The sequence below is a fragment of the Pimephales promelas genome, chromosome 21, assembly GCF_988280905.1.
Source record: "Pimephales promelas chromosome 21, fPimPro1.hap1.1, whole genome shotgun sequence".
In the NCBI taxonomy this organism is placed as follows: Eukaryota; Metazoa; Chordata; class Actinopteri; order Cypriniformes; family Leuciscidae; genus Pimephales; species Pimephales promelas.
This window is the reverse complement of record NC_142789.1, coordinates 16194443-16338621: the sequence shown is the minus strand read 5'-3', so window position 1 is coordinate 16338621 and position 144179 is coordinate 16194443. Positions and strand designations below refer to the sequence as shown.

General features: G+C 37.3%; 3 protein-coding genes across 16 annotated transcripts; all 3 read left to right on the top strand.

Moving 5' to 3' along the window:
• The first annotated feature begins 958 nt into the window (after window positions 1-958).
• Window positions 959-26930, top strand: zmynd8 (zinc finger, MYND-type containing 8). Of its 5 annotated transcripts, none has more exons than XM_039673625.2 (21): window positions 992-1092; window positions 1166-1240; window positions 5777-5844; window positions 6015-6166; window positions 8315-8458; window positions 10007-10120; window positions 11934-12026; window positions 12136-12223; window positions 12312-12367; window positions 12448-12525; window positions 12620-12735; window positions 13231-13727; window positions 13942-14070; window positions 15547-15708; window positions 16162-16728; window positions 20371-20874; window positions 21939-22138; window positions 22222-22302; window positions 22400-22478; window positions 24715-24954; window positions 25234-26930. In XM_039673625.2, exons 1-21 carry the CDS (start codon window positions 1079-1081, stop codon window positions 25407-25409), a joined length of 3633 nt encoding a protein of 1210 aa, XP_039529559.1. In that variant the 5' UTR covers window positions 992-1078; the 3' UTR covers window positions 25410-26930. The 5 variants fall into 5 exon arrangements, with proteins under 5 accessions (XP_039529558.1, XP_039529559.1, XP_039529556.1 ...); XM_039673622.2 differs by having other exon boundaries at window positions 8237-8458; XM_039673624.2 differs by lacking the exon at window positions 1166-1240 and having other exon boundaries at window positions 959-1092; window positions 8237-8458.
• A 4096-nt stretch (window positions 26931-31026) lies between these two features.
• On the top strand, window positions 31027-55860 carry dido1 (death inducer-obliterator 1). Of its 9 annotated transcripts, none has more exons than XM_039674134.2 (17): window positions 31027-31185; window positions 33274-33317; window positions 35962-36075; window positions 36399-37308; window positions 41039-41384; window positions 42902-43117; window positions 43538-43751; window positions 46307-46880; window positions 47343-47502; window positions 47625-47741; window positions 47818-47967; window positions 48197-48353; window positions 49060-49546; window positions 49642-49789; window positions 49881-49970; window positions 50109-50304; window positions 51396-55860. In XM_039674134.2, the coding sequence occupies exons 3-17, from the start codon at window positions 35994-35996 to the stop codon at window positions 55337-55339; spliced, it is 7791 nt and encodes a 2596-aa protein (XP_039530068.2). In that variant the 5' UTR covers window positions 31027-31185; window positions 33274-33317; window positions 35962-35993; the 3' UTR covers window positions 55340-55860. The 9 variants fall into 9 exon arrangements, with proteins under 9 accessions (XP_039530068.2, XP_039530067.2, XP_039530070.2 ...); XM_039674133.2 differs by having other exon boundaries at window positions 42899-43117; window positions 46310-46880; XM_039674136.2 differs by having other exon boundaries at window positions 42899-43117; window positions 47818-47919.
• A 42243-nt stretch (window positions 55861-98103) lies between these two features.
• On the top strand, window positions 98104-141949 carry fgd5a (FYVE, RhoGEF and PH domain containing 5a). 2 transcript variants are annotated; one of them, XM_039673620.2, is made up of 21 exons: window positions 98104-98923; window positions 100314-102997; window positions 110229-110346; window positions 112205-112263; window positions 112721-112751; window positions 118125-118276; window positions 118883-119039; window positions 126396-126486; window positions 128012-128062; window positions 128163-128221; window positions 128507-128578; window positions 128750-128818; window positions 134464-134547; window positions 134668-134747; window positions 134840-134933; window positions 135891-136028; window positions 136923-137025; window positions 138693-138829; window positions 138968-139069; window positions 140671-140825; window positions 140937-141949. In XM_039673620.2, exons 2-21 carry the CDS (start codon window positions 100386-100388, stop codon window positions 140971-140973), a joined length of 4401 nt encoding a protein of 1466 aa, XP_039529554.2. In that variant the 5' UTR covers window positions 98104-98923; window positions 100314-100385; the 3' UTR covers window positions 140974-141949. The 2 variants fall into 2 exon arrangements, with proteins under 2 accessions (XP_039529554.2, XP_039529553.2); XM_039673619.2 differs by having other exon boundaries at window positions 138968-139096.
• The last annotated feature ends 2230 nt before the right edge of the window (window positions 141950-144179 follow it).

The window sequence follows — 144179 nt, the reverse complement described above, 5'->3', positions numbered from 1 at the left end:
AACTAGCATCAACTTTTCCAGACTGTAAAACATGTGTGGTGTATTCCAGCCTTAAAGTCACCGTGAAATCAAAACCTACCTATTTTTCTTATGGAATATACCTATTTTTTAAATATTTTTTTCCTATGTTTTTGGCGCGAGGGCGGAACAACCTGTCACTCACATGACATCACAGCTATAGCAAACTACAACCATCCATATTAATCAATATTCAATGGAGAAAAATCAAATCCCTCCCTACTTTTTGTCTTGTTCAAGAAGCTGTTTTACTCAGTTATGCATCACAATAGAGAGAAAAAAAGAATATAGCAACTTCCATTTCATGCTTACTTTAAATCTCTCTCACAATAGTTTGATTAACGATCACAACTCTCCTCAAAATTGAGCCCAGAATAATAATTTGTACCGCTAGATTATTGTAAGACATAAAAAATTACTTGTGTTAGAGTACTTCAAGAAACAACAACAACCCGTGTTGTGATTTTGTAGAATGAATGTGGTAAGATTTAGTGAATGATTTAGAGGTAATGTAGTGAATGATTAACAAAATCGAGTGAACTTCTCTAACTACATATGAATCTAAATATATGTATTAAGGCTAAATAACATGGATAAACTTGACATTCATCATTTAAGTTCGATTTTTTTTTTCTCTCAATGGAAAGTTCAGGACTCAAGGCCTTGTGAGGTAACACTGATTTCACTTTAATAACTATTTGTTTGAATTAAGTGTAAAACATCTTTAACAAGAGGTTGACTGTGTGAGGTTGAGTAATTTAGCTCAGTTTTAGCTATCCAGATCAAGGCCTAGCTCCTCTTTTAGTCCACAATCCTGCCACAGCCTGTCTGTACTGAACAAAAGACATTTACTCAGGAAACGTGTTAGCCAATCAGCTGCTGCCTTTCATCCTGCCTCTGAAAACCAGCCAATCAGGGAACTCCTCTCATCGCTGTTATCAGAATGTTGGCTTGGCTGGCTTGTAGAGCCGAGAGACTGCTGTGTAGAGAGAGAGATAGAGAGAGGGAGGGCTGTCCTCCATGTTTTAATAAGCATTGACATTACCCACTGTTTTAAGCCATGCATCCACAGAGGTAAGAGATTTTTCATTGCTTAAATGCTTTTTACCCTACCTGTTAATGCTAATGGTTGAATTATGTCATGCAGAAATGCTGGATTTTCTGAGAGACAGGGGACAAAAACCTGTCCCAACTCCAAAGAGCTGGATCCTGGCAGGCAGAGGCAACTCAGAAATCACACTCACACTGTGTTTTAGTCTCCAGGATCGCATGACTGACCTGTGCTAACTCTGTGACCAAAATGGCCTCTTCTGGTCTCTTTCCTAGTAATGTTTATCTAGAGCCAGAGAGGAGCACAGTCGTGTCAGGTTGTGTCACAGGCCAGGCCTCTCTCAAAATGGAAGGCCCTGAGGAGCAGACAGTGCAGGCTGTGTGAGAGGAAGCGTACATGCAGAATGGCTGAGTTTTGGCTCAGGTTGCAAGTTAAAGGAACACTTTTCAATGGCTGACATAATGCTGAATGTCCATTTCTCTCAGGATATAGGCCTAATTTGCAAAAGCATACAGCAGATTGATTTTGCTGACAGAAGTATTGGATCTGAAATAGAAGAAGCTCTCTTTTCTATAAATAGATGCGCTATAGATGGTGAATTAGGCGTGTGTGTTTGACTTTCTAAGTTAAATACAGGCTTCTGTCTGTTTACTCGGCTTGTAAAGAGTCAGCACAGGCCAGGCATTTTATCAAAACTTAGTTGTGGTATGAGTTGGCAGCCATTTCAGACAGACTTCCTTTTTCAGCTGCGCAACCACAAAGACTGTTTTTTTGTCTGTGTATGAATATAAGCGTTTTACTTAATGTGGCTTCATTGATATTACGTTTGTATTCAGCACTTTAAATGTTTCTTTTGGATGGCATGTATTTAGTATAGCAAGGGCCTGATCAGAAGGTCATAGCTGAGGACTCTTGACTAGTGGTGTTTTTCCACAACCATAATATCAAACTGAGGTGATTTTAGTTTTGAATCTGCTGTAGCAGTCATTGTCTGCTAGTAAAAACCTGTGCGTTTGACAGCTTGTTTGTTAAAGTGATTAAACCTGATTGGCTGTTGGGTTCACCTGTGTGATTGACAGTGCATATGTGCACTTGTGATTTTCTAAAATATGTTTGAGCTTGTACTTCTAGAAATGTGATTTTATCTTTTGTTGCTGAGATTTTTGGGGGATGGGGTTGTGTTGTGTGTTTTTAAAAAAGGTGCAGATGATTATTACTACAGGAAAGTAAGTAAACAAGTGATTTGAATCATAGCTATCAACAATTTATCATAAGACAAATAATATATTATCACGATCATCAGGAATTATTCATGATTTGTATCACATGACACCCTGAACTAAAGTCTGATATTTAAGAGGCTTGACACGCAGTCATAAAGGGTTTGCAGGAGTCCTCTCTATGACATAATTTCCTGTTTTTATCGTCATCATCATCGTCACTGTTGTTGTTTTTGAAAAAAAAAAATATAAATACAATCTATTTTTTACGTTTTTCAAATGTTAATAAGGAGTGAAGCAGTTTTATTAATATATTTTTTTCTAAAACAACAACAGTGATAAGAATAACATTTTAATTTGTCACTTTAATTTGACTTTTTTCCCCATTATTTTAAGACAGTGCCACCCTGACATGTTTTACTTTATGCCCCCTCAAAAATATCTGAATGATTTTTAATAGAGAAATTAAAACCATGCTCATTATAGGTGTATTCAAGTCATATTTAAGTATATTTATGGGGAAAAACATGCCCAAAACAAAAGATCCAGACAGAAACATGAGCATCATCATGCCATTGATTACAACATTACCGTGCAAACTAAAAAATGTTTTGGCAGGCGGCTGACTGTAAGTCAATCTCCAGCAGCTAAATGGGAGAACATAAGGAGTATTCCCAAGACCTGCAATTTAACACGACTCAGGTTACATTTTCCAGCCTTTTCTTTGTCTCATGGCATTTAAAAGGCCCTTACTGCATTCCTGCGAGTCGCTCATTTGTCAAATCTCCATCCGGCTCTTACTTAACACGACAAGGAGAGAGAATGTGATCAAAATGGTCGCCCTTAGTAGTGACTTCAGGAGGGGGAGGAGGATAAAACCATCTGACATGTTTGTCCGAAACATCTATGTCCCGTGTGCCTTTACACCGGTAGATTTCAGAGTAGAAGATGAGTAATTTCCTGGTAAATGGCAGCAGCAGCCCTCCCTGCATTGCAGCAGTGTATCAGAGCAGAGAGAGGGGAGCTGGGAGAGCCTGTGTGGCACACACAGCGCCAGCCGCCCAATCACGCGCCTCCGTGTGGCTCTCAAACCAATCGGCAGCACAGAGCTGAGGTTAAAGATTGACAATCGCTCTGAGAGCAGCAGGGAGAGCAAGGCCCTTCTGGAAAATTCTGCACCCATCTTTGTCTCATCCCTCACTGCCTTTAAATCTGAAAAAAAAAGCCCATTTAAAAGGCTCAGCCTGAAGAATCTGTGTACTGTGCCTGTAAAGAAAAAGGTATGCTGTTATTATATGTCAGTTTTTAGATGGTGAATCATACAATGCTAGTGGGATTGTGTGTTTTTGGGGGGGAGGAAGCTTGTATTTTAAGTGTATACGTGTTTCTGTGATTGCGTTTTGCCATTTTTAACTCATGTGTTTGGATTTTTGCTTGTGTAAGAGGAACTGGATTCTGCTGTGGGTGGGGAGTGGATGGTGCATGCAGGTTGGACGTGAGGAGGCCAAGATGGCAAGAGCTCATGCTCTACAGATGTTTGCCTTGTGTGTGCTGTCAACACACCCCCTCCCCATCTGCATCTCTGAAGGTTGGGGGTGCAGGACATAGCAAGATATTGCTGCCACATCAGTGCAAACGCAAGAGAACAGACCTTCAGTGACTGTCAATAACAGTGTGATTTTTGTTTTTGATCATCCTGAGGTTTGTTCTTGGAGGATGTGCTCTGTTCCTCTGTAATGGTGGGCGTGTGTGATAATGACCCGGGCATTAGGAGAGAAAATGTACCTTTTTAAAACCTTTCAGGCTGCAAAATGCCTGAAATGGAAAGCGCTGTCGCATGGAAAGTCTCAAGTGTACGTGCTGCATCCAAAATTGAAATTGAGGTTTAGAGTTGGCATCAACCGACACTATATCTGATGAGTTATGGACCGTTGTTCTGATGTGCACATCACATTCAGATGGTGTTTGTGTGTTTATTGGAATTTCTAATAGAAAATTCTCTCTTGGCAGTGAGAGGCAGCCATCTTGGGGCTACCTTTGCCAGCGTTGTTTTTAAACTGTGTTGCCTTTGATTGGAGAAAAGCACATTATTATTATCCAGAATGGAATCTGCTTTGGTTTTTTGTATATGTTTACATAAAATGTGATGCCATGCCACTTGTTATCGAAACCACCAGGAAAGGCCACAGCTGAGTTTTTTTTTTTTTTTTTTTTGCTAGTATCCAATGCTCATTTGTGTATTTGGACTTTCACCTGCCTCATGATGTTTCATTCTTATTCTTAATGTTTAGTTTCTTCAACAATACCTATTATATAACAATACGTTACAGAGACCTGTAAGTTTCACATTTTGGAGTCAGATTAGCTACATTTGCCCTTAGCTAGCGGGCCCTTGGAGTGGAGAATAAGCATATTGTGTTGACTCTGAAGGAGGCCCTGCTGTGAATCTGACGTCAAAGGGCTCTTTCACTGTGAACTTCCTTCTCTTCTGTATTCAAGCTGTGGAAATAAAGCCGGAATTCAGTGAAATACTATACAAAGGCATTTGCTTGCTTGGTGTTTGGTAAAATGGTAAAGTTAGGTTAGATTTTATCATGTTTTTTTTAGCTTCGTAATTGCTGAAGGTGAAAAAAATTATAATTTGTAATGAACAGAAACAAACAATATTAGAAATACAGGTGCCTCTATGACAAAACAGCAGGTATAGTAGGGCTGTCAAACGATTAATCGCCTCCAAAATAAAAGTTTTTGTTTGCATAATAATGTGGGTGCACTGTGTATAATTATTTTGTATATATATAAATGCACACACATGCATGTATATTTAAGAAAAAAATATTATTTATATATAATATATGTATATTTATATATAATATAAATTATATATTTCATTATATATATATATATATATATATTAGGGCTGTGCAAAAGTTAATTGCGATTAATCGCATCCAAAATAAAAGTCTGTGTTTACATAGTATATTTGTGTGTGCTGTATATAATTATTTTGTATATATAAATACACACACATGCATGTATATGTTTCAGAAAATGTGTTATTCCTATATAAAATATTTATATTTGTATAATATAGATTATGTATATATATATATATATATATACAGAATTTAAGCGCAAATAATTCTTAAATATATACATGCATGCATAGGTATTTATATAAACAAAATAATTATATACAGCACACTCAAATATATTATGTAAAACAGACTTTTATTTTGGATGCGATTAATCGCAATTAACTTTTGCACAGCCCTAATATATATATATATATATATTATATTATATATCATTATATATATATATATATATATATATATATATAATTATACACAGTGCACCCACATATATTATGTAAACACAAACCTTTATTTTGGATGCGATTAATCGCGATTAATTGTTTGACAGCCCTAAAGTATAGGTGTAAAAATGGAGATTTAATATCATTAATTTATTTTCATTGTGGCAGTTTGGCTGAAGGAGAAGGGAAGGAGTCAGATGCAATTGAAGGGATGGAAATTGCAACACGATCCAAGGGTGAGAATTGTCCTTGATGTGATTAGTGTGCCTCATTTATTTCCACATTCAAGTGTGAAAACAGTGCAAAAGTGTCAGCTTCCATATTTGTTGATGTGTTTCAGTATGGTTTAGTTTTGTCATTTTTTTACTCTACGTTTACATCAGTAATTTGTCTCATTGCTGTGCAGTCTCTGATCAAGGTCCAGCGGAAAGGACCGTTCCTAAGCGCAAAGTTTCCAGCCCTCCTCACTCCTCAAACGGACACTCTCCTTCCGAATCCTCCTCCAGTCCTGCGAAAAAGAAGAAAAAACCAGGAGCCGTCAATAGCAGTAAAGATCAGGTGCAACTTTCGCTCCCCATACAAGCCCTTGTTCAGTCCTGCATGTCAGTCATTCACTAATTTCATCGTCTGTCTGTTTTATTTATTTATTGTATTTTGGGTGGCTTCTTCGTGGTGATACACTGTTTATGGTATTCATCATTCATTGCCATCATCATGTACTTTTTATGATATTGTCATTAGAGGGCCACTTGTTTTTTCTGCTGTTTTAGCTGAAAATAATTTAAATCTGATTGTCAAAATGTGTTTTAGGACCCCTGTAAACTATCTCTCACAAGTAATAAAATCAGAACAGACTATGTCTAGTATAATATATTAGCAAGACGGGGTGATTTTTGGCCACTTTAAGATCTTTGCTCACTTGGTCAAATAATAGACGTGTCTGTTACAAAATCTACTAACAACCTTGTCAATTAATAATGATATTTTCTGTTTGCAGATATTTAATTAAATAAATATTCATTTTATTTTAGTCATTTTCAAAATCATATCACTCAATAAACAATATCTAGGTCTCTATTTAAAGGGTTAGTTCATCACAAAATGAAAATTATCCCTTAATTTACTCACCTTCAAGTCATGTGTATATGACTTTCATCTTTCAGCCAAACACTATTTCCAGTAATTACACACCCTGATGTTGTTTTAACCCTGTAAGACTTTCGTTAATTTTCGGAACACAAATTAAGATATTTTTGATTAAATCTGAGAGCTGGATCACTACTCCATAGGCTTCTATGGGATCAAAACTTGCCGGTCCCGGAAGTTAGTAAAGACAATGACTTTATTCAACTATTCATTTTCTTCTGTGTGGGCTTCTGAGTGAGTTCATGTAGTGTAATAGCGCAGCGCTTCTGGGTTGTACGTCGGCTCATTTTTGGCCAACCCTGGTCATGTGTGTGATGCGTGTGATGCTGGCCAATAGTGAACCCAGTTCTGACGTATAAATATACATTTTAGATATTTTTAAATGACATAAATTAAAAAATGTATGTGTAAACCTCATACATTTTAACTACTTGAATCTAGCTTGTTAATTTTTTTTAACTTATTGAATGTAAAATTGTTTTGAATTTTGAACAAAGAATATAAATACATTTTGAAAACATAAGTATTTAAATAAATAAAATCAAATAGTAATTATATCTATTAAGTATTTTTACCTTTTTAGCAATAAGTAGCAATTTTCTAATTAAGTTTCTGATGCAGAGTACATTATATTTTACATTTAGATTTAGAAGAGAAATCTTTTTTTTTTTTTTTTTAAAGACTTTTATAAGGATTTATAATTTTAATAATAATATATTTACATATTTATACAAAGGCAAAGCCACATCTAAAGGACATGAATTATTGATGTCCTCAAAATGAATAATTCGGAAGGTCAGTTTAACAAGGCTGTTATAGTGTTAAGAATGTATCAATATATTCATATATTCTTGTGTTCTAGTTTTATTTGTAAACTGTTGGTATATGTTGAATATTAATTTTTTTGACTGATGTGGCCATTGCATCACACTGTTTTTCATTATCTTACACCATGGGCGCTTTGCTCAACAGCAAATGTATGCAAACAGGCTATCCTCATATGTCAAGCCCTGGTATCTGCAATTGATAAACCCTCTTGAATCGCCCGCTACCTAGGTTTTTGCAGGGTATCCAAACATGTGCCATCTTTTGACCGTGACATTCATTTTCACAAACATCCTAAGGTCCTCGTCTTTAGTTTTGAGACAGATAATGAGCTCATCCAAACAAATGCAAGGCAGGTGGCTTTTAATGCAAGCTAAGCAGAAATGTGTACCCAGAAATGTGTACTATGATTCATGTTGATGCAGTTGCAATGAATTATTAGACCTTAGCTTGTTTCTGCCTCTGACAAGGATGCATTTATTTACCTTCATGTGACAGATTGAAATGCCATAAATTCAGTGCCCATTTGTCTACATTTGCTCTCCTTCCATGCCACTCCCTGATTGATAACCTTTGTGCTTGTTGGTTTTGTCTTTGTTACTTTTAATACCCGTGTTTTGAAACCCCGACCCTCTGTTTCTCTCGCCCGCATTCCAGTCAGAACTAAGACATGGTCCCTTTTACTATGTGAAGCAGCCTGCACTCACCACAGACCCTGTTGATGTTGTACCGCAGGACGGGCGGAATGACTTCTACTGCTGGGTGTGCCACCGCGAGGGTCAGGTGCTCTGCTGTGAGCTCTGCCCGCGCGTCTACCACGCTAAGTGCCTCAAACTGGCTGCAGAGCCTGAAGGAGACTGGTTCTGCCCTGAATGTGAGGTACTGGCTCACGTGGCTTCACTTTGTCTGAAACAACAAACCAATCAACAAACCAATTATAATATAACAAGTCACAATTTGTAATTGCCTGGCAATTTTCCACCCCTTTGAAGTAAACATGATTTTGCTACTGTAACTTTTGCTACTGACATTTATACTGTATATAAATGACCTCTTTTTGATTGGCTAGCCTTTTTGCATGTGAAATGTTGCTGAAGCGTAAATGTCATGAGTCATATACCATGACGACGGTTTTTGAATGACCCATTTTTGTAGTGTAGTTTCAATAAAGTTTTAAAAACGTATTCAGAAGAAATAGAATTATTTTTTTTGTGTGTTATAGAAACATCTCTTTAATATTTGCATTTAAAGTCCCCCTGTGGTGAATATCAAGCTTTTAATGTTGCTTATACGTCTACGTGGTGTTTTTAATCTGCTTTGAAGCTACACTGTGTGATTTTTACCCCCCATCTAGCGGTGAAAAGGTATAAGACCATCCAGTGAATATTAGTTTTTGTTCCTCTCAATTCCGAGTTCGTTTTAACTCCTACGGTGGCCAAAGTAGTCCAAGATTAACATGGCTTCCAGTTCGACCTCGTCCATGAGTGTTTACTCAAACAAAGGCGAAGCTTGAATTAACGGGTATGTCCCTCTTTGGCTAATGTACTTTCAAGATGGAGGGGCAACATGGCGACCGACGTTAGCCGTATGTATTTTCAATGGCATATTATACACTCACGAGAATACTTTATTACTTGGACGAAGTAAATATACATAAATGAGCACATATATTTTTGAAAGAACTAAGTGTTTTTAGCTAAGAATAAACTAAGTTACACAATGTAACTTTAAGCTAAAGTTTTTTTTCTTAAATCTGCATTGAAGCAAAGACTCAAAAACACGGTTTGAAATCGCTGGTGTTTCTGATGTCACAAACTACCTTGTAACCAATCATGTTAACGTGTGATCATCAACGAGTGGATATCTGTGTTGGTATCAGTGAGTGGAGGCGGGGCTAATTTGCATACTCATAGAACCCTGTATACCAAATGAGGCAAGGGTGTAGTTACATTCAAGCTATTTTAAGGCATGACAATTTTGGTGATCAAAGGTGAGTTCTAAGGGATAAAATTATTGACTTCGGGGGGACTTTAAAGAACGCTTTAAAGTAAGCAAGAAAGGAAGATGCAATTTTTCTCTATTTTCTTCTCTATTGTAACGTATATCCAAGTGAAATGGCCTCTCAAACACACAAAAAAAATCTTGAGCGGAACTTGAGTTTGTTCATCGGGAATTGATTGGATCATTGGACAGCTGTGTATTGCTGTGTTCTCATGTGAGTGACAGAGAAGAGATGTGCTGGAAGAGGGAGGGGAAGTTATTTTGATTAAAGATTATGACGAGGACGTGTGAATTTTGAAAAATATGTAATGATGAGCACAGATAAATCATTTATTATAACAATCCTGCAATATGCCATAATAAAAAATAAGAATTGTCCATTTTTATTTAATGTTGAGTTTAAGCATGTCTCTCTTTTCTTTACAGAAAATAACAGTTGCAGAGTGCATAGAGACCCAGAGTAAAGCAATGACGATGCTCACATTGGACCAGTTGTCTTTCCTGCTGAAGTTTGCTCTCCAGAAGATGAAGCAGCCAGGTGTAAGTTTCATGACTTTTGATGGTTCTCTTTCAGCCAATGCAACATTTAGTTAACATTAGAGAGTTGTGCCTAGATCTAGTGCAAAAACAAAGCAATGGTGCAAAATGGTAACATTTTCCCACTTTTTTAACATTGTATACTTCCATATGAAATGAGAGTCTCAAATGAAAGTCCCTGACACATAGAACAGGCACAAGACACATTCAGCTCACCTGAAACCATGAACGTCTCAATGGTGCTCTTTAGTGTTGCTTTCATATCACAATTTGGTTTGTTTGGTTGGGTTAAAATGGTTGTTCTACAGAGCAGGCCAACACAAGTGCTAAAGTTTTGGTTTTGAAAACACGTCATAAGCAGCACTCCATACTTTACTGGTGTTAAATTTGATAATTCCCTATTTACATAAACAAAATGGCAACGGTCAGACAGGTAGGATGTGAACAACTTTAATGCCTGTCCATTACATCATTAAGTGATATAATGTTAATATACCATGCCACTTGAACTATCAACATCTCAATGTGCTTTTCACCTTAAAATGTACAGATAACTACCATAGGTGACACAATAGAAAGCCACACAATGAATCAGAGTTCATCATAAATGTCCAATACACTATAGACAGTGAAACGGGTCATACACAAAAAGACAAAACTCCAACAGAATAACACGCATGACTTAAATTTAATGCATTAAATAACAGAAAATGTAACAGAACACCCCAAAGTAGATTACTAATAGCAAAAATAAGAAACCCCAAAAATATTTATGCTAAATATCATATCATGCAGGGACTGCTGTGAATCTCCCTTTACTGTTTTTTTTTATATATGTATATTTGTTTATTTTTTACCTTAAATTATATGGTAATAAATAGTTTTTACTTTCAAAAACCATACATTTTGGTGTATGTTAAAGTAAAATTACTGTGATGTTAGTTAACTAATTAAGAGAATTTAACTGCACCATTTTGCGTGTTATTTATTTATTATTTCAAGTACTGTGTATTACAGTGTACAAAAAACAGTGAAACACCATTAAAGCGCCATCCCAGATCATGGAGCCGTTTTCTTTCAAAGCCGAACTAAGCTCATTTATCTTCTCACCTTCTCCAAGCTTCTTAACTGAGACAAACTTTTAATTGGAAAAACAAATGTCTTGCAGAAACCTAGCTTTATCCCCCACCTTTTTTTGTCCCCTACTTCTCCAATATGTTTGGAGTCTTCATGTTGTATCAGTCATAGTATTACTACCTTGGTCTGCAGTCTAAATGGCGTAGTTGGTGGAGGTGGTAAAGTGAAAGATGATCTGCTTCATTATCATATTTTTGACAAAATGTTTCTTAAAGGGGCAGTTTGTTTACTCACCCTGATGTTTTTCAAAACAGACTTACTTTCTGAAACACAAAATGAGATGTTTATGCTGATCTTCTATCTCTACAGATATCTGTACAGTGAAAGTGAATGGGGACCAGAGGCTGTTAAGCTCCAAAAAAACAACATAGAAGCATCAAGCAAACGTTGTCCGAAGAATTCATGCACTACATCTTAGATCTTTTGAACCATATGATAGCTTTTTGTGAGAAATTGACCACATTTTTTATCTTTAAAAAACAAAAACATATCTGATATCCATGGTCACCATTTACTTTCATGATATAAAGAACAGCTTGGCTATTCTGCTAAATATTTCTTTTTGTGTTCCATGGAAGAAAGAAAGTCATTCAGTTATCAAAACCTATGAAGATGAATCAATTATTTACATTTTTGGGTGAACTATACTTAAATCGTTCTCTTTTTTTTTTTCCCCAAGACGGAGCCATTTCAGAAGCCGGTGTCATTGGAACAGCATCCTGATTATGCAGAGTATATATTTCATCCCATGGATCTCTGCACTTTAGAAAAGGTGAAAGTGAAGCATTTGATCCTGAAAAATCAACATGTATTATAATGTATAATCTCTGGCATGTTATGAAAGGGTTTCATTATTGTGTTCACGTTTTGCTCCTATTCAGAATATCAAAAAGAAAATGTACGGCTCCACTGAGGCTTTCCTTGCTGATGTGAAGTGGATTTTGCACAATTGTATCATTTATAATGGAGGTTGTTTGCTAACAGTTTCACAAGTATTGTCAAATTTCTTTCTGCTGAGGGTTTATGTTAAAACTGTTTCCATCTGTTTCTTTCTTAGGCAACCATAAACTTACAGCGACGGCTAAAGTTATTGTAAAAATCTGCGAGCATGAAGTATGTATTGTAAACGATAAGAATTGTAAGCAAAAATTCTTTGTTCCGTACCAGTTTTTTAAACGCCAATTATCTTTCAGATGAATGAGATTGAAGTCTGTCCAGAGTGCTATCTCTCTGCATGCCAGAAAAGGGACAACTGGTTTTGTGAACCGTGTGTGAGTGTCTTACACTAAACAAAATTAAATTCCTTCTTCACATAGCAACCAGTGTAAGTTACCCATCTGTTCATGAAATGTGTGTGTCCATCAGAGCAACCCCCACCCTCTGGTCTGGGCCAAGCTGAAGGGATTCCCGTTTTGGCCTGCCAAAGCTCTTCGAGACAAAGATGGACAGGTGGATGCACGGTTCTTTGGGCAGCATGACAGGTGATGAACCTTTGAACCACATATTAACCATCCACTATGCAGCAAAATGTCAATTAAAAACTGAAGTTTAATCTTAATCTGAGTTTTAGTCCTAATCAGAAGTGAGCATCAACAGTGTTGCATAATTGCACATTGACAACTCATCCAAATGTTTTTTTTTCTCCATAAAAATTCGTTTTTCCTTAGAAATAGATTTCACTAAGCTTCTTTGTGTACAGTGCACAGATTACTTTCATGTATTTTTGTTGCAATTTTATAGATTAGTTGTTGCAGCCCCACATTTCTCCATAAATCCATCTTAAAATCAAATGAAATGAAAAACTAATACGTTTTGATTGGCTATGCCTATGATTGATATCGTACTGCCTTTCAATTTAGGCGAAGACAGAAATATTACTTGGCATTTCACATAATTTATAGATATGGTTAAAAGTTGGCGGTCGAGCGTAACATCACAGTATTATTTTATTCTAATTTATTTGTTTTAATATACAGGGCCTGGGTTCCTATTAACAACTGCTACCTCATGTCCAAAGAGATTCCATTCTCTGTGAAAAAGACCAAGAGCATCTTCAACAGTGCCATGCAGGAGATGGAAGTGTATGTAGAAAACATCCGCAAAAAATTCGGAGTTTTTAATTACGCCCCATTCCGCACACCTTACACACCAGACAACCAGTTCCAGATGCTCCTGGACCCGGGAAATCCTGGCGCGGGCTCCATCAAACCTGAAAAACTTGAGAAGATCAAGTTCAGCTTTGATGTGACGGCATCTCCTAAGTTGCTCGTGGGCAAGAGCATGGTGTCCAGTGGGAGCGTAGGGGGCGGGACAGGAAGACGAATCTCATTGACGGATATGCCTCGTTCACCGATGAGCACTAACTCCTCTGCCCATACGGGATCTGATGGAGAACAGGAGACTGCAGAGAAAGGTCATGCTAGAGCGGCCCTGCCCCATTATAGCACTGGAGAGGAGTCACTGGATTGCACTGGTATATATAAGTTTAAAACATGCACACTGTTGCTTTGCATATGTATGGTCTACTTGTTATTGAAAAGGGCTTGTGAAGATATACAAGAGATCAGAAGCAACCTGCCAAAAACATGTATTGCTATAGTTTTAGACACTGTCATTAATTGAATTGTGTTATAATAGTATTTAAACATAGGAGTATGTTTTATTAAAGCTCAGATCTACTCTTGCAGCATCGTCTACCCCTCCTAAAGCAGGCAACACCTTAGAAAGCCCTAAACCCTTCCACTCACCAGCTCCCAGCACCCCAGTTAAACAGGAGAAGACCCCCAGCACTGGCAGCATCCTCAACCTCAACCTTGGTAAACCTCCTTCAGTTGATTTATCTCTTTTCTTTAAAAAAAAAAAATAAGCATATGTATTTTATGAATATACATTACCATTCAAAAGTGTAGGGTTTAAATGTTTTTGAAATAAGTTTCTTATGCTCAGGGCTTTTATTTGATAACAGAAATATTGTAAAACAAAATGGATTGTGAAAATATTATTTTGATTAAAGATTATGAATGATGAATGATTCATAATAATAAATACTGATATATATATATATATATATATATATATATATATATATATATATATATATATATATATATATTAGGGCTGTCAAACGATTAATCGCATCCAAAATAAAAGTTTGTGTTTATTTATGTGGGTGCACTGTGTATGATTATTTTATGTTCAGTATATAAATACACACATATGCTTGTATATATTTAAAAAATATTTTCATGTATTTACTGTATATAGATTTATAGATTTATATATAATTTATATTATATATAAATATACATATTTTATATATAAATAATATTTTTTTCTTAAATATACACGCGTGTGTGTGTATTATATATATATATATATACACATACACACACACACACACACACACACAATAATTATACACAGTGGACCCACGTATATTATGTAAACACAAACTTTTATTTTGCATGCGATTAATCGTGATTACTAATATATATATATATATATATATATATATATATATATATATATTAGAATATATATATTAGAATTTTCTTTTTATAAAGAATATATATATATATATATATAAAGAACATTTTTTTTTCACTGAAACACAAAAATACCACACAAAAAATAAGCCTCAAGCACCTGCAGCAGCCCATACTAATAAACTGTTTTCTATTTATTTATTTTTTTCAAATGTGATTTCACTGAATTTTCAGCATCATTACTTTAGTCTTCAGTGTTATTCCAAGGAAAAAAAGATTTACTAAATTAAATTTTGTAAATTAAGATTTAGTAAATTAGCGTGAGAGCGCAATTCCAAAAAAAAGCACCAATGGGAGTGACATGTTCTGCAAACACTACCATCTAAGATCATCGCAAATTAGTGTCTGGTTTAACACTTGCTTATTTTAGGTGGTGAATACCAGTAAATTGACTAGCGCAAACCTTAGTAAATCATCTTGCATGGTTCATTTAAATACTCTCCTCCCATAAATTTTGAGTCTGAAAGAGAAACTCCTACAAATGGATATACAATAAGGTCAGCCGCAAAAATAACTGTGTCCACGCCTTTTCATTGCTAATCTTTCACACCATGTCTTTAGTAAATCCTGACAGTAGTTTTGCCCATAGTAGAAAGTAGAAAGTAGAAAGGCCCATAGACTTTCTAAATCTTCCTAGATCTTATTTACACTAAATATTCTGTACCTCAAGAAAGACTAGTGAATTAAGAAAATTAACTCTTTTATATGCTCATAATAGTCTAATGAGAGCCTTGTGATCTCTTTCAGATCGTAGTAAGGCAGAGATGGACCTGAAAGAGCTGAGTGAAAGTGTCCAGCAACAACAGCAGCAGGGGGCTCAGCCGTCCCTCACCTCTCCAAAGAGACAAATCAGAAGCCGTTTTCAACTCAACCTGGACAAGACCATAGAGAGCTGCAAAGCACAGCTGGGTCAGTTCATAAACACAAAAGCCATTTTTACACTATTAATTGAAGTAAAATTGCAGTGGCACCGGCTTTCAGTGTTTTATTCACATTGGTGGCATTCACACACCATTACCAAAATTACGTTAAACATTTTATTTTGCAAGAAATTTAGAAGAAGAAAAAAAAAACTAGAATGTTTTTTTTTTACTAGAATGGTTTTGATTAACTCAATACACCAGTTTTTCAATAGAAATTTTTGATTTCTCAAGATATTTATAATTAAACTGTTGTCAAAAAAAGATGGCACAAAGATTCTTGGATTGTTTTTTCTTCTTTCATATTCCTGTTTTCACCAGTCAGTTAGTTACACTCTGATCTGGCAGTCATTTATTTTACAATGCCTTTTTATTTGTGAAGAAATTGTTAGTGATTGTGTTATTACTATTCTGAGGGTTAAACATTTGCTCTATCTTACAGGTATAGATGAAATATCTGAGGATGTATATAAAGGGGTAGAACACAGCGATTCAGAGGAATCCGACAAGTCTGACTCAAGCGACAGTGAATACGCCAGCGATGATGAACAAAAATCCAAGAGTGGCCAAGACTGCAAAAACCCAGTTGATGATAAAAATGAGAAAGAGCCACCCAAGAAAAAGTCAAAACCATTGGCTGCTGCTGGTAAGGACAAAGACAGCAGCACAGAGACTGCCGCTACGGCCAGTATAGCAACAAAAGGAGAAACCAGCCAAAAAAGCACCTCCAACCCTACAGCTAAAGACAAACCAGGTATGGACTCAGAGAAAGAACCTCCTGAGAAACAGAAAGCAGCTCAAGTATCTTCAGATACCAGAGAGAAACCCAAGGGCAGCTCTGAAGAGGACGGGCTACCGGCATCTGTGGATGTAGACATGGACTCAGATTCTGAGAGGGAGCTGGTCATTGACTTGGGGGAAGAGCAGGCAGGGAAGGAGAGGAAGAGGAACAGGAAAGATTCAGCCACTGTCACCGCACTCAAAGAGCCCACAGCCCCCAAAACTGAAGGTCAGATTCCCTTTATGAGTCAGTTTCAATAAAGCATAGGACTGCCAACCAGTCCATTTAATACGGAATCGTCTTGTATTTAAGGGCCCGTCCACACTACGTTTTCGTTAAAAAACGGAGAATTAAAACGAATACGATCTCCGTCCACACCAGCGTTTTATCTGCATATTAAAAATGATCTCCTTCCACATTAAAACGACTGAAAACGCGGATCACGTGACCATTCACCAACACTGGGCATGCGCGTGCCGGTGTAAACAGTGATTGACGAATCAGGGAAGGATACGTCATGACTGGAGCCAATCATGGAGCCAAGCATCAGCCTCTGCGTCAGCGTTTCTGAAGTCCTACGTTTTGTCCCGTCTAAACTAAAACGCCCTCCGGAGATTCAAAACGCAAAACGGAGCTGCAGCGTTTCTAAACTTCTCCGTTTTAGGTCTTCGTTTTTCCCGTTTTAGTCTGGACGGGAGGTGCAAACGTAGCAAAAGGTCTCCATTTTTAAACGAAAACTCAGTAGTGTGGACGGGGCCTAGGACATCGAAGTAGCGTTCCATATTAAACCCAATCTCCTGTAGAGGCAGTAGTGTAGTCTATGGCAGAGGTCTTCACCCCTGCTCCTGCATGGGACCCATTGTCCTGAAAAAGTTTATTTCAAACCTGCTTTTTGTATTTTCAAGCGATCCTGATATTTTCAAGCGATCCTGAAAAACTTGTTTTGCGATGGGTGACCACCTAGTTTGAGGGCGCTTTCACACTAGCACTTTTGGTGCGCACCCGGATTCAAAGGACTTCAGAGTTCGGTTCGTTTGGATGATGTGAACGCTTTCTTCCGAACTCGGTTGCGCACCCGCGAACCATACTCGAGTCCGCTTAAAAAGGGTGGTCTGGGGTATGGTTCATGTGAACTCTGGTACGATATGATATGATACGCAATATGAACGATATGATATGAACGCAATCGAACCAAACTGCAGAAGTGAACCAATATTGATAATGTATAATGTGGATGACAGGACAGTCGTCAGTGTGCTCATGCGTGTGTGTATATACACTTACTTTGACGAAAAACGGGATTGACGCACTGCAGGCAAAGAGAGGATTTATGCTTGCCTTTGTCTTCCAGATGTCTTTGGAACGATTTTAGTATACTTTTGCGGAAGACAGACTTAAGCGTGTTTCTGTATCTTTTCTTTGAAAACACAACCAAAAGAAAAACAAATGTGAAGCGAGCATTTCTTTCCATTTTCACACCAAACGTACGGTGGTTCGGATACAAATAATATAATGTGAAAACAGTCCATCAGGGGCAGGGGGAGGGGGGAGAAATCAAACTCTGGTTCGGAACACGCAATCGAACCAAGTGTGAAAGCGCCCTAAAAGAGATCAATGCCCTACCTGAATGTGAGAGACCATACGTATATCAATGTCCATTAGTGGAAGGCTAATAGTCAGCATGAAAGTTGTAATAGTCTGTTCTTCTCTATTGTGACGTATATTGGAGGCAGTGAAATGGCTCGAACAAGAAAAAAAACCCTGCTGAAAATCCAGCATGGCTGTTCTGCAGCATAAGGTGATGCTGGTTGCTGGTTCCAATCATTGGATGTGGGAGGGAGTGCTGGTGAACCACCAAGATCAGCACTATACCAGCCATAACCAGAATAAACCAGCCTGGTCCAGCATGGAATTTGTGCTGGTTTATGCTTGATTTTTCAGCAAGGAATGTAAGGCAGCTCTTGATTTTGTCCAGTGGGAATTGGTTTAGTGACCGTTGCTATGTCCGACAAGCTACGCCGCTCTCATACCACACCATGTTCTTCTCACACAGTGAAAAATGCATTGCGGAGCAGAGAGGACACTGAAAACCTTTGTCCTTCCCTTACGCCAATAAACACGTCATCAAAGAAGAAATGTCACTGCATTTATTTTGATTAAAGATTACGAGGGAACATGATTTTTTATTTTTATTTTTATTTTATTTCGATGTGCATGGATAAATCATTTATAATAAATACTGCTTTAATCTATAGTATTTCTAGGATAATTGTCATTTCTGATTTCATGGTGACTTTAAACTTGGGCCTCATTATTGTTTTTTCATATTAAACACAAAATTAGCCTACTTACCAGTTACCACACACAAAAAAGTCGCAAGCACCTGCAGCAGCCCATACTAATACGTTCTCTGACATTATTCGTACATTGTTGAAACATTTTGGTTCTAATTTTTAAATGTCATTGTTTAAAAAAAAATGTTTTATTGGCAGATGTCTCAAAGACATTCGGGTTTTTCTGACATGAACACATTTGTTTTGCTTCTAAAAAAGATTTCTTTTAGAAGCAAAACAAATGTGTTCTTGTCTGAGATTAATTTTTGCTATCCTTGATATAACTGCAATGACACTGTGTGTACTCCAAGCTTCCCTTTTATACTTATTTTCATAAAGAGCTGATGTTGGCAACCCAATTGAGCAGTAGCCTAATACTATTAACCCAGCTTCTTTAAAGTAAGACAATTCTAGAAACCTCTATTACACCTTACCATTTAATTAGTACCATTTGACAGTTTAAAGCGTCAAGTAGGCCTAATTTTTCTTTTCATAGGCTACTGAATCAGTTGCTTCGTGGTGATCGAGATCATATAACCTGCCGAATACTACTTGTTTTAGCCCGGTAACCCCAATATTATCAGATAGCTTCACTCATAAAATTAATAACAATCTCATCGGTAAGCGAAAACTGTTTTTAATTTTGATTGGTCAATCGCGCCATTTCGTTGTCAGTCAGATATTTTTTAAGCCGATGAAGTCAGCCAGGGACCATAACGCGTCGCGGACACGCGCTTTCGTTTCATACAAACGCGATAGACGCCATATTTTACCTCACAGATTATAATACCGATAGAAGAAAAATTCTCTTACAGAGTTTAAGTTCTAATGTTACTTTAATATCGTTGTAGTGTGCGTCTGGTTGCTAAGCCTATTGTGTTGTTGTAAACTTTTTCGTTGCTGACGTTTATAATAAACAGGTAGCCTTACAATCGTATACGATTGTAAAATAATTAGGCTAAAGCTCAAATTAACATTTCATGTCCATTATATATTTTGTTTAGCGAGTAGCTGTGTAACGTCGTTAATAAGTAATTGATCTATTTGAATCACTGTAACAGGACAAAAACAGAAACTAATGATAAACCAGCAAATGTCTTGTTAAAAAGTTATGTTTTTAGTTGAAGTTTGATTTATTGCTTGACCGTTTTTGTGTTTTATTGGTGTTTTTAGAATCATTGAGAGAGATACTATTATACTTATTTAAATTTTGTTTTTATATTTTCTATTTTCAAGTTTTAGTAATTGTATTGTTTTGGGCATTTTTATTAGTGACTTAGTTGCTTTTAAATATGACTTGATATTTTGAATTTATTATTTTATTTTTATATTTTGTTTCTATTTTCATTTTAGTAATTTTGTTGTGTGTTTTTAGTTATTTTAGGACATCAACATATATTTCTCCCATGAGAAATATTGCATTGGAAACTGATTTTTTTTTTTATTTCAACTAGCCTTATGAAAATGTTTAGTGGTAATGTTTTAGTTTACTATAATAATAACCCTGTCTCATACTCATGTTTTTCTTTGACTGCAGGTAAAGCCACTCCAATTTCAAATGCTCTCACCCAGCCTCAGAACTCAGCAGCCCTTTCCTCCTCCCCAACTATGAAAGACCCATCTCAGTCCCCAATGTCTGTCCCGCTTAACATAATACCCCTCACAGCAGCTCCGACCAGCACTGCTCTGACCTCCTCCACCCTCCCCATCACCACTCCCTCCAACGCCAACAGTTCCTCACCCATCTCCGCCAGCACAGTAAAGAAACAGCGGCCCTTACTTCCCAGAGAGACCGTGCCTGTGGTTCAGCGGGCCGTCGTGTGGAACCCTACCACCAAGTTTCAGACATCCTCTCAAAAGTGGCACATGCAGAAGGTCCATAGGCAACAGCAGGGCCAAGCGCAACCGGCCACACAGGCTCAGGTGTTAACACAGGTACAGCAAAGCCAACAGCCGCAGCAGCAAGCACAGGTCTCCTCATCCTCGTCGGGACAACAGCCTTCATCCAGCACCAGATACCAAACGCGACAGGCTGTGAAAGGTATTCAGTTCAATACGATTAAATAAAGAATTAATATACTATAAATGTCATATATATATATATATATATATATATATATATACACACACACACACATACATATATTATTTTCTTTTAAGTCTCGCTGCTTGGTAAGGATGGATTTATTTTATTCAAAATACAACAAAAACAGTAATTTTGTGAAATATTTTAACAATTTAAAATGACTTTTCTATTTAAGTATATTTTTTGAAATTTTTTTACATCATTACTCCAGTTGTCACATGATCCTTCAGAAATCATTCTAACATGCTGATTTTCTGCTGAAGAAACATTTATTGTTGCTATTATTATTATCATCAATGTTGAAAACATATTTGTACACATTTTATTTTCAAGATTTGATGAATAGAAAGCTCAAAAAGAACATTTTTCTCAAATAGAAAGCTTTTGTAAAATTATACACTAGCCTACCGTTCAAAAGTTTGGGATCAGTGCAAATTTTATTTTTTTGGAAAAGTTGTTAATCATATTATTCAACAAGGATGATCAAAAGTGACAGTAAAGACATTTATAGTGTTGCATAAGCTTTCTATTTCAAATAAATGCTGTCCTTTTGAACTTTCTATTAATCAAAGAATCTTGAAAAGAATTGTACGCAAATATTTTCAACATTGATAATAATAATAATAATAATAAAATGTTTCTGTTTCAAATAAATGCTGTTCATTTAACTCTATTTTGCATGTTTTTACTGTATTTTTGATTTAAAAAATCAGCCTTGGTGAGCATAAGAGACTTCTTTCAAAAACATTTTTTTAAATGATTATTCCACACTTTTTTTGTATTATTCCACACATATGAATATGAAATATGACATTAAACATGTAAAAATCACTCAAGTTACACTGTCCACCAGCAGCTTCTCTCTTGCCTCCCATGAGCCCACTGAGTTTTTAACAGACCCCCAAAGCGTGCCGTGGGTTTGGTGGGGATTAATGAATGCATTCCGATTGGCTACACGAAATGTTAATGCATTATTATGAATGATGTATTTTTTTTTTTTTTGGTGTGTTTAAATCCAGCTGTGCAGCAGAAAGACACCCCACACACCACCTCCACCTCTTCAGTAACCCTGGTGACCAGCACACCGGTATCAGCCACCGTGATGGCAGGAGCCACTGTCAGCTCTTCCTCTTCATCATCATCTTCCACAACTGGAGACTTCCAGATCCCCACCACATCTGCAGATGTAGCAGCAGACATAGCCAAGTACACTAACAAAGTGAGATCGCTAATAGACAAACAACATCATTAGATAAAAATGTAATTATTTATGTGTCTGACTAGTTTTTGATCTATTAATAGATCATGGATGCAATTAAAGGGACGATGACCGAGATATATAATGACCTTTCCAAGAGTACGTCGGGAAACACAATAGCTGAGGTTTGTATTTAAGTAAACCTGGAGAAAAGCAAAGCATTATTGGTGAATTAACAACTTGAGTACATGAATAAAAAAAAACCTTTCTACCCTGTTACAGATTAGACGGTTGCGAATTGAAATCGAAAAACTGCAGTGGCTACATCAACAAGAGTTATCAGAGATGAAACACAATTTAGGTATGTTATTTTCTCATACACTCTTAAAAATAAGATCTTCTACCACCCATGGAACCTTTTCTATTCAACAAAAGGTTGTTTATAGTGGAAAAATTTTATTTAGATTATCTGTTTCCAGTGTTTCCTCTAGGATTTTTCCAAGCTGTGGGGGCAGGCCCATTTCCCCCGGCGGGGGGGGGGGGCACGCCCCCTTGTCTCCCCAAAGGGGGCCACGCCCCCTTGTCGCCCCAAAGTATTATAATCGATCATGCGCATCCCGTGTGCAGAATGATGCACTTGAAGCAACACCAAGTCACAGCACGCAACGCTTCACATTGAAAAGAACATAGCGAAGGGATTAGATCTATAATATGCTTAGTAGGGCTGGACGATTTGGGGAAAATGTCATATTGGCATTACTGAGGTCAATATTGCAATTGTGATATGCGATTCCGATACAATAAAATGCTTTCATGAGTCCAACTTGCTTGGTTCTAAAGTAAAATGCACACACAGCTTAGTGATCATTCTGTGTATTAATGTTTATTTCTCAACTCAAACTAAAAACAACAACTAAATGATTGATAACACCTATAATGATCAATAAACCAACCAAACCATCATTACAGTGAAAGCTATCAACTTTTTAAAAAAAATTATTAGGCTAAAAAATTTTTTAACAACTTTTAAATTAAGTGAACTTCAAACAATCCCCACATAAACCCATAATAAAAACCATATTTACCTGTGCCCTTCCTGTCTTAACAGGTAGGATACAGAAATTGAATAAAGTTATCAAACAGTCTGCGCTGCATGAATTATAAATTATATATAGAATAATCCTTATTAAAGCTACAAAAGTTCTTTAGTCAAGATCAGTGAGTAATTTTCTAATTTCCCTTTGTTCTTTTAACTTTACTGACAGAACGCTTTATTCGCTGCTGGCGCTTTAAGAGAACCCGTTGCCGAGACGCGGATCTCACATGCGCCTCATAGCACAACTCTTTTCGTCCATAAGACTTTTCTTACGTTATGAAGATACTCGACAAAACGACATTTTGGCATAATTGTGTGTGCTATTGTTCGTTCAAGCTCGAAAGAGAACTGTATTCTGGCACGCGTCAGTGCATGCGCATTATGGCTGCGAGTCTCATTTAGGGCATTCACAGGCAGCTTTTCACTTCTTGTCGTGCAAAATGCGAAAAGGCATTTGCACGAATAAGAGCGGGATCGTGTAACACTAGTCAAAGGATGACAAAAATGAAGAGATGCTGCATAGCCCTATTTGTTTATTTCATATAAAATCGCGGCATTTTGCGTTATATAATTGCATAGGTTTGAGATCGCTATTACGATTGCGATTTGATTAATCGTGCAGCACTAATGCTTAGTGTATTCTATATGCAACAGTTTTTTGAGCCTTTTCTTTTAACAGTTTTAAATTTCAGTGCGCATGAAGAACAATAGCACTCTCTCGACTCTATGCTGTAATCTCACATACACCCGGGAGAAGGGAATGTGAAAGGGCAATAAACTCCACTCCAGCAAGATAAAGTCATTTTATGAAAACCATCTACTTTATTCTTTATCTACAAATAAAGTATAATAATGGGAATATTGACCTTGAAGAGAGTGTCGTCGTGTCGCAAACGAACGCGACGTGCTGTGTGAATTCTGAATGAAGAATGAGGCGAGATGACTTTCCGTTAACTTTAACTTAGCGACTAAAATTACACATTATACAATGACTTTAGAAGTCTTGGAATATAGGGTGAAAACTTGATTGTGCTTTACAAAGTTTGTTATGCCTTTAGTGGGGCTTAACAAAATAACATAATACTATGCAGAATATCGGACGTCACTGAGAAGCTGCAGCCGTGGCGGGAGGATTTTAAGTGTGGCGGCCCGCCACGGGAGAATGAATGTAGAGGAAACACTGGTTTCTTTTAATAACTTTGAGGAAACAAAAACATTTCTACGAAAACCAGTTTAGATCATTTATTTAAAAAAGAGACATAATAGTTGTATCAGCAATGATACAATTCTGACCTATACTGCTAAGCTGATAATTAATTTTATGTCACCGTCCTAAACCTGTAAATGGCTGATATTAAAATTCTCTGAGCCTAGAGTATGACAAATAGATATTCATTTTCTGATTTGCATTTTGCTTATATATGCATTCACATCATTTTCAATGTCTTCCTAGCTATAAATTGAAAATGTTGTAATATTGAAATGATACTAATGTACTCAGAGCTAACCATGGCAGAGATGAGGCAGAGTCTTGAGCAGGAGCGAGAGCGAATCGTGACGGAGGTCAAGAAGCAGATGGAGGTTGAGAAACAGCAGGCTGTGGATGAAACAAAAAAGAAGCAGTGGTGTGCGAACTGCAGAAAGGAAGCCATTTTCTACTGTTGCTGGAACACCAGCTACTGCGACTATCCCTGCCAACAAGCACACTGGCCTGAGCACATGAAGTCATGCACACAGTCTGGTAAGACATGAGGCTCAGAACTCCAACAGAACTTTCACTGATACTTTGAATATACAACACGTGTTGCATGGAAACATGATCAGTGTCACATGATCCTTCAGAAATATTTATTATCAATGTTGAAAACAGATGTGCTGCTCAGTATTTTTGTGAAATAATAGCATTTTGAAATAGAAATGTATTGTGGCAATGTTTTTACTGTTACTTTTGATGAATTGAGTGTGCGTGTACATGACTTGCATTATTAATAAGTATATGAAATTACTTTGTGAATTCCAGCAACATCATCACAGCAAGAACAAGAGTCAGAAGGCAGCACAGATGTTACTCCCAAAGCTCCTGGGCAGCCGAACAATGGACCCAGCTCACCAAGGGAGACTGTATCTGCTACACCTGCAGACAAAGACAGTGAAGCAGATAAAGCTAAGGACAATGTCACTATCACTATGTCCTAGCTCACATGTAAAAAACACAACAAAAAAAAACTTACACTACAACAGCACTTATGTTTGTACAGCTGTATATAGATGTTGTCAAATTCTTCACTACAAAAACTCACGTTTCAACTAACGTTTGTCTTGCCTGATTGTGCTTATGTGTTTTTTTTTTTTTTCTTCGTTTTTTTTTTCTTTTCTGTTATGACTGTCTGAATGTTCCAAAACTAAGACGCAAAGACCATCCAAACATTTTCTGCTGTAGGATTGAGAGGTTTGTCCTATTGCACTGTTGAGTTTGATTGTAACAGAATGACCAGTTTATTTCTTTTTCTTTCAAATCTTGTGGGTGGGGTCTGATAACTTTTGAGTTCATATTTTTAATGTTGCCAAAATTATATTTATTATAATTCAGAACACCTGATTTGAAGGTATAATCTAAAAGAATGAGTAAAATCATTCACTTTAAAAATGGTTACAGCGACATGCTTTTTTTTTTTAAATTTCCAAGTCCAAAAAATGGTACAAAATTGTGGTGAGTTTTATTTTTTGTATTTTTAAGAAAAGTCTGTGCTGTATTTATTGGAATATCTTATTTATGCTAATTTATCAAAAGAACATTTGGTTATATAAAACCTAAGAGACTACATTATATATTGTCCATACATTGCTAAGACGAGTTTGAACACTGTTTCACAAATTTTACTGCTTTATCTTGTTCAATTTTGTGCGTCCATGGAAAGGAGACGATTGAAACATGTTGTGAAATTGTATTATCACTAGATAAGAGTGAGCATTATACATGAGACATCTGTTCATTTGGTTACCTGTAACATATCTTAAACGCCTTCATTTTTTTTGTTTAGTCTGTTCACCTGATCCTGTTTGTTATTTTGTATCTGTAGGATCTCATTTGCTCTCTTTTTATTTATGTTAACCTTTAACAGTTGAAACGTACATTTACGTTTACAGTTGCAAGGTAGTGCTAGTCCAGTGATGAATGACAGATTTTGTCATGCCTATATTGTTGGTGTCAAATAATTACTTGCCTTTAAGATGCATTTGCCTTTAAGATACTTTAAGACAAGTAATTTATGCTTCCCTCTTGATCTTTCAAAAATACCTGATTACTTTGTATTTAAACATTTAATTGGTTTTATTTAAGTTTTAATATCCTTTTTTTTAACTGGACTGTAACTTCACAACAACACAGATGATTAAGAAAGTTTAAAGTACTTTTTTTTTGTTTATTGTAATTTTGCATATAGCAATCATTTTGATGCTGTATTCTCAACGTTTTAAGAAAAAAAACTTATGAACCCATAAGATACTGTATCTATGAACCACAAACATTCCTCTGTTATGCTATTAATAGTGCATAAATATGTTATTCCAAAACATGTACAGAAAAGGAGAGCGTTCAAGAAGAACAGATAGATGTTTACATATTGTATATAAATAAAGATCTGGTGGTCTAAATTGTAATTAATAGTTTTTGTATGGTGCAAGTGAATAAAAGAGAACACTTATGTAAATGTTTCACATTGGAGTCATATTTTAATGAGTGATTGACAGTAACAATAGAAAAAAGTGGACTTCACACACACCTATACACCTTATTTGGACCATCAAATGTGTTTTTATATTACAGTATTACAGAAAATGTGTGTAAAGTTGTATGCTTGATGTATGTCTGAGTTACATATAAGTGATTACTAAAACAAGTGTTTTGTTTTTGCCGCAGTATGTATGTGGTGGCTTGTGCATAATATTTTGTGGATATCTGTGTTATTATTGCTGTCAAATCTTGTATCAATCTGAAGACTTGCTGGGTCTAAAGGACGGTAATAAGGCAAGTCCGAATCTAATGTTTAATGTAATGTGGGGTGAACTTTATTCATTTATTAATCGAAACAAATGTAAAAGGAAACAAAATAAACAAAATAGCAGACTCCAGGAACACATAAATGGACCAGAACTGAGAACGCCAACAGATTCTGTAGACTTATATTAATATATACACAACATAACAACGGACAGGTGTAAACAAAGAATCATTTTTGGCGCTTTTCCACTGCACGGTTCGGTTCGGTACGGCATGCTTTGGCGATTTTCCACTGCATAGTACGGAACGGCTAGGCTCAGTATGGCTCACGTGTGGCACTTTTCCACTCCATGGTACAGTACGGTAAGGCTCGCTTTAAATGGTACCTGGTCTGTTGAGGTTCCAAGCGTACTGTACCGGTACTAAAATGTGATGTGAAACACTGCAGATCACTGATTGGTCAGACAGAATCATCACTACCAGCGTCATTATATTTGCGACCAATAGACATCGACAAGAGAAACCAAACCTGCTAGATTTAAATAGCCAGTAACAGCCACCACTGTTATCGAACAGTCTTTAATCCCACCCACTTTAAAGCGGTACTAATTGCAGTGGAAAAGCAACCGAGCTAAAGCAAACCGAGCCCTGCCGTGCCGTTGTACCACTCAGTGGAAAAGCGAAGCGAGCCAAACTGTGCCGAGCCGAACCGTACTGAGTCGTACCGAGCAGTACCAGCAGTGGAAAAGCGCCATTTGGAAACTAATGTGGGTAACTAGAAACAAACGCAAACAAAGACTAAACACAGGAAGTGAGATACTGGAACTATGGGTACAAGGAATCCTGGAAAAAAGACAGGAATCATTACCAAGCAGATTCAAGACTCTCCAAAAAAGGAAACAAGAGTCTAGGAGGGTGATGGAGCAGAGGCAGAACAGAGGAGGGATGGATGACCAGGCTCATGGAGTGGTAAAGGGCCTGGAGAGAGAGACAGACTAGATGGAGCTGAAGACCACCAAGGCAGAGCTGGAGACCACGGCGGGGTATGGAACCACATCGGTGCAGGCGTAGCTTGAGACCACACTGAAAATGCAACAAAGTGCAGAGAGAGTTTGATCCTATAGCAGGGAGCTTAGAGTTCAGAATCGGCCTCTGACAGAAAGTACAGAGTTCAATGGTGGCATCTGAGGTAGCAACAGAGCTGATGGGGGTACAGAGAGTTCAGAAATGGTCTCCGTAACAGTAACAAAAAGTCCAGAGATGACATGGAGCAATGATGGCCTCTGTGGCTATAACTGGAAGCACAGAGGGTTCAGAGGTGGCCTCCTTAGCCATGGCGGGACAGGCAGATGGTTCAGAGACAGCCTCCTTGGCCTTGACTAGGCAGAAAGAGGGTTCAAGTGTAGATATTGCCACCTCTAGAGGAGTAAGTATGTGCGGCCCAAACACACAAGATGGCGGTTGCCATCACAGGAAGTGCGGCAGACAGAGAATCTCCAGGACCACTGGACCTGGGACAGACCACCTGTCTCGGAAGTGCTAAGAACACTGGACTTGGAACCACCTGACTTGGAAGTGCTAAAACCACCATTCTCAGGGTACACTTCACAGCTTGGGAGTCAGGTTACTTAGACAATCTGTGCTCTGTCACAGCAGCAGGCAGAGATAGATACAAAAGTACTCATGTCCTATTTAGAGAACTTTGAAAATTAAGAGGACTAAAAGCTACTTGGTGCCCATACAAGATATAATCTCAGATTAAACTCACACCTATATAGTCAGACCTCAGATCAAGCATTTCTGTTGGAGGAGTGCATCAGCTCAATTTATTCCTCAGAGACTGTTGCGAGTGAGAGAGTTTCAGAACTGGACAGATTTTTTTCACCCAGCCCTGGAAAAAATTAGAGTCTTTGGGTCTGGCTTGTGAGAGTTTAAACTTGAGTGTTATGGGTTTGCCTTCAAGGGTGATTAAGACTTTTAAGAATACGAGAGTGGTTTCAGAGTGCTCTGCATATCGGAAATGGAATGTGTTTGAGCAATGGTGCACAAATTGGAAAAAATTAAGTTATTTGTTTCATGGCTGAGGGCTCAGTCTACCAGTCTACCATGTGGTGTAATTGGTAATTCCAGGATTGGTCATGCCTGAGGCTCAGGAAAGCCAGACCTACATCAAGATGTTAGGTCTGGGAACTCACAATTGGCATGCCTCAATCCGAGGGCCGGGATAAACAGTTGTCTTTCAAAATTCCTCTGCATGCAATTGGATAGCGCTACAACCAACCAGAGCAACGAAAGGCTGTAGATGAGTGAGTCCCATATGCGTTTTCCCACCTGTGGAGCTAGTTGATATATTAAACTTTTGCCGTATCCGGTCTTCAAAAGTGACGTTCTCTTAACTCCAAGTCTCCGAGTCCTCCAGAGAGAGTCACGGCCAAAGCTGATTCGAAAGACTCCTGTTCGCCAGCAGCATCTTCTTTGTTTTCAAGTAGCAGGGAAATCACCTATGGAAACCATGCGGAACCATCACAACTCTGCTGTCATTATGTTAAGCCCGCCCAGCAACTCTATACACAATGTGATTGGCCTGTCCAGGCCTTTCCAGCTCGCAAGCCAACGGAGAGTTGCTAGACCGCACTGGCTGCAAAATAATTTTTGCATAATGAAATTATCCCATAATGAAATACCTCACTTCTGCTCACAGAACTGTGGTTAAGTACGTAACAAAATGTTATTTTGATTAAAGATTATCATTTTAAATAATGATGTGCACAGAATAATAATTTAATAAAAATCCCAGTACTCCATAAAATATTAGAATGGTCAATTCTTAATCAGCTGACAAAGTTCTACCTGCCGGTCATAGGGTCTGTCCTCTGCACTTCTTGTCTGGTTTGACCAAATACTTTAGAAAGAAGAAAGATTGTGCACTGATAACTATGAATGGGAGAAAGTGCAATGCACAATATGGTGGAATAAGTCCCACTTTCTAAATTAAAGAGCCAATCAGCTGCTTTAGATCCTGTGCATTGGCTGCTCCCGCCTGAAATGAAATGACTTGCCTGAAAGGGACTTTGGTTTGGCTCAGCTACTAATTCAGACCTCAGAAGAGCAGATAGTCCAGACTGCTGAGAGAATCATTGGTACAACCCTTCCCACACTTCAAGATCTGTACTCATCCAGAGTGAGGAATGGGGCTGGAAAAATCCCTCTGACCTCTCACATCCAGGCCATTTCTTCTTTGAAGTGTTGCCACTCAGAGCACTGAGTACCTGAACAGCCAGACAAAAGAAAGGGTTCTTTCCTCAGGCCATCTCTCTTATTAACCGGTAAATGCCCCCACTTTACAATAAGAACATGTGCAATGCCCGACTCTAAATACTTTTATTAGTTTAGGATATCATACCTCTTATTCACATCCCTTTATAAAATTGTAAAAGGGTCTGCATTGTCAATTGACTTTTTTTTTTTGCCTATTTTTATTTTCCTTTTATTCTTATTACCCTTGTCCCAATTGTTGTCATTCTGACTTGGAAGCTTCTGTCTTACATACACCTAAACCTAACCAACTCCGCCCCCTGATCTCTAAACCCACCCCTAATCCCTAAACCCAACCCTAATCCTACCCATCTCCACCCCTTGGATCGTGATCCGACTCCTCCCCGTGGATCTCATGTTCTGCATTGAGGTGCTACTGGACAAATCCCTTGCGAGTGTAAACATCTTTTTTTAATAGACGCCTGATTCTGAACACTAGAAGGCGCACTTCTGCATGTCAGATATCTGAAGATTATGCAGTTTCACCCCCACGACACTGCGTCGCTGTCCTAAATTGTAACTTCAACTTCGAATGTGGTTCGTCTCACGCTATCTGGAGCACTACAGGCAAAAATTCGCCGCCATCATCAACAAGAAAAGAAAATGGAGGTCACACCGTTGCATTGACCGTACGCCAAACTACATTAATGCTAACAAGTAAGTATGCATTTCCAGTTGTAATGAGCAGTAGTGCACGCTATTTCGCTGTTCATTTGCGCTTAATAAAGGTAGAGATGCAGACACAGTTTGTCATATTGAAACTAGCGCTCCAGTAATGGCGCCACGAGCCTCCGTATTTATTTGGTAAGAAAACATTATTCCAGATGGAGAAAACCAACTCGCAACAGAAAAGTAACATTACAGCTGTTAATCTGATTAATAGATGTTGCAATGCGAGTTTAAACGCATGTCTGTTTAATGAATTGATAACGTTAATCTTCTTATTAAAATGTGACTTACGTTATTCTCTAAACATATTGCTATGTATCCGATGGCATTATTTCTGTCTTTTAAAAATGTGATTGTTTTATGCGAATATTCATGCAGTGAAGTTTTGATTTGTTCTGTGTCGACAAAGTGGGTGTGTGCGCTTCTCTGCTCTAACGTTTAATGTTGTGCACAATGTTTTTGTGCTGTTATTTTGGTCTAATTTATCGTAATGTTAAGTTCGTTTGTATATGTACGTTATTTTGCTGCATGGATGGAAAAGTTAGCCCTTAGTTAGCAGATGGGTTTGACATACTTATAAAAAGGGTTTAAGTTTTTAAAATTTAATGATTTAGAATTTTATTCCATGATTTTTGAACTCTCTCTAAATTATTTTGTCATTTAATGATATTTAATGATAAAAATTACATATAACGTTAGATGTTAACAGCTTCTCACGTGGCTGCTCTCCGTGACCGAAACCCACCAGTGCTCTTGCTGCATGCAATTCGTTAACGAGTCGGTATGATTCCCTCGCCACACTGAGGCACACTAAATAATATACACCTACAAAAGCATATTTATCAATAACATAATCAGCAACATATGCGTACACAATGTTTTACTGGAACGCCTGGACTTATGAACCACGTGATCGCGCCATTGCTCGATGACGAAAAACGACAGAAAGGTCTGTTCGAAAGAACCGATTCGCAGAAATGTTAGATTTAGCACCAGTAGCTTACTATTTATGTACAGTCCATTCCGAACTATATTCAGTAATATTCAACGCTATATACACACAGGCTCGTATGTATAAGTCTTAGAAACAAAATAGCGGGAGTAAAATGATCTCTTGTGTGAGAGATTGTGAAATGGAGGTCGTGCGCTAGCTATTAGCTAACGTTAACGGGCAAGTAACAAATCTCTATTTCATCCTGGAAGAAAAGATTTTGTTTTATCTCATTTTGTCGCCTTTTCTTTGTTACTCTTATGTGAATTTTACAGTACGTAATATGGGTTATAGTTTTGCTTAGTTGCTCGTGTTAGTTTTGATGGCGTTTAACTTAAAGTTACGTTAAGCTAACGTTACGTGCTACTGTGGGCGGCCATTGCAGAGCACAGTTGTATTTTTTATTTAGTTTAAAACGACTAATGTACTATATGCAGTGTTCATAAATATCAGGCCTTCTTAAAATGCATCATCGTTCTTTAAGTTAGGCCTACACTAGACACGGTTAATTTTTATGGATCCAGCCACGTTAATAACTAGGCCTTGAGCACATGTGACGTAAATTTTCTTTTCATTCTTATTTCTTTTGTTTCAATATCTCAATATTTTTGGATAATGCATGACATGATTGCAGTAATATTTGCTTTTAATATTTGGTTTATTGCTGTAGTTGATGAATATTTTTGGTGTTTTTTTGAGCTACTATGCATTCAGATATATGGCATATTTAATTCTGTACAGAATGTCCATTTGCTTATTGTATGCAAGTAAACTTAAAACGTATTAACTGTAGTTTTTATTGATTTGTAGACATAATTAGCAATTTGTCACTCTCAGAAATCTATCTACAATGTGCAACATTGTGACATAAACATGCATATTTTTGTCTAATTGATCTTGTGTAACATTTTTGGTACATGGTTGGAGAGCTATTTTTATTTTTGTTGTATAACTTGGACTAAGATGGCTGAATAGGAACATAATATGCAGAAAAAGAGTTATGATTTGCTGAAATGACAACCTAGCACATGAGGTCAAGTTTTCATTGCTAATTTTTAACTCTTCTATCTTTTCGTTGTTTATAGATCACTATCTTAAATAGAAGAGTTCCAGTCATCATAGCAAACAGGTACAGCCTTTCACTACTGTTAGTATGAGAGACCGTATGTTTTTGACAACTGAAGTCCTACTGTTACTGTTTATTGTAGTGAGAATGGTTGACAGTAATTGTGTCCTGGAAACGTATTAATGAGTTATGCCACTTTACCTCCATTGCCAAATGTATGTTAGAGAACGCAGGTGTCTTCTTACAGCAGGTCTGGTTTTCTCTAGATTGCATTGTTAAAGATATATACTCACTTTATTGTTATTAATGCAGCTCTTGCCATTAAAATATCTTCATTGTGATATGCTGCATCATGCTGAGTTATGTATGCCTTATCCTAGATATATTTGACATAACTATCACGACGCGTCATACAAAAGTCCATCAAAGATGGCATGCAATTGTATGAAACTCAAAAGTAATTTTTGCATAGTAAGTAATATGACATTAATTTCTAGTGTGTAAACATGTTGAATGAATTGAACTAAATTATGAAAATTCAATGCATTGACTGTAATTCAAAAGTGCATTATAATTAGGCTACTAGAATAATACTCCTCCATGTAATAAATGTATTACACTGGTGTATGAAACTTAAAATACACAATTCAGTGGTGGAGGTTTTCAGTAAAACTTGATATATGCACATCTATTTATGTCTATTTGAAAGAGTTTATTGCTTGGTCTGTAGTCCTTTTCAGAAAAAAAATATTCAAACTCAAAATGCACAAACTTTTTATGATGAATCATTTGCCTAAATTATAGCAGTTATGTTTCAACTGATCCTGCTTATTTTTTAAGAATAAAACAATTTTATGGAGTATTTTCTACCACTATTCCACTGATGTGGTATTCTATTTGATTCTAATTCTTGTTGTATGTGTGTGTATAGATTTGAAATAAGTCTTGTTCACCAAGGCTGTATTTATAGTTGAAATAAATTTAAAATATAGCCTAGTTAAGTGTAATATTATTGTTTAATATGATTTAGTTGAGAAGCCCAGTGTGCACTTTATGAACAAGAAGATACATCGTTTCCATCATTGTCATGGTTTTGTTCTTGCCGTCTAAATGGTTTAGAGCAGTGAGTGGTTCTCAATCCTGTCCTGGTGGACCACCAACACCGCACGTTTTCTGTCTTCCTAATCAAACACACCTGATTCTAATCTACTCATCAGCTCATTCGCCCATGTGATATTTGAATCAGGTCTGTTTGATTAGGGAGACAAATGTCGTTTCTCAATATGCGTTCTTGTCTGTACTTGTGTTCTTGTGGACTTGAGAAACGTCATCATTCACTGCCGAAGTACTGTTCCAATTCAAAGTTCACATCTAGCCAAGTCCACTTCAAATCCCCGGATGTGTTCTTGATCCGCCCTGTTTACCGAGGATGCATCGAGAGGGGACTTGTGCGGACTTGAGATAGCCAGGTATACCAGAATGCATCTCGCGTCAACCAGCAAGCGTCAATGGGAGAGGAGAAAATCTGCGAAATATCAAAATACTACTGTTATTGTGTCATGAAATGTAATTTTAAGAGTGTTTCAGATGAGAATGTGGTTGTTTAAATCTCAAGTCTGTGGTTTATTTATAAAGATGTATCTGACGTTTTCGGAGCTCTGACATGCAAGCCTTCAGCGGCGCCCAGCGCTCATCAACCCCGACTCGAACAGCTTTTCCTCGGCTAGTGCTTCTGACGTTTGCCGCTGGCAGAGATGTCTCGTCTAGTGGATAAACTTGACGTATAATTCGTCCTGTGTAAAAGTCTATCTTTGGCCTCGTCTCATTTAACTAGTTTGTACCATGGCAAAAAAAATAGTTTTATCGTGTTATTATAAATAAATATTTTTATTGATTTCATTTTTTGCATGATCTTCACTATATGAACAATAAAATAAAATGATCTCTTTCTTTGTTTGTTAAATGTCAATAAAAATCAATAACGTTTCATATTTTTAAAATGAAAACAAAAAGATCATATTCATTATGTTATTAATATATGGAGTGAAGAACCACATGGCCAAATATGTTTAATATTTTTTTTTTATTGAAAAGAGGCAAAGTGGTGTTTTATAACAAATTTAGTTTTATTTTTGACAAAAAGAGGCAGAGTTGTAGCATATTTTGTTTTATTGTTGCCTAAAATGTATATAAATAGATAACTGGAGTAGCCAGAGCGTGCTGAGTGACGCGATCAAGTGCGCTCTATTCCATTTGCAGAATAACCGGACTTGCGTCCTCTCGTCCTCGGGAGTTTGTTCTCCTGAATCGTACTTGGCAAGTCTGAACTGCCAAGGACGCAAGTCCGAACTTTGCGTACTTTGTATTGAAAAACGGCTATGCAGTCTTGGTGGTTCACCAGGACAGGTTTGAGAACCACTGCTTTAAAGAATATTTTACACATCCTTAAATTTGTATATAGTGTATTTTAATTTGACCACACCCTGAATGCAAAAGATCAAGGATGGAGCACTTTTAGACATCTCAAGCATGTTAAATCCCTTTTTTTGGGCCTCAGCAATAAAATTTACTAAATGCATCCAAAGGAAAGACTCATTAGCATCTTCAACTAGCAAGGCTTCATCTGAGAAGACTATTCGCTTCGGAATTTATAATACTATTTGGGAGTTGTGCTCCCCATTAAATCTTTCTTCTTTCTTAATTATAGATATTCTGTTTGAAAAATAGTGTCTCTCTGCTATGGAGGAGAGTGTGAGCCCTGAGCTGGCTCAAGCCCATGAGCCTGAGCCCAGCCAGGATCCTGTGGATACCAGTTCACAAGGTACCCACGGCCCACTCCACCATTGACTCCAATCAGGATTTCAAATTCGGAAATTGAAACAGGATGTAATCATTAAGATTTAAGAGTTCCTATCTATTCTATTTAAAATATTAAATGGCTAAAAGCATTTTTTTAATTTTTTTTTTTTTCAATGTGTGGTGTGACGTCACACATCACAATGTTAATTAATGTGTTTTTACTGAATTCGCACCTGCATTTTCATTGATTTATCAGCTTGGATGTACATATCACAGTTTATCAAATTGCATATCTCTTACATTTAAACATTTATTGTCAACTAATTTTGCTACGTTCACACACAGAACCAACATCGGTCTCAGACGAAGTCAAAGATCAAAAAGACCAAGGTGATGTTAGTGAAGACAAGGTAGAGGACCCTGATAAATCCACAAAGCCCTTAGGCGAGTTTAAGAAGACTTGGGGCTTTCGTCGGACTACCATTGCTAAGAGGGAAATTTCTGGAGAAATGGCAGCGGAGACTCCAGAGGGCAAGGGCGCCCCGGTGCGTCGTAGCGGCAGACAAGCAAAGCGCACGGACAAACTGGAAGAGTTTCTGGTCACTGTGAAGCGAGGAAGAGGAACGGGCAGGAGAAGTTGTCCCTCACGACTTGAGGGAGGGGATCCTCCATCCCAGACCCCAACCGATGCTGAAACTGCTTCCGAGGCCAGCTTTGACGGAAATGCCGAAGCCAAATTAGAGGAACAGAAAGTGGCCTCACCGGGGAAAAGGGGCCGGGGAAGGGCGAGAAGGGCAGTGGTGCCTAAAGCAGACGAAGACTCAGTGAGTGATGATGGCAGCTCTGAAAACGAAGATGAGGCTGAAAGTGAAGTAGCAAAAGAGACTCAAGAACACGCTGAGACTGAAGCCAGTGCTGAAGATGGGAAGGATGTGGAAGCAAAAAAGGAACAAGCGATGGATGTGGAGATGAAAGAAGAGGAAGAAGTGGAGGATGGCAATAAGAGCAAAGAGAAGGCCTCAAATGAGTCCATAAAAAGACGTCTTACCAGAGCAGCCAGTAAAGATTCTAAAAGAGACACTAAACCCAAAGTAGGAGTGAAGCTCCGCAAAGAGAAGAAAGAGAATGACGATGATGATGACGACGACGACGATGATGATGATGATGATGAGTCGTCGTCGTCCGGTGATTGCGACAGTGATGGTTATGACCCTAATGCACTTTACTGCATCTGCAGGCAGAAACACAACAAAAGGTATGTGTCTTTGTTAAAGGTGCATGAGATACTTTTTAGTTGACATGTTGTTTGCTGGATACTGGGTGAATTAATTTTTAACTGATGCATGTAGATTTAGAGGGGGGAAAAAAGAATAAGAAAAACAATGTTTTTATGAGATATATTAATATTTGTATATAAAATGTATAATTTTATATTAAAGTTATAAAATATAATACACATTTTATATACTGTATATCCTAGTTATAAATATACGTATTAAAATTAAATAGTCAGTTTGAATTATTTTAATAATATTGGTATAGGCTACATATTAATTATATACAGTGTAGTTTGTTTAATATTATACACTTTAGTGGTAATGTATTTATCACTTGCATAAAATATATAATTTAAGAGATTTTACAGAAGTTTAGACAGTGAAGTACATACTAAACAAAAAGAGCTCTCATGTGAGTGTCATGTCATCAGCAGAAGATAGAGAGCACAAAGGAACAAAACTCGCGTTTTTATACCCTACAAGTTTGTGCACATGTATCGCCTGGAGTATTTTAAAATAAATCATGAGTTTCACAGAAAGCCTAAACAGTCTTTTTTAGGCCAAGGAGGAATCAATTTGATGAGTGTTTAATAAGTGTTTTGCTTGCTAAAACTATTAGGTCGCAAGTTATTGGTGTCATATACATCTTAAAATTAAACTGTATTGGCATTGCCCATAATAAGTATGAGTTTGACACAAATGGCATCTTTATTTCATTGACTTGTGCATCTGAGAGTGTTTTTACACAGCAGATATACACTGACCTAAAGGATTATTAGGAACACCATGTTAATACTGTTTGACCCCCTTTCGCCTTCAGAACTGCCTTAATTCTACATGGCATTGATTCAACAAGGTGCTGAAAGCATTCTTTAGAAATGTTGGCCCATATTGATAGGATAGTATCTTGCAGTTGAGGGAGATTTGTGGGAAGCACATCCAGGGCATGAAGCTCCCGTTCCACCACATCCCAAAGATGCTCTATTGGGTTGAGATCTGGTGACTGTGGGGGCCATTTTAGTACAGTGAACTCATTGTCATGTTCAAGAAACCAATTTGAAATTAGCTTTTTGACATGGTGCATTATCCTGCTGGAAGTAGCCATCAGAGGATGAGTTCATGGTGGCCATTAAGGGATGGACATGGTCAGAAACAATGCTCAGGTAGGCCGTGGCATTTAAATGATTCCCAATTGGCACTAAGGGGCCTAAAGTGTGCCAAGAAAACATCCCCCACACCATTACACCACCACCGCCTGCACAGTGGTAACAAGGCATGATGGATCCATGCTCTCATTCTGTTTACGCCAAATTCTGACTCTACCATCTGAATGTCTCAACAGAAATCGAGACTCATCAGACCAGGCAACATTTTTCCAGTCTTCAACTGTCCAATTTTGGTGAGCTCTTGCAACTTGTAGCCTCTTTTTCCTATTTGTAGTGGAGCTGAGTGGTACCTGGTGGGGTCTTCTGGTGTTGTAGCCCATTCTAGGGCCCTATGAAATCCGTTTAGTTTTTTCCCAAATTCCATTTTTTTCCGGTTTTCAATTTTTGGGATTCTTTTTTTTACCCTTGACTGATATTTTGGTTGTAAAAAGAGTGTGCTTTTAAAGTTAATGATTAAAATGTATACAGATAAAATAAGAATAACCTTAAATTTATTGAGGTAACAATGCGAATTAGTAGATGTGTGGGAACACTGGATAAAAGTCACGTTCAAACTGCTCGGCTCGGCACTGACGGCTTAAAGTGTTGAACTTTTTTGCAGACGAAAGCAGAGCCGTGGAGAGCCGCTTCGCCATGCTTTTGTTTCGATTTTGTCATTGTAGCTGAAATGATGGGGTGGAGTGTTGGGAGGGTTGTGTTGCGCAGATTTGCTGCTTCTCCCCAAACAGAAACCATCTTAACACTAGATTCTGCATTAATTTGCCAATTCCGTCCGCTTTTCCGTGATTGTGGAAATTATAGGGCCCAACCATCCGCCTCAAGGTTGTGCGTGTTGTGGCTTTGCTGCATACCTCGGTTGTAGCGATTGGTTATTTCAGTCAAAGTTGCTCTTCTATCAGCTTGAACCAGTCGGCCCATTCTCCTCTGACCTTTAGCATCAACAAGGCATTTTCGCCCACAGAACTGCCGCATACTGAATGTTTTTCCCTTTTCACACCATTCTTTGTAAACCCTAGAAATGGTTGTGCATGAAAATCCCAGTTACTGAACAGATTGTGAAGTACTCAGACCGGCCCGTCTGGCAACAACAATCATGCCACACTCAAAATTGCTTAAATCACCTTTCTTTCCCATTCTGAGATTCAGTTTGGAGTTCGGTAGATTGTCTTGATCAGGACCACACCCCTAAGTGCATTGAAGCAACTGCCATGTGATTGGTTGATTAGATAATTGCATTAATAAGAAAATGAACAGGTGTTCCTAATAATCCTTTAGGTAAATGTAGTTTGACTGGGGCTCACACTGTGAGTGTGTTGCATTCCAGTTCAGACAGTTCCAATAGGGATGGGATTTTTTTCTAAACAAGCTCATGATTAGCAAATATGCACAACAAGCTTTCATTACATTTTGAGGTATTTTAGTAGATAACATTTAAACAATGTGTGTAAACAAAATATACAGATCTAAAGCATTTAAGCAGTTAAGTTATCGTGCAGAACATGCATTTACACTTGAGTCAGCATATGGTTATTGTGTTTATATTATTTCACATGTTCATGTTGAGGAAAATGAATATCCACATGCTCAGGTGAAAGTTGGCTCCTCAGTCTGATAACAGTAAGGCTGGATGCAGATAAAATGTGCTCCGCCGAAAGACTCTGCAGGGACACAGAAAACGGTGTGCTAAGCAAAGTTTCTTACAGCAATTTGTGTTTGTTCTTAAACCTGTGTCCCTCAACAAAGCTTTAACGAAGCATATGTCTCGATAATTTTGCAATCAGATAAGTTGTCTTCACGACTCACTCGTTGGGTACAACTGTGCTTACCTGCAGTTGTGAATGTCTTTCTTCATTCGACTGGTGTTTGGAATTCTTGTGATTTCATGATGGTGATATGATAAATCTGTTTCACCCGACAATGTTTCCACACGACGTGTTGATCCATTTAATCAAAAGTAATTCCATTTTGTAAGGTCATTTAGTAAAATTATTATGATCAAAGAAGACTTTCTGGTGATCAAATAAGTCAACTTAACCAGCTCCACAGCGCCACCCAGTGTATTTAGTTATAACTGAGTTTCAGCAAGGAAAAGCAACATGTGTAGCACAATTTAAATAGCTTATTTTGTGCACACTCCTAATTTCCAATGATATATGACCCATACTTTTTAAGTTGCGTTGTTTTTACTGATTTCTATAATTGTTTCATAAATGATCAGCTGTAAGGAGTTTGTCAGATTGTATTGTTAAAGCGCAAGCTGAAAGGGTCAAAATTATGAGTATCCTGACAAGAATTATTGATACAGGTTCCACAATTCTGTATTGGCCCAGCCATCCGATTTCTTTGTTAGTCGTTTCTTTAACACTTGAGTAATGTTACACACTGTCCTTATCAGGCAAGATGCAGAAAAGTGGCATGTGTTTGTTAGCAAGTAGCAGAGAACGCCATTTGCTTACTTTTTGTTTTTGTCAGCTGAGGTTTTATGTCTCTTGTGGATTTAATGATTATTGAGGGTGTTTGGTCATTGTTTAAATCCTTATAGGTTTATGATCTGCTGCGATCGCTGCGAGGAGTGGTTTCATGGCGACTGTGTCGGCATCTCTGAGGCACGTGGCCGACTGATGGAGAGAAATGGAGAGGACTATGTCTGTCCAAACTGCTACACACAGAAAGGGCAGATTTCCAAGGCCGGCTCCTCCACGGCAGCTGCAGAGAATGGCAAACGGCCAGTAGCTGGCCTTCGTAAAACTGAGACCGGTCTCGCTACAGCATCTAGCACTTCTGCAGCCACCACAGAGGACAAAACTTCTGATGACCTGGGTATCAAGGGCAGGATCGAGAAGGCTACCAATCCTAGTGGGAAAAAGAAAATAAAGATTTTCCAGCCGGTATGTGTCCGTATGAAACACGAGTTTGAATACTGCACTTTTTCCACTTTTTGTCTTCTTTTTTTACATTTGAGTTCATGGTGTTGAAGTATACAGGTTCTGGATACAGTTATCGATGCTTGAATTTCGACAGTTTTTCCTCAAATGATTTTATTATCAGTGACATTTTTAAGTTTAACTTAAATTTAGTGTAAAATTGCAACATCATTATATGATTCCGATTATTCATACACTTGCTTTTTATGTCAGTATTTGGCATTTAGTAAATTTTGAAGCTATCATCTGTGTGATTTTCAATGTTTCATTGTATAATATAAGGATAATCATGATAATCAGGTTTGGCCACTTTTTTAAGCTAATGTTGGGAAAAATCAGATGGCAAAGACAACATTTGAGAACCACACTTTTTAGTTCCATAGCAAAGCATGAAAACTGTTTTTTGGGGGTTTCATGTTGTTTTCTCAACTGAATACCTTTCCTGCGTATATATAAAGGGGGTTTGTAACAACCAAATCACTTGAATTATACGTCCTAAAGGAATCTAATTATGATAATTAAGATATGGTAAGTTGTCTTTTTTTATGAATGTAAAAATAAATTTATCTCATAAAAAATAAAACTAAAAGGTGTTTAAATGAGCCACACTTAAAATAGATTTTGAAATCAACAATATGCTAAGACTAAATGCTATTATAGTCTAATAATTGGCTTTATGCCTAGCTGCACTACTTCCTGAACTTCAGCCAGCTCCTTGTTTCCTGTTCAGGAAACAATTCAGGTGTGTCTGATTATTGTTGCCATGACTACTGAGGTCAAGCACACCTGAATTAATCAATTTGACCAATAATGGCAGACAAGAAACAAGTTGCTGGCTGAAGTTCAGGAAGTAGTGCAGCTGGACATAAAGCCCATTGATTCTAAATTATGTTATGTCATAATATTTGCTCATCTTTTTTGCGATCTTATGTATTTCCTATATCTATTAACAAGAATAGCAAAATTCTATTGTTTTTGTTTGATTTGTTGAATTATGCTGGAAAAAATCCCTATTCAAAATATTCACAAGTCTTGTGACTGTTTGGGTTAGCATGTTACCATGCTACTATTAGTATTGCTGCAGTATCTGTTGAATACCCAAATGAGCTACTTGAGTCAGCTAAATGTGCAGTATACAACTGAGCTTGTTGCTTTTGGATTTTGTATTCTGCAATGCAATAACCTTTGATTTCTAATGCCATGGTGGATGAACTTGGAGTTAACATTAGCCAAAATCATCTTGGACTCATTTGATCAGGACACATTTTTACACAAAATTGAGTTTAAAATTATAAGCATTTTTAACTAGATAGCAATGTATTGTTGTCATATGACCACATTAAGTTCCTTTTTTTAAACTGATAGCGGAAAAATAATACTTGTTTAGGTTGATTTAAAAAAAAAAGTACGCTACAGACGGTGTAGATCTACTGCCATAATGTAGTGGCCACAGAGGTTTGATATCCCTGAGTTTTTAGCAGGTGACTGCAGTTCAGGAATCTTCCCTCCCAAAATGCATCGGCCCTGGCTGTGAGAGAGATGCCCTCCCTGACTCTGTCTACTGTGGGAACGACTGCATACTCAGACATGCTGCTGCCGCCATGAAGATCATCACCACGGATGGAAAAGACTCCAAACAGAAAGAGAGGGGCAAACCCAAAATGCAGAAAAAGACCAGAAATAAATCACCACAGAAGGTATTATTAATAGCCACCTAATAATAATCATGCAATATTCATTTTATTAAGGCTTTATTGGTAGGAAATTATTTTACACATGGATTATGGCTGGATGACTGTTCTATGAGGATACATTTACATTAGTGTTTAGGTGTAAATTGAGAAGTTTTTAATCCAGTAGTTGCTAATTCAGGTGCACGATAAAACAGGAAAACAGGTATTGTATTTCCTCTTTTGCTATAAAGCTATAGGTTATTTAAATCTTTAATTCTCCATTTTCAATAGTTTTTGCTCTAAATGTAAGAAGTACTGTTGCATTTTTAGTAGTGTGAAAATACCTGATGTTTTTCTTCAATGTCTTAAAAAAAAAAAACTATTTAATAAAAATGTATATATAATTTTTTTTTTAAGCTAACAATGTTTTGTTCTTGTCTATAGAAGAGGTCTGGACCAGAAAGGAGGTCCTCTAACCAAGGTGAGGAGGAGGAGGAGTCAGAATCTGGGACTGAGGAAGAGGATGATGATGAAGACAAGCATGCAGAGGAGCATCCGCCGCCTCCGGCCATGTCATCCTGGTCCAGTGACCATAATTACATTGCAGTAACGCCAGAAAAGACTACACCCATATCAGCATCTGTGTTAAACAAAGCGTGTATGTATCTCTCTGAGGGTTTTCCACATTTTATTGACCTGTGTCTACCAATGATGGGGGCGTTGAACTGTCAAGCACAACTGATTGAAATTGTTGCAGCCTAAGGGGATTTAAAAATAGCAGCTCTTTTCTGGTGTAAATTGGACTGAAATGGAAATTACGTGCGTTTAAAGGATATTAACGCCAGAATTTTAGCACAGCTGTAACTATGGTTTTAAGCTGGACACTCCGTGCTACATCTAAAATATTTTGGCAGTGTTTAATTAACACTACAAGATGCTAATATTTGAAAAATACCTGTATCAGGTCATTCTGAGATCCAGAACAGGTAAGTTTAAAATAAGAAATATATGGTAAGTATTTATGATCTAAATGCATAAAGACTGTATTTTGCAGTCTATGTATAAGTACTTTATTTATCTGGCACTAAAAAAGTGATCTAGAAATTTAGATCCTAGGGATCTGAGCTCAAACTGTAGTGCCTTGCCATGAAGTGCTTTTGTAAAGCTTTCTGATAAACGTCTACAATGTATGTGCATGTGAATTTGAGTTTCTCAATGTGTGGAATACCATTGCCATTTATCTCCAATCTCTGCCGTCATCGGGGCAATAACTTCATCCGAAACGCTGTACTGACCACACACCTGATCAGGTAGGTTTTGGTGTCTTTTTCTCCTGCCCTCCTCCCCGACTAAGAATAGAACATCTCTGATCACATGGACATTTGACTACAGTCCTGTTACCCAATAATGAAAACATGTAACTTTATAACTAACAGCTTTTAGTTTGATATTCCTTTGACTTGCATGCACTGCATTTATAAATCTTGAGTGGACAAAGTGGCATTCAAAATAAAGTGAAATTTCGGATAATACTCTGCTGCCCCTGTGCTTCAATTGTGAGAGAGAAGTCTGTTTATTGGATGACAACATGGGATGTCATGGCCTCTGCCTGGTTTTGGCCTTTGTCAGCCTTCCGCTGAATGTCACAGCGTGTTTTGCAATAAAAAGCCTACAGACCTTGGAGCCGGACTGAGAGAAGAAGTGTGGCGTTTCAGAAAAGTCCAAGAGCCCAGAGAGTAAGCTGATGTAATGGGGAACCGTAATGAAGAACAGCTGAGGACATCATTATCAATCACCCCACAGCAGACAACGACAGAATTCACATGCCTCATTATTGCAGCACACAGGGATATGTCAAGCATATACACAGAATGTAGAACAATGCAGATACTCTTGTCTTATTGCATATTTAAATATGAACAAATTACATATTGAGAGGTTAGTGTACTTGTTGAAAGCTGAATGCAGTTGATTTGATGCAGAGATTGAAATTGGTTTTCTGCACTAGTAGGAATGATTGAGTACTGGAAAGGGCAAGTTTTTAGTTTCCAAATGCAAAAACAGAGGACACCCTAAACTTAATGTGGGGTATGTCTGATATCTGAACTTATGAATCAGAAAACTTTGTGTCATTGTCCCTGCAGCTTTTTTAAAATGGGTTTTAAGTCTTATGAATGTGACTTTATATTTACATAAGGTTGCCTTGGATTGTTTGTGTATTCTGCTTTTTGTGTTGACCAAGATATGGAGATATTTGTCTGATGAGAGTAACACATGAATGGGATTACTCTGAAGTGCTTTTTAAGGATGCATTACTGCAATACAAGGGAGCTTAGGTCCACTGTGGTTTATTGTACACTGGTTATATGGTCACATCTCTAATCAAATTGGCATGCTTTTCATGTAGTTGGTAAAATATTAATCCTTTATTCCCCTGGTTTCACAGACGAGGCTTAAGCCTAGTCTCAGACTAGAATGAATGTTAGTGCTATTTTAAAAAAAGTGCAAGTTAGTGCAAGTTTATAAAAGCTACTTAAATGTCCTAAAGCCTAATCCTGGCTTAATCTAAACCCTGTCTGTGAAACCAGGCCATAAAGTCCTTATGTAATGTTTTCTTGAATGCCCCCCCCCCCCCCCCCCACACACACAATATTTATTTGGGTTAGTGATATATAATAGAAAATTATTTTAAAAAAGCAAGCAGTGAATCTTAATTTGTTGCATGAACCCTTCATATTTTTTTCTTCAAATTTGCCAAATATATATATAAAAAAAGTAAATTTACATACAAAATAATAGTTGCTATGTGCTCCAGTTTGTTGGTATTTTTTTATGCTACCTAGTCACTTGCTGATTATTATGATTAATAAATTGTTTAAAGAATGTAATTAAATATATGCAAATACATCTGACTGGTCTGTGAGTCAGGTAGTTTCTTTCAGGTAAACTTGCTTAGAGATGATTGTAAATTAGTTTTTAAAATAAAGGTTACATGTTCAACATTTTCTTGTTTGTGTCTTCAATCCAATTCTTGAACTGGTAATGGTGGTCTTCATATTCAGTAACTTGAGAAAATTATTACAATTTCAAGGCAAGGCACTACAATTCGCATTACACTAAAATTATTTATTTATTTTTACCAAATGAAGAGCTATTTGAAATAATTGTTCCATTTCTACATTCATGAATCCTTTTATTCCTTTTGTCGTCCAGCAGCTCCCCAAAAAGACAAAGAAAAAGAAGGCAATGAAGAGGTCAAGCCAGAGAAGGAGACTGCATCCGCTGACAAGAAACCCCCTGTTACAAATATTGCTCCCAAAGGTGGGAAGAAGTCTCCTGGCTCCAAGGGGACAAAGGCTGCTGCTGCTGCCACCTCTCCTCTTCCTAAAGGCAAAACAAATGCAGCTCCTTCGAGCAGTGGCAGAGAGTTAAGAAAACAGCCCATACCGCAGGGCAAATTGAAGAAGCCGGGACCTCCCCCACCACCAATTCCAGTTTTATCTCCTTCAGGCCCCCCCGGATCTCGCCACCATGCCTCTGGAGCTCTTCGAGTTGGCAAAAGCACCTTTACTATCCCAAAAAAACAGCCACAGGCAGGACCAAAGGAGCCTGCAGAGCCTAGTCCCTCTCCTAACACTAGAACCCCACCTTCCCCAGTATCATCCACCCAACACCCATTGCCCAAACCAACCCAGCCCACTGCCACTACTGGCCCTCCACAGCCGCCGCCCAACAACCAGATGAGATCCAACATCAGACGATCACTGACTGATATCCTGTATAAAAGGTGAGTGACGATTAACATAAATACACATTAAAATGAAAAAATCATTGAGATGAACTTCTAATTAAAGAAGGTTCTAATTAAATGATAATAAAGGTACACTGTAACTTTAAATGCCCTAGTGTTTAATTAACAAAATGCTTGCTCTCTGTTTGTGTATGACGGGTCACGCCGGTACTGGGTTACTCTGGTGTGGCTGTCGTCCTGTTCTGTCTAAAATATTATGAATATAAACATTTATTTTAGGTGTACCATAGTGATTCAGGATAAGACAAAAACAGTTTATGATGTATTCACTTGTGTACATTTTCAACAAGAAGTTACATGGTGTACCTTTACATTTTTAAGAGGTTTAAATTTTTGCCTTTTAAATGTTCTCCTCATTAGTGATTAAATATTTTATATAAAAGGGGTTTCAATGTCTTTCCAAGAATTTGCATATTTAAATTCATTATTGTGCCACAGAGTCAGTGACAGTGATGATCTCTCCATGTCTGAGAGCGAAGTGGGAAAGTTGGCTGTCAGCATTGAGAAGGAGATGTTTAACCTTTATTTGAACACTGATAACAAGTACAAGAACAAGTACAGGTCCCTTATGTTCAACCTGAAGGACCCCAAAAACAAGGTGAGTTACTTTTTTCTTTGTTTAATAGAGACAATTATGATATTGTAATATACAGTACATAGGCATTTTTAGTAGCTTTGTGAGGTTTAAATTATTAATTTTTTTACTTGCCTGTGTGGCAGGGCCTGTTCTATCGTGTGATTGGTGGCGAGATCAGTCCTTTTAGGCTGGTTAGACTGAGTCCAGAAGAACTTCTTTCCAAGGAGATGTCAGACTGGAGAAAATCTGAAATCTCTGAGGTAAAACGAGATACAATTTGATGAAATTATGCTATGTTTATGCTCTTTGCTTAAACTTATGTACTTATTCCAAAAGAGTCCCAGTGGGAGATCCCAGCCCAAAAGTGGATCTAGACAGGAGGGTCCTCCCCCTGATGTAGACATGGAGGAAGCTCCTCCTGCTATGTCTGATGGAGATGTATGTATGCCTGCCACTTCCCAATCTCCCTACTTGGCTTCTGCTGCTGTAAGTGCTGGCTTTCTTGCTTTCCTTTTCTGTCTTTTCTTCCACACACCTCTCTGTATCCAGCTCTGATTTCATTTTCCTAAAGCGACTCCCTGAATGCATAATTTGTTCTCATAACTGCCAACTTGATCTTATTTTGTCTTTTCTTTCACAAGGATGAGAATAGTATCCTAAAGTATAATATTGTTCATTGACCCTCTCATTCTATGTTTGTTCTTGTTTTGTGCAGGACTCCCAAGAGGACACACGCCCTACTTCTGCACAGCAAGCACCAGTCTCTGCTGGTAAAGGCAGCTCAATGCCAGATATCTTCAGTATTATGCTGAAAGACACTACAGCAGAGCACAAGGCTCATCTTTTTGACCTGAACTGCAAGATCTGTACAGGTGGGACTATATCACCAAATATAAAAAGTCACATACCCTTAAAGGAGAACTCTGGCGCAAAATCAACCTTTGGTCTAATAAAACATTGGTACCTAGTCAACTGTTCTCTGAGATTTGTTTTCATGATAATCGAATGTAAAGAGTTTTATCTCAGCGTACAATGCTAGTAAATGGGGGCAAGTCGAACCACGAACGCCGTTCATGCAGTTCAGAAGTGCGCTGAACTTCATACAGTTCAGCTTACTTGGCACGTCGTTCGTGGTTCGAATTGTTGAGACTGTTTTCCAAAGAGGGCGCCGCCTGTATACACAAAGTGAACTGTCTTTATAAAGTATCTTCTTATTAAACGGTTTCTACACTTACAAAGTTCTCAATGCTTCGTTTTGCATTTAGGGACCCTCATTATGTTACTTTGTTAGTGTGGGGCTATTTTGAGCCTTGTTAGTGCTAGCGATTTCTTTTTACTTATTAAATGCCCCCATTACTAGTGTTATACGCTAAACAGATTTTAAAAATAAAACTCTTTACATTCGATTACCATGAAATCAAATCTCAGAGAACGGTCGACTAGGTACCAATGTTTTATTAGACCAAAGGTTCATTTTGTGCCTGAGTTCTTAAGAAAGTGCCTACTACTGGTTGTATTATATACAACTATGATGTGTCTACCAGCTAATAAATAAATTCCATGTTGCTAATTTTTCAGGCCAAAAGTCTGCAGATGATGAACCACCATCTAAAAAACACAAAATGTCTGTGCCTAAAAAGCCAGAGCCATCTTTTAAGTCTAAACCAGAGCCACGACCATCCAAATCCCCTGCTGATCTCCCTCACGTTTCCTCTCTCTCTGGTGTTGAAATGCCTTTGCCTGATTCTACGTCTGTGATGGAGGATACAAGCAGTGTATTTCCTGTGGTTCAGGCCCCAGTCACTGCTGCTGTACCAGCAGTCTCTTCCGTTACAATAACCCGAAGGGATCCTCGTACGGCTGGTCACCGGTCATCTGTGCCTAACATAGTCCCTGAAATTCCTGCTATGCCAGCAAATATTCCTATCTCTGTTGAACCTGCGGTTGTAGAAGCAAAAGGTCCTTTGCCTATGCCCCCTCCTGCCCCAGCATCTCTACCCAGACCTGTGATGCCAAAACCAGCCTCTTCACAAGATCTGCGCATTTATGGCTCAAATACTACCAGGTACAGCATATATGACATTTAGTGCAAAATGCTTTTCTTTCTACATTATCATTTTAGTAAGTAGCAATATTTGTAAAACTGTTGTATTTCCACAGTGTGTCAGAGCCCACTCCTGAGGGTGAAACCGCTTTGTTCTTGTCTGGACAAGAGATGATGTGGAAAGGATTCATAAACATGCACACTGTTGCCAAGTTTGTCACAAAAGCCTATATGGTTTCAGGATCATTTGAGCATATTAAGGAGGTTTGTTTTTTAAAGATTCTTTATAGGAGGTTGTTGGGTTCAAGTTGTGTTGTTAAATCATTTTAACAACTGTTTTTTATTTTATTTGCAGGACTTGCCTGACACCATCCATATTGGTGGTAGAATATCACCACACACTGTTTGGGATTATGTGGGAAAGTTGAAGACTTCACTGTCAAAAGTATGAAAAAACTAATTTCAGTTGCACTAGAATCAAATTCAGAAATTCAGAAAGTCAACCCAATTGTAATGGTACTTCACTTTATTCATGTGCATCATAGTGATTTTTGTTTTTTCATGCTGAGTTTTCTTTTTTCAGGAACTGAGTCTCATTCGTTTCCATCCAGCGACTGAAGAGGAGGAGGTGGCGTATGTTTCTCTGTTTTCTTATTTCAGTAGCCGTAAGCGGTTTGGAGTAGTGGCAAACAGCAACAAACGCATTAAAGACCTTTACCTCATCCCTCTGAGTTCAAAAGACCCACTTCCTGCGAAGCTTCTGCCATTTGATGGACCAGGTAAGCATTACAAGGATACTATAAAATCTCTTTTTTTAAAGAATCATTTTAGTGTTTTCCCCAGACTTTTAATAAAAAAAAACTGTTTTTGTTTACAAAAGGTAAGCATGCCATGATTAAAGTCTGTCTGTATTTTAACTCTTTATTCTGTAAAATGCAAAGCTTGTTCCACAATTTACAAAATGGAAAACGATTCTTGGCCATATCAAACGTGCTACAAAATGCAACTCATACAATGAGTTTCTTCAATCCAGACAAAGTTTGTGTGCTTATTTTTGTGTTCTTTATTCTGTCTGCAAGTTGTCATGTATTTTATGACTTTCTAATAAAATATATCACGAATCCAAGTTCAATGTCCTAGATGTTTGTGTCTTAGCCTTATTTTTTCAGGTTCATATTTCATTTTAAGAGCAAGTGTTTAATAATGGAGTTGCTCAAAGTGACTACCTATATTTGTAATATATAATGTAAGGCATATAACTAATGCCACATCACAGCACTGAAAATTACACTTCAAAATGAAAGTGCTGCCATTTATGCTGTCTGCTGTTGGACTAGCTGTAATATCATGGCAACCATGGTAAGTTACATTCTGGACATCATCCTGTCTTATAGGGAAATTTAAGTAAATCATCTGACCTGCCTAAGGAGTGATAATGATCCTGAGACGAATTGCATAAAATTTTGTCGATTAGAATTGGCATTATTGGCACAAGTTTGCCAGAGGAAGAAACATGAGCAGTTTTGTTAATAATGAAAGGCTGTTCTATCTATAGATTTTATATAATTAGGAGCTTTTATGTCGTGTAAGGGAATATTTATGCTAAATTAACAAAGCTTGTGTGGTAATTGCTAATTTAATGTATCACAAGGATAATTTGGATGATACAATAAAAAACTTAACGTAAGAATAAGTTTGTTATAGGTAAGATTTAACAGTTCATGTTACCAGTTTGTATTATGTGGAACAAGCTCTCTTAATGTGTATTTCTTACCTCTAAACATTATATAGCTGTTATATCCTAAAGATCCCTTAATCATAGATCTATAGAAAACTTATTTTTGGAATAATGTTTCATCCATTTTTGCAGGTCTGGAACCAGCTCGTCCCAATCTCCTTCTGGGGTTGTTGATTTGCCAGAAGGACAAGAAGCGTCCTGGGGCCCCTCTAGAGAATGAGGAGAAACGCTCTAAAACTGTAAGAGATGATGAGACAGGCCTTCCAAAACCATCCATTATTGCTAAATCTGAAATAAAACAGGACAAAGTTCTTCGATCTAGTCTGGATGCTATAAGCACAACTCCCCCAGGCACCCCTCCACCCTTCAGTGCCCCTGAGTCTTTAAGTTCTATCTCTTCTGTGTTTTCCATGCTCTCCTCTGTGAAAGCACCTGGTGTCAGCACCAGCACAGGTAGTAATTCTCCATCCTCAAATGTCTCAGCACCATCTACAGCCACTCCACTTCAGACTATCCTGAAAACACTTTTTGGTAAGAAGAAGCAAGATTCTGATGTCTCGTTATCACCTTCAGATCAAAGTGCTGTAGATGTCTCTGTGCCCATACTGGATCCAATTGTACAGCGGTTTGCCGTAACCAAGGGTAGAGAAGTAGAAGTACAGGACGATAGACCATATGATCCTGAAGAAGAATATGACCCAGGTGTTGGCTATGGTTCAGAAAATACCCATAATACAACAAAAGTATCTGCTGTCATTAAGCAAACAGAGGTCACCTCTATGACGGATGATGTAGCTTATGACCCTGAGGATGACTCTCTTTTTAATGATTCTGGAGTTGATCCAGGTGCTAAAAAATTAACTGAGCATCAAAAAGTGCTTGAAGACAAAGAAATTGAGGAACAGAAGCACGAGGAAGCAGCTCATCAGCAAATACCAGAGACTTTGATTTCTCAGCCTGTCACATCTCTGTTAGCTAACAGTCAATTGCTGCAGCTTGGTAAAAAGGTTGAAGAGTTGGTGGCGAAGAGTTCAGCTGCTCCAGTTATTAACCAGAGAAGAGACCCAAGGCAGAGTAGAGACCCTAGACAGGCAGCTGCAAATAGAAGACAGACTTCTGATTCCACAGAGACAGAGGAGGAATCTCCTGTTACTACAGATACAACATTTCCACAAGAAGATACAGCGATGGAGACATCACTAACACAAACTTGCTTAGCCGCAGACACACAACCTGCACAGCTGGACTCTACTGAAGATACACCAGTAGAGGATGCAACCGCAGATACTCCCCTTTTGCAAGTTACTGCCACCTTGGATTCAGTGCAGCCTGCTATCCTGCATCCAGAAGCATCTGAGTCTGAGGAAGAAGGAGGTGAGGAGGAGGAAGCAAGCAAGAGTGAAGTGGTGCCTTTTCTTGATATAGAGAGCACAGACGTTTCTATTCCGTTACTAGGAGAAAAGATTGACCCAGAGTTGGTGGAAAGCTACATGGAAAACGAACCTGAAGAGGAACACAAAACGAAGGATGATCCTATTGAATCTGAGATTAAAAGTTTTGAGGAGGTTTGGCCTAATTCTGCCAGTATTTTGAAACCTGATTCATCCGTTGGACAGTCTATTTTAAAAGCTGACCCAGTTTCATCCATTGGGCAGCCTATTGAGACCACTGCAACCACATATTATAACATTTCAACAATCAGTTTAAATAATAATAATAAACACTCAGGAGTGCCACACGATGTCATCCAAGACAACTCATCTTATATGGATTCTCACAGTTCCCATATACAGCATATACCAACAACAAACCCTCCTAACATTCCACCTCCAATGTCTTTTCCTCCTCCAATTGGGCCTCCACCTATTCTTGGTCTACCTCCAATGCAAGGCCCTCCACCAATGCCTGTTCCACCACCCATGCATCTCCCTCCACCAATGCAGATTCCCGCAATGCAAGGTCCACCTCCTCCTCGTGGGGATAATGATCATTCTCAATATCCACTACCTGCATCATATCCACCTTTCCAGAATCAGTGGGGTAGCAGTTCTCAGTTTGATGCTGCTCCAAGAGGTCCACCACCTCCGAATTTTACCCCACGAGGACCACCTCCATTCCAACCAATTGGTCAGAGAGGTCCTCCTCCTCAGATCTTCGACAATTCTATGAATCCAATGCCTCCTCAGCATATTGGACCAAGAGCCCCACTACCCGGGCCACCCCCTCCCAGCTTTGATGGACAAAGGTTTAATGGGCCTCCACCCCCCTTTAGCTTCTCTGCACCTAGGGGCCCACCTCCACCATTCCCCAGTCCCCCTCCAAATCCTTTTGTTAATAGAGCTCCAACACCATCCCACTTCCCAGGGCCAAGAGGCCCACCTCTGCTTCATAATATTGGGGATCATGGCCCTCCATCTAACATGTCAAGAGGACCTGGTGATCATTTTGAAGATGGTGGGAACTCTTATCATCAGGGAATAGAGAAGCCCCAGATACCCTCACACGGGCCTCCCTTTAGGGGACCACCACCAAACCACTTTGATGGACGTAGAGGACCTCCTGGTCCTATAGGTGAAATGTCAGGACAGCGATTTCCACCTCAGAACCAATTCCGTGGTTCACCTCAACACAGGGGATCATTTGAGGAACCACGGGGAACTTCATCTCAAGACTTTGAAAGGCACCGGGGACCATTTGAGGAACCACGGGGAACTTCATCTCAAGACTTTGAAAGGCACCGGGGACCATTTGAGGAACCACGGGGAACTTCATCTCAAGACTTTGAAAGGCACCGGGGACCATCAGTTCAACAATTTGGTGGCCAGAGAGGTCCACCAGTAGGACATTATGATAAGGAAGCTGTTGGCCCGCCAGCACGATTTAACTACAATGATGATGGTCCAAATGATGTTAGAGATGTTAGACCTGTTCGTGGACCTCTGCTTCCAACACCACCTGAAGGTCCCATCCCAATACAGGGTCGTATAGGTGGACACAGCCCAGACACCCACCGCGATGACCACTGGAGACGTCACTCACCTGAAATGAGGAGGAGAAGCAGTTCCAGCCGAGACACTGCAGAGCCACATAACCGTCCAAGTAGATTTGATGGTGGTTCGCGTGACAGAGATGCCCCCTCAAGAATGTCTGAAGAGAGGCAGCGTGACTTGTCTGAGGATAGGAGGAGAGACCGAGACAGAGAAGGTGGACATAGTGGAAGATCATGGGGCTGGAACAGGGATCATGAACATGAACGGGGCAGAGAAAGGGATCGTGAAAGAGACCGGAGCAGGGAAAGAGAAAGGGAGCGGGGTCGCAGCAGGGAAAGGGAAGGAGAACACAGTCGGGAGAGGGATCGCAGAGAGCCTGACCGATACGGAGATGGAGACAAGAGGAGAGACCGGGATCGGGATCGAGATCGAGACCGAGACCGTGACCGTGGCAGGGAGAGAGATCAAGACCGAAAAGACTATGACCGAGACAGGGAGAGAGATCAAGATCGAAAAGACCATGACCGAGAAAGGGAGAGAGATCAAGATCGAAAAGACCATGACCGAGACAGAGATCGAGATCAAGACCGAAAAGACCATGATCGAGACAGGGACAGAGATCAAGACCGAAAAGACCATGACCGAGACAGAGACAGAGATCGAGATCGAGATCAAGACCGGAAAGACCATGACCGAGACAGAGACAGAGATCGAGATCGAGATCAAGACCGGAAAGACCATGACCGAGACAGGGAGAGAGATCAAGATCGAAAAGACCATGACCGAGACAGGGAGAGAGATCAAGACCGAAAAGACCATGACAGAGAGCGAGCAAAGAACAGGGACAGAGATAGAGACCGTGACAGAGATAGAGACAGGAGAAGAGAACGCTCAAGGAGTCGGGATCGAGAACGCGGAAAAGACCGTGAGAGAAGAGATCGGGACAGAGAACGGGACAAAGACAGAGGCAAGGAGAAAGACAGAGACAGACGGGACAGAAGCAGGAGCAGAGAAAAGAAAGAGGAAAGAAAAGAAAGATCTGACAACTCAAGGGCAAAGTCTACAGAATCTGAAAACCCATCATGAATGTCATTCATCTTGACTGTTGACTGACACATTTTTTGTTTCTTTATAAATTTGCATGAGTTTGAACGTTGCGTTTGAAAGTCACTTTTGTACTTTCCTTGCTGAATATTTTATGCTTTTTACTTACAAGTCCTTGTTGTGTTGATAACATCTTCAGGTGTACTTCTTATGTGGTGATAATTTTGTCAGCACAACATACTCTCCCTGTACTGATGTTTTAATGAAAACTATGGACAACTTCACAGATCTTCACAGATAAAAAAAAATTAAAAAACAAGACATGTAAATATGTATGTTTGTGTATATACAGGTATGTTTTTAACTACTTTTTTTCTAAATAGAGAAGTCATAAGCCATATAGCTTTAAAATTGTTTAAAGGAAATGTCTTCAAAAGGTCTTTATATGGTAAAAGCTTAACCACCGTTTCATGAATATGTCTGAAGGCTATTGTTATTGATTGACCTGACGACACTCCAAATGTTCATTTAATTTGTTCAATAAATTCTGTGATTGTAAAACATATTTTTGTTTTCTTTTAAGATTTTGAGAAGTTTAAATAGTGTAGATTAGAATTTTTTTGTACATGGTTAATTTGTATGTAGATTAGATTGTATGGATTAAAATAACTTGCTCTTTAAATGGTAGCCTACTAAATTGAGTATATCAAGCAGGGCATATTTAAATTCTTTGCAATTTTTTGTGCAAAAAAAAATCATAATCCTAAACTGACTGGCTAAATCTCACACTTATTTTTATATGACAATTATTTCAGTATATATGGTCAGTTTATGTATGACATTTTAAAGCAACTTGCAGTTTAAATTTACTTGATAACTAAACTAAAAGGGTTAGTTCTGCCAAAATTTTGAATTCTGTCATTTACTAACTCTCATGTCATTCCAAACCCGTAAGACTTTTGTTCATCTTCAGAACACAAGTGAAGATAGTCTTAATGAAATCTGAGAGATTTCTGTCCCTCCATTGATGGTCAACAAAACTACCACTTTGATGCTTCGAAAAGTTTGTGAAGAGATTGAAACCTTATCCATATGAATTGAACGATTTAGTCCAAATTTTCTGAAGAGATGTGATCGCTTTATATGATAAACAGACTGAATTTAGGCTTTTATTCACATATAAACAGTCATCACACACATTAGTTATGGTAAATTGAGGCTCAACCATGCTTCATAAGTCAAGTCAATGTAACCTGCAACGAAACTGGTGAAAAATCCACACCAATAACACACAGACCATTTCTCAAGATCAGGTACACCAATATTATATATTGAACAATTACAGTTAATGAACAATAAGTCATTATCCAAGAATAGGAGGAAGCAGCCAAAGACTGAAAACTCTGTGACATCCAGTGCATGATCTTTTGGAGAGTGCCTTGGCAGAAGCAGCTTTCACGGGAACTTCTGGGGTGGCCAAGAGAGGAATTCTAACATGACATGCAGCTCTGACATTCCTCTTAATGTCTTATTTTGTGACCTGAAACAAACAAACAGACAAACAAAAGGTTACAGTCGTAGATTACAATTAGAAGAAAACATTTCTAAAATCTTTAAAATAATAAGTGATTTGTAGCTGATCTTGGGCTCATTACATTAAACCATTCATGTTGAAGGATATTCCTCAAACAAAACCGTTGTCTTGGGCTACCCTTTAGCAGGGATCGAATCAGGAGGCAGCATTCTGTGCAGAACGATAGAAGTAAGTCAAATTATTACCTCATTCCCCTGCTGTCTTTGTATTAATCTGTAAGAATCGACTATTCAATGATGTATGGTCAGAAAATCAGGAAAATTATTGTATAATCCACATTATCTTTTATAAATCCACTTGGCTCAGGTCAGGTGTTACTTTTTCCTTGTTTCTTTGTTTTGTATGATTAGGGGCCAAGCCCCGAAGGGGATAGCCCCTATTGTATCTGTTAGTTTTCTTATTAGGGGCCAAGCCCCGAAGGGGATAGCCCCTATTGTATCTGTTAGTATTCTTATTATTATTATTATTATTATTATTCTTCTTCCGCCAATGGAAGTCTATGGCAGCCCTATGAACCGTAAGTAGGAAAATGTTGAAATTTGGCACACTTGTAGTGATGGTAATTATTAGTAATTGGTCCAATTTTTGACCCTCTAGGACCAACTCTATAGCGCCACCACCAGTTCAAAAATTCAACATTGAAATGGTTATAACTTTTGAACCCTTTGCTCTAGAGACATGAAACTTAGTACACCTGATTCCTCTCATCATGCTGATCACAACCAATACCTTACATTAAGACCCCGCCCATTACAGTAGAGGCCATTTTGAAATGTACAGTATTCAGTTTTTTCCCTACTCCTCCTTCAAATTTTGTCCAATTCTGTCCAAAATTTGCTCAAATGATCTTCGGACTGAGCCGCACAGAAATGACTGAACAGATTTTTTTTATTCATCTTTGTTCAAAAGTTATGGTGTCGCAAACTTAACGAGGTCCACCCAAAATTGCCTAAGAGGCTGTATCTCGGCCAAAATTGAATCAATCGAAACGAAAATTGGTACGCTTCATCGGAAGCATGTTCTGAGGATCCATACCAAAGTTGGGAATAGCGCCACCTACGGGTCATGAGATATGAAAAATGGCTATTTTGGCCAATAACTTTTGAACAGTTTTTCAGAAAATCATAAATGTGGTATCTATGGATTCCTTGGATCATGCCGAATCCGTGGATATCGATTTTGACATGACGGGCTGTACCTCGTGTCCGCCATTTTGAATTTTGTCATAATTTGCAATATCTTTAAACCTCTTTGAAATTTCTTGACCAAATTTGGCATGGATCATCATTAGCATGCCCTGAAGGTACATGAGAAGTTTTATCACAGCGCCACCTAGTGTTCCAAAGTTATAAGGTTTTTTGTAAAGACGCTTATAACTTTTGCAAATATTGTTCAAAATGTAATTTCTTTATGTCAATATGTTCCTTGGCTTATAACGATTCCACCGATGTCTCATTTTTCATTTTCCAACAATGTGACTGTCCGCCATATTGGAGCAAATGAAAAACCATTTTTTCGCTACTCCTCCTGCAAATCTTGCTCGAATTTGTTTAAAATTTTGTCAGATAATCTTTGGACTGAGCCGCACAGAAATGACTGAACAGATTTTTGATATTCGCTATCGTTTGAGAGATATTTGCCTCCAAAGTTGACCTAGCCTGTGTTTGTTGACTTATGCTAGTTAGCTTAGCATAATAATTGTTTAGCATGCTAACCAGGTGCAATTCTTTTGAATGCGGCTCTTCAGCTATCAGGATAACCATTAGCTACGTTAGCATTGAGCTAGCTTAGCATGCTAATTGCGTTAACATGATTTTGTGTGCTTATTCTTATACTGAAGGATCTCCTCTGCAGCTCAGTTATTTGCGTCTTCTGTGTGGCGCAAGCTGCTAAACCACGTGTCACGAATCCCGAACCATTGCGGTCGTGGGTTCGAATCCTGTGTGGCACATGCCCAGACCGCAAGAGGTACTGTGGCCTTAAGTGGTGGAAAAGTTGTTTCAGTTCTAGACATGGTGTCTGTCTGAGAAAGGACTTCCAAAAATATAACATGCAGCAAATTTATATATTAATAAAAAAATCTTAATTTTGAGGTTATTTTCACTTGTACTACTGACCCAACAGTTTTTTTTTTCCAAATGTCGGAGTTGCTGCTGCTTCCGGGCTTGGCCCCTGCATTGCTGCTTGCAGCTATATTTATTATTCTTCCCGGTGGAAGTCTATGGCAGCCCTATGAACCGTAAGTAGGAAAATGATGAAATTTGGCACACTTATAGAGATCATCATGAAAAGTAATTGAGCCAAATTTTGAGTCTCTAGCCCCAACTCTATAGCGCCACCACCAGTTCAAAATTTCAACATTAAAATCGTTGTAACTTTTGAACCCTTTGGTCTAGAGACATGAAACATAGTTCACTTGATTCCACTCATCATGCTGATCACAACCAATGTCATACATTAAGACTCCGCCCATTACAGTAGACGCCATTTTGAAAAGTACAGTATTCAGTTTTTTTGCTACTCCTCCTTCAAAATTTGTTCAATTTTGTCCAATATTTGGTCAAATGATATTTAGACTTAGCCGCACAGAAATGACTGAACAGATTTTTTTTAGTTGTCTTTCTTCAAAAGTTATGGTGTCGCAAACTTAGTGAGGTCCACCCAAAAATGGCTAAGAGGCTGTATCTCGGCCAAAGTTTGATCAATCGAAACAGAAATCGATACACTTTATCAGAAGCATGTTCTGAGGTGTCATACCAAAGTTGGGAATAGCGCCACCTAGGGGTCATGAGATATGCAAAATTGCTATTTTGGCCAATAACTTTTGAACAGTTTTTCAGAAAATCATAAATGTGGTATCTATGGATTCCTTGGATCATGCCGAATCCGTGGATATCAATTTTGCCATGATGGGATGTACCTCGTGTCCGCCATTTTGAATTTTGTCATAATTTGCAATATCTTTAAAACTTTTTAAAATTTCTCCACCAAATTTGGTATGGATCATCATTAGCATGGCCCAAAGGTACATGAGAAGTTTGATGACAGCGCCACCTAGTGTTCCAAAGTTATAAGGTTTTTTGTAAAAACGCTTATAACTTTTGCAAATATAGTTCAAAATTTAATTTCTTTATATCAATATGTTCCTTGGCTTATACCGATTCTAACGATGTCTCATTTTTCATTTTCCAACAAAATGACTGTCCGCCATATTGGAGCAAATGAAAAACCATTTTTTCGCTACTCCTCCTTCAGATCTTGCTCAAATTTTTCCAAAATTTGGTCAGATGATCTTTGGACCGAGCCGCACAGAAATGACTGAACAGATTTTTGATATTCATTACCGTTTTCGAGATATTCGTCTCCAAAATTGACCTAGCCTGTGTTTGTTGCCTTATGCTAGTTAGCTTAGCATAATAATTGTTTAGCATGCTAACCAGGTGCCATTCTTTTTAATGGGGCTCTTCAGCTAACAGGATGACCATAAGCTGTATTAGCATTGAGCTAGCTTAGCATGCTAATCACGTTAACATGCTTTTGTACATTTATTCTTATACTGAAGCCTCTCCTCTGCAGATTTGTAATATCCATCCTATGAGTGGCGTAAGCTGCTAAACCACGTGTCACGAATCCCGAACCATTGCGGTCGTGGGTTCGAATCCCGTGTGGCACATGCCCAGACCGCAAGAGGTACTGTGGCCTTAAGTGGTGGAAAAGTCGTTTCAGTTCTACACATGGTGTCTGTCTGAGAAAGAACATGTGCTTGCTGTACTTGTTCTGCTTGTGGTCCCTTCCAGGGCTTGGCCCCGCAAAAGGCTGCTTGCAGCTTTAATTATTATTATTATTATTATTCTTCCCGGTGAAAGTCTATGGCAGCCCTATGAACCGTAAGTAGGAAAATGATGAAATTTGGCACACTTATAGTGATCATCATGAAAAGTAATTGAGCCAAATTTTGAGTCTCTAGCCCTAACTCTATAGCGCCACCACCAGTTCAAAATTTCAACATTAAAATTGTTGTAACTTTTGAACCCTTTGGTCTAGAGACATGAAACATAGTACACTTGATTCCACTCATCATGCTGATCACAACCAATGTCATACATTAAGACTCCGCCCATTACAGTAGACGCCATTTTTAAAAGTACAGTATTCAGTTTTTTTGCTACTCCTCCTTCAAAATTTGTTCAATTTTGTCCAATATTTGGTCAAATGATATTTAGACTTAGCCGCACAGAAATGACTGAACAGATTTTTTTTAGTTGTCTTTCTTCAAAAGTTATGGTGTCGCAAACTTAGTGAGGTCCACCCAAAAATGGCTAAGAGGCTGTATCTCGGCCAAAGTTTGATCAATCGAAACAGAAATCGATACACTTTATCAGAAGCATGTTCTGAGGTGTCATACCAAAGTTGGGAATAGCGCCACCTAGGGGTCATGAGATATGCAAAATTGCTATTTTGGCCAATAACTTTTGAACAGTTTTTCAGAAAATCATAAATGTGGTATCTATGGATTCCTTGGATCATGCCGAATCCGTGGATATCAATTTTGCCATGATGGGATGTACCTCGTGTCCGCCATTTTGAATTTTGTCATAATTTGCAATATCTTTAAAACTTTTTAAAATTTCTTCACCAAATTTGGTATGGATCATCATTAGCATGGCCCAAAGGTACATGAGAAGTTTGATGACAGCGCCACCTAGTGTTCCAAAGTTATAAGGTTTTTTGTAAAAACGCTTATAACTTTTGCAAATATAGTTCAAAATTTAATTTCTTTATATCAATATGTTCCTTGGCTTATACCGATTTTTAACGATGTCTCATTTTTCATTTTCCAACAATGTGACTGTCCGCCATATTGGAGCAAACGAAAAACCATTTTTTCGCTACTCCTCCTTCAGATCTTGCTCAAATTTTTCCAAAATTTGGTCAGATGATCTTTGGACCGAGCCGCACAGAAATGACTGAACAGATTTTTGATATTCATTACCGTTTTTAAGATATTCGTCTCCAAAATTGACCTAGCCTGTGTTTGTTGCCTTATGCTAGTTAGCTTAGCATAATAATTGTTTAGCATGCTAACCAGGTGCCATTCTTTTTAATGGGGCTCTTCAGCTAACAGGATGACCATAAGCTATATTAGCATTGAGCTAGCTTAGCATGCTAATCACGTTAACATGCTTTTGTGCATTTATTCTTATACTGAAGCCTCTCCTCTGCAGTTTTGTAATTTCCATCCTATGAGTGGCGCAAGCTGCTAAACCAGGTGTCACGAATCCCGAACCATTGCGGTCGTGGGTTCGAATCCCGTGTGGCACATGCCCAGACCGCAAGAGGTACTGTGGCCTTAAGTGGTGGAAAAGTCGTTTCAGTTTACACATGGTGTCTGTCTGAGAAAGAACATGTGCTTGTTGTACTTGTTCTGCTTGTGGTCCCTTTCAGGGCTTGGCCCCGCAAAGGCTGCTTGCAGCTTTAATTATTATTATTATTATTATTATTCTTCTTCCGCCAATGGAAGTCTATGGCAGCCCTATGAACCGTAAGTAGGAAAATGTTGAAATTTGGCACACTTGTAGTGATGGTAATTATTAGTAATTGGTCCAATTTTTGACCCTCTAGGACCAACTCTATAGCGCCACCACCAGTTCAAAAATTCAACATTGAAATGGTTATAACTTTTGAACCCTTTGCTCTAGAGACATGAAACTTAGTACACCTGATTCCTCTCATCATGCTGATCACAACCAATACCTTACATTAAGACCCCGCCCATTACAGTAGAGGCCATTTTGAAATGTACAGTATTCAGTTTTTTCCCTACTCCTCCTTCAAATTTTGTCCAATTCTGTCCAAAATTTGCTCAAATGATCTTCGGACTGAGCCGCACAGAAATGACTGAACAGATTTTTTTTATTCATCTTTGTTCAAAAGTTATGGTGTCGCAAACTTAACGAGGTCCACCCAAAATTGGCTAAGAGGCTGTATCTCGGCCAAAATTGAATCAATCGAAACGAAAATTGGTACGCTTCTTTGGAAGCATGTTCTGAGGTTCCATACCAAAGTTGGGAATAGCGCCACCTACGGGTCATGAGATATGAAAAATTGCTATTTTGGCCAATAACTTTTGAACAGTTTTTCAGAAAATCATAAATGTGGTATCTATGGATTCTTTGGATCATGCCGAATCCGTGGATATCGATTTTGCCATGATGGGCTATACCTCGTGTCCGCCATTTTGAATTTTGTCATAATTTGCAATATCTTTAAACCTCTTTGAAATTTCTTGACCAAATTGGGCATGGATCATCATTAGCATGCCCTGAAGGTACATGAGAAGTTTTATCACAGCGCCACCTAGTGTTCCCAAGTTATAAGGTTTTTTGTAAAGATGCTTATAACTTTTGCAAATATTGTTCAAAATGTAATTTCTTCATATCAATATGTTCCTTGGCTTATAACGATTCCACCGATGTCTCATTTTTCATTTTCCAACAATGTGACTGTCCGCCATATTGGAGCAAATGAAAAACCATTTTTTCGCTACTCCTCCTGCAAATCTTGCTCGAATTTGTTTAAAATTTTGTCAGATAATCTTTGGACCGAGCCGCACAGAAATGACTGAACAGATTTTTGATATTCGCTATCGTTTGAGAGATATTTGCCTCCAAAGTTGACCTAGCCTGTGTTTGTTGACTTATGCTAGTTAGCTTAGCATAATAATTGTTTAGCATGCTAACCAGGTGCAATTCTTTTGAATGCGGCTCTTCAGCTATCAGGATAACCATTAGCTACGTTAGCATTGAGCTAGCTTAGCATGCTAATTGCGTTAACATGATTTTGTGTGCTTATTCTTATACTGAAGGATCTCCTCTGCAGCTCAGTTATTTGCGTCTTCTGTGTGGCGCAAGCTGCTAAACCACGTGTCACGAATCCCGAACCATTGCGGTCGTGGGTTCGAATCCTGTGTGGCACATGCCCAGACCGCAAGAGGTACTGTGGCCTTAAGTGGTGGAAAAGTTGTTTCAGTTCTAGACATGGTGTCTGTCTGAGAAAGGACTTCCAAAAATATAACATGCAGCAAATTTATATATTAAAAAAATCTTAATTTTGAGGTTATTTTCACTTGTACTACTGACCCAACAGTTTTTTTTTTCCAAATGTCGGAGTTGCTGCTGCTTCCGGGCTTGGCCCCTGCATTGCTGCTTGCAGCTATATTTATTATTATTATTCTTCTTCTTCCGCCAATGGAAGTCTATGGCAGCCCTATGAACCGTAAGTAGGAAAATGTTGAAATTTGGCACACTTGTAGTGATGGTAATTATTAGTAATTGGTCCAATTTTTGAGCCTCTAGGACCAACTCTATAGCGCCACCACCAGTTCAAAAATTCAACATTGAAATGGTTATAACTTTTGAACCCTTTGCTCTAGAGACATGAAACTTAGTACACCTGATTCCTCTCATCATGCTGATCACAACCAATACCGTACATTAAGACCCCGCCCATTACAGTAGAGGCCATTTTGAAATGTACAGTATTCAGTTTTTTCCCTACTCCTCCTTCAAATTTTGTCCAATTCTGTCCAAAATTTGCTCAAATGATCTTCGGACTGAGCCGCACAGAAATGACTGAACAGATTTTTTTTATTCATCTTTGTTCAAAAGTTATGGTGTCGCAAACTTAACAAGGTCCACCCAAAATTGCCTAAGAGGCTGTATCTCGGCCAAAATTGAATCAATCGAAACGAAAATTGGTACGCTTCATCGGAAGCATGTTCTGAGGTTCCATACCCAAGTTGGGAATAGCGCCACCTACGGGTCATGAGATATGAAAAATTGCTATTTTGGCCAATAACTTTTGAACAGTTTTTCAGAAAATCATAAATGTGGTATCTATGGATTCTTTGGATCATGCCGAATCCGTGGATATCGATTTTGCCATGATGGGCTATACCTCGTGTCCGCCATTTTGAATTTTGTCATAATTTGCAATATCTTTAAACCTCTTTGAAATTTCTTGACCAAATTGGGCATGGATCATCATTAGCATGCCCTGAAGGTACATGAGAAGTTTTATCACAGCGCCACCTAGTGTTCCCAAGTTATAAGGTTTTTTGTAAAGATGCTTATAACTTTTGCAAATATTGTTCAAAATGTAATTTCTTCATATCAATATGTTCCTTGGCTTATAACGATTCCACCGATGTCTCATTTTTCATTTTCCAACAATGTGACTGTCCGCCATATTGGAGCAAATGAAAAACCATTTTTTCGCTACTCCTCCTGCAAATCTTGCTCGAATTTGTTTAAAATTTTGTCAGATAATCTTTGGACCGAGCCGCACAGAAATGACTGAACAGATTTTTGATATTCGCTATCGTTTGAGAGATATTTGCCTCCAAAGTTGACCTAGCCTGTGTTTGTTGACTTATGCTAGTTAGCTTAGCATAATAATAGCAATTGTTATTGTCAAAATAACAATTTGCTCATTCTTCCGCCAATGGAAGTCTATGGCAGCCCTATGAACCGTAAGTAGGAAAATGATGAAATTTGGCACACTTGTAGTGATGCTAATGAATAGTAATTGGACCAATTTTTGACCCTCTAGGACCAACTCTATAGCGCCACCACCAGTTCAAAAATTCAACATTGAAATGGTTATAACTTTTGAACCCTTTGCTCTAGAGACATGAAACTTAGTACACATGATTCCTCTCATCATGCTGATCACAACCAATACCGTACATTAAGACCCCACCCATTACAGTAGTGGCCATTTTGAAATGTACAGTATTCAGTTTTTTCGCTACTCCTCCTTCAAATTTTGTCCAATTTTGTCCAAACATGCGCTCAAATGATCATCAGACTGAGCCGCACAGAAATGACTGAACAGATTTTTTTTATTTTTCATTCTTCAAAAGTTATACTTTTGCAAACTTAACAAGGTCCACCCAAAATTGGTTAAGAGGCTGTATCTCGGCCAAAGTTTGATCAATCGAAACGAAAATTGGTATGCTTCATCGGAAGCATGTTTTGAGGTTCCATGCCAAAGTTGGGAACAGCGCCACCTATTGTTCCAGAGATATCATTGTTTTTTGAAAAAACGCTTATAACTTTTGCTAATATTGCTTGAAATTTGATTTCTATATGTCAAAATATTCCTTGGGTTATGCCGATTTCAACGATAACTCATATGTTACTTTTGAACAATGTGACTGGCCACCATATTGGAGCGAATGGGAAACAGTTTTTTCGCTACTCCTCCTTCAAATTTTGTCCAATTTTCTCCAAACATGCACACAAATGATCTTCGGACCGAGCCGCATAAAAGTACTGTTCCCGTTTTTTTTGCAATATGGGGAAAAAAAAAGTTATGATGTCGCAAAATGAACAAGGTTGACCCAGAGATGGATCAGAAGCTGTAACTTGTGAACAGTTTGTCACAAAATCATAAAATTGGTATCTATTGATTCCCTGCGTCCTGTCGAATCAGAGGATATGCATTTTGCCACGATTGGATGCACCAAGTCATAAGATACATTAGAACTGAGCTAGCTTAGCATGCTAATCTGGATAACATGTCATGGAACTTTTTTGTGAATCATTCTCACACTGAACCCTCTCCCCTGCTGCTTTGAAATTCACAACCTCTGAGTGGCGCAATATGTTAAACCATGTATCTCCAATACTGAACCACTCTGGTTGTGGGTTCGAGTCCCACGTGGGGCGACTTTAAAATTGTGTAATAAGTTTTCATTTCAATTCCTTCCTGCTCTGCACTGCTGTTTGTGCTTAATTTACATGTGTATTCAATTTGTGCTGTTTTTGTTCTTGCGGCTCTGCACTGCTCTTGGTGCTTAAATGCCTGCTGCACTGCTGTACTTGATGTGCTGGCTCTGTGCTTGGTCTGCTTGCTGCGCCTTGCTGGGCTTGGCCCCGTGTTGCTGCTTGCAGCTATATTTAGGGGCCAAGCCCCGAAGGGGATAGCCCCTATTGTATCTGTTAGTTTTCTTATTATTATTATTATTCTTCTTCCGCCAATGTAAGTCTATGGCAGCCCTATGAACCGTAAGTAGGAAAATGATGAAATTTGGCACACTTGTAGTGATGGTAATTATTAGTAATTGGTCCAATTTTTGACCCTCTAGGACCAACTCTATAGCGCCACCACCAGTTCAAAAATTCAACATTGAAATGGTTATAACTTTTGAACCCTTTGCTCTAGAGACATGAAACTTAGTACACATGATTCCTCTCATCATGCTGATCACAACCAATACCTTACATTAAGACCCCGCCCATTACAGTAGAGGCCATTTTGAAATGTACAGTATTCAGTTTTTTCCCTACTCCTCCTTCAAATTTTGTCCAATTCTGTCCAAAATTTGCTCAAATGATCTTCGGACTGAGCCGCACAGAAATGACTGAACAGATTTTTTTTATTCATCTTTGTTCAAAAGTTATGGTGTCGCAAACTTAACGAGGTCCACGCAAAATTGGCTAAGAGGCTGTATCTCGGCCAAAATTGAATCAATCGAAACGAAAATTGGTACGCTTCATCGGAAGCATGTTCTGAGGATCCATACCAAAGTTGGGAATAGCGCCACCTACGGGTCATGAGATATGCAAAATTGCTATTTTGGCCAATAACTTTTGAACAGTTTTTCAGAAAATCATAAATGTGGTATCTATGGATTCCTTGGATCATGCCGAATCCGTGGATATCGATTTTGCCATGATGGACTATACCTCGTGTCCGCCATTTTGAATTTTGTCATAATTTGTAATATCTTTAAAACTCTTTGACATTTCTTCACCAAATTTGGCATGGATCATCATTAGCATGCCCTGAAGGTACATGAGAAGTTTTATCACAGCGCCACCTAGTGTTCCAAAGTTATAAGGTTTTTTGTAAAGACGCTTATAACTTTTGCAAATATTGTTCAAAATGTAATTTCTTTATGTCAATATGTTCCTTGGCTTATAACGATTCCACCGATGTCTCATTTTTCATTTTCCAACAATGTGACTGTCCGCCATATTGGAGCAAATGAAAAAACATTTTTTCGCTACTCCTCCTTCAAATCTTGCTCGAATTTGTCCAAAATTTGGTCACATAATCTTTGGACCGAGCCGCACAGAAATGACTGAACAGATTTTTGATATTCGCTATCGTTTGAGAGATATTTGTCTCCAAAGTTGACCTAGCCTGTGTTTGTTACCTTATGCTAATTAGCTTAGCATAATAATTGTTTAGCATGCTAACCAGGTGCCATTCTTTTGAATGCGGCTCTTCAGCTATCAGGATAACCATAAGCTACGTTAGCATTGAGCTAGCTTAGCATGCTAATCGAGTTAACAAGATTTTGTGTGCTTATTCTTATACTGAAGGCTCTCCTCTGCAGCTCAATTATTTGCGTCTTCTGTGTGGCGCAAGCTGCTAAACCACGTGTCACGAATCCCGAACCATTGCGGTCGTGGGTTCGAATCCTGTGTGGCACATGCCCAGACCGCAAGAGGTACTGTGGCCTTAAGTGGTAGAAAAGTTGTTTCAGTTCTAGACATGGTGTCTGTCTGAGAAAGGACTTCCAAAAATATAACATGCAGCAAATTTATATATTAAAAAAATCTTAATTTTGAGGTTATTTTCACTTGTACTACTGACCCAACAGTTTTTTTTTTCAAATGTCGGAGTTGCTGCTGCTTCCGGGCTTGGCCCCTGCATTGCTGCTTGCAGCTATATTTTAAATTACAGTCGTTCTTCTTTGTTGTGTTGAATGCCATCTTACCATTTGACAAGCCATTTTTAGACCGGAGTTGGGTTTGTTTTGTGTTTGTTCTGAGATTAGACATAACTTGTTTTCCTCACTGGAATTTCTAACTTGTAATTATTTAAACTGCATTCGCAATGTTTAAGTCTATAGGATTCTAACGTATGTCAATCACAATGGTCATTCATCATTAGAGCGCCACCATCAGGCTGAATAAATAAGTACAATTGGCTTTATGCACAGCTGCACTACTTCCTAAACTTAAGCCAGCTCCTTGTTTCCTGTTTGCCATTATTGTCCGAACTTGATTAATTCAGGTGTGTCTGATTATTGTTGCCGTGTCTACTGAGGTCAGGCACACCTGGATGAATCAATTTGTCCAGTAATGGCAGACAGGAAACAAGGAGCTGACTAAAGTTCAGGAAGTAGCCTAGTAGTGCAGCTGTGCATAAAACCAATTCGGCCAAAAGTGTGTCTGTTGTGTCAAGCGATTACGATAATATAGAGCTTACAAAATGTTTATCATTACCTAGCGCTAAGACCCAGAATCTGCCCTACCTAAATTTATGGCCAGGAGCTGCTACTGCTATCCATGTTCTTCAAAATATCTTATTTTGTGTTCAACAGAAGAAAGAACTTCATCCGGGTTTGGAACAACGTGAGTAAATTATGACAGAATTTCTAGGTGAATTATCTTTGTGCTGCAATATTTGGACATGTTAGGATGTTTTGGGAAATCTTGCATATTCCTCTGCTACACAAGTTGCATATCTATTTTTCTTCACAAAAAGCCTATTTTATGGTGTATAGTCGCAGCAATTTCCTTCTATTTGTAAGATTGTCACGACTCACTAATGACTAGCTGATGCATTTTCAGTCATCTTAACCGAGTGCTTCTGTACTAGGCCTAGTTTATTTGTCACACACTGGCAATGACAAGAGCTTTCTTCATTGAAAATGATCAGCACCATGGGATTAAACAAATGAAGAAAAAAACAATGAAATGAGACACAATAGCCTACAGAAATAGATTTTCAAAATTTTCAAACAGAAGTTTGAATCAAAATAATTAAAAAATATTTCATCAAATAAACATTTGATGTATCGTATTGTAGCCTAGAAAGGTCAGATAGGGACAGTTTGATGTGACGCTGTCATGCCAGAACGACAGACAGAGTAGTAATCGAATTTAAACAGAAGATATTACTACTGTGCATCTGCATCTCTTCCCTACTAGGACATTTTTTTCCATGTCACTGCAGTAGCTCGTCAGTAGGTGGTGGTAAATGCTCACAGAGGAAACTGTGAAAGAATGAAATTGCTCCACCCCAGTAACGAAATTAAATCCATCACCCAACACACCTCCTTAATATGCAGGTGTAATCTCCAGATGGTGTATGTTTTAATCATCTTTACTCAGTTTGATGATAAGATATAGGATGCATCTTACTGGATTAATTATCACTTTGAAAAAGATGAATCTATAATCTCTGATTAAATTTAAAGAAGCAGAATGCACAAAATTCAGTAATTATTTAGCAATATTTGTCTTTTTGCAAATATCATCTTATGTATTTTGATATGGAACTGTATATCCTTGTAACAGGATTGTCTTTGTCCTGGTAGTAGCAGCACAATGGCTTGTGATATCTATCAGTCCTGCCCTTTTAAGGTCTTTCAGAATGATACCCTCAATGTCATTTGAGTGTGGTTCAAGTGTCTTATCATTTATCACAGGCAGATTGTGTAAAGAGCAGCAAAAGGCCCACCGAATCCAGAATAAAACATAAACCTCTCCATCATTCTGTTGAGCTGAGCTTTTGTGGCTTGTCTCACGTAGATACCTGCACACACACTCTGTGTGTGACCTCTATCTGTGCCTGCGATATGAATTTTGCCATGACAGACATAGACAGTAACATTCTTTACTTTGTATTTTTACTATTCAGCATCTTAAAGTTATGTGGATATTATCCTGTAAACACTGGCAGGATGTTCCCAGACATTATACGTTTTTGAAAAGATTTGATGGTTTTTGATATGGTTTATCTTGCTGTTTTACCCCCATGTTTGACCCTAAACAGTTATTTACCCTTAATAATGTTTCTAGCCTTGGACATCCGCGTTGAGAATAAAGGTTGTTGATGTTCTGCCTCTGAGCTCTCCAATGGGCCCAATCTCTCTGGAACTCAGATTCTCCTGCGTTTAAATCCCTTTCAAGTTTCATTCAGCATTTCAAGGAAGTGTTTGGTCAGACAGTTTCTGATCTCACCGTTCACCATTAGCTCTTCAACCTTCGTCAAAGAAAGTCTTCAGTGAGTACATATGCCCTTCTATTTCGTACGTCTTCGTTCTTCGTACCTCTTCATCTTTGTGCCGCTCTTCTGGACTCATACCGCTTCGGGCTCTGGACATTCAGGTAGTTGGCGTATCCTCTCGCTCCTCAGTAATCGGTACCGGTGGCCATCCATCTCAAGGGATGTTTCCAGGTACGTTCGGGGATACTGAGTCTTGTATCCCACAATGACTGTGGTCCCACCTTGGAATTGATTTCATGACTAACCTTCCCAGATCCAGAAACAACACTTGTGTCTTCATCATTGTGGATCACTTTTCGAAGGCTTGCAAGCAGATCCCATTGCCTGGACTTCAACTGCGTTTGAGTCTGCAGAGGCCCTCTTCAGTCATGTGTTTCAAAATATTGCCATCCCCGAGGACATAGTGTCGGACAGAGGTCCACAGTTCATTTCAAGGGTTCGGCAAGCCTTCTTCAGACTCCTTGGGGTTACTGTCAGCTTATCTTCTGGATACCATCCTCAGACACATGGCCAGACTGAGCGGAAGATCCAAGAGATTGGATCATCCAGACATCTGGAGTCGGTTCCTTCCCAGGGGTTGTGGTAGACCTCGTCGCCGTCTTTGTCCGTCGTCTCAGATGTCGGGATACTGTCAGGATCAGAGATGTATAAAGTACTAGAGACTCTGACTTGAGTAAAAGTACAAGTGCTCTATCAAAAAAGTGACTTGAGTAGAAGTTGAAGTGCTCTTTAATGTCTATTGACATTTATTTTGATATTATTTTGTCTTACTGTGTCTTACTCAAAATAGCACACTTGACATGTACTGTATTTGCAGTCTTGTGGATTTGCGGGGCTTAATTTTCTCACATGCACCATTGTGAACTATTTAATTGAATTTGTATGAATTTGACTATTTTATTGAATGCACAAATGTTTTGATTCACTACTGTTTGGTTAAATTGATGTTTTGTGCCCTCCAAGCCCCCATAGAATAGGGACACTGCAGTGTCTGCAATACAAATAATAATAATAGCAAGTTTGAAATGATCTGACACCTTTATTACCCATGGACACTGCAGGCATGCTGCTTAGGCCAGAGAGATGAGAGAGAGAGAGAGAGAGAGAGAGAGAGAGAGAGAGAGAGAGAAGAAGAAGAAGAAGAGCAGAGCACTGAATGATTGATTATTCTCTTATACCTTTGTGGTTTGATTAAAGTGTCCATGATTTATCTGCACCACTCACAACATCATTACACCATGTACAGTATCTCTGTGTATGAGTGTGTAATCTAAAGGTATATTGAATCGCAAGCTAAAAATATCACAAAGGCCTGCCAAGAGTCTTTGCATAAATGGCTGTCCTCTCGATAAATTCTCTCCTCTACTGACACCTCATTTTAAAATGGGAAATATCCCCTGTTGTGCATACTGCACATATTAGGTTATTTAATACTTGATGGATGTGTTTACTTTGAACAGATGTTGCCTAGAGCGTAATCATTTAGCCCCATCAGTTGCGCATCTGGCCCACTTGCATAGGCCTTTAATTACTTCAGCTCAGTTTCATCATTTCAGGGAAGACCGATAGTCTGGATGGGACCATGTGCATCAATGTAGTGTTTTGAATAACACTTTTACAAACTGGGGGTCCATGGAAAATTAAATGAAAATTAGATCCATGGGAAAAAAAATAATAATAAAAAAGATTTTATTATTGTTGTTATTTAGGGCTTGATATTAAATATTTTAGTAGCTCATTAAACTCAAAGCTCCCTCAAAGAAAAACAGTTCCTATTAAGTAGCTTTGAGCCTAGACAAATTAAGTTCAAACAAGACAGACATTTAAAGGATATATAGTGGTGTAATAATACTAATAGTGTCCAATCCTGGTCCTGGAAGGGTCACTGTCCTGCGAAGTTTAGCTCCAACCCCAATTAAGCACACCAATCTAGTCAAGGTCTTAATAGGCCTACTATACTTCCAGGCAGGTATGTTGAGGCAAGTTGGAGTTAAACTCTACAGGACAGTGGTCCTCCACCAAGGTTGTAATAATGACTATTCATCCAGGTATTTGAGGCCGGCGCTTTTTTCATGTCTCTCATTATCGCAGTCTCTCTCTCTCGCAGTTTACCCATGTAGTTTGAAAACTCGGTTTGCTTCTAAACTCTGTTGGGGTGTGACTTTTGCACCCCTGGGTTAAACAGACAGTTCGCTTCATACATTCATACAGCTATGCAGCATTAACAACAACTCCCCATAATCCGCACCTTGATGGCACTCAAATAATACTACCTTTATGTGATTGCTGTTTTGTGCAATATACAGCAATTTTCTTGTGTTGTGATTGGTTGAGTCAGTCTTCAGCCATTTAATAAATGTTCCAACTCACAGCCCACTTCAAATTGCTTTTAATCGATGCACAAATAAAATAAAGAACATATAGGGTGGGCAAGACAGATGTTTGGGTGGGTGTAGCCTACCTCTGCCCATGCTTAGACCCGGCCCTGGTTCTTGGCATGTAAAACTTCTGAACTTGATTGTAAAATTCCTTTTAAAAGTACACACAATTCATATAATGTCATTGCAAAGGTAAAAGATTAATGAAGACATAATTTTTTAGGGCAGTTCAATTTGAGCCAAATCACCCAAGTAGGCCTAATAGATAAAAGATGTGTAATAGTTTACGCTAAAGGTCTGTAATTGGCATGCGGGCAAGGTTGAGATTTTTTTGTGTACTTCCCGATTGGAGGGGTGGGTTGTGGATGCTGGTTTGCACTTTGTGCTTCCTGTCTCTGATGGGCCAGGCCCTTCGGCACTTCCTGCTTGGAGGGGTGGAGGGTGTACTGTGACCTTGCCTCATGTTTTTCCCGCTGGGTTGTCCCATCGAGCCTCTCTAAGATGGAGACATGGCAGAACTGGCTGGTGGGGGAAAGGAACAAGTATTTTGATGGTCCCTTTTGAACACTCTGCTGACGAGAAGTAACATTGCAACTACATGCCAACTAACACTCATTCAAGTATTAGGCAGTCTGCCTAATATCTGAAAACACTTCATTTTGATGGTCCCAAACATCAAAATAGACACTCTGTAAGTAACTTTGCAACATGTCAGCTGATAACCCTAACCCTACTAGTCTACTAATACTCTACTAACACTCTAATGAGTGTTAGTAGACATGTAGGGACACGCGTAACTTAATACTCAACAGAATGTGTTAAAGGGACCATCAAAATAAAGTGAAACCAGGACTTTTTATACATTTAAATAGAAAATTAATATATATTGTCAATTTCTTGCATGTATATTGGTATATACACTCGCATCATATGACGCCTTCAGAACTGCCTTAATTCTACGTGGCATTGATTCAACAAGGTGCTGAAAGCATTCTTTAGAAATGTTGGCCCATATTGATAGGACAGTATCTTGCAGTTGAGGGAGATTTTGTGGGATGCACATCCAGGGCACGAAGCTTGCATGTGCAGTGGAGGTGGAGGGGTGGTGATCCACTGTGTGACACCAATGTGTCCCTGAGCAAGACACTTAACCCCTAGTTGCTCTAGAGGCGTGCAACCTCTGACATAAATAGCAATTGTAAGTCGCTTTGGATAAAAGCGTCAGCTAAATGAATAAATGTAAATATAATGTAAATGTTCCACCACATCCCAAATATGCTCTATTGGGTTGAGATCTGGTGGCTGTGGGGGCCATTTTAGTACAGTGAACTCATTGTCATGTTCAAGAAACCAATTTGACATGATTCAAGCTTTGTGACATGGTGCATTATCCTGCTGGAAGTAGCCATCAGAGGATGGGTACATGGTGGCCATAAAGGGATGGACATGGTCAGAAACAATGCTCAGGTAGGCCATGGCATTTAAACGATGCCCAATTAGCACTAAGGGGCCTAAAGTGTCCCAAGAAAACATCCCTCACACCATTACACCACCAGCAGCCTGCACAGTGGTAACAAGGCATGATGGATCCATGTTCTCATTTTGTTTACGCCAAATTCTGACTCTACCATCTGAATGTCTCAACAGAAATCGAGACTCATCAGATGAGGCAACATTTTTTCAGTTTTCAACCAATTTTGGTGAGCTCTTGCAAATTGTAGCCTCTTTTTCCTTTTTGTAGTGGAGATGAGTGGTACCCGGTGGGGTCTTCTGCTGTTGTAGGCCATCCGCCTCAAGGTTGTGTGTGTTGTGGCTTCACAAATGTTTTGCTGAATACCTCGGTTGTAACGAGTGGTTATTTCAGTCAAAGTTGCTCCTCTATCAGCTTGAACCCATTCACCTCTTGCATCAACAAGGCATTTTCGCCCACAGGACTGCTGCTTACTGGATGTTTTTCCTTTTCCAAACCATTCTTTGTAAACCCTAGAAATGGTTGTGTGTGAAAATCCCAGTAACTGAGCAGATTGTGAAATACTCAGACCGGCCCGTCTGGCACCAACAACCATGCCACGCTCAAAATTGCTTAAATCCCCTTTCTTTCCCATTCTGAGATTCAGTTTGGGGTTCAGGAGATTGTCTTGACCAGGACCACACCCCTAAATGCATTGAAGCAACTGCCATGTGATTGGTTGATTAGATAATTGCATTAATGAGAAATTGAACAGGTGTTCCTAATAATCTATTATATAGGTGAGTGTAGATACAATGAGATTTAAAAGTAGAATCACTAATTAGATAAACAAGCTAAATTACTCATGACGTACATCATGTGTCATATCATGAGTGTTTGATATGGCATAATTATATTGTTTCTCCCCAGAAACAAATTGTGGTTAAAAAAAAGCTCTAGGTTTGTTGTGCTTGTTCGTATGGCACATTTTGTTCAAAAATATTGTGAATATATATCAATGACTTTAAAATATTTATAATAAATAAGACCAATAAAAAAATAATAATACATATATTTGAATTGTCATATTGTTTATTGTTATTATATTTAACAAAATAAAAAATATTAGGTCTATTGTAATAGTTCATGTAAAATATGAATACAAGATTTTTATAGAAAAATAATATAATAACAAATACAGTTTTAATATTTATGGCTTGATAAGTCTTAATTCATTTTAATTCAAACATTAAACCATCAAGCTTTTATTTTGGCGGAAAACAGCAGGGTTTTATGCAGCCCCTAAAGGTATTAACTTTGTTTATTGCAACTGCGACTTTGTTTCTCATAATTTACATCTCGCAGTGTGACTATTTCTTATTTTAAACTTTATCTTACTACCTTTTTAAACAAAAATTACTCTGAGCCAGACTGCTACATGAAATACATTAGCTCTCTAGGATCCCATAAAAGTTCTAGAGTTCTCTAGGCCCTTGCACTGAAGGAGGGAAATTTCCCCCTTCGCTATTTCAGCTCTCATTTATTCCTGTCTCAATTCCTGTTTCCTGTCTCCCTCGGTCAACTTCCTCTATGCAAGCCAGGAGATGTTCGGGATGATCCGCTGAGGAATCAAAGAAGAAAATAATTAAGTAACATGCCTTCTAAGAGTTATTTCAGTTGTGCTGAATTAGATTCAGTAACCCAAAGTACTTCCTTTTGGCTTTCTAACTAAAATTATGCTTATTTCTATAAGTGACTAAATCAAAGTGTTTTAAATAAGCCAAATGACCGCCTACATGAGCACATTGATCGCGCTCAAGCATTTTGATAAATCATACATCACAATGCCAGTACTCTAACACACAGAGATCATAAAGGAATGCAGTGGACTTCCACTATTGTGAAGGATCCCACCCACAGGTTCATTCCTCTGGGACTCTTTAAGCCAAAATGTAATTCTCTCCTCTTCTTTCCCAGTGTGCGATGCACGTGCTTGGGTGTGGAGCTCAGGGAAGTAGGGTATATCCTTCCTCCCAGTTGAGGACAGGGGAGGGGGTTGTTGGGTTTTGAACCATGGATAGAAATGGGGATATTAAGCTCTTTCTATTTGACATACCTATATATTTTATGGACACAAGCATTATGGTTCTGTTAAAAGGTTTATTCACTGTAGTGTATACCATTCACTGGCAAACCTCATATCATTAGTTAATACTATAAAACTAATGTATTGTACTAAACTAAATCACATGCTTATTATGCAAATGGATCATAAACATGGCTTAATGAGGCTTAATGATGTGTCTGTGCATGATCGTTGCTTAGATTTCCTTAAATTAAATTATTTCAGCACAAGAGTAAAAAGAGGTGTTTCCCATTTTTTTTTCATTAGTAGCAATGGCCATTTAATATTTAATGTGTTATCGCTTAAAGTTAATAGAGAAGTTATAGATTATAAAAATATGCATTTACCATGACGTTAACATAAAGTTGTTAGTATATCATTGTCTCATTTTAAAAACTTAGAGTATTTATTGTGCTTTATCACAATGAAACGTTTACAGGAACAGAGAACAAAATGATCAGTGATGGGGACGGGGAATAACCAGCTAAAAGAAGCAGCGTTCGAACATAACTTTTTTTTAGTAGTTCCTCTATTTTCCAAGTAATGTATTTTTTCCAATAACAAGCAACTTTTTCCAACAAAAAACACTCACCTAAATGGTCCTATCTCTCATATGCTGGAAAGTCATTGTGGTGAATATTTTTTTCTCTGTGTAATGAAAGACTGATTCATTCAGTTTATTAATTCGTTGGGAGTGTTTAGGTAAACAAATAGATTTTCTTATACTACCATGTTTTTGAATTGGTTATGTACATTAGGGTGTTTTGTGGAATTTAGAACTGTCAAAATTATTGTTTGTTATTAATATTTATTATATATGTTTTATATAAATGTACTTGTTCAAGTTTGATGCCGTCATCCTCATTAAAAACCTAACCTTTTTGTTTTTTATAAATTATTAGGACACTTACTGAACATTCAATTGTTTGGGTCAGTTACATTGGGGAAATAAATTAATATTTTTATTCAGGAAGAATGCATTAAATTGTAAAGATTTTTACATACAAAATATTTATCTTTCAAATGAATGCTGTTCTTTTGACCTTTCTATTCATAAAATCATATGGAAAATTCTTTTGATAATAATAAGAAATGTTGTTTGAGTATCAAATCAGCGTATTATAAAGATTTCTAAAAGACCATGTGACATTGAAGACTGGACTAATGATGCTAAAAATTCTTTTTTTTTGCCATCACTAAATTAAGCTACATTTTATATGAATAAAAACAGTTTAAATTGTAAAACAACAATATTATTTTTTATCAAGTTTTCGAATGGTAGCATTCATTCATTCATTCTTTGAATTGCCCCTTAAGAAGCTTTGAGTGTTGTTTCCTGGTTTCTATTTTTACAACTTTTTCAAAACAGGCTGATAGCAGTTTAACCTCTTCAAAATATATATTTTAAAGTGCTGAAGTTGTTTACAACCATGCTGCCAGGTCTTCTCTAAGAGATGACTATTCATCTCCGAATCAAGCAGTCTTTAAGAATGCTGTGGTACATTCTCTACTGAGACGAGGACAAGCCCGTCAGATAACACACGTTTCCACTCGTGGGAAACCCATTCTAACTAAGGTTAGCCCAGTAGGCTAAGGAGAGATCATCAGCCTGGCCCCTAGAGAACTCAAAGCAAATCTAGTGCCAGCATGCAGGATTTCCTCAGCGGCTCATGATATATTCATTATAGCACGATTGTGAGGACCTTTGATTAGAATCAATCCTGTCCATGGCACACACTTCATTTGGACCATTTTCCCAAGCATAGGTGTTTCTCAACACCAATCAATGAAGTGATGGATGGTAGCTGGTGTACTTAGGGAAAATAAGCAGCTGGGTTAATGCACACGCACACGTAGACATGCGCGAGAGGGATGGTTCCCATGACTGAATGATGTCGCCATGTGTCACTGTCATGCTGCATTGCCCAGAGTGATTGCCAACTCTGACGTGCCTATGTTTGTAGCAATAACAGCCCTAAATGCCCAGGAAATTAAATGCTCCACAGAGGTAATAAGGAGAGTAAATACAAGGGCTTGTCGCTACTGGGTGGGTGGGTAGGGGAAGATGATATTTCATATTACCTCAGGCAAAATAGAAAGCATTTATGCAGACTTGTTTTATTGAGTCATTTTTTATGTGTGTGTGTGTGTGTGCATTATTTAACACTTAGTGGTGTCGGCTATTTTATTCTGAATCAGTGTCTGCGTAATGTGCATTTTAAATGCAAACATGGAATTGAATAATGAGTGGGTTTTTTTTTTAGAAGTGGTTGTGATTGTGAGTCAACATGAAAAAAAAAGTACACAAGTAAGTAAGATAGTAACTCGTGGCCGCAAGATACTAACTCGTGGCCTCAATATACTAACTCGTGGCCTCAAGATACTATTTCGTGGCCTCAAGATAGTAACTCGTGCCCTCATGAGTTACTATCTTGAGTATAGTATCTTGAGGCCACGAGTTAGTATCTTGAGGCCACGAGTTAGTATCTTGAGGCCACGATTTACTATCTTGAGGCCACAAGTTAGTATCTTGAGGCCACGAGTTAGTATCTTGAGGCCACGATTTACTATCTTGAGGCCACGAGTTACTATCTTGAGGCCACAGGTTTCTATCTTGAGGCCACGGGTTTCTATCATGAGGCCACGAGTTTCTATCTTGAGGCCACGAGTTACTATCTTGAGGCCACGAGTTTCTATCTAGAGGCCACGAGTTTCTATCTTGAGGCCACGGGTTTCTATCTTGAGGCCACGGGTTTCTATCATGAGGCCACGAGTTTCTATCTTGAGGCCACGAGTTTCTATCTGGAGGCCACGAGTTTCTATCTTGAGGCCACGAGTTTCTATCTTGAGGCCACGAGTTTCTATCTTGAGGCCACAAGTTTCTATCTTGAGGCCACAAGTTTCTATCTTGAGGCCACGAGTTAGTATCTTGAGGCCACGAAATAGTATCTTGAGGCCACGAGTTACTATCTTGAGGCCACGAGTTACTATCTTGAGGCCATGAGATAGTATCAATTATTATGGGGGACTAGGGGGGCTCCGTAACAGACAGATAGGCAGGAACAAAAATCTTTTTAGGTTGATTGTGAGTAACGACTGGCATAATGAAAACACACACACAGGCCCTGGAAAAAAAACAGTGTGAAACATGGTTAATGTTCTCAGTGTTTTGATGCATTTGACAGAAATGCTTTGGAGAGCATCAAGTGTCTTATCGCTGAACAGTTTCCTGCCATGAAATGATGCAGCCAAAAAGAAGCCTTCACACTCCATTTGCAGGCATCATAACAGGACACCACAGTTATCTTTTTTCTGTCTCTCCTATCTGTTCGGTGTCATGATGACTGATGACGTTCAACACCAATGGAGACAAAAAGCCTTTGGCTTTCTCTGTGAACACCACAACCCACTAAATCATCACAGCCGTGGATGTGGAGGATCATACCAGTCGGGGTTAGTGTGGGTATTGAGTGCAGAGTTGTGAATACTACAGTGGCTGCTATCAATTTTATGATCACTGAATGAAACTATAAAAACAGCAATGGTCGGTGTAAGAAGCTATTGTAAAAGAATGCTGTATAAAGTAGGGTTGATCTCTGTAATATTTAGAAGTATTAGACATTAGATTGTTATCATAGATCACTGTCAGAGGCGACAGTTAGAGTAAATCCATAATGGCTTGCTAGATTGTACCATAGTACCCTTACAAGATTATGTTTCTGTTTTTATTTATTTATTTATTAGCAAATGACCAGGGAAAAGGAGGTGCTAAACCTATTTCAGACACTTCAGGAGGTCAAGCTAAATATAATGTATATGTTTAAAACTCTGATTTCTGTGATTTTCTTTTTTTTTTTGTAACTTTCCACCAATAAACATTAAATAAATATCAAAATAAAATACCTTTAATAATTAATACAACTGCATAAGAACTAAAATAATGTCAACACAAAGTTTAAAACTAATTTCTGTGATTTTTTTTTGTTTGAAACTTTTTTACCAATATACATTAAACAAACATCAAAATGAAAAACTTAAATAAAATAAAAAAGAAAAAGGTTTTAATAATTAATACAACTAATACGGTAAAACATGTAAAAACTAAAATAACAATTTTAAATGTTATTCCATGCAGCTGTGTGTGCTTTGTCTTGTTTATATTGATACAATAGGTCGAACAGTGATGTTTTGATCCTCTATTGGTCAAAACATATAATCTTTGATGAAAATGTGAAACATTTTTGCACATGGATTCCATTGTTCGTCAAAGGTTATGACTGCATAAAGCTTGATTTTCAATACTCTGCTTATTAAAATAAACTTAAATGTCTGTTCAGTAGTTTATATATAACAGACAACACAATTCAGTTATTTTAGTACTTCTAATTAAGTGATTAAAAACAGTTGCAGATATTGTTCTGATCTGAGCACCAATCGTGCAACACATATGCCTGGTTTCACAGACAGGGCTTTGATTAATCCAGGATTAGTTTAAATAGCTTTTATAAATTGGCCCTGAAAAAAATGCATTTCTGATATGCATCTTGAGACAAAACAATGGCACTGACATGTTTTAAGATATTTCAGTGTGCAAGTTGCTTTTAATTAAAATAGCTCAAACATGCATTTTAGTCTGGGACTAGCTTAAGCCTTGTCTGTGAAACATCTCACAGTTTCAGGGCATGTGAGTTCCTGAACATAATGCATTATGGGATATAGCTTAGCTTGAGATAGTGAGGGTTTAGGCCACTGCATAACCTAAAGACTTTGATTATCTGGTTAAGCTTTATTAGATCTAACTAACTCCTGCAGGAAGGAGCATCTCCACAAGCAGAAATGGGCATCTTGCATTTTTAATAAAGAAACAGCAATTTCTCTGTTATGGTTATGTTTGATCTGAAATTAACAGATTATGTTTTTGCACTAAAAGTGATACTAAATGTCAGACAAATCCTTTTATTAAACTGCTGGAGCCACAAGCAGATTTCCATTTCAAATACAAATGAATAAAAGATGAAGCATAGTTGGACAATTTTCTTCTGTTGATAAAAATAAATCTTGAATTTCTATCTAGTTATGAGCAGATGCACATATAAACATTCAAAATGCAGTGTTTTTGTGAGAAAACTGCTAAATCTTTCATATTACATGGTTTTTGATGTATACAGTGGCTTCAAGGGTAATGCAATATTCAAAAAAATCTTAAAGATGCCACTGTAAAAATTAATATACTTTATCTAATCAATAAAATTGTGGCAACAGATTACAAGCAATATTATTTATTAAATTGAACAAATTAGAATTGAGTAATAGTTAATCAAATTAACATTCTAATTAATTCTAATTTGTACAATTTAATTAATAATATTTCTTGTAATATGTTGCCACAATTTTATTGATTAGATAAGCATATTATTTTTTTCAGTGAACAGTGGATAAAATCATATGGTCAGATATGGTAATTAATCACTTTAATCTTTAAATCATGATCCCCATCAGCCACCCACAGCATTTAGAAAATGTTGAATTATATGAGTGACCATGTGGTGATGGCTTTAAACACATTCATAACATTTTAATCTTTTATTTTTTTATGTCGAGGTGAAGTATGGGTCAGTGTTGAATCAGAGCAAATCTGTCTCTGCAAATCCCAATTTTGTTTAATCTTTCCTTCGAAAAACACAAATATTTTACATTTCCTCAAATGTGTGTCACTGTGGAATTCTAAATTATTAGTTCAGTCATGCAACCATAATCCTGCAATATCCTATAATTCTCTGTGCTTTTCAAACAATGTACAAACAGCATCCACAGATCTGCTAAACATACAACTTTAATGCTCTGGTGAGAATGCTACATGTGTGTAAAACAGTGTCTTTGTAGTAGTACACGTTCACTGTCATACATTTCATTACTGACTGCTTGTAATAATAGTTTGAGGGTCTACTTGACATGCCTGTGGCAGTCATAGTGGGGAAATCTATTTAAACATGATGCTATTAGCTTAATGTGACACAAAGCTTTTAAGCAAGGTCCTCCAATCCAGTTTATTTCATCTGTAAAGCAGCTCTGGAGAAAACACTGATGTCATCATCCAGCTTGGTTCTCATTCAATAGTGTCAGTGCAGTCAATATAATTAAAGGTGCATTGCGCAAGTCTCTGAGTTTTCGCAGAACTATGCCCCCTCTGGCGACAAGCGAAACTGCAACCAGAGGTGTACACGCTCACACGCACGCTGTTCATAACCAAAGGAGCATCAGCCACACAAATCTTTTGTTACAGTCATAATGTCTTCAGAGGTAATAAAGTTATAAATCTGCAAGTCATTTTAAATATATGAAATAAAAGACATCTGAGTAAATTACACACGGGGGTAGTAGAAAACTTCGTTTTTTGTTTCCATCTATCTCCATGTTGAACTGTTTTATGTGCTTACTCTATCCACTTATGATCGTATTATTATAGAAACATGTTCATGAACAATATAAGTTATTACTTTGTATCCCGTTTGAGCCCTAGAGCAGCCCGGAGATCTCTCCATTTCTTGAAAGCCTTCCCGATGTTGACTCTCGTCTTATTCCGACGTCTGGCACTAGACAAACGTTTTTTTTTCTTTGTCTTACGTGGAGTTTGCGTTGGGCTTTGTAATGAACTACAAGCCTGTCTCTTTGAGATACATCTTCTACTTTTGTCGAAAGTTGACTAAAGTTGTGTCGCTCGAGTTGTTTTCGCTGACACGGAGAATGGCGGCGAATACACAAACCTGCCAGCATAGCCAGGTGAGCGTGCCGTGAACGTGCATGACGTCAAATTCCGTCCCGAATCCCTCTTATTTATTTTACTGTACAGGATTATAGAGGCAATCGCAGTGATCGGAGAAGGGCTCATTCAGCCCATCAGGCAATTGTTTGCATGGGTTAGACAAACAGGAATTTTTAACATGAAAAGTTGTGCAATGCACCTTTAAGTGTCCCCAACCAAGGAAGCCAAAAAGCGACAGTGGCAAGGAACCAAACTCCATTGTTGACAGAAATGGAGAAAAAAAAAAACTTGGGAGAAACCAGGCAGGCTCGGTCAGGGGAGGACCATTTATCCTCTGGCCAATGTGTGGTTTAATTCCACACTGCATAACAAATCAGATTGTGGATTGATATAATTCAGAAATCAAAATATTTCATCTAGTTTGTTTTGCTTGAAGATCGGGATACTTCACCCCAGCGTTTGCTGGGAGCCGAGGGGAGTTGATGCTGGACATGGTCTGTGCAGAAAGTCTGGTTGTAAAAGAACTGAGTGTGTGTAAAGATTCACAGTGTGCTTAGAATCAGGTTGAAGTTAGTTTACAGCAGATCGATCTGTAGGAGCCATATATTAGTTCCACTCATCATCTTTATGTTTGTTTTCTTGTTCGCTTTCATGATGATGAGTTTTATTGGCCACAGTCGTCAATAATTGTTTGCAATGACAAATTTGATCTTTTTTTTCCTCTTAGTGCTATGATATATTTTATAAAATCAAATTATATAAAACATTGTTATACTATATTATGCATTAAAATATTTCAATCTGTTTTTAAGATTTACACATTCAAATTTATAATAAAAAACAAGTAATGTTCAAATGGTTTACATATTAAAGACATGGGGCTATTTTTTTATTTTATAATGTTTCCTGGGTTGCCCTTATAGTTTTAGTATGTCATAATTCAGTAATAAAGGGCATTTTGTTCCTAGCCTGATTGTAGCCTCTGATTTGAACACTCTGTTTGAAGGGGCGTGTCTGCTGTGGGATTCAGTGTAACCGCCCACTGCTGTGATTGGTTGACATGCTTGCGCATGAAATAGCTACATATTACACTCTCGAATAATTTTACTACAGCTATTATACACTTTTACTATTACAGCTATCGAGATTAACGAATCGTGAGAAGTTTTTTAAGTATTTAGATCTATTCCCAATCCCATCACATAAAATATTGTCGTGATGAGCATTGAGCAAGCAGATGACAGTCTGTTGATCGCGAGAATGAAGATCTTATCATTGTAACGCAGTTTCTGCACTCTCTCTAATGCTTTCACCAATGCAGACACCATAATGTACATACAGTAAGAGCTTTGTTGTGCAGTGTAACTTGCGTCATTGATTTCATAATGAGTTGTCCAGATAAACTCGCGCTGTGTGGAAAGATTGTTCTTTGATCGCTTTCTGTATAATTTGATCACAATTTAAATAAGATTATTTTCATCCTACTAAAAGAAATGATGTGAAGTTGACATTTTTGTCACTGGCTTGACTTATGCATAAACAGTAGTGAACGATTTTGAGAGAAAGATTACCTGTTTGAACTTGAACAATTAGGCAACACATCAGAAATTGTTTCTGGGTAGCTCGATCGATTTATTTTCAGACGTTGAGGAAACAGTCGTCGATGGGGAAGTTGTGTCGGCGCATTTCCAGAGAAAATAAAATTAACCCAGTGTTTCTTCAGAGGCTCGGATGAAGGAACTAAAAAATATGCTTGTGTCAACTGCCGCTTCGCTTGTTCGGAAGACATGATATATCTCGAGGAAAAACTAAAATCGCACTTGCGTGTTCATACTTCCTGTTCCTAGCTTTCTCTAGGGCGAGCCAAATAGAGTGCCGAAGTTACGACGTCACTCTGTAGGCCAAAAGGCGGAAGTGAGTTAGCATTTTAGCACTACGGTTCCCTCGCTCTAAAGCCTATGGGATTTTTGAATGGGTTTTTGCTAAATCGCCTGAAATAAGTTCTGTGGTGAACAAAGCCTCTCTAAATATTTTCACATTTTAATCTATGACATAGAACACACATTTATAACCTGATTGTGGTTTTTTAAACTTTATTGTGTCTGATTGTGTTTTTTTAAATCTTTATATAGGCTTCAAAATGTATACATTTTGGATTAACTTGTAAAGATTATCTTGCAAGACAAAACGTGTAAGGGTCACAACCCTTTGTTAAACACAGATCTTATTTTTTGCGATTTTCCAAAAGTCTATGGGGAAAATGCATTGCTTTTCGACCGAGGGAACCCATGCGCCGCTAGCTTCCGAGTTGTCCTACAAAGTGACGTCATCACTTCGGCACTCTATTCTCCGGGTGGGCAAAGCAGAGAAAGGGGAGGTAACCTTTCCTCGTTATGACGTAATGACGAGGAGATTCAAGATCAGCGCGTCTGAGCTGCAGAGAAGAGAAAGATAGCCAAAGCACGGTTTACATCAATTGAAAATTCTAGATGCGAGGGGACTAAATACAAGCTAGGGGAACTAACATTAATGTTAAAAAAACGTCAGAAAGTGAAAATGTCATGTCAGGGGACCTTTAAATTATGTCATATTATATTAACTGTACTGCTCTGGTTGTAAGTCTCTTCTGCTTAACATCATACCTCACCACATCATTCATAACATGGTTGATTGATGTGAGCAGAGACGGAAGCTGAAATATACGCTATCATAACCACACAGTAAAGCCATTCTCAGCTTCAGCTCACTGCGGACGCTTCATTCTGCTAGTAATTAAAACCATGGTATCTGTCTCAGACATCTTCACATACTGCGACACAGCTAGAAAGCCATTCATTTTCTCCTTCTCCTTAAACACAAGCAGGAAGTGAGAATGGAGGTTCAATATCAGCTCAATGGACAGTATGCCATGAGAATGGTTTGTGTGCTTTTATGGGTTCTGCTCCCCTTAAGCATTAGAAGGAAAACATTATGAGTGTCACAAAATCATGCTGTTGTTATATACTGAGAGAGCCCCTACAGTGTTTTAACCAGCCTGGACAGACTCACATGCTGTTCCAAGAATTGGAAATAAAACAAAATGAGTTTGTCAAGGAAAAGCCCTTATAATATGATTATGACTCGTTGTATATTTGCACTTTTTAGTGGTTTACTTCCATGTACTGACTATTTATTTTTTTTATGTCGTCATTGCCTCCCTTTTGAATGAATTTTATTATATTTTTCTCCAAATAGGGAAGCGAGGGGCACAACTTGACCTTTTACATTGGCTAGTTATGGCGCTTTTACATTACCAGTACCAGCTCGATTTGACTCGGCTCGGCTCGACTCAATAGAGACCAGACCTAAACCAAATAGAGAATCTTTGGAGGGAGCTCAAACTCTGTGTTTCTCAGTGACAGCCCAGAAACCTGACTGATCTAGAGAAGATCTGTGTGGAGGAGTGGGCCAAAATCCCTCCTGCAGTGTGTGCAAACCTGGAGAAAAACTACAAGAAACGTTTGACCTCTGTAATTGCTAACAAAGTCTATTGTACCAAATATTAAAATTGATTTTCTCAGGTGTTCAAATACTTATTTGCAGCTGTATCATACAAATAAATAGTTAAAAAATCATACATTTTCATTTCTGGATTTTTTTTTTTAGATTATGTCTTTCACAGTGGACATGCACCTACGATGACAATTTCAGACCCCTCCATGATTTCTAAGTAGGAGAACTTGCAAAATAGCAGGGTGTTCAAATACTTAATTTCCTCACTGTATTGTAGCTGTTTGTGCATGTATAAGATCTGTGTAGAGTAACAAAGCTCAAAGTCTCAAACCCAAAGAGATAAGTTGTTCGACGTCGACTGTGCTTGGATGTAATCGATCGGCGAGAGTTGTGGTTTAACCCCGTTATCCTGGCCAAATTTGCCCATTGGCCTCTGTCCATCATGGGAATCATACCCATACACACTGATAGTCTTCATCACTGGTCTGTGGTGGGCGTTCTGGCGCAATATGGCTGCTGTTGCAATATCGGTGAATGCTGCACATTGGTGGTGTTTGAGGAGATGCCTCCCGTTTTATGTAAAGCGCTACATAAATGTAACAAAGTATTATTATTATTAGCCAAAATATGCATATTGTATACTGAATTATTCCATAATTCCAAATCTGGATAAACTGCATAATCTGTCTAGAAAAGCAAACGCACATATGGAGACTTTCCAAAGAAACCCTACCCATCGCAGAAAATGTTCTGCCATTAAAAAACAAAAACAAAAAAACAACAAAAAGCTGTTTAAGCTGTTTTCTTTTACCTCATGGAGACCAAAAAATGTCCCCATAAGGTCAAAAATGAATGGCATTTTTTTTTTGTGGTCCCCATGATATAGGCTAGGGTTTATTACCAGGACCACACACACACGATTAGTCCATGTGTGAGGTTACAGAGTAAGCTGTGTAAAAGCTGCCCCATAAATCAAATCAGACATGTTTTGGGTTGGGGAAAAAATGGGGTTCAGGCCATTTCAGTAGCTCTGAATAATGTGTGAAATGAGCCCCAGTGCTGGCTCAGCACTTCCCCTGTGCATTGTGTAATAAACAGCAGGTGAATTATAGTCTTTCATGTATAAAAACTATTAACACATGATATGATTCCAGCTCTGAGAGACCTGAGACGGTGGTTATACAGCCTGTGATTGCCCTCATCAGCATATATTTATTGTAGCTTCCATATCACACAGATTTAAGTGATCCATAATTAATAGAACCATTACTGTGGTACAGCATATTCAAAGATGTTTTTGAGTACACTGATTAGCATCATCCAAACTTTTACAGAGGGTTATTTACAGCTCATTATCAAGTTCACAGAGCGTCTTTTTACTCTAATGGCACATATTTAGTGGCTGTAAAAAGAAACTAAAGAAATGCATTGCAGTCAAGTGGAATTTATCTAATAGGGTGAGTTTCATAAAAATGAAATAAAAAAATAATGGGTTGCGTGGGTTGTAATAGCTTTAAATCTTCTTTTAAGTGAATTTATTATTATTAATCAAACATATATGACAAAATAAAGCTGAAATTTATTGAATTGTACTGAAGCCACTTACAGTTTTTTTTATTCGCTTTGGTACTATTTTCACAAGTAAGGTGTACATTTTCAAAACTCTTAGTACAAAAATCCAAACTGATCACACTTGTAACGCAGCTAGTCATTCTTTCAAAACCTGATGTAATGCTTTCAGTCAGTTGCACATGTTTTCAGTCCACATAATAATTATTTCAAACACAAGATTATTGTAATATGTAATGAGAACATTTGGTTTAATCACTGAAACACAACAATATGGTCTTCTTTCAGTTTAGTACTTTTAACAATCAGTTCATCCAACAGCAAACAATGCAAGATACATGTTTCAAATCGGCCTTAGAAGTGCTGAAATGAATATGCTACAGTACTATAAAAGACAGATTACACAGTTTTACTGTAACATTAGGCAATACTTACAGTACCCAACATTTACATAATCTATAATTTCCAAATATCCATCATATATGTAGGCCTACAAATGAAGGATCAATGAAGACATCCTTTACAATCATTTAGGCAAATTATAGTTTTTATTTTTCAGATATAATTGTAATATAGGTATACTTTCTATAATGAAATGTAACTAAAGAAGAACAAAAAATAACATTTAGTGCACACATTACAGTGGCCAATTGTGGTCAGACTGTGAAAAAATTGTGAAAAAAAAAAACATGTGAAAAACATGTCTGGTTACATGTAATTTAAATATTCATACAAACACACATTTTATTTCTGTAGTTCTCAAAATCCATATACTGTATATTGCTGAAATGAAAATCTATAGGTTTACCAAATGATTAATTGATTAACCATTAAGATCTGTTGGATTAAATAATAGACAAAAGTATTAAACTGAACAAAAAGAGATGCAAATCAAAAGTTTGATAGTAAGAGCTTTATGAAAGGCAGTTACTGTGAATGAAACAATAATGTAGATGAAACACTTATTTTGTGTTGTGAAAAGGATACTTTGTGATTGTGTGAATTGTACTAACACAGTTGAAAACATGATGAAATGTTTGAAAAAAGTGCACTTTTGATGATCTGTTGTGATATTAGCACTAAGAGTTTTGAAAATGTACACCTTACTTGTGAAAATAGTACCAAAGCGAATAAAAAAAACTGTAATATCAGATATGTTAATTAAATTATATTGTTACTCTATTCCGTTAGTATTCCCATCCATCAATTTCTTGCATCACCTATAGTGTTAAAAAAGTAATAGCAATGGCTTGGATTTAAAATTGCACCCTAAATGGTTACAAATATTTTTTAAAGATGATGTATGAGAGTGTTGATGTACTCAAGTGTATGCTTGAGGTTTACAATATCTGTTTCTTGTCTTCTCTTGGTCAGTTCAAGGTCAGTTCAGGTAAACGCAGCAGGAGTTCATGGCAGGTGAAAAACCTCTTCACATGTCGCATAGACCATCCCTCACAGAGACAGTCATGGACACAATTAAGCTTTATGACGGCACTTCATGAGCCTATGGGCCATTTGTTTAGATGATCCTCATCTAATCATCAACACATGATCAAATTTGTGAAGCTGCCTCTTGTAGAGTTACACACAGTTTTTTGATAACGTCCAAATATATTCAGAGCGCCCATGGGTCTAAATGAATTAGCAGTAGAGGGGTTATAAATGAAGTAATAAATGAAAGAGAGAGAGAGATAGAGAGGAAACTAAAGGGAAAGGGGGACATAGTCATCCACTCCTGTGGTGAGCCCAGCTGGCACATATCTAATGCCTTTGTACTTGGGCTCACACATAAAAACAAATATACAAAATGAATATAGTTATGTTGCAGAAAACCTCTTTTGAGCATGTATATATATGCAGACAAACTCCATAAACTGTCACATGAACTCCCACAGCTACCACTGTAGCTCACAGCACATAGTCTACTTTTATGGGTGGCCAAGGAGACGGCGGACTAGTTTTTTAATCTTACCTTTATTGTATGGGGTCCTAGGTGTGGGATATATTCTGACAAGATGAACAACATAATAAAGAAGAGGTTTATTTTTATGTCATCTTTATTTCTCTATGTCAGTTTCTCTTTTTGCCTTTGTAGCTGATTGACCGATTTGTGCTATTTGCTGAGGGAACTCTGTAAACAAATAAACAGTTGGAGAACATGTAGAGACTGTCTGTAGTTGATAGAAATTCACTTTTAACCTGTGTTGCCGTAGGAATGTAGGTTATAAAAGCTTGTCATAGAATAGAATATGAAGAATTCAGCATTTTGGATGGCAAGTCTTTTTGCCCAAAAATGAAAATGATTTACTTGCTCTCAAAATGTAACGTTTTAAAATTTTAGGGTCTATTGATTACGTGATTATGTGGATTCCTTGGAACGGTGGTATACTTGAAGACCATGACAAAAAGTTGTAACTGAAGAGGTGATACTCTTATAATAATGGATGTGAAATACTTTAAGAAGGTGTAAAAGTAAGAGAGAAACACTAAAACTGAAATTGTCTCTGCTGTGCAAATCTGGCATGTCTATATTATTAATGGTTCTGAAGAAGACAACATGAATAGAAATTCAGCAAAACCTTTCTGCTGATGTGGTGCAAGTGTGTTAATAAAAGGATGATCTGTCATTGCCTGTTCATCCTTGACTGTACGTTCAAGCTGGAAAGAGATGTGTGTGTTTAATGTGTATAAAACAGGCATGGTTTTTAAAGATGACCTCAGCAAAGGTTGTCCCCATCTCATTGAATGGACCTGAGACACTAGCTCCTGAGGGAATACCAACAGAGCACTGGTGTGCGTCACCTTACTTTACACTTGCTTCCAATCATCTCACCTCAGAAAGATCAGTTGTGTTTCAATATAGATGGCAGAATTGAGATTTGGAGAAAGGGACTGGACAGATTTTTTTCAATGATTTAGCAAAAGTGGACCGATTAGGTGTGAAACTATTTGTATTGTGCACTAATTGCAGTCCATTGTTGTGAAATTATTGATTATTGGCTCATCAATAAATCTTTTGCAAGGTTGTTTGGTTGTTTATCTCCAGTCTTTTTGAAAGTGACTGATCTGAATCGGTCCTACCTTGTTTCCATGCAATGTTGATAATGGCGTTTTTGTGCTGCACTTGTCTGCTCTTGTCTTTCCCCCAAATAATTTTGATTCCAAAGGATTTATTTAGAAGAAAAAAAGCAAAAGGTTTTAAAAAATAATAAACCGAGCCTATAACAATCACCCATCTGTTGCTTAACACTCAGAAAACCAGCTTTACAGTCTATCAATCAAAGCTTGTTTTTTTTGTTTTTGTTTTTTTTTTTTTTTCATGTGAACTGGGCAAAATATTCTTATCTGTCCAATCTGTAAGTCAAAGGCTTTGGAAACAGCCAACCTCGTAAAAAATAAGTGCATTTAATGTTCTCAATGTGCAATAGTGCACTTGAAATTTTAAAAGTCTATTGCAGATAATGGAATATTAATGAAATACAAGTTCACTTACAGTAAGTGTCCTAAAATAGATACACTTTCATTTTTAAAAAGTGCAGTTTTGTAATAATGTGTTCTTAAATACAAAAAAGTACACTTTTGTTGACTAACATTCTAAAGGACATGTAAAATAGGCTAATTTTAATCATTTTAACTGTAGTTAAAGTTAATATATCTTAACTAAATTGCATCTTCATCATTACAAATGTGTACAAAAGTTAATGTATTTTAAATATACTAAATTGCATCATCGTTATAAATGTGTAATTATAAATATATTTAAGTAGCCTACATTACATTTAAGTTTCAATAGAAATAACATTAAAGTATATTTTAGTTTACCTGCAATGATTGTCAGTACATTTGTCCATACACTTTAACCATATTTCAACCAAGATAATAAAGTAAAAATAAAATAAAAAATACAAATAATGATATACTTAAGTCCTACTTAAAGTGATCGGCATTTAATAAAAATTCACACTATAATACATTTATTTGATTGCAATGAAATATGTCAGAATTTAACCAAATTTACATTCAGTTCACATTTAAGTATATTCTTTTAAAGTATAATATTTCCATATGTAGTCTTTTTAAAAGTATGTTAAAGTGTCAATGCTAAACTTTTAACAAGGGATTTCATATCATATGCAACAGCTACTTTATTTTATTCCCATTTTAATGAAGTACAAATAATAATAATAATAATAATAATAATTTACCTGATCCATGTCCAATAAGCTTTACAGAACATATCAAGATGCTTTGTTTGCATTGAACTATACAGTTTTGTACGTGGCAATAAATTCACATCAAGTAGGCCTATCTATTGAGAAATGTGATTTGCCTATGATTGTGCCTGCCTAATTTCACCTTCATTGGTTAAGACTTTTAGATAAATGGGAGCGTCTGACAGCCGGGGCCAAAAGAGGTTAGAAAACACCGATATTTTTAAACTTAGTATCTGCATCCGTTCAGTCTCATTTGGCTGAAAGATGTTAAAACAGTCACAGGAAAAAGTAAATTCAGCCTAGGGGACTTTTTTTTACACAGTGGTATTGTTCCCCTTAGGACCTGCAGAACGAAAGATCAGCAAATTGGTCTTGCCAATCAGCTTGGAAATTATTCTTTTGCACAGACCTGAGATCTTTTGTGTCTTGGATCCGAATAAATATCATTGTGGCCTAATGAGGGTGCAGCTGTAAGGCGCATGTGTTTGTGTTTGCATTAGAATAAGCAAAACAGAAAGTGAGAATGAATGTGACGGAAAAGGGCAGCCAGGCACTCTGCACCATTTTTCAAAAGAAATCAAACTCTCCGGGGTCCATAAATCTTTTGTGCTAAAGGCTATAGGCTAGTGTTTGACTGGCCCATTGTGCTGCGCTTTTAAAGGCCAAGCCACAAGTCTTTTTATGAGGCTTCTTGAGACTTTTATTTATGAACGGTAAATCGATGTTATTACAGTGCGGCTCTGAGGATTGTGTCTTTCTGAGAGGGGTATGGAGGCAAAACAAGAGACTCGTTACCAAGAATCAAGACATGACCTCCTGCTTAGCATAACCCACCTGTTAGAAATCTCACTAATCACTCTATCTCTCCCTACGCAGTTACTTCATAGTCATTTTTTACCCTCTCAACATGTGAAAATTGCAATATATCTGCATGAAATATTGTAAATTTGTTCCCACTTCTGAATTAGGGATCACGAGCTCATTGAGTTCAAGTGCTTTGCTGTTGGAAAGAATAGGAATGGAGGACAGCTTTATGTATCCCTAAACAGCTTTATGTATCCCTAAATAATTTTAAATTAAATGAAGCGTCCCATTCTTTGACAACTGTATATAAACATCCCAAATCCACAGCTTGCTGATTATTCTGGAATGTCGATCAAATACATGCTTTTTTCACTGTGTATAAAACATGCAATAAGCTTCAAATGGTTATTCATATATATATATATATATATATATATATATATACTAGGCTACTATGGACTACTTTAACAACAAGAAGCTGATGTAAAAAAAAAAAAAGAATATCATTCACAGCTATAATTGTTCTCCCCACCCCCAGTTTATGGCACACACAACTCAAAAACTCTCCAAGTTTTACATTTAACGTAATATGACATTTTTTGATGCACTGAATTTTAGTCAAATAAGAGTCCTTGTTCAAAATTTTAAAAAAAAGACAAATCTTTTCAAATTTGTTTGAAAGTTCTTTGAATTTTTCCTGGTTTCATATTGCTGCCATTTTCAAGCAAAGTTTTTTTCTTCATTATGATATCTGTGCAGTTGTGTCATCCCAACACAGTCTCATGAAAATGCGTATCTATACCACGAATGTCATTTCTCGTGGAATTTATACGGCAAAAATGTTTTTTGCGTGCATATGCTACGCACTAAAAAAACCCTGGGCTAGGTTTAGAGGGGAGTTCCCGCGTATTATACGCCATAAAGTGTGTATCATACAGTATGCACGCGAAAAACGCGTACCATATACACGCAAAAATTGTTTTTGGCATATAAATTGCACGAGAAATGACATTTGTGCTATAGATACAAACTTGCTCGTCATCCTGAGGTTTTCCTCTTGTAAAAAACCAATTGATCATTACAAAAAGACATTGACCCTATTAACGCAAATGAACACAAGGTTAAAAACGGCTGCATGCAGATCGTCACAGTTGCTCTATAATTTTTAACTACACATATGCACTCTTCAATAACCCCGCATTGCCAGCGGTGTCGTATTGATTTGGCTTGAGAGGTCTTGGACTCCACAGGGAGAGCAGTCTTTGTTTGCTATTTTTGATGAAGTGCTGACTCCTGGCTTCACCTGTTTTTCTCCAGCAGTGTGTCATTGGTCGAGGGACTGGGGGGAAGGTGAGAGTGTTGTTTCTGTAGCTGTGCTTTTGAGTTGCCTAAGAGTGCTGATACCATTTTTCTTTCATGTTCTTTCCTATAGGGGAATATGACTGTCTGACACCTGGAGACCCCACAATGGAGTGGAGAAATCTGTTTTCTGTTGTAGAGTACTTTCATATTAATGAGTAATTGAACTGATTGGTGCAAAAAAAAAGTGTCTTAATTAGAATAGCTTAAATCGATAGTCATGAAGTGATCATCATTTTACAAATGGACCCATTTCACATTTCTGGTGTTTTTAGAAAAGCAAATCGTCATAGTTAGGTAAAATTCGTTTAATTGAGAACAGGAGACGAAAGCAAATATCATTTTTGAATTTCCATTTGCTCCAATATCAAAGGTAAAAAGCTTCCATGCCTTTCCAAAAGAGGGGAAATAATATAGATTGATTATGTTGTCAAGTTTGTCAAAGATGTCAAATCACTCCCTCAGCTGTTGTATTAGAAGTATAATTTACTGGCAAGGTGCACAATATAGCATTATAAATGTGTATTACATTGATTTACAATCATCACAATCTGTGAAAAGGGTCCATATAGTTTTCTTGTTATGTCCTAAATGTAATTATATAACAGAATTTGACACAAATCAGTGAGACTTCCTTCTGTGAAAACATGTTGAGGTTGTAACTGTCCGAATGTACCTTTTTCAGTACAATAATACCCTGCTTTTTTCAGCTCGTCAGAATTTAGAAACATTCAGTGTGTTCTTTTAAAGGCAGGTGTTATGAGAAGAGTGGTGAGAGACTCATACGAGCTCTGGGAAAAAAGTCATTGACCCTCTTTCCCAATCAGTTTCCTGTTTAGGTTCAGTTCTGTGAATACATGTGTGTGTTTATGAGTAAAAAGTTGGTTTCTGACATGTTTTTCCTCTTATCCCAGGCATGTGCCATAATGCAGCCGTCCAGGTGGAGGGGAACAGAGCTCTGCGGATCTGTTCGCTCAGAAATATTTGTTCACAGATTTCTAAAAACATGTTTTTCTCCTGTGCATATAGACCACATCTGCAGGGTTGTTATCCCAGGGCTATTCTTTCAGTCACCCCTTCAGTTACAATGCCTGCAAGCACACTCCGCTATGTGCCCGTCCCCACACACGAAAACACATTTGTCTGATAAAAATGCAAAAAAGGTCAAATTTTGTGCCATAGTAAACTTTCCAGTAAGGGACACTAGCACTGCAAAAGGCCAGCTGTATGCTATCTTTAGCTGTGGTTTGCCATTAAAAGAACAAAAGAAGAGGCACATTAGCTAGAAAAAGACTACTACAGTATATAGCAGATTTCCAAGTATCAGTCTAAGGTGATAAAGGTTGAGTAATTTATATTAAGAATGGATTCTGAAATATTAGGTTGTTTTAAAGAACACTGTATCATGAGAAAGGAGATTTCTGTTAAATGTTGTTATTCAAGCTGTCGGACAGTTTACAGGAATAACAATGTTTCCTGTGAGAGCTCATGTGACGCTGTAGCTGTTGTAAATATTTGTCTTGAGAGGGGTCAAGGCCACAAAACAATTATTTTATGGTGTTTTCTAATGTCAAGCTCATAATTGAAGTTGTTTATGGACATTTGATGTCCATTTCTGAAGCCAAAGAGAATAACAAAAGATGATATTAATTAAGTGAAACATATGGCCGGCTCCCTTGTGCTACACTCTTACCTCTGCTATGCTATCGTCCATGGTGTTCATCTGACCTTCAGATAGAGAGAAAGAAAGAGATAGAGAGATATGAATATGAGTCCTGTTGTGGGGGTATAAATAGTCCTATGGTGTTTGCCACCTAATGTTTGAGGGTTTGGCTTGTGATATAAGCTGTCAACATGGAGCCCCAGGTGGCTGACAGTGAGTTTCAGGACTGTTGTCTGCCCTTGAACACAGAAATGTAGCATCTCAGCTGGGGGTTATCTAGTCTTATAATTCTGTGTTCATTAGGCTGTAACAAAGGCTCTGTCAGAGAATACCTGATTTGGTGGATACTATAGCCAATATGGCAAAGATTTGTCTGAACGGACTTGTAGAGGAGAAGCAATGTTGACTTTTTAATACTACTCATTTTAAATTCTAATTAATGTATTTGATGTTATGTATTTTGAGTCAGACCCATTTCATGCAACATCCACACAGAATGATTATTGTAGGTAAAAGTGTGTTCCTAAGAAGCTGACGGAAATGGTGCATTCGCATATCTAAATTTGCTCAGTCCAATCAAGTCATTGCTTGCAGACCGCTGTCATGGTGAGGTTTTTTTTTCTTCCTTCTTTCATGTTAGGTGAGTCAGGACTATCAAGTCAAGTCAAATATATTTATATAGCGCTTTTCACAATACAGATTGTATCAAAGCTTCTTCACAATATCAATCAAGACAACTTAACAGTGTTTGTTTATTCATGGAAAAAAGACATTGAAGTTTGGTAGAGTTGATCAATGATGGGTCATTTAATTTGAATATTCCCAACTGAGCAAGCCAAAGGCAACAGTGGCAAGGAACCGAAAAACTCCATCAAGTGACCCGATGGAGAAAAAAAAAAAAAACTTGGGAGAACCCAGGCTCAATCGGGGGCCAGTTCTCCTCTGGCATTTATGAACTAGGGGCCACATTTACAGTAACTGTAAGATAAAAAAATTATATGAATGCCTGGACTAATGCGTCTTTAGTCTACCTTTAAACTGGGAACTATCACAAATTTTGACACAAAAATTGGTGCATCCCTTGGACATTCCCTATTTTGTTTATTTATAAGAACAGGTTAATCTAAAAATACTCATTGAATTAGTGCTCTCCTATCAGTGTGAAGTTAAATTAGGGGGGGGGGGGGGGAGTGTGTTAACAGCAGTACACTGGTTCATTTGTTGCTAAGGAAGCGTTGCCTGTTGTGCAGGAAAGAGGGATAGCAGTTTCCTGTTATGAAGAGAGGTTTTTAAAGAGCTGCTTTCCTCCAATCAGGCAACAGATGAGCAGAAAGGAAGCCTTGCTGAGAGCATTTAGTAAAACTGTTTTTAGAACCGGTTTTAGGAATATTTGTTTAACCAAATTACATGAAATAGTCTTAGAAAGGCTACCAACAAAATGATTGCATTGTTTAAAAGTTTGCGTGTTTTTAAACGCAATTAAGTAGAGCAATTAACCTTATTGATAGAAAATTTGTCAGTAGCCTATCGTATGTCCGAAGTTTTAAGGTAGGCTATACAACTAAATAGAAAGACGATGTGGTAGTACACGCGCAGTTTGATTAGATCGAGTTATTTTCCTGTGAGAGCAAGGAATCCTCTGCAGATATCCTCTAAATCGGATCCTGAAACATATCGTTGCAGTATCCTAATGGAGCAGTTGTTCTTGAAAGTGCCATACGCCAACTGATGGTTGGCAATAGTTGTTTTTCTCTGTGGTTTCGGTCATCGATCCTTGTATTCCCGTGAGAGGGACTCGCTGTACCTCCTCAGGAAGCGCACGGAAAACACCTTCAGTCTCCACGCGCAGATTGGAGAGTTCGCGCATCTCTCTCATTCCTTAAAGCGGGAAGCGCGCGGATCCGAAGAGACCTGCTGCTACAGTCGATAATAAAACAGTTTTTTTGTGGCACGACGTCGAATAAATGATGAAGTGTTTATTGTTTACTTCTCAAGCTTTATGACAAATGTCCCGGGAGTAAGTTCACGGCACCTCTGGATATACTGTTGCTTCTGCGGAATATCAAGGAATAATGTGGAAATATTTCAGATGCCACGGTGGATGACATCCGACAATGTACGCAGGTATGAAACCAAATATTTCTGATTTAACTTTTCAATACTATTAAATTATTTTACTTTTTGCGAATGTGTTATGCATAATAAATAGACAACATCCCATTATGTTATATATTAAAGAGTAGCCTAATTGAATCCATAATAGTGAAAAAAAGTTTATAATGACAGGAAAATGTTTTTTTTTTTCATATACAGTTACACTGTTTTGATGGTGTGTTAAATTACTAGCAGATTTTAAGAACTGCCTTAGACATATATAGACATTTTTATAGTCATAAAGTTATTATGAACGATGCTGTATTGAGTGTTTTTTTTTTCAAACACTAATAAATAGGTTATTAGTTCTAATAATACATATTTATAAATGCTCATAATTTAATTTATGATTTTGTCACATTATGTTAATTCAGTCTTTCTGTATTATGTCCTGTTCACTCAGCTGGTAGGGCTAAATTAGCGAGTATAAATGGTTGACACTTTAGATCTGAGATCATGATGGCTTTACACAGTAAAGAGTTTGTTTCTCCCTTTATTCCTCCTATTGTGTTTAACCATTTGTTTTAAGTGAATTCTTGTTGCATAATTCATATCCTGTTATTTTGCCAAGGGGACCTTAGTTGGGATGTTGATGTTTCTCTTTTTATTGTTCTTCAACGCACTGAAACGACCTTTTCAGCAAAAAAAAAAAAAAAATCCAGTCTGGGGGTTGTCAGGGGTGGGATTTATCACTGGACAGTGAATCATGGGAAGACTGACGAGAAGGATGTGCATTTGTGTTGTGCAAAACTGTGCTCTTGTAGAAAACAAAAAATGGGTAAGGGGTTCAAGGAGGAGACAGGGTGCACTGTTAATGTCCTTCCCCTTTGCACTTCCTGTCCGCAGTCCTTCCAGGAGAGTCTGCTGGAATAGTTAATTAGTCGTGTCAGGAAACAACATCTTAGCAGGGTGAGCACCAAGTGCACGGTGAGTTTAATAGGACGTGCGTCAAGGCAGGTAGCAAATAACAGGAAAAGACCAGGGGAGTATGAGTTTTGTTAAGAGAAAGGGTGTGTTTCACCAAAAATGGCCCTCAGGTTAACCCTTTATGAGAAGATGCACTTCAGAATTGCAGTGATGTTATTAAAATACATTATTTATGTGGCTTTTTTCACTTTGCTTTATTGTTGTGAAAATGATGTTCAGTGTGACTGGATTGAGCATATAATCACTTCATTAAGTTTTAAGTTCAGAAGTTGCAGTTCGTCAATCAAATGGTCAATGTAAATCAATCAATATGTGTCTTTAAAGGAACAGCTGAACTCTTAATGGCATGATTAAAGGGTCTTTCATTTATTTCTATTGCAAAGATATGCAATTCAACAATGAAATGTTATCCTCTTTTCTCTTTCTATTGCAGATTTTTAGCAGCATTTCCAAACGTATCAACCAAAGACAAAGCCATTTGACTATAACTGTGTGCTCCACCCTGATGTCAAGGCCTTGTCCTTCCACCCGAGGTCCTAAACCTCCTGTGGCACCCAAACCAAGGTTAGCCTTTGAATTGAGCCAATGCATTGTGGGTAATGGGGACATAACATCCTCTGATAGACTGGAGCTGAAGCAGGACAATGAATCAGATGTCACAGAGGATGAAACTGACGCATTCAGAGAAAACTGTACTGATGATCACATGGAGAGCAACTTATCTGAAAAAAACTTATCTGACACTAACCATGACACAACTTATAATGAAATAGACGAAGAATTACAAATGGCAGCAGATGACACTGTGGGAGAGAATGATGGTAAAGATGATATTACTGAAGTGCCGCATTCAGCCTCCTCAAGTTTGTCAGAAATGGTTGATGAAATTCTTGATTCAACAGATGAAGTCCACAGCAAAAGCACTGATGATACCAAGCCATCTGAAAATAGAGAAGATTCTTATAATGCACTTGAGGACACCTCTGCATGTTCTGAGAATGAGACACCTACTAAAGATCAGCCTGCAGATGAATGTCAAAGTCCGTATGAAGAGATTGAGGAACAACCATCAGACAGTTTTCAACGTGCCAATGATCATTATGAAGAGGACAATAGAACAGCTGCAAACTTTGTTCATCATGAGGCAGAAGAAGATCAGACTGGGCTTTTTTCAAAGGCTACAAACTGCAGTCAACCCTCACTGTGTGAGGAATACCCTTATGACATTATTGGCACAGTGGATGATAACAGCACTTGGCAAGCTGAACGTGCAACCAAAGACCCATCTGGACGCTTCAGGTTTGCAGAGGAGACAGAAGATGCATTCGAGCCCTATTCTGTCATTGAGGTTGTGCCAAGTGATTTGACATGCACCTCTGATCCAGAAGCAAGATGCTCTGATGAAGAATCCAGCAATGAGAAACCAATGGACTCAACAGAGGGAACATCAAAACAAGAACCATACTATGTATCATCAGAGGATGTGGAAGAGTTGGAGGAGGAACAGGCTAAATTAGAAAATGGTGTCTTGCAACCTGTCTCTGAGGGTCAAGAGATGCCAAAAAACGAAGGAGCGAATGACTATGCTGATATTGAAGACCATGATGGGGCTGATCAGCAGGTGGAGTGTGTTTCATCTGAAGATTATGTCGAGATAGGAGATGAAGATGAGCCAGTAAACATGGAGAGGAAAACCAAGGGCAAAAGTATAAGAGAACGATCAGCTAGACGGGGACAAGCCCTCTTGAGTCAGAGGAACAGCTGCCAGCCACGTCTGAGACTTTGCAACATCACCGTTCCTGCTGACTTAGATTTAGGTAGAACTCCAGAACTTACAAACCGTTTGGTTTTTGCCCATACCACGGAAGCGTTTGAAGAGGACATTGAAGAGCTGGACTGCCATATTGTGCCTTTCTTTGAGGAATCGGACACAGAAAGCGACGAACACATTTACGAGGAGGCTGGCTTTGACTCAGAAGGTGAGAACTTTATCTCTATGGACAGGAAGAGCATTGTGACGAGATCTCGTTCGCTTTCTGGGAAAGTACCTGGATATGTTCCTGAGACTGTGCCTGAGGAGACGGCCACTGATTACCAATCTCATGACTACTACACTGTGGCCTTGGATCAAAATGGAGATCCACATCCCAAGCTTTCAGATGAAACAGAGGCCAACCAAATTATTCCCTCATTAAAGCCAAGGCGCTTTCTTCTTTCCCCTCGATCGCTTTCCGTTGAGAGCAGAGATTTGCCATTGTCAGGAATCTTTGAGGGTGAGAAATCTCCTAGAGAGGAATGCAGATTACAAAGAAAAGATGACACACTTTCTTTGCCTTGTGTCATTACCTCCTCTGGAAGCTTTTCTCAGAGAAGTCACCAGTCCTCCAGTGGTGTGTCGACACCTACATCTTTAGTCGATATCCCACCGCCTTTTGAGTTAGCTTACATAACTAAGAGGCCTGTGACCAAAAGCTCTCCATCACTTCTAATCCAGCATGAGTCTCCTGACAACCCCAAAAAGAAGACAACATCATTTAAGCGTTTCTTGGCTTTAAAATTTAAGAAAAAATCAGAAAGCAAAGCCCGTGGAGATGGCAGTGTTCGCTCCTCAAGGTCATCATCTGAATCTAGCCACCACGGGCCCATTCGAGTACTGGAGCTTGATCGAAGAAGTACAAGTGGTTCCCCGCAGCTTCAGTCCCATGTGGGAAAGCCACAACACAACTCAGAAACGCCTACCACCTTTCTGCTTTACAAAGAGAGGCAAAGAAGGCAAGGAGCACCCAAGAGTTTCAGCAACAGGGGTATAGCCAGAGTGGAGTCCTTTGAGGACCGCTCTCGGCCCCCCTACATGCCCCTACCTCTCACAAAGCCTCGCTCCATCTCCTTTCCAAGTGCAGATACTTCTGACTATGAAAACATTCCTGCAATGAGCTCAGACTATGAGAATATCCAGATTCCACATGGGCGGCCAACTCGGGCAGTCACTATTACAGATTTCTTCGATGACCACAATCGGACAGCAGCACATGCCAATGAGAACGATGGCTATGTGGACATGAATAGTTTTGCAGGAATAGAAAACAAGACCACCTCTCAGGAGCAAGACACTGAAAGGTAAAGTCGGCCTTTTATAGAACTACATGATTAAAAATGCATATTTTCTACATTCCACATAAAAAAAAATGGATTAAAGAGATTGAAATGAACTATAATAGCAAGACTTTTTTCTGTTGAAATCATCAGACTGTAGCATAAGATTGTCTAGAGAGTCATATTTTGAATGCTGAAACCCCTTCCTCTGAACACAATGGCAATACCATCACACAAGTCTGGAGGAAGTGCTGGCCAAAACAATGTTAACAGGAAATTAGGCAAGTGTTTGGTCACTCTGATAGCTCAGCTTGCACCTCTCTCTGTCTCAGAACACTTTCTGTAATTCCTGACTGAATAAACGAGACTTAAATTATTACAGATATACTAGACTACATCATGGAATATTGAACAGATATATGTACATTCAGTATTAAGTCTGGGAAACAAATGTAAATTTCTTCGATTTTAATCGATTCTCATTTTTATATTCTGTTACCGATTCTTAAATCCCAAGAATCGATCCTTTAGTTGATCCTGTTTTTAGTTTATGAATGAACATTGTAGCGAGCCTCCCATCCAATAAATCACAATAAGCGTTGTGCTTTGTCAGGACAAAAAAATTTTAGATTATGAAATCTGTCCATTTTATTATTCAATTCCAACAGTTTTGGTGCTTTTTAATGTGTAACGATTGCTGTTGCTGACTCAGATCAATCGAAGTGGCATATCTTTCACTTTACCACTAGTTACACCATGAAATAAACATAAATGAACATCAGAAGGTATGTTACAAGATGCAACTTCAGAAAAACTTTCCGAAATCTGTATCATGTATCATATAATTGCTCAAATAGTGTTTTTAACCAAAGAAAGATGTAAATAAATGAGTTTATGTCACAAAAAATACTGAATCTAAATACTGTATATGCACCATATTACATCCATGAACTTTTTATGACATCCACCATTTAAATGTTTATATTTCAAAAAACATAATTGTAAAGTTAGTATTATAACTTAATTATTGTAAAAACTTCATTGTGTGTAATTTAAGTGTTTGTCTACAAATCAGTTACAGTTCATTCTAACCTTCAGTATTACAGTAATATACTGTATACCAACTGATTCCCTGTATAGTTTAGTTGAGAGATTTTTTTTTCTTTGAGAAAATTTGTCATATATTCTACCTGATTTACATCCAAAATAATCATATCAAATCGAATCAGAATCTATTCAAATTGGAAGCTTGTGAATTGAAATCGAATCGAAATTGATTTTTTTGGACAGATGAAGTTGCAAAAAAGTTGTCCATGTTCACTAGTAATTAAGCAATATCACACTCACAATTGTGAAATTTGGCTTGCATCCTTGCTGATATTCAGCACAATAGCATGACTGTTAATGTGTTTGATTTTTTGCTAAAGGTAAAAGTGAATGACTTACATTTTAGACACATTATGGCCCATTTGTGTGTTTTTAATTTTGCAATGTAAGATCAACTGGCTGGAAAGCCATTAACTGTTATATAAATTAGTGTATCATGAAACAAAATGACTTGCCAAACACTTACGCTGTGGGTGCTGTGTTGTGCATGTAGTAGTGGAGCAGCCTGTGGTATTGAGTTTCATTGGTTGAAAAGATGGACTATGCTTGGCAGGGTATCTGATTTTCTCATTTGCAGGATTTGATTGTACATTTGTTGGAGTACCCTATCTGTGTGATAACGAATACAATGCAATAGTTCAATGATACAAATAGTATGGGAAGAAAGTGGATTAAACGTTAAGGCTATTTTTCTCCTTTATTGCAATGCTCTCACAGCCTGATGCAGCTGAGTGGAGGGGAATAGATGAGAAAACCGGTGGAGAGTTTTCTGTTCTCTGCATGAGCATTTTAGTAGCATGTAGTGTTAATAAACCAAATTCCCCAAGTGTTTTTCTTTTATTGGGCTTTTGGGAGATTTGAGGTTGTAAAGTGGTTCAAAGACAGATGACTTTCTGACCTTCTTTTGACCGTATGACCCTCTCTGCTCTCATTTTACCACCCTAGAGTCATCATTAGAAACCTCTGCTCGATTACCTCCAGTGTAGTCAAAGACCATGACTGTTTCAAGTGTCCTCTAGGTTGCTTTTTAATCTGATTTTCAGAGAAACACATGGGAAATTTCCAGAATTGTTTGTAATGTTGTTACTTCTCCATTGTTTATCACTCACATTCAGTTTCACGTGCAGTTCATGCAGTTTTTGGAAAAAAATATATTTCAGAGAACAGAAAAAAATGTTTTTGCAAGAGGGAGGAGAGTTTATTTTGATTAAAGATCATGGGCCCTATTTTAACGATCTATGCGCATGATCTAAAGCGCACTTAGGGCGTGTCCGAATCAACTTTTGCTAGTCTAACATGATCAAAAAGGGTTGTCCCTATTCTCTTAATGTATAATGGGTGTGTTTTGGGCAGGCCTTGGAGGTTTTGCAGGTCTTTTACTTCAGTCTGTGTTTTCAGCTTTTACCAGTAATTCGTTATTGACTTATTTTTGAGTACTAGCCTGCTAGGGATGGTGTGAATATATACTACTTTTGGATATTACCACTGGCTAAAGTGTTTATGTGCCACACTTTTGAGCATCCTCCATTATTCAGAAGATGATATGGGAGCCGGGGACCTTTTTTCTGGTGACATTATTGACTCATTGTGTTGCTGTGCAATCTAACAGCATTGCATGCTTGCAAATGGGTCTATGTGTCTGCACCATTAGCCGCTCTGTGTCCCAAGAGAATCCTCCGTCACTGCTGATGTTCTGTCTGTTTTTGTTTGTCGTATTTTGAATGCCTGCAGAGAAAAATTGACATTGCCACTTTGGTGGATGGAGACACAATGACAGGACAGTGATTGATTGCAGATGTATAAAGAATATTTTTTCATGCCCAAGCCAATCAGAGAAACGTTTTGTACTCTTTGCTGGTGCCAAAGGAGAGTGGGTAGTGTGAGAAGAGGATTGAGGAAAAATTATTCCTATAGAATTAAAAAAAATAATAATAATTATTTCAAAAGTGTTCCTATAGAATTTGGTAATTAATCAAATCATCAATAATAATTAAAAATGTTTGGGTGTATAATATTATGCAACTAGTGTATAATATTGACTATTGTACCTCATATTGTAGAAATATTTGACATATATAATTTTAATGATTATTTTTCAAAAGTATTCCTATAGAATTTGGTAATTAGACTCAAATCATCAATAATAATTAAAAAAATTTCAATTGATTTTATGTTTATTCATGCGTTCAGAAACTGCCGATTGTCTAAAGATCTTTGCAGCATTATATTATATTATATTATATTATATTATATTATATTATATTATATTATATTATATTATATTATATTATATTATATTATATTATATTATATTATATTATATTATACACTGTAAAAAAAATGATGGTTTAACTTAAAAAAGTAAGTAACCTGGTTGCCTTAAAATTTTAAGTTGATTGAATTGGAAAAAGTGAGTTAATACAATGAAGGAGATTAATTTAATCATCAGAAACTCAAAATAATAAGTTATCTCAACTAAATAAATTATTATAAAGTTGATTTGACAAAAGAAAATATGTTGTGATAACAAATCTTGAAAATATTTTTTGTATTATATTATATTATATTATATTTTGAGTTGTTTTTGACCCTTCATTCTCTTGATGTCTTGATTATTAGTATGCACATTCTAGAATAAGAAAATAAACAAAGATACAGCAAGCATAGCAGAAAAAAAAACATATAAAAGGAAAAGAGATACTTAGAAAGACAGTTTGAAACATACATAAAGAGAATTGAGGGGAAAAGTATATGTCTTTTCATATGTGTTCTGAATGCTTTCTGCATTTTAATGCTCACAAAACTTGGGTGTGGGTCTGGCCTGGTCCGGTCCGGTCTGAGTTGGGCCTGGTGCCCAGGGCTCTCAGGTCATTGCCAGGTTATCCCAAGAGAAGACGCACCCAGCCAATGAGCCTCCACACTGCTGTTTACAGGAAATGCAGGACAAGGGCGAGGGGACAGGGTCAGTGGGATGGGGTGGAGACAGGCAATACCGATCTCCCAGACTCCCCTGCGACCCAAACAACAAGGCGAGGTGTGGCAGTCAGGAAAGCAAGGCTACCACAAAGATATTGTTGTTGTCATCGTTCCCAGCTTTCTTTGTGTCTTTTCTAATATTACAGTAAAGGCAGGGGTCAGTGTTTAACTTGAATAATATTTACAACTTAAAACTGTAACAGATATTTGTAAGAAAGCGGATCCTTTGAACTGAATGTGACGGATTTTAAAGCATTTAACATTAAAGATAAATTAAATGATTCTGAAAAGATGACAAAACGAACAAACATCCCTGATGATGACAGAATTTTCATTTTTGGACGAGCTATCCCTTTAACACCACCAAACTAAAACCAAGCAAGAATAGACAGTCGGTTCAACCAACACAAAACGTTCTTCACTTTCTCCTCATCTGCATTAAAATACGTTTTTTTAAATGAAGTCTGGTAATGAAGTCATCTCAGCGATGCTTATCTTCTATAATAGCACTATTACACAGATTCAGACAGAGAAACACCAGGGTTTCTAATGTATATTTTATTATCAAGAGTTTAAATCAATTGAATTACATATAACAAGCCCCAGGGAAGCATCAGGCAGTAGGACATATAGGTGTGTTATAGGAAATCATTCCAATCTCTGTGTAATTTTCAGCAGTAAATTTAGCTCATGGGTACCTTAAAGCAAACAGCTTAGAGAAGTACTTTGCTCTATAATTGCTTCTCATAAATGGTAATGTTGAGGAGTCAGGAGGATTGTGTAAATTGTCACTTTTGACTGATGGAGAGATTATGTACAGTGGCAGAGATGAATGCACATTTTACACACACTTCAAAATTTTCCAATGACTTTTTGTATTTGCTAATTTTTGTATATGCAAATGTTTATATATTATATATTAATATTATTTAACTTATAATATTTATTTACTTTTTATTTGTATTTATTTTTCACCACACTTTTTTTTTTTGCTTTTTCAATTTTTTGCTTTTTTGCTTTTGCCAAATATTGTTGCTTTAACTTAAACAATTAAGTAACCTGGTTGCCTTACAATTTTAAGTTCGTTGAAATGGAAAAATTGAGTTAATACAATGAAGGAGATTGATTTAATCACCAGAAACTCAAAATATTATGTTATCTGAACTACATAAATGATTTAAGTTGATTTGACAAAAAAAAAAAATGTTGTGATTACAAATCATGAAAATATTTTTTTACAGTGCAGAGTGAAAATGCGTATTGTCGTGTCGTGACAATCCCCTCAGCGTGATGCAAAAGATACAAATCATATATCAGTCTGAAAACCAGATGTGTTGATCAAAATATCGGTTTTGTTTCATCCTGGAGAACTGCATGAGCAATTTCAGTTAGAATTTATTTGAAATACCTGTGTTTCAGTTACAAAAAAAAACAGCTTTGTCTTAGCTTTCACTTTCACTGAAAATGGAGTCCTCAGCTGGTGAGGCCACTGAAGATTGTAGTGACGTCCTGCCAGAAGGCTCCTATATATGCTTCATCTGGGGCCTTAAAATGAACTGTCACCTTAGCTTGCCCAGTTCAGCTGGCTATGAGCAATGAGCAATTTCCACTTCCACCTCCAGACATTGTGTGTGTGTGTGTGTGCTTTTCAGAAGCTTACAGTGTCCTTGAGTAGTATGACACCCAGCTGAGCACCTCTAAAGCGCTTATATGACAGTATACTCACACACTGATTTTTATTGCTTTTAAATTTGACTCTGTGAAATAATCTTTCAAACAAAGAATGCAAAAGTCTAAACGATTCTTGCTGTTGCCTCTATAAGTGCAATCAAACTTTCCCTCATATGTGCCCTCCACAGTATAAGCAGCTTCATTGTGCATATTTGCATATCCTCAGGGCTGCATCTTCTTTTCGGCTTTAAGTGCTCACCACAGGATCACCAAGCCAGCCTTTCATGCCCAACCGCAAACGTCCTCGCAATCTGGCCCCAGCCATCCGTGTTACTACTGTAAGGAGGAGCAGGGGAGGGAAAAAACAAATTATTCTCACCAGGTCTTGTTTAAATGAAGAGGGGGAATTTGTTTCTTCTTGGCAAAGGGTAATTTCTGCTCTGCTGGATAGCAAAGTGCCCTCTAATTCAAAACATTTTTTTTTTGAGACGGTTTGTTCCGTTGTTTTTGATTTGGAGAGATTGGATGGTTTGTTGTTTGCCACATGCAGTGTTCTGATCGTAACAGTGAAGTTTCTCCTCTGGGCTCTGTTAGACACTGTGATGGTGGTGGACTTTCATTAGAGATTTAATGTTCATTTAAGCTAAAAATTAAAGTCAGCTCATGAAAGTTTCTGTGCATGTGTTATGTGCATTAAAGGAGTAGTTCACTTTAAAAAATACTTTTGCTGATAATTTACTCACCCCCATGTCATCCGAGATATCCATGTCACTCTTTCTTCAGTCGAAAAGAAATTAAGGTTTTCGACGAAAACATTCCAGGATTTTCTCCATATAACGGACTTCAATGGTCCAAATGAGAGTTTCAGTGCAGCTTCAAAGCACTTTAAACAAGACCAGACGATGAATAAGGGTCTTATCTAGCGAAACGATTGGCCATCTCAAAAATAATGAACAAATCTTTTTTCGAGTCATTTTGTTCATTCAACGAACGAAATTAACTAAATGACTCGAAAAAAAGATTGAACTAAATTCGAACGGTAGAGTCACAAACGTGCGTCACAGAATAGAGCAAGGTGAGCATTTGTGCTTATAAAACGTAAACTTTTTTATTTATTTTTGAAATGACAGATCGTTTCGCTAGATAAGACCACACTGAAACTGTCATTTGGACCTTGAAACGTTGAGGTCTATTGAAGTCCATTACAGTATATGGAGAAAAATCCGAAAACCTTAATTTCTTTTCGACTGAAGAAAAATAGACATGGACATCTTGGATGACTTGGGGGGTGAGTAAATTTTCAGCAAATGTTTTTTTTTTATTTATTTTTTTTAAGTGAACTACTCCTTTAAGCAGGGACTCATAAGTTGATATAAAAATTGGTACTAATCTCTTTTCAAAACTAAAAAAAAAAAATTGTGTGAAAAGCCTATACGTACAGTAGTAACTAATCCATAATGAGTATAATCCATCAATCTCTCATGTTTTCATCTATTCCCAGTGCCTACACTGAGCCTTTTCCTGTTGGTCCTGTGTCTGCCACTGTGTCCAATGAGGAAGATCATGGACGTACATCTGAAGAAGAGGACGGTTGTGGAGACCACTGCCATGACCGACAGGTTAGCTAAAAATTTTATCTATTTGCAAAGGCATGTTAATGCTTACTAGTAGTGGTACATACACGACCGTTCAAAAGTTTGGATTCGATATGTTTTTTTTTGTTTTTGTTTTTTTTTTGTTATAAGTGCATTATGTAATATTGACAACTAGCGGTAAAATTGGATGCTTACTGCAGTCCAAATTCAAAATATTGGAGAGAGTTGTTTGCCTCGCTCCCTCTTCCTCAGACTTAATGCCCACACGGGGGGTGCTAGATTGAGGACACGCAACAGCAACAAGCGCAATTGAAAATGGAATGCGATGAGCCTTACACTCTATATTTATCCGTATTTTACTATGTGTTTTTAATATGCCTCTGGTCATAGACCTCTTTGGTAGGGTGCCGATGCTTTTTAGTTCTTGTAGAATATGTGCTCTCTTACCCAGTTCGTTTGCTGCCTTTCATGAATGCAAATGCTATATTTTCCGCAAAACAAGCATTTGAATTTAAGCATGTTTCCCAAATCTTTGCAAAGATATGTTCATGCTTTTGTACAGTAAAAAAAAAAAAAATGACAGTAGAGACAGTAAAGACATTATAAAATTATGTTATGGTGACCGAGAGACCTCAACACGATGCAACTGAAGCAAACGTGCAAATAGAAAATAACGCGTGCCGTGCAAATAGAAAAAAATCACAAGAAAATAAAAAAAACAGGCAAATACAAAAAAACACCTGCAAATGAAAAAAAAAAAACATCTTCATCAGTTTCACAACACATGTGCGCTGCAAAAGTTCACAACCCAACCGAATACAGAAACGCGCTGCAAATAACACAGACCACAACGGAAATGTTTCCAGGGGAACGAAATAAGTGACGAACCTGGCTGGGACGAGCTTATTGCTCGTGTGCTTCCCTCATATAAACTCATATAAACTCTTGTGTTATAATAGCACACAAAAATAATGTCTGTCAGTTTGATCTTACACTTTCCGATCTTGTATACACTTTCACTACAGTACCTCTTATAACCTTCCCTTACACCATTACCTGAATAATCACAGCTTTAAAGTATGTAAAAACAAGGACCCTCCCTGTTGAAGTGGAATTCCCTGCGTGTGCAATTGTCTGAGATCCAGGTTCATACATCTCTTGGCAGTCAGTGTAGCGCTGCAGTGAGAGCCGGACCCCACCCCTTCCCTCTGCCACTGTAATATCAGCCGGGGCCCCGGCCTTGTGACGCCTGCTTCCTTGTTTTCTTCGTCTTTAAAAAGAAAAGAATATCTGGGAGTAACCTGTCCCGGCACAACAACAAGCTGGAAAAAAGCCAGCTGCGCTTTACAATTTGTTTCATTATGGATTTGTTTGCATATAAAAATGATCTTAGCCCAGATGTTTACAAAACTATTCAAATCTAAACAAAGATATCTATAGTATTAGCAATTATGTTCCAGTGGTGTTCTCCTAAGTATGTCCATTCAGTAGTAAGGCACGTGTTCAGACAGCTGTGATTAGCTTGCAAATCAATGGTGGATTTGTGCTTGCCATGAACGCAGCCTCTCATCCATAATGCATCTGTGCTTAAAGCGGCATGTCCAGGAAAGCTTTCTCATTTATGTTGTGGTTTAATGAAATAATCAGTCTTCTTTTGACAGGGTTGAATGAGAATTTAGATCAGAATGTCAATCCCTTTCTCACTCTGTCTTCATATTTGTATCTATCAATACATTTATATACAGTATTGATATCATCTATTTATTTCTATTTACTCAGTGTTGTAAATAAAAGCTGCAGGTGTGCTGCCTGCACTATGTACTCTTTAAAACACTGGGTCTCTTCATTTATCTCTAATGGCTTGCTTTTCTGTCACTCTCAGATTGATGGTCGATCCAGAGCCTACTACGTTGCCAAAGACCTGGTGGACTCAGAAAGAGAGTAAGTGTTTGTCCCTTTGTCTCTGTCTGGATTTGAACACATTTCAGATACAGACCAATTGTGTCTCATGTGATGTCCTTCAGGGATCTTCTTTATCCAGACCCCGTCCACATCTTTATCACTGTCTATTCTCATTCACTCAACAGCTCCTCTGATACTCAAACTGACAGCCTATTACTGGACTGTCTGCCTTAAGTTATTGCATTTCAGCAGCGCCTCAATGAGTCATTAAGCGTGTAGATTTATTAAATGCGATTCGATATAAGCAAGCGTGCTTTTTCTCCTAAGCCCTTCAAATGGATGTTTTATGTATCTCAACTGACTTCATAAATTGACTGTTTAAATGTTGGTTTTACTTGGATGATCAGGGATATGTCTGCTTGACAGAATTGGACAGGTGTTTTGTTCTGTCTTTAAGAGTAAAAAAATAATGTCACCTCTTTTCAATTATCTACAGACATGTGAAGGCACTGAAGATTCTTCAAGAGGTATGGAAATCTTTTTATATATATATATATATATATATATATATATATATTTTTTTTTTTTTTTTTTTTTTTTTTTAACTGCAGTGTTTGTAGGTGAGATTTTTGCAAAAAAGTTTAACCTAAAAAAAAAATATGGTTGGAAAATCCTTCCACCCTGAGAAATCAGGAAATCAAGTTTATGTTTAACAGTGTATACACATAAAATTATCTTGTTGTATGCAAGACCACTGTGGCCACTAAATACATATAGAAAAGGCTCCTAAATTAGATCTGTGCTGGTGATGTCACTACCTGGCAGCCAATTGCAAATGCACCAACATGCACATATCACATACATTAAAAGACACACATACACACACACTCAGGGTGGGGGGTTAGCAAACCTTTATCAATGTTGTTTCAGTAACTGAGACTTCCTGCCCTTGACAACCTTGTCTTGAAAAAGTGAGCCTGTGAGTGACGCAATACCTACGCACCAGGCCTTTGTTTTGGGTATCTTCTCTTGAGCCTTGCCACTTATAAACATAAAAACACATCAGTTCTGGTTATAAGCCCCAAATAACTTTTCAAGGTTAGTGAATTTACTGAACTTCCCTCACTTTTTGAGAATTTCTCAGTTTAAGACATATTATTGTTAAGTATCAAAGTGGTTGTAAAGGGATTGTTCACCTAAATATTTAAATGATGTCTTCACTGTCAACATTAACCTCATTTCGTTCCATAATACAGACTGTAAATCATACAGGGTTTTTTTTTCTGCTGAACCCAGATAAAAAATATATTTTGATGAATGTTTGAACTATTTGCGAGTCCAAAACAACATTGGAACCTTTTGACTTGTATTGTATGGATAAAAAAAGACAAAGTTTTTCTTTTATACGGTTTTATTTAAGACATTGGCTGTAGTTGCTTCCTATATCTCAGTGTAAAAGACTTCAGTGACGTCTAGTTTTACTGTTTGCTTGTGTGCATGGGCTCTTTACACTGTACTTAATATTTCTCTGTGATGTACTGTTTCCAATTCATGTTATCATTTGTTTTCATTAGCTCTCCCTTTCTGACAGCCAAAGTGTCTTTCTAACCTGGTTCTCTAGGGCTTGCAGATTTGTGCATGGCTTGCAGAGTCAGTGAGAGTGATGGAATTAGCGTGAAAAAAAACAACCTATTGTTTTAAACATTTTCCTCTAGACTGTTACCTCATAACCAGATTTAGCGCTTATGTTTTCATGATTAAAACAATATGTATCCTAATTATCAAGTCGAGGCGGGGCTGAAGGAGCAATTTATCACAATCCAGCAGGAACTAAAGTTCTTCATACCACGCACCTCATGTAAATTACTATACTTCATATTCACCATTTAATTGCCTCATTTGAATAAAATAAGCCATAGTCAATAGAATCTCTGTCCTATTAACGACTAAAGAATGCTAATCATATACGTGCATGTGTGTCTTGTATGCATATGGTGTATTGTATTACAGTAGAACTTTAATTATAGTTCCCCTATTCTTACATAATGCTGTAGATTTGCATTGAGCAGCATAAGCGGGATGGATTTTGAATGGAGCCGAATGAATAGGCCCATCAGAGCAAGTGCTGTAGTATTTATGTATGTCTAGCTTTCACTTGGGAGAACGTTTAGTTTGATATTGATGCGCTATAAATATTTATACTGCATTTAACAATTAGTGGGGTACGTGGGAAAGATAAAGATGTCATTAATCACTCTCTCTGTTCTGAATGTTAATGAGTTTGAGGATCTGAGTCACCTTGATTTTCTGTCCACTATGTGACATCATTAAATCAGTGTTTGGCTGCTCTCAACGGCGACTTTGAGGGTGTCACCTTCCCCACTGTTGCATGGGGATTTGTGCAGTTTAGGCTCATCATCAGGGCTGGATTAAGAGTTCAGAGGCCCCTGGGCACTATGTATGTCTTGTAGGCCCCCTCTTATAGCAGGCCAAATGTATATTTTGTCCAATGACATTTTAATATGGCATTTACAGTTTTACTGACTTAAAAGGAACTTTGTTGAACTATGCATGGAGTAAAGTTGATAAATGGTCGTTCTTTCCCATAGGAATTTGTTGGGTGGACCTCTGTGCCTCTAAGGGGGTTGGGGGGCATGCTCCCCCGCAAGAAAATTTTTTACATTTTAAGGTTAAATGCATTAATCTTGTGCTCTTTGAGAGATCAAAATTAAGAGCTTCAACCCATGAACTGCTCGTTGAACAAAGAAAAAGCATTGATTTGCACCAGGACAATTATTGAGGGCAAACCCCCCCCAAAAGAGGGCTCAAACATCTTTTTAGTTACTGTATGAGTGTCTCAGTCTACATGACATTATCAATGGTGTTTTAGGATGCCAAACAATTATTTTATAATGTAATAATGATTTATATAATTATTCCTATGGTGTAAAATCCATATAGCTTATAAATGTACTATATAAATGAAAATAAATATTTCAAAAATATATTTTAGACTACATTACACTGTAATATAGGAAATATTATGTCCTATATAAACCCTTGAGCTTTTATTTAGGAGAAAACACCAGATGACCATGCTGATCGCATGAGCAAAGTGTTTTCTTTAAATCACCGAGCACAAACAGGATGTCTATTCTTAAAATCTTGTGCTGTTTTATAAAGTTTTGATTTTAGTTTGTTGGCAAAATATAACACAAGAGACCTTTATGTTAGGTTATACATTTTACATCTCATATGTGTTGGGAAAAGGGAGAAGAGTGTTCGGCAAAAGGCGCAATTCAGACTCGGGTTTTCTTTTCTATCACTCACTTTGTTTTGTATACTCTGAAAGGTATGCTACAGGACAGAACATGTGGCTCCATTGTTTGATATTGGATAACACCAAAATATAGATAAATTCTAAAACCTGTCCCTAATGGGAAGTTATGCTCTTAAGTTCAGGTTTCTAGGCATGTGAATAGGCATGAGATTCAGCAAAATTGCAGCTTGCTTATTTTATTCTAAAATGAAAAGCATGCAGAAGCATAACAAATTACAATTAAGACAAGTATCTCCCACCAGCCAATTCATTTCTGTGTCATTATGCATCAAACACTAGCTGAACTGTGAGAAAGCAATAAAAGTGTAATGAGTCTTAAGAAGGCAACTGTAAAACAGAGCAATTTCATTGCAATGAACATTTGGAAAGTTGTCTGGGAGTTTCAGCTATTGAGATGCTATCAGAGGAAACCAGTTTCATAGCACCTAGGAGTATACTGTATAACAGAACTGAGTTATTTATGAGAGCATTGACAAATGCAGACGCGGCTGTGATCGATACACATTCATTCAATTGTGAAGCTCAGAAAGGAATTTTACTGTATCACCTCCCAGCATGACCGCTTACACGTCTGTGTGCGCATTCATGATGGATTTTGTTTTATGTCATCACTTTCCTCATAACGGTCTCACATTCCCTCACGGCTTTGCCTGTGAAGACATTTCAGAGCAGATTTGATCCCTTCCTGGTGATTCATAAGGTACATGACATGTGTATGTATAATGGGACAAGTAAATAAATCCTCTATGGATCGTGAGTCATTAGGCTAGTGGACCCGAACAGACCAGCTTATTTAACTGTCTGTTATGGCCAAAACAAATATATTCAGCAGAAACTAATAACATGTTCCCCTGACGGGTGGTATGTGGGCAAAGATTGTGTCAAAGCTGGTGGCTCGTGCGCAGGCTGTGTGGAGCTCAATCTAGTAGCTTAAGCCTTAGATGCTCATCGTGAGGGATGAATGTGGTCAGAGTTCAATTCAGAGGCAGGAAGGGACAAGTACAGATTATTTGATGTATTTGCACAGAAGCCTATGGGAGTTGGTATAGTTGTCACGAGCACGCCAGGCTCTACCTCATTCACTCAGCCTTCACAGTCAACAAAGTACTAACCACGCGCAACTGACACTCATCAGCCCTCATGACCAGTACTAAAGCACACATACGCACACCATCAATTGTTGTCCTGGAAACTTACCTGGAAATACTACCTTAAGCTTTTGTGATCTTCTGCAACACTATTACCTTGCTCTAAGTGTCTAAGGGGGCTTTCACACTGGTAGTTTAGTTCGGAAGGGGGCACGGTTCGCATGAAAAATCACTAATGTGAACGCTGTCACCGTTGCTGGTACCGAACCCAAGACTACCTGGAGGAGGTGGTCTGAGTTTGGTTACTACCAAACCGTGGCCCGGTTCGCGTGAATGTGAAAGCAGCACGAACTCGGGTGCGCACTTGTTCGGGAAGTAAAGTAACCTGTGCTTGCATTTTAGCTGATTATGATGTTTTAAATAAGCACATGTAAGGGATGATACTGCTAATGATTTACCTTGGATACGAGCGAAAGTGAGCCTGCAGTGTATTCGCGCATAGCGCGTGGAATCAGGGCAATCTTTTTGGTCTCCTCAAAAGAGTCCATTTGCAAGCAGCAGAAAGCCACCTTATGCGACACACACACACACAATAAACCTGTGTTGTTCACTCAGCTGCACTTAATAGCTCTGAATTAATAGAAAACACAATATGTTGACCCGCATTTTTTTCTATCATGCGCCATGCACGTTTGCGATGATGTAAGATGTACGCAAACACACCAGGGTTTGATAGAATCAACACTGTAAAAAATATTTTCAAGATTTGTCACAACATATTTTCTTTTGTCAAATCAACTTTATAATAATTTATTTAGTTGAGATAACTTATTATTTTGAGTTTCTGATGATTAAATTAATTTCCTTCATTGTATTAACTCACTTTTTCCAGTTCAATCAACTTAAAATTTTATGGCAACCTAGGTTACGTACTTTTTAAAGTTAAACCAACAATATTTTTTTACAGTGTGGTAATCACAACACTTTTTCTTTTGTCAAATCAACTTAAATAATTTATTTAGTTCAGATAACATATAATTTTGAGTTTCTGATGGTTAAATCATTCTCCTTCATTGTATTAACTCACTTTTTCCAGTTCAATCAACTTAAAATTTTAAGGCAACCCAGGTTACTTACTTTAAGTTAAACCATCAATATTTTTTTTACAATTAAGTTTTTCGTCTTCAATATCTGTCATCATCCTTGTGTCGTGTCTGAGGCTAATCCAGACAGAAGTTCTCTGCATTTTGTTTCAACTTTTTCTTTTTCTAATGTTATCCATTCAGACAGTGATATTTTTCTGGGAAATTGGAATACAGAATCCATGTGGAATGCATTTACTTGACCAATTATGTGACTAGTACACTTTCATTGGCAGCCAAAACATTTAATATTTATTAAAACATTTTTTAATAATTGTTTTAAAATATTTGATATTTGATTCTCACTCCAACTGACTTTTTTTTTTACAGGACTTCAGGGGAGCAGTGGAGTCAGCAGTAGGAGATGATGAGGAGCCTTTGTTTGAAAATGTGAAGCTGGACGAGATCATGAGCACTCTTCCTCAGGCCTACCATCTGCACAATGAGATCCTCAATGAGCTGGAGACCCGCATTAAACAGTGGTGAGAACACTCAAAGCACTTGACACTAATGCACACTATACTAATGCACATCAACATGTACACATTTTATAGTATGGCATTCCATAAAAAGTCCATACTTATGTTATATATAACACGTGCATCTTTTACAAGGTGCTAATGCATGCACTCCACATCTACTGTATGCATCTCCCACCTGAGCCACATGCTAATAAAGACGAGCTCAGCGGCGTTTCCTCAGAGGAGGCACTGCCTCAAAATGTGTTTAAATTGTCACTTTGGAATAAATATAAAAATGCATAATTTTAAAATAAGATTCATTCATGGAACATTAATTACATTGTTAATGTAAAAATACTAAATAGAATTGTATTTGCTTTTTATGTTATATAAAGTAGTGTTTTTTAACCAGGAAAATGTTATACATGAAGTGTAACTAGTCCTAAATTTACATTTGATCTGTTAAAAAAAACTGTACACCACTGCATGCCACTAGAAAAGCTGATATAGATCTCTTATTTCTTTAATCCCAGTACATGTGATGTTGCAGTCGCACAATCCATTATAATGCCATCATGTCCTTGGATGCCCTCTAAAAAGTTCTTGTTGTTTCTCATTCATCTTCAGGGAGGATAGCCCATCAGTTGTTGATGTCATATTAACGCGCCAAGCTGAGTTTTCATCCTTTGCAACATACATCTCAGACTATGACCGCAGCATGTCACTGCTGGAGGAGAGCTGTAGACAAAGTAAAGCTTTTGAGGATGTGGTAAAACAGTTTGAGGTGAGTTCTGAGATGAACATTTTGGGAATTTTCATTGTTTGTTTGAGAATTAATCTCAATTTGATGGTTCTTTTGTCACAGTTCATTTCAGTTCATCTTTCAGTTGAAAAGACTGGGTGGGATGATGTTATGGCAAATTTATTTATTAAAAAAAATAAAATATTTGTATTTTATTGCACAAAAATAAATAAATAAATAATATATATTTGCAAAAAAACTATTATTTTCCATCTTTATTCTGACCCTCTGTCTGAAATTATCAGTTTTGAAGGGACGGATGCTTTAAGGCTTGTCAGTAAAAGGCCACGGTTATGATCGACTAATGTTGTTGCATAGGAAACAGTATCAACAAGTGCTTTAAAAACATTATCCATATAAAACTGTAATTTACAGACAAAGTATGGTTTGTGATGCAGCTGCTGTAAGATCAGTTGTCTGCTTCCTCTTTCTATACAATGTTCTTTGCAAACTATCCATTACTATTCATTACAATAACTCATCCACTTGTTTTCGACACTGAGATCCTTCTAAAATATCTGTACGAGACGCAAGCGAGCTGTTTAGACTGGATGTGTCAAAGCGAATGTTCTTTCACTCTTAGATTTGTCCTGTTGTCGACAGACTCCCCTAACACAAAATTTAGACACTGAATGAGCATCTGTCTCCATCCAGTGTAGACAGCATCAGTGATTATAATGGGTACTTGCTTTCTCATATCTAGTGTAGGCAAATGTCAGTCATGTCGTTTATAAAGGAAGACGTTTTAAGCTAAAAAAATTGCCTTAAATTGGACTTTAATTTAATTGCTAATTCTTTCTTTTTGGTGAAATATGATGCAGAGACATATTCTTAACAAAATATTCTAAAGAGCTGATATGCAATGCTGACAATGGTGGTATATAGTCTACTGATAAAGTCAAGCAGGCGTTTAAACTCCTGACATGTACATCTTCAGGTCCTAATCAATAAAACAACTGCATCTTCTCCCATTAAATGAGCCGAGAGAAGCATCAGGGCACAGAATGGTGAATAAAACAAGTCAGCAGTGGCTAGAATAATGGTTGGCAGGTTAAGAGAAATGTAAGAAAAAGCCTATCTTGTTGTTCACTTGTGTGTTTGTGCAGTGGTTCAACACTGAGAGTCAGCTCTATTGGTTTCATTAGTGCGGAGTGACCAGAGGCAGCCAGTGATGCTCAGTACATACATCACCCAGTCAAAGCCTATAAGCGTTACTGCAGCTGACCAGGGCTCACAGAGGACTGAGTGAGCACATTTTACACCCAGAAATGAATTGCATTGTGTTGAAAAGAATAATATGTGCTGTTATAAGAAAAAATCTAAATCTCATTTCATTACTCTGGGGTTATTTGGATCATAAGCCTCAGCTATTGATTGCGAAGCCACATGAGAAAACAGACCCACGGCAGGCTGTCACACATTATTAAAGATGCAACCCTTGATCTAAAAAATATAAAAACAGACCTCCCTCAACTCATTTCACAAACGTTTGAGCAAACTCAGTTATTGAGTATAAGAAAAAAATCGACCCACTTTTCAATAAGAGCAGCTGATGACGACAACGCACACATTTAAAGGACATTCGGCTAAATCCACCTTTCTTTCTCCTTTTCCCAATCTCTCCCTGCTAAACATTGGGTCCAATTTTGAATCTACCACCCAAGAAGGCTTCTCTGAATACAGATGCTCATGCATATTAATGAGCAAAGTCAGCTGGCTTCCTGTCGTTGGTGATCCCTATCACCATTGAAATGTGTGGTCAGTGACTCCACCAATTAAACGATTCACTCTGTCATGAACATCGCTGGTACACTGAACTGATTGTGTTCTTAATACAACCAAAACTACAGCAGTCGATGCTACTAGATTTTGTGATTCTCAACAATTTCCATCAAAAAGTAAGAACGCATTATTTAATAAAAACATAATCAAGGGATAATAACACATTTATGTTTATATTTTTATTGTTAATACATTTGTTCGTATATAAAACTATATATATATATATATATACAATGACAAATATTTTGTAATTAAATTGAATTAAATATCAAATAAATAAATTAAAGAAAACATGCATACAAGTGCTCAAAAATCAGACAGTGAATCTGAAACACAATCTATTACCACCAATACTGAAGAAAATACATCACATTTTTTTATTTTATTTTAGTAAAGCATCTCTAGCAGGTTCTTATTACCACGATCAACACCACAATTGTAATACAGTACAGTTTTTATAAATGGATTTCTGGATCACGTCAGAGTTTTATATGTTTGCTTCGGATAGTTTTGTTTTGTAAACGAGGCACAAAGAAGAGTTTGCAAAGAACAACTGATCTTACAGCAGCTGCATCACAAACCATGTTTTGTCTGTAAATTACAGTTTTATATGAATAATATTTTCAAAGCACTTGTTGATACTGTTTCCTATGCAATAACATTAGTCGATCATAACCGTGGCCTTTTACTGACAAGCCTGAAAGGAGCCGCCCCTTAAAAACGGATCATTTCAGACAGAGGGTCAGAATAAAGATGGAAAGTAATAGTTTTTCTGCATATATATATTTATATACAGTAATATTTAACATTATAAGTGAACCTCAAGGAATATATTAAATGTGACCCCTTTATAATAGTTTAAAAAAGAAAAAAATCCTTTTCTTTTCTTGCCGTGTGACCTGGACATGCTTTTGTGAGATTCAGCCAGGTATATAAATGTATCTATTATATTTATCTTGTACTGTAGAATATACCACATTGGTTTCACTTGGCATTGGAATTTTGTATTAGCAGCATTTGAGCTTTTTGATAAAGGATATTGGATGCATTGAGGATAGAGGTTGTATTAGGAATTCTCTTCTCTGGATGCGAGCTTGTGTAATCTTATTTTGTGCGTGTGTGTGCGTGCTGGGTTGATGACAGAGATGAAGTATCAACAGTAGCTGATCTGATCACCACTGTGGCCTGATAGGATTAAATCCTGTTCAGCTACACTGTTTACGAGGGGTTTTCACCACAAACGTGTGTGTGTGTGTGTGTTTATAAGTATCTGGGGGGTGCGTGCAGAATGTGTAAGAAGGAAGGAGACGAAGGCAGGGTGCTTTGAAAGAAAGCGAGAGAGCGAGAGGAGATTGTTTTGCAAGCTTCATGTTTATATTCAACATTTTACAGCATTTTCATACCATGTCCTTTTAGCCCTTCAGTTTAAAATAAATGATCTGCAGAATGTGTGACTTAATCGTGGGAGTGTAAACTCAGATAGATTCAGATCTATGTATTTATCTATCCATCATCCATCCATCCATCCATCCATTGTCATCTTCTATACTATACTATACTATACTATACTATACTATACTATACTATACTATACTATACTATACTGAGTCAAAAGTTTGGAATAATTACAATTTTTAAGGATTTTATTTTTATGAAGTCTTATATGCTAATCAAGACTGCCTTTTCTTGATAAAAATTGCTGCAAAAACATGATATTGATATTGTATTATTACAATTTAAAAGAAAAGTTTCTATTTCAATATATTTTAAGATGTATATAGTTTATTATTGTGATAGTAAAGGTACATTTTCAGCAGCCTTTATTACAGTCCTCAGTGTCACATAATCTTATTCTCAATTATTATCAATACTCAATTATTAATAATGGAATAATGTTTAAAACAGTTTTTTGCCACTTGATATGTATGTATATATACATATATATATATATATATATATATATATATATATATATATATATATATATGTGTATATATATATATATATATATATATATATATATATATATGTGTATATATATATATATATATATATATATATATATATACAGTATATATATATATATATATATATATATATATATATATTTTTTTTTTTTTTTTTGGCAGAAATGCATACAGAAATTGTACAAAATACACATATCGACCGGAAAAAAAACAACACTGATAAACAACAATATAAGAATAGAAGAGAAGGATAAAATAAATTTTAAAAAAAGGTAAAGAAAGAAAAGTAAAGAAAGGACTTTTATTTTGAAATATATTTCCTTTGGGGGTGTTTTAAGGTATTCAGTAATTTAACGTCTTTTACCCTTTCTCTCCTCACCCCACTCCCCTCTTCTCCCAAACCTCCAAAAAATAACAATGATAATCAAGTAATATGATTTTATGATTAATATGGCTATCTGTGCACATCCCCGGGTGAAGGACGGCGCGCCTCCCACAGAACTTAATATTTTTGTCGAAACCATGATACATTTTGTTCATTATACTTTGATTAATAGAAGATTCAAAAGAATTTCAAATTTATTGAGCATTTATTGAAATAGAAATCTTTTGTAACATTATAAATATCTAACTGTCACTTTTGATCAATTTAATGTGTAAAGCTTCCCAGATATTCCTGGCATCACAGGAACATATTACATTTTAAAATAAACTAGAAATCAGTTCTTTTAACTGGTCATATTATTTCACAATATTACAGTTTTGACTATGTTTTAGCATAAGGTGAGCATAAGAGACTTCTTTCAACAACATTAATCGTTTCAAACTTTTGGCTGGTTTGGTATTATATATTTATATAGTATTTTTGGAAGATCCATTAAAAATCCACTTGACTCAAACTCCATATGATAACGTATAGCCACTATTTGCAAGCATGGTATTTCTGTGTGCATGTATCATTATTACACAGTTTTGCTCTTAAATTGTACTGGTGGAAAGGACAAGATAAAGACAGAACAAGACACTGACACACATTGCACACTCATCTGGCAATTTGGGCAATGAGGTGGAAAAAAGCTAATTAGCCAAGCAGTCTTCTTAAACAACCCTCAATTAAATCAGCTGTCCACACAGGCGCAGCTTCAGCTGGACCAGTGCCTGATTTGTGTAGGCTGTCTGTTCTCTGGCACAAGCCACTGTTCCCTCTCTTGGCTGTTTCCCAACTCGGCTGGAGAGCGAACGCTAAATATCTACCCTTGCACACATACACAAAGACTGGCCACTTCTTCAGCACAAATGTCAATTGGATTGCAGTTTGGTGCAAGTATTCAGTGTGAGGCTGTTCATTTGGTCTACTGCCTTCAACAATGGAGCCATGTTGCTTAAACACAGGAATCTGACAGGCTTATGGCCAGGATGAGGCTCACTGGAGTGAAAAAACTATACAGTACATAGAGGAAGTAATTAGATAATTGAAGACAGGTGCAATGATATTTAGAATTGAAGAGTGAGAGGATAGCTTCGCACAAAAACCTTAAAGTGCCTAATGTAGACTTTCTGCTTAAATCCAAATGTGGTTCCAAATACATCACTCCTCAACATAACATCATCCACACGTTTCATAATCTTTTAATATGACGGCATGTTATCATATTATAAGTCTGTACATTAGCATTACATTTTTAACTAGCTATATTATATATATCAATATATCTGCTAATATAGGTTTAGTGCATCAGCATTTAAGAAAAATCTGTATAATATACTTCATAATAGTGCAATTTACTGAATATTTTGAATATAATTATTTTATAAAAGAATACATTTGATTTAATAACTGAATACTTCAATATTAAATATTTTATTTATATTTTATTTTATCATTTACTCAGTGTAATAGTTTTTTTAAATATTATATTAAATAGAATTTGCCATGATTTAGATTTTATTCACCCCATTTAATTTTAAATACTGTTTCATTTTATTATAATAACAATATGTTGTCACCGTTGTTGTACTATATGAGGTGCAATAAAAATAAATGTGATTTGACTTAAAATATTTTTCTAATTTTTTTTTGATTTAATATCTTATATTGAATTAAAATGTTGCGCTCTGTTCACCCTTAGTAGCCTATGTTATATGAAATTAGAAGTTTGTGCATTATCATTAACTTTTTAATTTGTATTATTAATGCATATTTAATACACCAATGCAACTTTCAACAGTATGTTTTTTTAAACAAATCACTTTACAATGGTTACAATACATTAAATATTTTATAAAATATGTTTTATTTAATATCCGAATAGTCTATTCATTTCGAAACAATATTTTTTGAAATATTAAACTGAATTAAAATTTTGCCATAATTTCAAGTTAGATTGGTGTAGTCAGTATATCTAGTATTTTAGATGTAGTACATCATTCGAATTTAACAGTCACATTCTGTGTAACTTTTGATGTTCACATTATCATCCAAATAACAGATCTCTGTTACATGTAATAGAAAAACTGCAGTGTGAAGAGAAATACTCTAAGGAAATTAATGATAGAACAGGTGAATTATGATGATGATGAAGGTTACAATACAGGTAGAAAGACAGGGAGAATGAGAAAGCTGGTGTGAAAGAGATAATGGTGTCTATCAGGGGTGTTGTGGGAATGATGTTGTGGCAGGTGTGCAAACTGGACAGTCGCTGTCTGTTCCTTTATCTTGAAGCCAATACTCCCTCTGTTCACACTCCTCACACAAGGTCATTTACGGCATTTCTGTTCCCCTTTTCTCGTTGTAGATCTCAAGCATTGTCCCATGTCTGTCCAGAAGTCTAAAGTTATTTGCCCTCATCTGCCCTCTATTGACCTCTCACGTCCCCTAAGGCTCCTCAGAGCTCGCATGAACAATGATGTGTCAAAGTCAATTAGGCCTTGATTGATTTCTTCTCACCGTGTGTTTGACTGATTCACTTGTGCACTTTTTCTCCCAGTGATTGATATAATTGGGTTGGAATTGGATGGAATGAGGTGTACTCAGGTTTTTGTGTAAGGGGAAAGGGAAGGTCAATGAGTAACCTTGAAATGGGCTTTTCTAAGTGGGGCCATTGTGATCTATAATATACTGTATCTTGTGGGTGGAGAGAGAGCAAAGGTGTACCTCTCGTTTGTGTATGATTGTGCGTGTTTGAGTTTGTGATTGTGGTTTTGGGTTGGAACATCTTTTTGGGTCTGTTTATTTAACAAAGCATATGAAATTACCGTAATTATGAGTTTCTGGCTAGTAAAAATGGTTAACATCTTCATTAAACTCATGATTTCTCTTACATTATACATCATGTAAAAACAACTAAAACGGCAGCTAAAATATATCTTGTAAACAACTAAAAGGTAACTTGAACAGTTTAAAGAGTGTACTATAAAAATGATTATTTTGTAATTCCTGTTACATGAATGCAGCATTAGTGCTAATCATAATATTTTGTTTATATTCATGTCCTCCTTTTGTGTGCCTTCAGTTATAACATGTTTACGCACATTGTATATTGTGTTTCATGTGCCATTTCTCATTTGCATGTGTTTTTGTGTCTTCCAGACGGAGAATGCAGAAGGTGTTCATGTTCCTCTGAAACACCAGCTGATGCGGGTCATTGTGCGCGTGCTCCAGTACCGCATGCTGCTCACAGGTGAACACCTGTGATTCAAATATTTAGTCCTGATGATATTTTTTGTGCAGTTAATACGTTAACACACAGTCTCTTTTCAGGGACTTTTTTATTTTATTTATTAAAACTAAGCTTAAATAAAATATAAATATTAGATGAAGTATTTACGGAGCCCTGCACATAACATACGGATATATATATATATATATATATATATATATATATTTTTTTTTTTTTTCTAAGATTTGTTTTTATTAAGAGAAGCTCTTACAATATGTTAGTTGTGTGTAGGAAGGATCTACAGTTTGATACATTGAAAGTCATGTTTAACAAAAGGAATATACACCTAAAGACACACCTTACAATGGTGATGATTTTCAATTTTAAGCATCAGAATATATCTGTATCATGGCCACTCATTAGGAATTTGTTCTCTCATTTTAGTAAATTGTGACCACGTTAAACTAATTTGTACCCTCATTTAGATTTAACCAAAATAAAGGAATAAATTATTACAATGTGGCCACAATATACATATTGTTCCCCCGCGTGCATTTGTGGGGCTCCGTAAATATTACAAAAAAAATAAAAAATGAAACAAAAAAGGTGTTCACACTTCTTCAGTTCTCTGTATTTTTGCTTCAGACCTAAAAAGAACTTGATACATTTAGTCCTGGTTCGAATTGCATTTACAAAATCATTTTTGGTGTATGAATTTCCTCTGCTGAACACAAAAGAAGATATTTTAAAGAATGCCTGTAACCAAACAGTTGTCATTGACATTGCCATTGACTTCCAAAGTATGGAAGAAAAAAAAATTAAGCAATGGGGTCCCTCAACTGTTTGGTTACCGACATTCTTCAAAATATCTTCTTTTGAAATTCATACAGGTTTGGAACAACATGAGGATAAAAGTAAATGATGACAAAATTGTATTTTTTTTTAGTGAACTATCCCTTAGTTCAAAATATAAATATAAAATAAAAGCTTATTTAAAGCATTAACTATAATAGTATAGAAATTATGCTAAAATAACACAGATGAGTTCTGTATACTGTATGTGGAAGACCCAAACTATATGCATATCTACTGTATATAAAGACACTGGACAGAGGTGCATTTTTGTCCATATTTATCAAAGTGCATCAAAACACAGGAAATACAGTAATTAAATAATAAAACTACTTTCTCAACAGTTCATGGACCTAATCTTATGTGTAGAATTGATGTTTTGCTGCTGACTTGCAGTCCTTGCAGACCAGAATTTTACTCTTGAGTCACTTTATGAGCTTTGATGATTAAATGTGCTCATAATATAAATTCAATGAGCTTTAATGTTACATTGAATAAATGTGTTAAAAAGAAAAACAACTTTGTTGTGTGTGTCTAGATTGTTTTGCGTGAGTATAAGGCAGGCTGTTATCATTTCAACCTTGAGGTTGTGTATGTGGGATCTTGTACCTAACAAAACAGAAGTGTGTGTAAAATCCTGTAAAAATAATTTTCTTTTTTATCCTTCATGTGGTTCCTATCTCATTCTTTTCAGACTACTTAAACAATCTCTCCCCTGATTCGAAAGAGTATGAAGACACACAAGGTATTGTTGTCTGTCTTCTCTGTCACACAGTTATGAACACTGACCATATTTGATCCGTGAAAACATAACCATGCTTGTAACTGCAACTTTTTATTAACAGCTGCACTGGTAATCGTGTCTGAAGTCGCAGACCAGGTTAATGACAATCTAAAACATGGGGTGAGTTGTCTCTGTTTCTGAGAGAGTGTATTCTTAATACATAACGAAAATGGAGAAAGGGGATATGATGTCATCAAAGTAGTCCAGGTGTCCAAAAACAAAGAGAGCAGTGTGAAATCAGCGGGACAGAGGCATCCCCAAACACACACACGCACACACACATTTTCTCAGACAGACACAGAATCCTTCTTATAACAGCTTTCTTATTCTCATCCACATATGAGAAACAATATTTTTCTATTTCTGTTTCTCACTCTTTTATGTCTTTCTCCCTCAAAATCGCAGGAGAACCTGCTTCGTTTGGTTCACATTGACTACAGCGTGAGAGGAAAAAGAGACCTTCTCCAACCTGGAAGGGTAAATTCTGCTCCATACGCTGTATTTATGGTTTCATGTTTATAGTTTACTACCGTTTTTACTGGCTGTAAAACCTGAAAGATCAGTAACAGTTATTAGACATCAAAGGTTCAAGTGAATAACACATTTACCCATAACTCACCTGGCCTCTGGCACCTGTGTGTTTTGCAGGTTTTTGTCAAGGAGGGCACCCTGATGAAGGTCTCTCGTAAAAGCAGGCAGCCCAGACACCTCTTCCTGGTATCGTATCATGCTTCTGAATTTCTCTTGTGAAAAAGAAGTGTACTCAACTGTACTGAATGTGCACTTGTAGTGTACTTCAAATTTTAAAGTATATATAAAAAAATCTGTACATGTAAATAATATAGTATTAATAAAATAAAAGGTCACTTGTGTCTTAAGTATATTTAAAGGGATACTCCACCGTTTTTTCATATTAAAGGGTTAGTTCACCCAAAAATTAAAATTAAGTCATTAATTACTCACCCCCATGCTGTACCAACCCCGTAGGACCTTCGTTCGTCTTCGGAACACAAATGAAGATATTTTTGATTAAATTTGAGAGGTGGATCAGTCCTACATAGGCTGACTAAGGGATCGAAACTTGACGACCCTGAAAGTCAATGTTTAAATATTCCATGTGACTACAGTGGCTCAATTATAAGTTTATCAAGCGACGCGAGTACTTTTTGTGCGAAAAAAACGTGGTAATCGTGGAAATCTCTTGAACTCTTGTCTCAGGCCTACAAGGAAAAAATGAAGTAGTTGAATAAAGTTGTTAGTTTTGTTTGTTTTTCCACACAAGAAGTATTCGCGTCGCTTGATAAACTTATAGTTGAGCCACTGTAGTCACATGGAATATTTAAACATTTTCTTAAATGACTTTTTGGGCCGTCAAGTTTCAATCCCTTAGTCAGCCTATGTAGCAGTGATCCACCTCTCAAATTGAATCAAAAATATCTTCATTTGTGTTCCGAAGACGAACGAAGGTCTTACGGGGTTGGTACAGCATGAGGGTGAGTAATTAATGACATAATTTTCATTTTTGGGTGAACTAACCGTTTAAACTATGTTATTCCTTTAACTAAGACGAATATTGATCAGACCAATTGGCAGAGCGGGACAATTAACAGCTTCTCTTTCAGTTAGACTTTTTTTGGGTTTCAGAAATGTGTCTGATGGCAAGTATGTGTTGCATTCTGATCATTAGAAAGAGCTGGATTTAGCTTAAACTCTTTTACTGTCAGTTTATGCTTTAAAACCAAATTCTGTCTGTGCAGAGCAACAGTCTGAAGGGAATCTTGCTTGGCAAGTTTAGTTAAACTGTCAACATGTTTACAGCTACACTCTCAGAAAAAAAGGTACAAAAGCTGTCACTGGGGCTGTACCTTTTCAAAAGTACCTAAAGGGTGCATATTGGTACCTTAATGATACATATTAGCACCTTAATTGTACATAATAGCACCTAAAATGTACATAATAGCACCTAAAATGTACATAATAGCACCTAAATGTCCATATTAGCACGTAAAATGTACATATTAGCACCTAAAATGTACATAATAGCACCTAAATGTCCATATTAGCACCTACAGGTCCATATTAGCACCTAAAATGTACATAATAGCACCTAAAATGTACATAATAGCACCTAAAATGTACATATTAGCACCTAAAATGTACATATTAGCACCTAAATGTCTATATTTAGCACCTAAAATGTATATATTAGCACCTTAATGTACATATTAGCCCCAAAAATGTACATATTAGCACCTAAAATGTACATATTAGCACCTAAAATGTACATATATTAGCACCTAAATGTCTATATTAGCACCTAAAATGTACATATTAGCACCTTAATGTACATATTAGCCCCTAAAATGTACATATTAGCACCTAAAATGGACAAAAGTTTTCCCTTTTGAAAAGGTACAGCCTCAGTGACGGCTTTTGTACCTTTTTTCTAAGAGTGAAGCTGCGTTACACATTCAGTTAAGTGACAGACATCTGAAGGTACCTTTATCGCCCCTTGAGTACTGAGTAGTTATAAACAGGTATCGCTGATATTTGGTCATTCAAAACACGCCAGCCAGTTTCTTAGAGAGTAAGTGAGCCGGTATATGTGCCATAATTGTTCTCCAGACACTGGAGGCTATGTTAGCTGTTGCACAAGGATACCCCCACTCGTCTCTGTACCGCTGTTGTTTACAGACTAGTGTTTGTAGACTAGGCCCAGAGAACAACAGATCAACAACACTGAGCCACCACAGAAAATAACACTAAAACCATTAGACTGAGCAGTCAGTTGTTTGTCACTTAAGTACCACTTCCTGGTTTTCTGAATGTCTTTATGAGATATTAAGAAAAGTGCTGTACAGATTTGATATCTAGGTATTGTTGAGTTTTGCTTTAAGATGCTTTAAATATTGTCAACTTGGCTCTGAATACCCTAGATATTGGGTGCTTTTTTCATGGTCTTCTTTCATCTTTCCTGGTGCTGGTCTTGCCTTCCTGCTCTCTTGCCCTCCTTGAATCGATCAAGCTCTGACTGATGTTTTTTTATGAGAGCTCGTGACTGATGTCATAGACTCCTGCACTGACTGGGTGCAATATGATGTCAGAGGGTCCCCTGGTAATGATGCCTCGTCTTTGAGATCTGGATTTAATTTATGGAGTAATAAGTGAATCGGCTCAAAAATCCTGCCAACAAACCATTACTCTCACACTGATGCTCGAGGGCCATTTCCTCTGTTAAAACCACCCATCACTGCCTGTACTAATCTGCCACTTCTTCCCTACAACAGGGAAGACTCAAAGCTGTCAGTGTCTTTGAAGAACTACCTCTGGTTCAGACATACACCATCATGGAGGTGTTGCACGTCATTTTTTGTCATCGAAATAAAGCTGAAATAAAATAAAATATAAATATTAAATAAAAAAGTTAAATTAAAAACTTCATTAAAAAGTTCATTAAAAACTTAAATGAATATTACAAATGCTGCTTTGTTACTAAAATTAATAATAAAATAAAATAAAGCGAAATAAAAATATTACAAAAACAAAATGTACATAAAATTACTAAAACTACTAAAATTAAAAGTAAAAATTAAAAGATAAAAAACAAAAGCGCATTTAAAATATGAACAATTTTATTATAGTAAATATATAATACTAAAATAACTCTGGATTTACAGACCTGGAAAAGTGATTTAAAATGATTATTTTGTTTTTAGTACTATTATTTGTAATTTGTGTAAGCTACTAATTTCACAAATTAATCAAAAGTAACCAGGGGCGGAGCCAGACGATGTAAACATTCCGATTATTTTGAATAAGGAGAAGGATAACTGTTGGGCGTTCTGGTGCAAGATGGCTGCTGTCGCATCATCCAGGTCTCATCACCATCAACACATTGGTGATGGTTGAGGAGACCCCCCCCCCCCCCCTCTATATAAACATCTTATAAACTTCTATATAAAATTTGCATGAGATAAAAAAAAAAATCTGTCCATAAAATGATCAAAAATCCTTATCCAGTTATCCAAGAAGAAGATTTGTATTCTTCTTTGTTAGATTTTATTGGCAGTTGGCAATTACTGCATTACCGTCTACCACCACGTACGGTAATAGAGCTTTTGTCCTAACGCCCCAGTATAGTGACCGGGGTACTATACTATCAAAGAGCACCGTCCTTTGGATGAGACATTAAACCGAGGTCCTGACTCTCTGTAGACACAAAAAAATCTCTTGTCTCTTCTCCACCAGTAACCTAGTGTGTGGTGGGCGTTCTGGTGCAATATGGCTGCCGTCGCATCAACAAACACTGTATAAAAACTTTGTGTTTAGAGAAAAGCGCTATATAACTGTATTGAATTATTTTACATGAGATTAAAAAAAAATCTGTCCATAAAATGATCAAAAATCCTTATCCAGTTATCATAAACAAATGGAAAAGTCTGCGTAAAATTCACTGGTCAAAGGTTATAGGAATCCTACTAAGATATTTTCATCTGGGATAAGCTTTATTGTTTGAGACATATACAATTTTAGTTAAGTAACATTTGTGGTGCAGTTTTTTTTTAGAACCATGGCTACTGTAATCATATCAGATCACTATGGAGGTTTTACGTACTGTACTGTAGGACCAGTTGTTTGTTGCTCCAGTCTCAAGGGACACACGCACTATTTACATGAGAATTTGTAGCATTTGCGGGTTGTTGTGGCTGTTAGTGTTGACATTTTTGTTGTCCCTGTCTTGCTGCCTCCACCCAAAAAAAAGGCCTCCTCCCGCCTTTCGGAAGCATCCGGACTGAATTCCTGGACCTTGCCTGTGAACTGCGGATGTTTGGGGCACGCACATTGCATTTCTGATGATGTCACCACTTTTGTTTGGTGCTATATATGTCAAGCAAACACAATGGTTTGAAGTTTTAGGGCTTGTCTGTTTGTGGGCGTGAGCTTGTGTTCCTATCACGGCTACTTCATTGTCAGGACTGAAGCATGGAAAAATATCCCATAAACCTATTGAATTGAACACGTGAATTGTTTTCTTGAAACCGAACGTGCTACACTTGTTGAAGAGAATGTGTGTTGCAAAGGCAGGAATGAAATACATTGTGTGAAAGCTATTTTAAGCAGTGATTCTCAACCAAGGGTCCGGGGCCACTAGGGGGCCCTCAGCAAACTTCAAACAAAGCCTCAACATTACTAAAATTGACAAAACAAGCTCTAAAATAACCTAAACAACAAAAAGGTCATTCTAATTTTGGTTTATTTTTTATAATCTTTTATTATTTAATTTTTTTACACTTTATATTTTTAAGGTGTCCCTGTTACAGTGTAACTATACAAATAAGTACTGAGTAATATTAATTCACAACCTGAACTTGCTATAGCCTAGGGTTAGGATAGTGGGTTGTAATTAGGCATAGTTTACTGTTATAACTATAGTAAGTACATGTGTAACAAGGACTCTATAAAAAAGTTTTACAATTATTGTAATCTATGGGCACTCCTAGGCACTTGGCAACCGTAATCTAGTCATTTCTTTGCTGATTTTCAGTTTTGTTGTCGCATGTTTTCTCATTGAGCTCCCCGTACAGCTGTGCGCCGTGTATTTTCACAACACTTTCATAAAAAAAGTCTCTGGCAGCACCTTCCTCACGCTTTTTAATGGTGCTCTGCTCATATTCATTTGTTATTATTGGAGCCGGACAACTTTATCGTGTGGAACTATGTCTCCCATGGAGTAATACATCATACACAGTATCATAGAATTATGTCAAATTGCCATAAAGCAGTTTGTGTTTCTCGCTCGTTCTTTCCACTCGGGAAGTTAGTTCCCATGTTGCAAGGTTGGTTGACTTGGTTGATGGGAGCGGGGAAAGTCACCATTCTCTCCAGAACAGGTTAATAAACCATTCAAATGATTTCTAAACGTTTTTTTTTTTTATTTTTATTTTTTTATTAAGTTTAAATAGTTGCCAAGTGCCTCTTTAAATAGGGTAGTGGGGGGTGTGGACAGGTTGAGAACCACAGGTTTAAAAGCTTTTACTGCCTCCTTCTGGTGAAAATAAACACAACAGAATAATAGAAGGAAAGCATTACTATTACTTTTACTCATGCATAAGATTAGGGGTTATATTGTTATTGTCTATAGTTGTAAAAATGATGCTTATATTTCAAATTAAAATTAAATAATTGAAATATCTAATCTAAACATTATCATGTTAGTTAAAAATAGCGAGTAAAATAGCTTCTCTATCAGAGAAGAGATGTCGATGCTAGAGGGAGGGGGATGGTTTAACAATAAAGTAAATAAAAACAGTATAAATCCCTGGAATTTTCTCATTTTAACTAAATGAATGTGTGTGTTGCAGATGAATGACGTGATGCTGTACACCTACCCTCAGCAGGATGGTAAATACAGGCTGAAGAACACACTGACTTTAAGTGGAATGAAGGTAAGAAAGCAGCACTTCTCAGAAGATCAGTTTCATTTTTTGTTTATCCAACTAAGAAATAAAATGGTTGATTCCATTGGATGAGATGTGATTCAAATGTATGTTTTCATGTGTCTGTAGGTCAGTAAACCTGTTATAGACAATGTGCTCAACACGCTCAGAATAGAAGTCAGCGAGGTTACCATCACCCTCTCAGCAAGGTAATGAGCATTTCCATAATTCTTTGCATGTGTCTACGGATATCCACTGTCATTCAGTCACTTCAAGCATGGCTTCTTTCTGTCTCTGATAGTTCTTTGGGAGAGAGAGAAGACTGGTTCCACACGTTGAGCCGGGCTATAGCAGATCACGCTGCAGGCCTCAATACCTTCAGCTGCTCTAGTGAGGTGTGAAGATATTATCGTACACTGCCGCCATACAAAAACATCTACAGTATGGTCCAGTTATAAAACCAGCAACAAAAGGAACATCATCACAAAGCTTTTGTATATTGGATTAGTATTAAGTATTAATAATATGCCCTTTTGTTTTTGGGGTCTACTGGAACAAGTTTTCATCATTAACTGTTTAAAAAAAACATTATTTTTCACATATTTTATTGTTGCAGCACCTTTCCCAGTCTGTCAGTAACACTCTTTTTAATTCCTTTCTCTATGAAGCCCAACTGCTTAAAAAGCACAATGTGCTCTGATTGGTTGGCTGGACCAGTGTGTTGTGATTGGTCAAATGCTTCAAGTTTGGAAATATCACACCCTTAAGCATGTTAGATCCAGATCCAGGGCGGAAAAAGCAGCGTCATTTAGACATGGCGATAACACACTACTACTATTTTGTGTATGCCTTAGGCAGGAATTATTTAAATGATGGATATATTGTGATGTGTGCGTTCCCAGAAGAAAACTCAAGACTACAATCGAGGTGTTTCAGGGAGGTCAGAATCAGTGCTTCACCCAAAAATTAAAATGATGTCATTAATGACTCACCCTCATGTCGTTCCAAGCCGTAAGACCTCCGTTCATCTTCATAAAACTCTTGGACTAAATGTAAAATATGTTAAACTATGTTGTGAAGATGAACGGGGGTCTTACGGGCTTGGGATGACATAAGGGTGAGTCATTAATAGCATAATTTTAATTTTTTGGGTGAACTAACCCTTTAATGATATAGAGAACATCTCCCTTTTCAGTGACTTTGTAACTTTGCAGACCTTATTCATGCTAAAACAGCAACATTACACACTAAAGAAGGTTTAAAATGTATAAAAAGTACAACAGGTCCTCTGTAAAAAACCTAAATGAAATGTGTTAAAATATCACATTCGCTTTCACTATCCAAATTTCCAGGCGAGAGAGAAGTTATGGATGTCTCTGGGAGAGGCTGCTCCTGTTCTGGTTCCTGTGTCACACGTGATGATGTGCATGAACTGCACGTCGGATTTCAGCCTGACACTGCGACGGCATCACTGCAACGCGTGTGGAAAGGTAAAAGATCTGTAACGTGTACTTGGTCAGTTAAAAGAAGTGTCAGCTCCCTCTTGTGTCAGGGAAGAGTTTTGTTTATTATTTAGTTGATTCACAGGAATAGTGCACAGTTATTACCATAACTTTAGTGACTTTATAGTGCACAGTTATTATCATAATCTTTTACATTGCACATCTGAGGTAGTATTATCTGACTACTGTTTGATTACTAGATTTATTTTGACCTAACTTTTTTTTATAACATTGGTTTGAATAGTATAATCATGTACCATAATGATAAAAAAAAATACAAAAAGAAAGGGAAACTATTCCTTTTTTTTTTTTTTTTTGTTATCAACAACATGAAGTACATTAAACATTACATAACATCAGGGTTTCCCATACTAGAGTTTGGAGAAAAAAAACAACAACAGGGGAAAGGCTAATAATTAATAAAATAATAAAAACAATTAAATTTTAAGAAATAAATAATTTAAAAATAAAACATCTAAAGAAAATACTTACTAAAACAGATTAAGTGTGAGGTGAGTAAGATTTTTTGTATTTTATGCTCACCAAGGCTGTATCTATTTGATCAAAATACAGGAAAACTAAGTTTGTGAAATATTATTTCAGTTTAAAATAAAATGCGGTATTCAAAAACATTTGTTAAAATGTTGAATGAATATAAAGTATCAAAATAACACTATTTATTTGAAACAAAAAAGATGAGTAACATTATAGATGTCTTAACTGTCATATTTGATCAATTTAATGCTTATCAATTTAATAAAATCTTACTGACCCAATCTTTTAAACAGTAGGCTAGTGTATACTGCAGTATCAGCATTAAATTGTCACCCTACTTTCTATTTATTGACATTAGCATCTCTTCTTTATTCATATGATTTTTAGGTTGTGTGTCGTTCCTGCTCGCGGAACAGGTATCCTCTAAAGTACCTGAAGGATAGGATGGCTAAAGTCTGTGATCACTGCTATGCTGAGCTCAGGAAGAGGGGTAAGACTGCAAAATTATGCAGTGTGCTATACAAATTAGGATTAGAAATTGTACAGAAATCGTTCATCTAAACTGTTCACATTGATTGGATGCTTAAATCGGAACCCTTCATAGTTCACCCAAAAATGAAAATCTTGTCATCATTTACTCACCCTCATGTTGTTCCAAACCTGTTTGAGTTTATTCTTCCGCAGAACACAAAATAATATATTTTAAAGAATGTTGGTAATCAAACAGTTGACAGCACCCATTGACTTCCATACTATTTTGTTTCCTACTTTGGAGGGACTCATCAATTTTGGCCCAGATTGGCCCACTAGCACAACTGAACTTTGCACGCCCTTGAATATATATACCAACTAGCTATTAAAACCACTAATGCCATGTAATAAGTGAATAGGAGTGAGTAAGAGCTTACAGATGAAATAACTTCTAAGTTGAACTACATTGCTACAGTAATGAATCCTAAAACAAACTATATGCTGCATTTGGGATTGCAATACCTTTTTTTCCCTACAGGATTTTGGGAAATCTGTGGTGAGTTGCACCTCTGTCCCTCTAGGGGGGTTCGGGGGCATTCTCCTCTGAAAGGAAATATTGTGCTTTTTAATGTTAAATTCATCAATCTAGTGCACTTTGAGAGTATATTCAGTGTGCAAATTGAGCAAAGAAACACTCTTTTAGTTGTGATATGGTTTCTGTCATTACACTACTAAATAATAATAGTTATAATATTAATCCCATGGCAGTAATAGCCACATGTTGTAAAACAAATGCACTGAAAAATAAAAGCAACCTTTCATAATTACATTTGTCCTAAATTCTATACTTGATCTTTCAGATAAGCACATGATCTTTTATTTTGACGGAAATGGCATCAAGCTTTTATTTTTGGCAAAAAACATGGTTTACAAACTCGTCTCAATACAATTCTGATAAAATGCTTAATCGTCAAATATGCAGATGTGGAAATAATACGTAACTGGGTAGCGGGTACCAACATGGCCGAAGTGTTCTGAAAGGAGCCTAGTTCTGCTTACCACAGTTCTCTGTACTCACTTACAGTATTTCTCTTCTTTTTTCACGCTATTTCTCTGCACATTCCTTGCGTTTCTTCTCCATCGCTCTGAATATTTAGACATATACACACTGACACTGCTCGCTCACTCAGAGCTTAAAGGGGGAGGTGTTTAAAGATGTGATTGAACCAGCCCAGTGTCAATCAAGAAAATAACCAATGGGCTGCTGATATACGCAAGTTTCATGTGCCAGACCCTTTACTGACTTTTTTGTCCAATACATTACACTGGCACAAAGATCCCAGCGCTGCCGTGCCAATAAAACTAAACGCAATGGGCCGCCGATATACATGTTTTATGGGCTGTTCAGACATAAAAATAAAAATAAAGTATGAGATGTATCGGCCCTCAAACCACGTCGGCCCACCGGGAAAATGCCCGATGGCCAGTCCAGCCCTGACAAACATTTTTAGGTGAGCTATCCCTTTAATACGCAGAGTCACAGTTAGTTTCTTTTATTCAATATTCAATATTCACCATTATTCATCTACAATTGATTGTTTAAACAAAATATGCTATTTCCATTTGAAACATTTAAAATAATCTTGATTTCTGTCTAGTTAATGTCAGTGTATGATGTCAATGTAGGTGGTAATATTCCTGGATCATGTGGGAGCGCTAGTCCCCGCACAAACAGGGCCAGCAGGCCTCTCTCTGCTGTGTTCCAGAGCCTGCAGCCGCCCAGCCTGTGGAGGAACAGAAAGAGCAGCTCAACTCTCACACAGGTACACACACACAAACACAAACAGAGAGAGAGAGAGAGACTCTCCCCTGCTCCTTCACTTCCACATCTGAATCATTTTATGGTATTTTTGTCTAAAACATGATTACACAATGTGTCTAAATGTACTCCATGTGTGCAGGTATCTGTGGGTGCAGAGGGGTCCACTATCAGTGGCAGTCTGCAAAGGCGCAAAAAGAGCAAAAGGAAGTGGAAGAGGCTGTGGTTTCTGCTCAAAGACAAGGTGCTCTACACCTTTAAAGCACGAGAGGTGAGGGGACCCAGAGTCTCCCACACCAGCACAGACACTACATTACGTGCACACAAACTCTCATATGCGTATATGCACACATCACGATCACTAGAATATTTTTTTAAACAATTCTATTTTCACCGGGGCTTTAGTGACCCATATTTTAGAGAACAAACTATATTAGGAAGGAATGCGTTCAAATAATCTATCCAATCATCTTGAGAGGAGGCTATATGCAGCCGATTCACCTATGTTTCTTGAAAGTTTCCCCATATTTGGTTACACAAGGTTATTACAGTATCCTAACCAAAGACCCGGGGGAATACTCTGGGTTCAGGCTAAAATACAGAGTTTGGACCCCTCTCCTCAGATAGCACGCCAAAAACGCATACTATTTACTCTATCTGATTATTTGTAAGTGTGAACTTGTAAGTGTGAATGAACATTTTTAGAAATAGAGCCATCTCAATAAGGCCATTTTACTTTCCACCATGACCATATTTTGTATCATATCTCCTGAATCAAACGTGATAACACAGAAATGATGATGTCTAACTCTGTTTGGGCTTACTCTGATGGTAAAGGAATATGATACTATACAATATCATAAACTGTTTAGGTGAATAGTTAATGTTGAATTCAGGTTTGTGAAAAGGAAATCACAGTATCTGTGAACCTAGGCTAGATTTTATAATATCAAGTCTGTTGCATGCATGTGTAGAGTTAACCTTGACAATACAGGAACTGTGAAGAGTAGAACATTCAATATGACCTTAGCAACATAGCTTAAAAATAATGTCAAACTCAAAGATTTACTTTAAATATAATAATTTCAGAAGCATGTTTGTTTGATTGTTTTGTTGGTGTTGAACCTATTCTTCAATGTCTCCTTCACAGTCTCCTCCACATTGACACAGAGCTTTTTTGCATTTGCAATGTCAACGGCAGACTTTCTTGAAGCCACAACGGATTACCTTTTTATTTTTATCTTATCTCTTGCAAGAAATCAAATACATTGCTGAACAATAATACTAATATTTTAGTAATATTTAAGTAACTAATAGTGTTACTACAAACACTTGTGCATTAAGTCCACATGGATTTCATATAACGTAAATAAATTGATCACAGAATAAGGCAGAAAAGATACAGTACCAGTCAAAAGTTTGAAAACATTCATAAAATTGTTGAATGTTTTTGAAATAAGTCTTTTCTGCTCACCAAGGCTTTATTTATTTAATACAAATTGAGTAAAAACAGTAATATTTTTTTCTATGTGAATATTTCATAAAATGCATTTTATTCCTCTGATCAAAGCTGAATTTTCAGCATTATTACTCCAGTCTTCAGTGTCACATATCCTTTAGAAATAACTCTAATGCTGATTTGGTGCTCAAGAAACACTTCTTTTTATTAAAAATGTTTATTTATTCAGTGCTATTAAATATGACTCACTGATCTGTGCTAAATAGAACCACATTTTTCATGATTCAGCTACTGAAATATGTAAAATAATGATACTTTTTAGTACCGTGTAGCATAAAACCCCTCCCTGCGCATATTCGAACTGTCTTTCTCTTCTGTGTCTACAGGATAAAGTGGCTTCTGAAAGTCTTCCTCTGCAGGGTTTTACTGTGAAGCTGCCTGATCGATCAGAAGGGGAAGACACAGACAATGTTTTCCAGCTCTACCATAAAAAAACTCTGTATTACACCTTCAGAGCAGATGACCAGCATACTACACGCAGGTATGACACACAAGAGTCATGAAAATATCCACACATTTAGAGAAACCAGATTGTTTGTTTATTCACAAATGAAATCAACAGAAATATGTTAAAGAAACTATAATTTTGCAGGTGGGTAAACGCCATGGAAGAGGCCACAGTGTTATAGTATCCAGCTATCTGCCCAGATGACAAGAGGACTCTGGGCAGGGTTCCCCAGACAGCTAAACCCATTATGGGCTTACACCTATGACATCAGAGTCACCTGTGCCTGAGAAACCAGCGGAATCACACCACAAATACCTTCGTTTTTTAAATCTCTATCTTCTTTTTGGCTGCTGAATTTAAGGACAGTCACACAAGGCATGTCATGCTCGGTGTTTGTTTGCCCTGTGCCTCTAATTAAAAAAAAGTGCCAAATGTAAACAGTGCAGATCAGTGAATGATTGTTCTGAAACTACTCACGTGTGTCGAATAAAGGAGAATGTTCGTTTTCTAGAAACTGTAACTACCTTTCTATATGCAGATATAATTCAGTGCTGTCATTTTATACATTGTAAAATTAAAAATAAATTAAGTACAAGGCATTGGATGAGTATGATTAAGCAAATTCAGGCTTGTTATAGACAATATATTGTTAATTTCATTAAACGGCTGAATGTTTAGCATGCCATATCCTACCATCTTAGATTTAAAAAGTCAATGTTTTATATACAATATACAAATGACATCATGTGATTATATATATGGATTGGATATAGAATTGTATAGCCTAACTGGAACGAGCTGTAGATTTTACAATTCCGTAATATATTTAATTTGCAGCTATATTTAGATCATCTGCTGTGATTCATTTAACATCTGACTCTGTAATACCACTACAGTTGTTGTTACTATTGTGAAGCTGTGCAAACTTTAGCCACCATTGACATCATAAACATAACACAGTAAACATTGCTAATATGATCCTATTAATAGCCTATGAATTTGTGATAAATAACAGCGTATGGTTCATATTCGCATGCATTTGCACAGCGCATGCTATGGCATAGTCCAGTAAAACATTGATGTAAATCAGTATGGAAATGTTGTAGCCTACATCTGTGTCGGTTGAACGTTTCATTAAAAATAACTAAGTGTTACAAGCTTTATGTAGAGTATCGACCTTAAGCAGTTTTGTAATTGGGCCGTCGTCGAAAGCCGCATTATTCCACTAAAATAAAAACATGAAAAAAAAAAAAACATGAACATCATATAAATGCTCAAACCTGCATTTTTGAATGTGTTGAGGTGAGTGTTATTGTAGCCTATAGGCTATGTATCGCTCTGGAAAGAAACTACATAACTGAGCATTTTTCTGTTTTTATATTTCTAAAATGCCAAGCGATACACTTTCTTTTATATCATGTTCGTTTTTATTTGTCTTTGAATGTTACATTTGAAAAAAGCTGTATTCTGTAAAACATTTAGGCCATTACAGCCCATTCTCACCCCCAAGGCGTCACTTAACTGACGCCTTGGGAAGCATTTGGACATGCTTCAATATCTGACGCTTTAGGCGCCCTTTAGCGTCAGTTGGATGACGCCCTAGGATCGCGTCATGTAAGTGACGCTAAAGGGCGCCTAAAACGTCAAATATTGAAGCATGGTTAAAGGTGACGCCTTGGGGTGAGAATGCGTTGGCCATTATGGACTCCAGATGGAAAGATTCGATTGAAATTATACCAGTTTATAGGCTGCCTCAGAGATTTAACTTAACTGCCTTATGGTAAGGTATAAGTTAAAATGCAGGCTCAATTTACCCCCACATATGGATCATGAATATTTTTAGACCTGGATAAATTTGCTGTGTTAAAATAATATGTTAAAATTTTATTTTGACAAGCCAAAAACAGTTTTCAAAGTAAATGTGTGCCTTCCACACCGTGTTTTTTTCACAAATGATGGGTGGTTCTAAAACATATGATCACATGACAATAAAAGTGTACTGTTGCCAAAATTAAGGGGGTGGGTTATTTTACCCACAGGCTCATCTTACCCCGCTCTCCCCTATTCATTCTCAGTCGTTTGGTTCCATAATCATATACTAGGCCTAGGCTCATTATTCCCCAGCATAGACCCTATTCCTATAGACCATGGTTCCCAAACTTTTTGAAAGCATGGCACCCCTTTGTAGAAAATTTTCCCCATGGCACCCCAAACCAATTAAACTAAACGTAAATGTACTGTACATACAAATGTTTAAAATCATTATGCAAATAGCATTTAAATGATCATTGACTTGTTCTATCAAACAACCTCGTGAAAAATAAGTAATATTCAAAAATATGTTTAAATTTATTGTCCTTTCACCACTTTTTTACACTCACTGAAGTTAGCTAAGCAGCGTGTGGTACACATGCCAGAGAAGTCACATACATCCAAAGAAAATGGTATAAAATGAGACAAACACATTTCAAGAGATGTATCATTGTACTTCTATGTGTGTAAATGTTTGTTAATTTATCATAAATCCTCAGAATTTCATTATTTTTCATTATGCTCGTGATGACTAAGTGATTCTGATGAGGACACCAAAGGCACTTTATAGTGATTTTGACCCATATAAAATTAAATCTAAATGAGAAAACAACAAATGAAGCATAAACAGCAGCATGAATTTATTATGAATGCATCACAAAAGTCGGTGTCCTACAGTGACAAGCGATGATTCTATTTTAGAAATGGTTTATATTTTTCAGCGACATTGCGGCTGAAACAACTACAGAAAGTATGAAAATCTCAGGTAGGCCTATATTGTTTATGTGCTTTATTTAATGATAAAAGTGTCTGTGTGAGTTTAAATATCATTTGTTGTATAGCCTATTTTATAGCCATGGGCCTACTGAAAGCAACGATTCCCTCAGATCCTCAAAATAAATAAAAGTGAACAAAAACATTCAAACTGTCAATTCACTGTTAACAGTCAAGTGTATTTTTACAACGCATTCTCACCCCAAGGCGTCACCTTTGACCATGCTTCAATATTTGACGTTTTAGGCGCCCTTTAGCGTCACTTACATGACGCGATCCTACAGCGTCATCCAACTGACGCTAAAGGAAAGCGTCAGTTAGAGGACGCGGTTAGGTTTAGGTGTGGGGTGGGGGTAGGGTATCCGCGATCCTAGGGCGTCATCTTACTGACGCTAAAGGGCGCCTAAAGCGTCAGATATTGAAGCATGTCCAAATGCTTCCCAAGGCGTCAACGAATTACTTTATGTGGGAATCATTGAATAGCAACTCCAATTAGCCTACATTTTTTCTTTAGTTTCTTTCTCATTTGCTTTGTTCAAACCTGACCTTATAGCTTAAAAAATGAAACTAAAATACCTGTGC

Excerpts from the sequence above, each read along its gene's own strand:
- fgd5a (XM_039673619.2), top strand. The coding sequence starts at position 100,386 with ATGTCAAGGCCTTGTCCTTCCACCCGAGGTCCTAAACCTCCTGTGGCA. Across the intron at positions 110,347-112,204 it reads ACCACTGCCATGACCGACAG|ATTGATGGTCGATCCAGAGC; the intron begins GTTAGCTAAAAA and ends TGTCACTCTCAG. Across the intron at positions 134,748-134,839 it reads ACCATCACCCTCTCAGCAAG|TTCTTTGGGAGAGAGAGAAG; the intron begins GTAATGAGCATT and ends TGTCTCTGATAG.
- zmynd8 (XM_039673622.2), top strand. Across the intron at positions 20,875-21,938 it reads AACGCGACAGGCTGTGAAAG|CTGTGCAGCAGAAAGACACC; the intron begins GTATTCAGTTCA and ends GTTTAAATCCAG. Across the intron at positions 24,955-25,233 it reads GAAGTCATGCACACAGTCTG|CAACATCATCACAGCAAGAA; the intron begins GTAAGACATGAG and ends TGTGAATTCCAG.
- dido1 (XM_039674131.2), top strand. The coding sequence starts at position 35,994 with ATGGAGGAGAGTGTGAGCCCTGAGCTGGCTCAAGCCCATGAGCCTGAG. Across the intron at positions 36,076-36,398 it reads TGTGGATACCAGTTCACAAG|AACCAACATCGGTCTCAGAC; the intron begins GTACCCACGGCC and ends GTTCACACACAG. Across the intron at positions 47,503-47,624 it reads TGAAGGACCCCAAAAACAAG|GGCCTGTTCTATCGTGTGAT; the intron begins GTGAGTTACTTT and ends CCTGTGTGGCAG.